The sequence below is a fragment of the Marmota flaviventris genome, chromosome X, assembly GCF_047511675.1.
Source record: "Marmota flaviventris isolate mMarFla1 chromosome X, mMarFla1.hap1, whole genome shotgun sequence".
Classification (NCBI taxonomy): Eukaryota; Metazoa; Chordata; class Mammalia; order Rodentia; family Sciuridae; genus Marmota; species Marmota flaviventris.
In genome coordinates this window covers 12,702,013-12,839,689 of record NC_092518.1, presented here as the reverse complement: position 1 = coordinate 12,839,689, position 137,677 = coordinate 12,702,013, and the positions used below count along the sequence as shown (strand labels likewise).

The window sequence follows — 137,677 nt, the reverse complement described above, 5'->3', positions numbered from 1 at the left end:
GCCTGTTACCCTGAGTGACATGTCTGAAATCTTTTTGACTTGACCATAAGAATTGGAGTTTGAAGGGGAAGTCTTTGTGCTGCCTCAGTTTCCCAAAAGGCTTCAGCCCTGTCACACCATGAGCAAAGTAGCTAGCTTTCCTCTACTGGGCCCTTCTCTCATGATGTGCTGCCTTATGTTGGGCCCAGAGCAACAGAACTCTGAAACCATGAGTCCCCTCGCCCCCACATTTTCCCTCCTCTAACTTGTTCTTGTTGGGTATTTTGTTGCACAGATGAAAAACTAACTAAAATAATCATATTAAAAGTTACATTTTTGTCAGGCATGATGGTGTACACCTGTAGTCCCAGTGACTTGGGAGTCTGAGGCAGGAGGATCACAAGTTCAAGGCCAGCCTCAGCAACTCAGTGAGGCCCTAAGCAACTTAGCAAGGCCTTGTTTCAAAATGAAAACATATGTAGCTCAGTTGTAAAGTGCCCCTGAGTCAATCCTCAGTAACAACAACAAAAAAGTTATAATTGACAACTATCTACAAAATAGTTGACATTGTTAAATTTTAAAATATTTCAAATGACATATAGAAAAGTAAAGGCACCAATATAACAGACAACTATGCTACCAATTCTCAGATTTAAGAGATGCTCATCTCTAACCAAATTTGCCTCAGAAATTTTAAAAACAAAAATAAAAACACCAGGGCTGGTGTTGTACTCAGTGGTAGAGCACTTGCCTAGCATATGTGAGGCACTGGGTTCTATTCTCAGTACCACATAAAAATAAATAAATAAATTAAATAAAGGTATTGTGTCCGTCTATAACTAAAAAAAATTATTTTTTTTAAATTAAAAAATAGGGCTGGGGATGTGGCTCAAGCAGTAGCGCGCTCGCCTGGCATGCATGCGGCCCGGGTTCGATCCTCAGCACCACATACAAACAAAGATGTTGTGTCCGCTGAAAAAAAAAAAAACTAAAAAATTAATAAATAAATAAATATTTTTTTAAAAATTTAAAAATAAAAACATCATAAAGAATAATTAAAGCCCATCTCCTTGCCCCTGCCCGTGTTTATATTTACTCCACCCCTTTTCTCCAGAGGCCCTAGCCCACCTTGGAAGGCTGACCTCTAAAGACTGCAACCTCCAGGTTCCTTTGCCCTTTGCCCCAGATGGGTTCTGACCTTGGGTGGTCCAGTAGAAAACTCAGGGGAGATGAGAGAGTCCTGCTCTGCCCTGCTCCTGCCAGCAGTAGGATTGAAAGACCCTAGCCCAGTAACCCCGAGGCTTAGTTACAGAATAACCAGGGCATGTCACAAACCTGCGCAGGCACCAGAAGTGTTTTTGAAATCAGTTAAGTGTAACCGATTAAAAGGGAAAAACAGGATGGTTGGGAAAGAGCAGAAAAATAGATTCCAGGGCATGCCTGACTAAACAGGGGCTAATAAGCAGGAATAGAAAAATCAGAGTGCTCATATGTAACTGTCATATGGTGTAATTCCAGGAACATAAAATGAAAAATAACTTTACCCTTTAGGTAACCTGTATGTTGGGTTCAAAATAACCAATAAGAAACCTGTTGCTTACCGCGCGCGCGAAACCTGCCCCTTGACCCTATAAAAAACCTGTACCCCAAAGCCCGGGGTGTGCCAGTTCACCAAAGCTCCGGCTGAGGTTTCGCTGGGCACCCACAGGCGTCTGTGTCTGAATAAACCTCTTGCGTTTGCAGCCAGTGCCTCGTGCGTCTTTCTTGGACAGGGAATCGGTGGGTCTTTCAGGATTATAGGATAAAATACAGGATAATAGCTAGATTCAATTTCAGATCCACACCAAATAATTTTTTTAGCATAAGTTTATTCTAAATACTGCATGGGGGCGCTGGCATGTGGCTCGGTGGTAGAAGGCTTTCCTGGCACAAGTGAGGCACTGGGTTCGATCCTCAGCATCACATAAAATATAAACAAATAAAACAAAGATATTATATCCATCTACAACTGAAAAAAATAAAAATAAAAATATCTCATGAGACATATTTAGAATAAAAATTCATTCATCACTTATCTGAAAAATAAATTGAACTGAATGTCTTGCTTTTTAAAAAAAATAAATTTTGAGTGGGCTGGGGTTGTGGCTCAGCAGTAGAGTGCTCGCCTAGCGCATGCAAGGCCCTGGATTCGATCCTCAGCACCACATAAAAATAAATAAATAAAATAAAGATTTTTTAAAATAAATAAATAAATTTTTGTAGTTGTGGATGGACAGAATGCCTTTATTTTATTTGTTTCATTTTTATTTGGTGCTAAGGATTGAACCCAATGCCTCACACATACCAAGCAAGTGCTCTGCCACTGAGCTACTGCCCCAGCCCTGTTGCTTTTCTGTTTTGTATTTTTTTGTGAAACCTGGGGAGATACCTAGAAAAGGAATTTCTGCATGGGTATCCTTCTTCTCAAAATAATGTCTCTAACATGGTTTGGGTTCTGAAATTTTTATATGATGGTTTGTTTCATGTTCTTAAGATGCCCCTCAATTTAGTTTTCACTCTATCTGTGACTGTATTGGTTTTTTTCTTTTTGGGGCGTGGGGTACTGGCTATTGAACTCAGGGGCACTTGGCCACTCAGTCACATCCCCAGCCCTATTTTGTATTTTATTTGTAGACAGGGTCTCATTGAGTTACTTAGCACCTTGCAGTTGCTGAGGCTGGCTTTGAACTCCCATCCTCCAGTCTCAGGCTCTCCAGCAGCTCTATTGGGTCTTTAACAGGGCTTGACAGTGGGTGAGGTTCACCTTGTGAATATAGCCCTCAGTTGCTCTGAGGCTTATTTTTAACAGGGACCTGTTTTTCTTTTCCTCTTCTCACTCTCCCCCTCCCTGACCTGGGGGTGGGAAACAAGATCTGTGCTCCACAGGAAAAAGATGTCTGCCAGAGGATCTAGGAAGTGATTATCTCCCAAGTTAATAAGTGAATCCTAACACAGGATCTGGGCCCTGGGACCCTCTGTCAGGGCACACCTGGAATGTAGCCTTTGACTAGCTTCTTTAAAAGTCCTCTATTTTCTCCGATGGGCAGAATCACAGCCTCAGGGGTAGAAGTCCTCTATGTTTCTCCTTTGCTAGCAAAGCAATTAAACTTTTTCCTTTTTTTTTTTTTCTTTTCAAAAAGATGTCCTTATTACTAAATTGGCATGAATTAGCATTGGGGACAAGGACTGAACTTTCAGTTACAAAACTGGTGACCCAGATGGGACCCGAATGCAGTCCCCTCTCCAGCTTTCTTGGGCAGGCAACTGAACTTCCATGCTGAGAATGTAAGTCAATTTTTTTTTTTAAGAGAGAGAGAGAATTTTTTAACATTTATTTTTTAGTTTTTGGGGGACACAACATCTTTATTTCACTTTTATGTGGTGCTGAGGATCGAACCCAGCACCCCGCGCATGCCAGGCTTGAGCCACATTCCCAGCCCTAAGTCAAACTGTTTTTGAAAGCCGACTGCTGGAAAGTATGGAGACAGGTGAGTGTGCCTCAGGTGGAACCAGAGGGGCTATCCCTGTGAATAAAGGAGGGAATGAAGGACTCCCAGCAGCTGCCAAAGCCCCTTTTGTTTTGCCTTCTTTCCCTGAACTATATGGATTGCTCCATCTTGGTCTACTTTGAGAAAAAAGAAACTGAATGCAGTAAAGTCAAGACATCTTGGCCATTCGGTGAGATCCCCCTGGGTGCATACCAAGACCTTTGATTCTACACAACTGCTTCCCCTTCATGGGGACGTCTGTAGCGCTGCTGGTATAGGAATCATGGTTAAGTTGGAGTTGGGAACTTGGGGAGATTTTCCCCCTATCTGGTTTGTGTGTTTTAAAAGTTCTTGTCTGTTGGCCATGGTTTGGGGATTGTCTCTATTTGTTTTTTTCTTTGTATCTGTTTCTGGCCCTTTAAGACATGGGCAATACTCTGTTGATCCTATAGATTGTTTCTTGGAAGAGATCTTGGCTAAATGGGTTACCTATAGATGTAAACCTGTTTGAGAAAAAGATGTTTTATTGTAACAATCTGGTCTTTGGATGGTTTTCTGAATTATTTGGGAGTTCGTCTGTCAGAGGTAAAATAAATGAAAGATTACAGGCATTTACAGGCGTGCATGCAAATGCAAAAAGCTGCGGCCTCTAATGTGTGAGTATAGTAGGACACTGCCGCAGTCTGGCTGGGCACAAAATAACCAAGCCACCAGGAGGCACTTGTAGGTTCAAACAGGAACTCCTTTATTGCCGGAACTCCACCAGCACTCCACGTGCACTCCCCGGGAACTCTCTCACCCTCCACCGGGCTCCATGCAAACTCAATGGGAACCCCGCAAGAACTCTATGGGAACTCAAGTAGCAGGCGCCCAAGGCAGCAGGAGCCGCCCTGTTGCCGGTCAGCAGGGTCCATACACAACTCAATACACAGCCTATTTAATTATCATCATCTTAATGGCTCGCTGACGTCATCTCTCAACCACTCCTTCTGGCAAAATGCCATGCGCCATCCCGACTTGGCTGTGGCTCTCAACAGGACACCAAAGGAGGATTAAAAAAAAAAAAAAAAATTTTTTTTCCCTTTCAACCCAGTGCTGACAGTCCAGCTGCAGATCATCTTGCTGTGAGTCAGGGACACCAGTCCTGGTGATACTGCTGGTTACCTTGAATGCCGAATTATACCACCAGAGAAGCACAGGAGGCGAGTGTAGAGTGGAAATTAAAAGGCTTTATTAAAGGATAGCAAAGGGGCTGGGGATGTGGCTCAAGCGGTAGCACGCTCGCCTGGCATGCATGCAGCCCGGTTCGATCCTCAGCACCACATGCAAACAAAGATGTTGTGTCTGCCGAGAACTGAAAAATAAATATTAAAAAATTCTCTCTCTCTCTCTCTTCCACAGGAGGCCTACACGCCGCTGCTCTGCTGCCGCCGTGTCTCTAGTGATTCCTGAAAAGTTCCAGCACATTTTGCGAGTACTCAACACAAACATCGATGGGCGGCGGAAAATAGTCTTTGCCATCACTGCCATTAAGGGTGTGGGGCGAAGGTATGCTCATGTGGTGTCGAGGAAAGCAGACATTGACCTCACCAAGAGGGCTGGAGAACTCACTGAAGATGAGGTTGAACGTGTGATCACCATTATGCAGAATCCACGACAGTACAAGATCCCAGACTGGTTCTTGAACACACAGAAGGATGTAAAGGATGGAAAATACAGCCAGGTTCTGGCCAATGGTCTAGACAATAAACTCCGGGAGGACCTAGAGCGACTGAAGAAGATTAGGGCCCATAGGGGACTGCGCCACTTCTGGGGCCTTTGTGTCTGAGGCCAGCACACTAAGACCACTGGGCCCCGCAGCCGCACCGTGGGTGTATCTAAGAAGAAATGAGTCTGTAGGCCTTTTCTGTTAATAAATAGTTTATATACCAAAAAAAAAAAAAAAAAAAAAAAAAATCTCTCTCTCTCTTCCTCTCTCTTTAAAAAAAAATAAATAAAAGATAGCAGAGAAGATTCCCCCCCCCCCTCCCGCGCAAGGGATCGGGATCGGGATCCGGGATCCGGGATCCGTGGGAGGGGAGGTCTTATCCTTTTTATATCTAAGGTCTTCCTTTGTCTTCCTACATTCCTGTCCTTTATCTTGCTTATTTCCCTCTACCCTGCATGTGATGGGGGCAGGATGCAAGAGGGAAGGACAAAAGGTGGAAAATAGGGGGGCTGATGGAGGAGGGGGAGTGATCCCATTTACCTAGCTACATTACCTACCTATCTTTAAATCTGGCTTCACTGGGATAAAAGAAAACAAAAAATCCTAGGAAGCCTGCCTGGTCTGTAGAGAAATGGGCAAAGAGGACCTGGCCTCTGCCCTGCTTTCCAGCCACTCTTTGCCCATGGGAATAAAATTGGAGTTTGAGAACAGGGCTCAGTTCACCACTTCTGGAGACAAATGAAATCTATGTGGGCCATAGACCTCACTGATTTTCTTTCTGGGTTCTTGTCTCATGGGTTCAAAGAATGAAATCCATGGATGGTGTCAGAGGACAAAAATAAAAGAAGTAAAGTCAGTTTTGATTGAGAGGAAAAAAGATGGAAATCCCTGTGATGTGAGAAACTGGATGGAAATTTTTTCCACTTAAGTATATTAGTCTAGGGATTTAAGGCTTCTGGATAAAGGCATTGATCAGAGTCCATGCTGAACAGACATTAAAAGCATTGGGGCTAATGGGGGCGGGGTGGAAGATGGAAGCTGCCAGTTACAAGGTACAGGGCTTGTGTATGGTTCCAGTACCATTAAATTATAACCTGGGGACAAAATAGTCTCCCATTTTTAAGATCTGACAGGATGCCCTATTTGGCTAGTGGACCCTTCTGGGTGCAGCCCTGCTTGTTGCCCACAGAGCTAAAATACAAGGACCTCCCTGAGTCTCCATGAATGCAAGTGCCTGAGTCTTGGTCCTGGTGATTTCTGCAGAGAGAGGTTCTTAACAATCTCTGTATGGTCAAGGTGGCCTTCACTGGACAGAGTGCCCTAGATACATAGGTATATAAAGAGAGAGTCTCTGAGTACAATTAATTGACAGTGGGGACCTCACTTAAAGTTAATGGCATTAACTTTCCCACACTCCTGTCCTTGGTTTCTCATTATCTTGCAGTGACAGAATGCAGGTAGGAAGGCCCAAAAAGTGGGAGATAGGTGGGCTGCAGGAGTAATCTGGGCAGAAAAGGCCTGGGGCGGCTTTTTTTTTTAATATTATTTTTTAGATGTAGTTGGACACAACACCTTTATTTCACTTGTTTATTTTTGTATATGGTGCTGAGGATTGAACCCAGGGTCTCACAGGAGCGCTCTACTGCTGAGCCACAACCCCAGCCCCCTGGGGCGGCTTTTGATTAGCACTTCCCTGTTTGTTGGGAGCTGTTTCATTAACAGTTCCTTAGGATGGGTTCCGGGCCTTCAGGACATTAACATTTCAATTTCCCCAAGTGCTGCTGTGCTTTCCTGGACTCCATTCTCTACTAATGGCCTCCATTTTCTTTATTTTACTCGATATTAGACCCGATTTACCTAACTACACTAACTACCTATCTTTAAATCTGGCTTCAATTTGACCCATCCAGGCACATGAGGCTTATTACACATCCTTAAGAGTGATCTCTGAGGAATCTCAGCTGACTTGGTAGATAGGAACAAGGTCAGTTTTGATCACCTTGATCTTAAACACTTGGCAAGAGAGTACAACCAAAACACTGTCCTACATGGAAATTTAAAAGAAAAAAACAATGTTTTTTAAATGTAACTTAAGATGTATACTTGTGTTAACCCCACCAAGAGTAAGTAAAGCTGGAGGCTGTAAAGGAAGGGTTCTTGTGGGAGTACCTAATATTTAACTATCTCAAAGGTGCAAAGGTCTACAGCTTGTCCTGTGTTTCAGAGACTGGCTGAAAGACTAATTGCTTTTGTATTAATTGTTTACAAAAAAGTAATGCTTTGCTGTCTTGTTTATAGCATTGTTCTAGTGTAACAGTGGTCACTTCAGCTTTTGAATATAGTTCTGAGGCTTACTTTTAAAAGGGACCTGTTTTTCTTTTCCTCTTCTCACTCTCCCCCTCCCTAACCTGGGGGTGGGAAACAAGATTACCTTGAGTTATCTGTGCTCCACAGGAAGGAGATGTCTGCCAGAGGATCTAGGAAGTGATTATCTCCCAAGTTAACAAGTGAATCCTAACACAGGATCCGGGCCCTGGGACCCCCTGTCAGGGCACACCTGGAAAGTAGCTTTTGACTAGCTTCTTTAAAAGTCCTCTATTTTCCCTGATGGGCAGAATCACAGTCTCAGGGACAGGAATCCCCCGTTTCTCCTTTGCTAGGAAAGCAATAAAACTTCTTTTTTCATTTTTTTTCAAAACGTGTTCTCATTATTAAATTGGCATGAATTGGCATTGGGGACAAGCACCGAGCTTTTGGTTACAGAATGACTATGTAGAAACTAGGGCTCTTTGGGGCTGTGAGCAAGACCAGCCTCTGAGGCATGGTCACAGAGATATCTGGCTGAGGTATATGCTCCTGTCTCAAGCTCAGCACATCTGGACTCAGCCTCCTCTTCATCCTAACACTGATAGAGCCTCTGAATTGGCAGTGGAAGTTTGTCTTTGGACCCAGGTCCCTGCCCTTCTAGAATCTCCCCCCCTTGGAACCCAGTGCCCAGAGACCTGAGCTCCCTGGCAAGTCTTGCCTGCCTGGGGAATTTTCTTTGCTGTCAAGGTATTACAAAGCAAGGTGACGAATTAATACCCATAAAAGCATTAATGGTGGTAAAATGAGTTGCTCCCAGGAGCATTTGTATTTTAAACAGGAATCCAAGGGGCTGGATTTTAGGAGAATATATTAGGGGGTGTTTCTGGTACTTAACACATGTAAATGCAATTTCTTCCTCTCCTTCCAAAGAAAAGGCTTTGTCTTCATTTTCACTATTTTGTTCACAAGCTTACATTATTTTTCCTCATCCAGAAGAATTCATTGGAGATGAAGATTTTAAGTAGGTTGGGATGAAGCAGATTGCTGTGTTCCCTCACATCTGTTTCCCTGGTTTTCCTCCAAGCTGTGTGAAACCTTGCAGAGTTGTTTTTAGTTGTCCCACAGTGCCATCTGTTGGCTGAATGTAGCAGGCACCCACAAGCTATTTTACTGTGTATTTTACAAGAGCAGCTTTTTTTTTTCTTAAAGGGAACAAGACCATTTATTGCCTTAGTTAGGTTAAGTCTAATCAGGTTAAGTTAGGCTTGCTTTGCTTCGCTTTATAACACGGAATAACTCTTCTGGTTCTATAAAACTCACTTTTCAAAAGCTTTAGGTTAGCTAAGAAGGTATTGCCTGGGGAATAGATTGTGTCTTAGATCTGGGTCTGAGATTCTGCACTATTAGAAATACCGAGGTATTCATAAGAAATTGAACATGCACCTTATGTGGGTTGGCAAGGCAAACTTCTGCTGAAGGGCATGCTACCAAACCTGGCTAAAAAGCACACTTTGGCGAGCAGTTCTCCTGCTTTTATTCCTTTCTAGTTAGTCCACAGTGCCATCTAGTGTCTGAAAAGAGCAGGCACCCAAAAGTGACTACCAGGCATATAGTCTTTTGTAAGCCATTCCTTCTTTTAAAGGGAACAAAGGTCAATTTGGGGGTTTTGTTTTATAATACTAATTAACTTATGAGATTCTATATAACTAAAGCTTTTTAAAAGCTGAAAATTTTTTTAGGAGAATCAAAATGATTTTTAAATTTCTTCGACCACTTGAACAATCTAGAAGTTTTTATTATTTATTTATTTTGTACTGGAGATTGAACTCAGGGGCATTTTACCACTGTGCTACATCCCCAGTTTCTTTTATTTTGAGACAGGGTCTTGCTAAGTTGCTGAGGCTGGCCTCAAACTTGCAATTATCCTGCCTCAGACTCCCAAGTCGCTGGGGTTACAGGTGTACAGTTTTGACTTCTATTATGTCTTCACTTCATGGTATTAAAGTATGTTTTCATTCAGTTAGGATTTTACTCCATCAACGTTTTTGGAGTGTTTATTGGGGGCAAAATTTTGTTCTTGGAATTTGCAGGGAAATGCTTCCCAGGAGTAAGGCTAGAGTATTACAAGATCCAGGTGAGGTATGAGGGAGTTCAGAAGTGCTTCTTTGTGCCATATGTGAAAAGAAACCAGATGGGGGCATCTCCCTCCCACCTGGGTCCACAAAGCAATCAGTTTTCTGGACAATTTTTCCTTTTTTTTTTTTTTTTTTGCCTGAGGGGGAGGTACTGGGGATTGAACTCAGGGGCACTTGACCACTCAGACACATCCCCAGCCCTATCCCCAGCCCTATTTTGTATTTTATTTAGAGAGTTGCTTAGTGCCTCACTTTTGCTGAGGCTGGCTTTGAACACGTGATCCTCCTGCCTCAGGCTCCTGAGCCTCTGGGATTATAGGCATGTGCCACCATGCCCGGCTTCTGGGTAATATTTCAATGTCACATCCAGCACCTGGACACTTGGACACCTGGCCATGGCAGGGCTAACAATCAGGCAGCCCCTCACCAGAACCAGTTGTGACTTTGAGCTGGGTTTTGCAAGTTTGCAAAGACTGACTGTTTTCTGCATAAGCATTGAAAGCACTTCTCAAAAGCAGTCTTGTATTTGTGCCCATGGTCACAGAGCACAAATTCAGTACTGCTTTTGCCCCAAAGTCCTAGAATTGACAATGAAATAATTTTCTCACTTAAAAACAATAAAAAAACTTCTCCTTTATCCATAGAGCTTATACTGAGTACTAAGGGACCTAGGCTGTGAGATAAATTGGTATAACAAATTCTCTTCTGGGGATTACTCCTCACAGTGTGAAAGCCCTGTCACCGTAGAGTTTGAGTCTCTGTTTCTGTAGGATGAGTTCATTCTTAGGAAACTCAAGCCCTTTGTGAGTGTAGACGCTTATAATGCAAGAGTCAGAAACCTAGGTCAACTGGCTTAAGAAAAGGAAGAGGAGGAAGAGAAAGAGAAAAGAAAAAAAAGGCAATACACTGCCTTGTGTTACTGAGGAATCCAGGGTTGAACTTCAGGTAGGCAAAGATCTAGGGACCCCAAAATCTCAGGACTTTATTTCCAACTCTTAGCTCCTTTCTCTGTTTGGTCTCATTCTCTCTCAGCTTATAAGGGTTTCCTCCATGTGATGGGACTATGATCACTGAAACCTTCAGGCTTATAGAATCATGGCTTGAGATCCAAGGAAAATAAGAGTGGTTCTCACTACCAATATTCACAAATATGATTCTCAGAGATGTACTCTCCCCGGCCTTGCTTGAGTTCATATGCCTATCCCTTGAACAAATCAGGGGTCAAGGGGATGGGGTAGCAGAGCCAAGTGCTATTGTCACTTGCCTTCAAGATAAGTACCAAGACTTAGACATTTGTGTAACATCCTTCCAGATTGTATTAGGCTGGTTTGTGTGACCAACAAAATAAGGCATAAGTGATGATGTACGATTTCTAACACTAGGTCATAAAAGGCACTGCCAATTGCTCTTGGTCTTTCTCTTGGATCACTTCTGGTGGGGGAAGCCAAATGCCATGTCCTAAGGAGAGATCCGCCTGGTAACAAATTTGTTAACAGATTTCTGAATGAGCCTGGTAGCAGATCCTCCAGCCCTAATCAAGCCTTCATCTGATTGCAGTCCTAGCAGACATCTGAACTGTCACCTCATAAGACACCCTGAGTCACAACCACCCAGCTAATCCACTTCCAAATTCTTGATATTTAGAAATTGGATGTTTGCTGTCACAAGCCACTGAATTTCAAGCTAATTTGTGATGAATTGATAACAGTGCATGTGTCAACCTTTAAGCTCAGGGAAACCAGGTGATACAATTGGATGTCCCAGTAGAACCAGAACCAAAATGAATGAGATGGGACCAGTGGCAGTTTCCCAAAGGGAAGTTGGAGTGTTAATACAGGAAAAATGCAGATCTTGTGTACCCTTGAAAGGATGCTAGACAGTCCAAAATAACAGCTGCCTAATGCCATCCTTTACAGAAAGTAGAAGTTTCACCAACTGCCAGTCCTTCAAACTTGCCCAGGTGGGCCTGAAGTTCAGTGATAGACTGGGCCTTGGGGTCCACTTACTACTACTACCACTACTAATAGAAGATTAATTATAAAATGTATTAAGTTATCCCAAGTCCTAATTTTCTGTTATCAAGGGACTGGGGTTTGGGGCTAGCTGTGTGACCATTGGATATGCTACCTCTTTAAGACTCAGTTTCTTCATCTGTAAAATGGAGTAACAGTTGTATCTACCTCTTGGGTGACAGATTTAAATGTAGAGTAGAGCCTACCAGAACCTCCCACTTGATGAATCCCATTTAACTGTTGACTCTTAGATCATGTATATTTGTATTAGGCTAAATAATGCCCTCCAAAAATGTCAGTTTCAACCTCTGGGACTTGGGAATGCAACCTTATATGGCAAAGACTTTGCAGATGTGATTAAATTAAGGAACCTGAGATGAGAAGATTATGATGGATTATCTGGATTCATCCTAAATGCAATCACAAGGGTTCTTGTGATTTAAGAGGGAGGCAGAAGATTATGCCCACACAGAGGAGGAAAAGGCACTGTGGCCACAGAGACAGAGATTGGAGTAATGTTGCCACAAGCTCAGGAATTTCAACAGCCACCAAAAGCTGGAAAAGGACAGGAATAGATGCTCCCATAGGGCCTCCAGATGGAGGAAGCTTGATCTCAGCCCAGTGAACTGATTTAAAACTTCTGCCTGTAGGCCGATAAAGAGAATAATTTTCTATTTTAAGCCAACAAATTTGTAGTAGTTACAGTATTTTTAGAAAGCCACTTGCATTTGTCCAGTCTATGATACAAAATATGAAAGATGTAGAAATAGGGATGATTTAGAAATTAGAGCTCTTCAATGTTCTTGATTTTTCCTACCAAATATATAGAAAATCCTACATTATAGAAATGCAGATATTCATTTTTACATTGCAAGCTAGAAAGATAAGAGAACTTGTTAGAAACTTTATCTGAAGGTTCTAAAGAGGGACAAAGGGACATTAAAAAAATTTTTTAAGTGGTATGCATGCTTCCTTACTACCAATGACATAAACTTCCATGGCACCTCCTCTCCTGAAATTCCAACAACTTTAAATTGTATTGACACTTATTTTGAATCTGTTTTTTGACAGCCCTCTTTAGAAAGCTTCTTTACCAACTCATTGTTATTACCTTCAAATTTTGTTGCTAGTAAAATTTCTCAATGGAGCAAATATTCATCTAAGCTATCTATTTTTTCCATATTTTTATTGGTACATAATTGTACATAATGGTGGGATTTGTTACATATTCGCACATGCACACAATATAACAATACAGTTGGCCAATATCATTCCCCAGTATTCCTCATTTCCCTCCTGTCCTAAGCCAACTATTTTAAAATCCCATTTGTAGCCTTCTATTTCAGAAATGTAATTAAAATCAACTACAGCAGCTTGAATTCTCTCTGGATATAATCTCTGTAGGCCAATGGCTTTTGTGGATTCCATTTAAGTTTTATATTAATTACAAGTTCCATAAGTATAACTTCTACTTTGAGGTCCTTCGCCTACCCTCCATGCCTTGATATTCAAAGATGGTCCTAACAGTGATTGCTCTGCATGTTGATTGTGCTTATGTTTTTCTGAGTACTATCAGGCAGCACCTTTGTGTAGAAAATTAGAATTTATGTGATAAAATTCATCTTGTCTGGAAGACTCTTCCCAGCAAATGTTATTTCCACTGATGGAATGTGCAGCTCACCAGGCCACCCTATTCAGGTGTTGTGGTTTAGATATAAGGTATCTCCTAAAACTCATGTGTAAGACATTGCAAGAAGGTTTAGAGTTGAAATGATTGGGTTACAAGAGCTTTAACCTAATCAGTGCGTTAATCCCCTTATATGGATTGACTGGGTGGTTGGGTAACTGTAGGCAGGTGGAGAGTGGCTGGAGGAGGTGGGTCACTAGGGTGTGACTTAAGGGTTTATATTCGCCCTGGTTAGTGGAGCTCTCCCTGCTTCCTGGTACCATGTCCTGGGTTTTCCTCCTCTACACCCTTCTTCCATGGTGTGCTGCCTCACTTCTAGACCAGAACAATGGAGTTGGCCATCTATGGACTGAGACCTCTGAAATCCTAAGCACCAAATAAAATTTTCCTCCTCTAAAATTGTTGTAAGATCTTCTGGTCACAGCAGTGAAAAGGCTGACTAAAATACCAGGTGCCAGGGTAAAGTCTGTTGGAAGTGCAGGCACAGTTGCCTGCCTTGGTTTTGAACAGACAATAGCCCAGATGGTACACCTGCAAAGATAGCAGCTCCTGCTCCTCATTGAGATCTAATTGTTGTGTTTGGATACCAAAAATGGAAGCAGATTCTACCTTTCCTATTATGGCTTCTCATTAATGACATAATGATGGAGCGAATGTCAAAACTTCTAGAGCTTAAAAATCTGATTTCACAGTAATTGAGCTCCTTTAAAATTGTCAGGACCATGTGACGCAATGAAAAGGAGGTGGATGCAAGAGTACAAGCCTGGCAGAAGCTGCACCAGACAAATGAGAAAGACAGCTATATACCCAATACACAGAGACCACATATGGTAGGTGGATAGGCCAATGTCGGCATGTGTTCAAGAGATTGGAATGTGAGATCTTTTTAAGTATCAAATTATGATTTTCAGTGTTTGAAGTTATTGGGTCTTGTCGCCCTTATCTGATGGATGCTGAAGCTTTAGCATGATTTTTAATCTGTGGCTGAATGCATATCAGGCCAAATGCTATTTTCTTCCATGGCTGTCTTGCTTTTTGGTTTGTGTTCAGTTTGTTCTAAATTGGAAATAAAATTATATTTAAAGATAACTGTTCAAGGTCAGGGTTGGTGGATAGTAGGGGAAGGAGAAGTCCTTGAAGCCAAACAGATTCTTCCACCATGCCACACTGCTTGCCCTAGAAGTGAGACATAGATTCATCGTATAACTCATTACTCAATAGAAAACTCAAGGCAACACAAGGAGGCAGGTTGTTAGTTAAAATGATCTAATAATATTTTCTCCAATGATCACTGTAGTAATCACCATATCTAATAATTACAATTAACTTCATTAATGACTATACCAGTAACACTGACTTTGTGTTTGAGCTGAAGTGTATCTCTGCATTCTCTATAATCAAAAGGTCTGTTAAACTAATGAATAGTGCAAACAAGATTATTGAGTGGAGGCTTTTTTCAATCCCTTTAGAGGCAACTATTTACATATCATGTGTAAACACTTGATATGATAAATATAAGTACTCAGTATGCTGATGGCAAAAATTTTTATCTGTTTGCTAAAATTGATTATCAGCCTAATTACAGATGCTATTTATTCTTACAAGCATGAAAACTTCACTTTAGATCAAAATATTCCTGCTTTTCTATAAACCAAATATGCTATTATTACCTCAATGTAGGTAATAATACATGGGCTATTTCTAGAGTAATACAAGTCTATCCTAACCATCTCATTTTGTGAATGAATAAACTCTGGCTCAAAAGCTTAAGTGAGCTGGGCATGATGGTGCACACCTGTATTCCTAGCTATTCTGGAGGCTGAAGTAGGAGGATCACAAGTGCAAAGCCAGTGAAGGCAATTTAGCAAGACCCTGTCTGAAAATAAAATTTAGAAAATTTCGAAATGCACAGCACTCATGTGTTCATTCCCTGATAACACACACACACACACACACACACACACACACACACAAGCTTCAATGATGGAACACACATTATATGAAAATTGAGTTATTGTCATAGACTTGGACAGTTCATGAGTACAAAGAAGATTCAAAGTCATTGGCACTTTCCTGCTGTTGCTGCTCTTGTACATTATTTCTACCATCTATTCCAACAACACAAGTTTGAGTGGGGTAAATTGGCACTTGGTATGCATTTCAACCTCCTTCTCATGGCTATGCCATATCAGGAGTTAGAGAACTAAAAACTACATTCCCTATCATCCTCTGTGATTATAGAGGTTCTGCCACTTGAACTGTGGGGGTAAAGTGGTAGTCATCTTCCTTGTTGCTGGCAAGCACCATCTTGGAGACATGGGATTTTTATGCATTTGAGATCTGAGGTCCAATTAGCTTCATGGATGTCAAGAGATTGTTGTGCTAATGAAAACTAGATTTTAGTTGTTTATCCAATCATTAACAATAGCAATCTCCTGCTCTTCATTTTCTCCTTCATGACACTATACTATCTGGCTTTTTAGGCAAAGATGGTCTCTAGCAATCTTTCTACTGCTTTCAGCTATTCCAGGCTGCTCTAGGATAGCTGGAGGACTTAGAGCTCCATGCCTATCTCAACCCCCTACCCCCATACTCCCAGTGAATGAAAGCTGGTGAGGATCCTTGGGAGATTTAGTTGCAAAAAAAAAAAGTCATTTCAAGAGAGAAAACAATCTTCTCCATAATACAAAATTGTATAGAGAGCACAGGAAAAAATTATACTATTCCTTGAAAACTATTGTACTTGATCTGGTAAGAAAAGGGACACAATTGTTTTTAGCATCAAGATAGTGGTGTTTTAGAAAGATAAATCTAGCAAAAATTAGAGAAGAAGTTGGAACCAGGTAAGCCATCTAGGAGGATATTTTGATAGAGCAGTCATTCATTTATTTATTTGACAAATATTATCAAGTTGTTATGACCCCCAGACATTGCACCAGATGCTGAGAATACAACCAAAGCAAGATAGTCCCTACCTGAGAAAAGCTTATAGTAATTAAGTGAGAAATGACACTCCAGTGTAGTAAATGCTAAATAGAGTGAAAAGACAACTAGAGAGGCAACACAGAAGTTCACAATTGAAGGATGAGTCTTCCCTGCACAGGGAAGAGAACATTCAAAGACTCAAAGATGAGAGATTGAACTTCTTTCTGTTTCTCAAAGTAGTTCAATTATGTCTAGACCCTCTGAGGTGGAGGGCAGGGAAGAGGAGACAAAATGGGGAGAGGTGAGATTGGACAGAAAGAAGCCTTGAAGGGCTTGTCTCAGGAGCAATAGGAAGGCACTTAAGCAGAACAGCGACATGATTTCATTTGCATTGTGGAAGATCCTCCTGCCTGCCATATGGAAAATGGATCGGAGAGGAGGGCCTTCAAGACATTCCTTTGTACCTTTCTTCTAAATAATAACTTTTTCAAATTGAGTAAGTGGAAATGTGGGCTGGATACACCTCTCCACATTGAAGTGGCCTAACCACTAGGTACCTATTCATAGATACTACCACACTCTCAATGACAACTGCTGCAACGAATGGCTTAGGGTCATAGAGAATATAATTAATTCCTATAGGGAAGTCTTAGAAAATCAAATCCATTATGCGATGCCAAAAGTCTACCTCATTTCTTCAATTGAAATCTTAATTTCTAAAAGGCAGGGATTGTGGCTTGAGATGATGTTGAAAAGGAAGGAAGAGGGCTGGGGATGTGGCTCAAGCGGTAGCGCGCTCGCCTGGCATGCGGGCGGCCCAGGTTCGATCCTCAGCACCACGTACAAAGAAAGATGTTGTGTCTGCCGATAATTAAAAAATAAACATTAAAATTCTCTCTTTAAAAAAAAAAAAGGAAGGAAGAAGCCAGCTCACAGAGGTCACTCTAAGAACTTTTTTCCTTATCGGAAGAACAATGGGAAGCCATGGAAGGATACTGGGCAAGGAATGCATTTTTCATATTTAAAAGACTCTATTTTTTAAAGGGCCTCACAAGGCTAATCACATGTTCTACCTCTGATCTCTATCCCTAGCCCCTAAAACTTTAAAAAAAATTTGCAAAATATTCAAAAGTGTAGATAACAAGTGTAACAAACCATGGTATACATATTATTCTAATTAACAGCTATTAATATTTAGCACATTTCATTATTGCTTTTATCTTCTTCTCCTTTTTAAACTGAAATAAAATATTTAAAAGTAAATAGACCTTATAACATTCAACCTATAAAACCTTCAGTGCATCTATTTAACAAATAAGAATGATTTCTCACATAACAACATGATTAGCACATCTGATAAAATTGACAATAATTCCTTAACATCAGTGTGTTAACTTGGCATCGCTGTCATCAAAATACCTGATAATAACAATTTAGAGGAGGGAAAATTTATTTTGGGCTCATGGTTTCAGAGATCCAGTCTATGGTCAGCAGTCTTCAAGGCAGAAGCATCATGGTGGAAGGAAGTGGAGGAAAGCCTCTCAGCTCATAGCAACTGGGAAACAGGGACAAGATACAATCCAAGGGCATACCCCCAGTAACCTACTTCCTCCAGCTACACTTCACCTGCCTACGATTACCACCCATTAGCCCATCAAATGCACTGATGAGGTTACAGTTCTCAAAATGTAATAATTTCACCTCTGAATATTACTGTATTGCCTAACACATGAGCTTTTGGGGTGAGAGTAAAGGTCCAAACCATAACAATCATCTGATACCCAGGCCATATTCAAATTCTCAAAGAGTCTCAAAAATGCCTTAAAAAATTGGTTTGGGGCTGGGGCTGTAGCTCAGTGGTATAGCACCTGCCTCGGACATGTAAGGCACTGGGTTCGACCCTCAGCACCACATAAAAATAAATAAATAAAGATAAAATAAAAACTTAAAAATAATTGGTTTATTTGAGTCAGGAGTCTAAACAAGTTCTACACATCTAAATCTCTTTTGCTTTGCTAAGGTCGTCCCTCCTTTTTGTTTTATGCCATTGACTTGTGGAAGAAACCAGGCTCTGGAAGTGGGCATAACCCGTTGGGAACTGGACAACCCACCTTCAACCTTTTTTGGTGAAGAACATTCTATGGAAGGTCTTTGATGTTTCCCCAATATAAATAAAGTAGGCATGGTCTCTATTTTGCCTTTTAGTCTAGAAGATCTATCCATCTGATCAGCTTGAATGAACCTGCCCCTGCTTTTTGTAATTATTTTCTGTGCCCTATGGCTTTTTTTTTAAATATTATTTTTTAGTTGTAGATGTACACAATACCTTTATTTTATTCATTTATTTTATGTGGTGCTGAGGATTAAACCCAGGGCCTCGTACGTGCTAGGTGAGCGCTCTACCACTGAGCCACAAACCCAGCCCTCCTGTGGTTATTTTCATCGTTCTTTTATTTCTCAGATAATCCATTCCACCCATGGGAACCCCATTTCCACCGCCCTTGAGAGACATGGGCAGGAGTTCAGTGTGGACAAGTACAAGAGATAAAAACTATGGAAAGGGGGCTGGGATTGTGGCTTGCGGTAGAGTGCTCACCTAGCATGCGTGAGGCACTGGGTTCAATCCTCAGCACCACATAAATGTAAAATAAAGACATTGTGTCCACCTAAAACTGAAAAAATAAATATAAAAAAAAATCTATGGAAGGACCCAGTTATAGAGAGTGTCCATACTTGTGAGTTTCACCTTTAGGAGCTTGACCATATTCTCATAGTAAATATCCAAGAAAAATCTTCTCACACTTCTAGGGAGAGGAGGTAAAAGGGAAACATTTTGAAATGTGTTAGAGCATTCAATTCTTCCTAACAAAATTTGCTCTCAGAAGAAACTATTTTACCAAAGCCTAACCTACTGTTTTGTTTTGTTTTGGTATTAGACATTGAACCCAGGGTTCAATGTAGCTCTACTACTGAACTACATTCCCAGTGCTTTTATTTTTTTATTTTGAGACAGGGTCTTGCTAAGCTGCCCAGGCTGGCTTTTAACTTGTGATCCTCCTGCCCCAGCCTCTTAAGTAGCTGGAATTACAGGCATGTGCCACTGAACCTGTCACTATTGGGGTTTTGGGAAAGGGAAATACTCAACTCCAGGCCACTCTAGCTGGAGAAAACTAGAAAAAGATGGAAACTTCCTCAACTTGATAAAGATAATATACAAAAGTAAATTGTTTTCCTATTTGTCATCAGTGAATAAGTGGAATTTGAAATTATAAATGCAATATTAATATTAGCATCTCAAGAAAGGAAATACTTAGGTATAAATCTAACAAAATATAATGAAAACTATAAAACTCTGATAATTATTTTAGAAAAAGTAGATAAATGGAAAGATGTTCCACATGCATAGATAAGACTCCATATTATCAAGATGTCAATTCTTCCCAACTTTATCTATAGACTTAACACAATCCAAATCAAAATCCCAGAATGTTATTTTATGGACATTGATTCTGAAGTTTATATGTAGAGGCAAAAGACCCATGTTATGTTTAGATATGAGGTGTTCCTCTAAAGGCTCATGTGTTAATGCAGGAATGTTCAGAGGTGAAATGATTAGATAATGACCGTTGCAACCTCATTGGTGGATTAATATACTTGATGGGTTAACAATTTGACTGGATTAACTGGGTGGTAACTGTAAGCAGGTAGAGTGTCTCTGGAGGAAATAGGTCACTGGGGGCATGCTTTGGGGATTATATTTTGTCTCTGGCTGCTGCTGCTGCTGCTATTGCTGCTACTGCTGCTCCTCCTCCTCCTTGTCCCCCTCCCTCTTTCCTTCCTGTCTGTATGAGCTGAGCAGCTTTCCTCCACCATGCCCTTCTACCATGCCTCATCTCAGGCTCGGAAATAGACCCACATGATATAATCAACTTATTTGATGAAGAAGAAATATAACGGAGCAAAGATAGTTATTTAAAATGGTGCTGAGGGCTGGGGATGTGGCTCAAGTGGTAGCGCGCTCGCCTGGCATGCGTGCGGCCCGGGTTCGATCCTCAGCACCACATACAAACAAAGATGTTGTGTCCGCCAAAAACTAAAAAATAAATATTAAAAAATTCTCTCTCTTTAAAATAAAATAAAATAAAATGGTGCTGAAACAAGTGGACATCCATATTGTATGTGTGTTTGTATATATACCTACATATACACACATATATAATCTAGATGGAAACCTTACACCTTTCACAAAAATAATTTAAAGTGGATCATAGACCTAAATAAAAATGCAAACTTATAAATTCTCTAGAATATAATATAAAATATAGATGACCTTGGGTATAGCAATGACTTTTGGAAACAATACCAAATGCATGATCTATGAAAGAAATAATTAATAAGATGGACTTAATTAAAGACTTATGCTCTGCAAAAGACAATGTTAAGGACTGGGATTGTGGTTCAGTGGTAAAGCCACTTGCCTGGAATGTGTGAGGCCCTGGGTTCAATCCTCAGCACCACATATAAATATACAAACAAACAAATAAATAAAATGAAAAGATCCACTGATAACTAAAAAAAATTAAAAAAATGTCAAGAGAATAAGAACACAAGCCACAAGGGGAAAATATTTGCAAAATATATATATGATAAAGTACTGTTATCCTAAATACACCAAGAATTCTTAAAATTCAACAATAAGAAAGTGACAATCCAAATAAAAAATGGAGAGAAATTCTGAATGGATTCTTTACTAAATAATATATACAGATTGCAAATGAGCACACGAAAAGATGCTCACTCACCATTATATCGTTAGAGATTTGCAAATTAAAACAACAATGAGATACTACTGCACATCAATAAGGGTGGTCCAAATTCAAAAACTAACAATGCCAAATGCTGGTGAGGATGTAGAGCAATAGAAACTTTCATTCATTGATGGTGGTAATGCAAAATGGTAGAGCCACTTCGGACGGTGGCTTGTCAATTTCTTACAAAATTAAAATTTCTCTTTCCATACAATCCAACAATCACCCTCCTTGGTATTTACCCAAGTGAATTGAAAACATAATAGCTGGGCACAGTGGTGCATGCCTATAGTCCCAGCAGCTCATGAGGCTAAGGCAGGAGGATTGTGAGTTCAAATGAGCACTCTACCGCTGAGCTACAACCGCAGCTCTCAGTAATAATTTTAATTGCCCAAACTGGAAGCAACCAAGGTGCCCTTCAGTAGGTGAGTGCATAAATAAACTATATTACATCCTGAAAAAGGTATAAACTAATAAACTTTCTTTTTTTTTTTCAGGTACCAGGGATTGAACTCAGGGGTACTCTAGCACTGAGCCTCATCTCCAGCCCTATTTTGTATTTTATTTAGAGACAGAGTCTCACCGAGTTGCTTAGTGCCTCGCTGTTGCTGAGGCTGTCTTTGAACTTGCTATCCTCCTGTCTCAACCTCCTGAGCTGCTAGGATTACAGGCATGTGCCACTGTGCTGGCTCAAAACTAACAAACTTTCTAAAGAAAATTGATATGGTTCAGTGATAGTAAGCAATGTCAACAGCATTAATGTTTGCATGCCAGGAGGGCACATTGGCATGAAGTGGGAATAGTATCAAAGGAAAGGTTGGTTAGGGTGTCACGGCACCAAAGTGACTGCAGGAAATCTTAAGACATAGCACTAAATATCATTGACTTACTGAGTTACTCCCTTTCAGAACTTTTAGTTCCTCATTAATTCAAGGAACAAGTATCAGCGGTGCTAACCCCTCTGCCACTTTAGCAGCTCTCTAACACTAATCTACCTTTTTATTAATACCTTTATTTGTTCATTTATTTTTATGTGGTGCTGAGGATCAAACTCATGCTTCACATGTGTGAGGCAAGTGCTTTACCATTGAGCTACAATCCCAGATCCACTCATCTACCTTTTAATAAAGAGAAAGCATATTTCAGGTCTAAACTCTTACAGATAAGCTTCTGTATTTGAAATTTTTATAGTATTTGTTTTTATGGCTGCCTTTTAACAATATACTGCTTTTCCAATTAATGATAAACAGATTTCAAAGCACATGTACATAAAAATGTGAACACATATGAAGAAGAATATTAAGTAAATCATTGCACAGCCTGTCATTAGTTGAGTTCTTGGTTAAGTAGCTTAAACTTTCTTTTTCTTTTTTTTTTGTGGTGCTGGGGATTGAACCTAGGGCCTTGTGCATGTGAGGCAGGCACTCTACCAACTGAGCTATATCCCTAGCAAGTTGCTTAAATTTTCTATGTTCCACTTTCTTATTTATAATATGGGGTAATATTGTGCTTATTTCATAGGGCTTTAAGATAATTAATCAAATTATGTATGTAAACTGAAAAAACAAAACAGAAAACAAACCTCTCCTGATTTACTGTAACCTATAGGATAAATTCAAATTCAGTATTTCTGACATTGGAAAGCCCTTCACAATTCAGCCCCATTTAATACTTCAGGTTCATTTTCTGCCATTTCCTCTATGCTCAATACTCCACCTCTGATGAACTTTTCACTGTTCTCCAACTGTTCCAAGTATTCTCCTTAGTTGGGTTAATGATTAAGTCTGTCTAGAAAGTCCTAGTTGACCCAAATACAAATGATGTGCCAGTTTTTTTCTGTTCTATACGACATCACATTTCCCAGGTTTCTTGAAAGAACAGAAAAATTGCTTTGTCTAGTACTGGGCCAAACACCCACACATCCTCCCATACAATCAATGTCTTCTGCCTCTACCACTATTGATCTTGGTCAATTTCAAATATTTCCACAATAATCAAGGTAAAATATTAAGGAGAAAACTGTCTTGAATTATATTTTATAAGTTTTGCATTATGATCTGAATTTTGTGAAAAGGGTATGAATGTTAAAAAAAAACAACAGAAAAAAATCTATTAAAATGTTAAGTATCCCCAAGTGGTAAATTATAGAGAATATTTCTTTTATGTGTTTTCCAATGTTTACTTTTTAAAATTATGAAGTATAACATCATACAAAAATGTACATCAGACATTTGAAAGGGAAAATCCCCCAATCTGGTGTAACTGTCACCCATGTCAATAGAATAGAATGTTACAGAAGTTCCCCACATATAACCTCCTTGCTCATGACCCTCAATCTTCTCCCCAGAGGCACTTTCTAACTTGTGATAATCAAGCCCTTGCTTTTCATGTTTTTTTTTTAATATTTATTTTTTAGTTTTAGGTGGACACAATATCTTTATTTTATATTTATGTGGTGGTGAGGACCCAACCCAGTGCCTCATTCATGCTAGGCGAACACTATACCACTGAGCTATAACCCTGGCTCTTGTTTTTGTTTTCTCCCTAGGTATGTGCTACAGCTTGCAAAAGTATCCCCAACAGGTCTCTGTGTTAAAGGATTTGTCCCCAGGGTGGTGCTATTGGGAAGTGGTGAAACCTTTCAGCACCTAGTGAAGGTGCTTAGGCCACTGGGGCATGCCCTGGAAGGGGATTTTGGCATCCTGTTCTTTTCCTCATTCTCTTTGCTTTCTGGCTCCCATCATGATGTACTGCCTTGCCAGGGTCCTAAAGCAATGATCATGGACAGCAATCCCCAGAACCGTGAGCTAAAATTAAGTTTTGCTCTTTGTAAGTTAATTACCTCATGTATTTTGTCATAGTATCCTGAATTTGAGTATTATAGAAAGGAATATTCATATTATATGGGTTCTCTCTTCCATTTTGCTGAACATCATGTTTTTGAGTTTTCATCCATATCTCGGTGTATAGCTTTGGGGAAACGCTCTGGACAGGAGCTATGTACACACCTTTGAAGTCTTGAATAAAGAGGTACTGAACTGGTATTGCACCCATTGCAATGTGGGTGTCACCTGATAGGGTTGGATTACACCCACTTTTTTTTGTAACCCTACCCCTTACCTCATTTGAATGACTTCTGAATAAAACCCGGGTTCAAGGCCTGCCTTGCCCCCCTAGTGTGAGCTGTGGCTGAGGAGCGGTCACTGAACCCAAAAAGGTACTTTCTGTGTCTGTGTCTTTATTTAGTCCTGCAAAATTCACTTGGAGTGATTCACTTAGTACCCACATGTAGCTATGTATTTTTGTTGTTATATTAATTCCATTGATGGAATATGCCACAATATATTTGCACTTTATAGTAGCTGAACTTAGAATTTTCAGTTTAGTGCTATTATAAACTATGCTGCTCTGAACATTCTTAAAAACTTATCTTGAGTATACCATGTGTACACAAATTTTTCAAGGATAAATACATAGGATAGAATAGCTAGGCCATAGGCTAGGTTTATCTTCAATTTTATTACAAAATATGTAACTGGTTTTCACAGTGGTCATACTAATTTATACTCCTACCAGAGGTGTATCAGAGTTTCTGTGCTCCAAATTAATATCAAAACCTGCTATTGTCAGTCTTTTTTTAACACCTTTTAATTGATGTTTAATTATCCTTCTTATTTTGGAGGGGGGTACTGTGGATGAAACTCTGGGGCACTCAACTACTGAGCCATATCACCAGCCCTATTTTGTATTTTATTTAGAGACAGGGTCTCACTGAGTTGCTTAGCACCTCACTTTTGCTAAGGCTGGCTTTGAACTCATGATCCTCTTGTCTCAGCCTCCCCAGCTCGTGGGATTACAGCCGTGTGCTACCTACTGCCCCCAGCTAATTATCATTCTTTTAAAAAACTGCAAATTAGGGGCTGGGGATGTGGCATGGGTGTGGCCCGGGTTCCATCCTCAGCACAACATACAAACAAAGATGTTGTGCCTGCCGAAAACTAAAATGTAAATAAAATATTAAAAAAAAAGATTACAGATCAGGACTGAGAATATAGCTTAGTCAGTAGAGTGCTTATTAAAAAAAACCCTGCAAATTAGAGGCTGGGGTTGTGGCTCAGTGCTAGAGTGCTTGCTTAGCATGCATGAGGCAGTGGGTTCAATCACCAGCACCACATAAAAAAATTAAATAAACAAAATAAAGGTATTGTGTCCATCTAAAAATATTTTTTAAAAACCCTGCAAATTAAACTTTTTTTGCCAATATGGTGGGTTTGTAGTAGTACCACACTGTGGTTTTAGTTTACATTCTCTTGCTTGCTAATGAGGTTAATCACTAATATATTTAAAAATACGGCTGGGTGCAGTGGCACATGCCTGTAATCCCAGTGGCTTGGGAGGTGGAGGCAGGAGGATCCAGATTTCAAAGCCAGCCTCAGCAAAAGTGAGGTGGTAAGCAACTCAGTGAGACCCTGACCCTAAATAAAATACAAAATAGGACTGGGTATGTGGCTCAGTGGTCAAGTGCTCTCCAGTTCAATCCCCAGTACCATTAAAAAAAAAATCATTAAAATTTAAGTAAGTATGCCATTTACAAGAGCAAAAAAAAAAAAAAAAGTCATACCTTATCCCTTTCCCTGAAAGTGCTTAGATCTTAGAACACTTATTGTTCTGATGTAGATGTAGGTTTGCCCCGTGAAGTTCTGACTTATGCCTATTGTCCCTGTGGAACTACTAATGTCTCCTATTTTTACTCTCAAAACTGTCTTGAACTATCTATAAAATAATATGATCATCTTACTTATGTGTTATCACTTTGAATATTTTTATTCTTTCTCTGTGTCTCTCTCGTAATATCTAACAGTTGTAGACTGAATGTGTATCCCCAAAATTCATATATTGAATCCCTAATCCCTAATAAGATAGTATTAAGAGATGGGGTGTTTGAGAGGTAATTAGGTTTAGATGAGCTCATGAGGGTGGTACCCCATCATGGGAGTAGTACCCTTATAAGAAGAGGAAGAGACACCATAGCTTACCTTCTATACCATGTGAGAGAAAATGTGGCCACCTACAAGGCCCTCACTAGAACCCAAATATGCTAGTACCCTGATCTTGGATTTCTAGTCACCAGAACTGTGAGAAATATATTTTGGTAGTATAAGCATGTATGTATATACACACACACACACATATATATTTCCTCCCCAAAATATTATTATATTGCATCATATTCATTTAGATTGACCTAACTACTTATTGTTTCATTAGTCTTCAATCCTTGTATCTCTGGCCTTCAAAGTGGGATCATCTGTCATCTATTTGAGGAACTTTAGTATGTACTTCAGTGCAAGTCTTCAAGGGACACATCCTGTCAGTTTTCTTTATGTTCAATCTTAAAGAATATTTTCTTTTTTATTTTTTGGCTACACATAGACACAATATCTGTATTTATTTTCATATGATGCTGAGGATCGAACCCAGTGCCTCACATGTGCAAGGCAAGCGCTCTACCACTGAACCACAACCCCAGCCACTTAAAGAATATTTTCAATGGGTATAGAAATTATGTAGTTTGATAACACATTGAAAATATCTGGTTTTCAGGATTTTTGCTTGATTTCTTTTATTGACAAGTCATCTGTCAATCTAACTATTACTCATTTGAAAATGATCTTTTTTTCTTTGACTACTCTTCAGTATTTGGATTTCTGGAGTTTTTCTATGATGTCATTGGTTTGAGTTTCTTTCTTTCTTTCTTTCTTTTTAAAGAGAGAGAGAGAGAGAGAATTTTTTTTTAATATTTATTTTTTAGTTTTCAGCAGACACAACATCTTTGTTTGTATGTGGTGCTGAGGATCGAACCTGGGCCGCACGCATGCCAGGCGAGCGCGCTACCACTTGAGCCACATCCCCAGCCCTGAATTTCTTCTTATTTAGTCTATTTAGGATTTAGTGAGCTTCTAAAATCTGGGTTTTGTGTGTGTGTGTGTTATCTTCTTGTATCCTTTACTTTTTCAAACTTTCTGCCATATTTTATACTTTTTTTGTCTCTTTGTGTTAAATCTGGATAAATTCTTCTGATGTTCTAGCCCAAAGGTCAGCATTTTTTTTCCTGTAAAGGGTCAAATGACAAAAATTTTAGGTTTTATAAGTCATACAGTGTCACAACTTCTCAACTCTGCCATTTTAGTGTAAAAGCAGTCATAGACTTTAAGTAAATGAATGAGGTGGCTGTGTTCTGATCAAACTTGATTCATAAAAACAGGTAAGGGGTCATGTTTTATCTTCAGGCTTCAGTTTTCCAACCCCTGTTCTAATTAATAGAACTTTCTTTAAATATATGCAATCAATGTCTAATCTGAGCTTTCCATTTCAGTTATTATATTTTCCATTTCTTGAACTCTTTGGATCTTTTCATATTAGATATATCTTTTTGTATAGTTTACTTTCTTAGAGATAATTTAAAATTTATTTCTTTTTTATTTTTTAGTTGTTGATAGACCTTTATTTTACTTATTTATATGTAGTGCTGAGAATTGAACCCACTGCCTCATACATACTAAGCAGGCGCTCTTCCACTATGCTACAACCCCAAACCCCTATTTGTTGTTTCTTTAAAGAAAGTAAAAACAGTTTTTTGTTTGTTTATAATATGTAACAGATAATCAGACGAGATACATGGTATTGATTTCTGCAGCTTCTTGTTCATAGTACTTTGATTAATTCTGTTCTTTAAGCTTTGGTAGGTACTCTTGAACATTGTTTGTGTGGGAGGGTTTCCCTGATAGCCTGAGATGAAGGCAATTTTGTCCAGTGAGGATTTGCTTTTATTTTGCCAGGGACTTAAGTGTACTAGAAGTCTAGTACATGGTGGAAATTATATTCATGGCTTGGAAGTTTTTTAGAATTTGGCCTGTGACACCCCCCCCCCCCCAAACTACCATGGGTAAACCTGTGGATTAAAATTTAACAAGTTTCCTACTCTTTTATTTTCCCATTCTCTCCCATTCAAGGCAAGCATTGCTGCAAACTCCTGGAGACAGAAGCAGTGGCAGATTTACTTCTAATTCATTCTCATCCCACTTTGATGTGTTTATCTGGTATTAGACTCTATATTTTTACCACTCAGTTTAGTGGTTTACAAAATGTTTTTAAGATAAAAGGAACAATAGCAACAACAAAACACTCTGCTTTCTTTTCTTTTCTTCCTTCTTGATTTCTTTTATATTTTCACCTGATTCTCACAATCTTGGTTTTTTTTTCTTTTCTTTTCTTTTTTTTTTTTTGTGTGTGTGTTGTTGGGGATTGAACCCAGGGCCTTGTGCATGTGAAGCAAGCACTCTATCAACTAAGCTATATCCCCAGCCCTGATTCCTATAACTTTATCAGGTTTTTGATGTTTTTATGAGGTCTTTAAAAAGCAATATTTCATATAGTATTTGTAGCTGTTTTTTTTTTTTTTGGTGTGTGTGTGTGGTACTGGGCATTGAACTCAGGGACACTTTACTACTGAGGTATATTCCTGGTTCTTTTTATTTTGAAATAGGGTCTCCTAAATTGCCTAGGCTGGTCTGGAACTTACAGGCATGTGCCACCAAGACAAGCTGTAGTTATTTTCACGAGGACAATTTTTCTAAGTACTATGGCCTGCCACACCAGAAACTAGAAGTTCCCTTTTCTTTATTTTCCCAGGAAGCTAAAATTTATCTTCTAAATTTAGAAACATTATTTTAGAAAAGTTTTTAAACAGGACATAAGTACCATGAAGAAATCTCAAGTGCACAGTTTGATTTCTACCTATGTCTACACCTGTGCAGTCACTGTGCACATCAAGAGATGGGCCATTTCTAGCAACCTCAGAAGGCCCTCTCAAGCCTTATCAATATCCCATCCTCCAAGGATAACTACTATTCTGGTGAACTATTAAGAACTATTAAGTTTTCCCTCGGAGGGAAAAATTTTAAAACCCCGAATCTCTTAAGGATCTCCAGTTCTTAGATTTTGATGGGTGGCCAAAGCCTCTTACTTACAATTCCAAGGTTGTCCTATTTTTCTGGCTTCCCTTTCTCTAAGTTTATATGACTACCAGTGTCCTGGCTATTAATTTCTTGATGCTTGGCCCCAAACTCACCCTTCTTTATCCTACTTCATAATACTGGAGAAGAGCTCTGCCAATCATTTTCAACTTCGCCAGTTAGCTTTGTATTAAATCAATAGGCGGTGCTGTGAAACATTTACTTCCGGTTGGCTTATTTCCTTTTCCTGTGCCTCGGGATTGGCTTGGCTTCGTGTGCTGTGGGAGAGCAGACCGCGCGAGGCCCAGTTCGAAGCTGGTGGCTTTCTGTTCAAATAGGGTGGATCACACAGTTCTTCACAGCCGCTTGCAGTGTTTTTTCTCCTCGCCATGGCGGTAAGTGGGAATTTCCTGAAGTTGTTTCCCTTTTTCCTCTGGAGTCTAATCAGTGGTGGTGGGATGGGGAGTTTGTGCCGTCGGGCTTCTAGAAGTTTCTAGCACGTTCGTGTTCGCTTTCCTTTCTTCCCTGGAAATGGTGTCAGCTTTCCGCAGTAGCTATTAGTTACACCTTTGAGTTTGCTATTAGTTATTTACCCTTTGGTTCCCGGTGGTGGGGGCCATAGCGGCGGGCTTCTAGAAGTTTCTAGCACGTTGTACGCTTTCCCCTCAGCCCTGGAAATGGCAGCTGCTTTACGCAGTAGCTATTTATTACGTCTTTGAATTTTCTAACTATTAGTTATCCACCCTTTGGTTCGGTGGCGGGCTTCTAAAAGTTTCTAGTACCTTCTTGTTAGCTTTCCCCTCAGCCCTGGAAATGGTGTCAGCTTTCCGCAGTAGCTATTAGTTACACCTTTGAGTTTGCTATTAGTTATTTACCCTTTGGTTCCCGGTGGTGGGGGCCATAGCGGCGGGCTTCTAGAAGTTTCTAGCACGTTGTACGCTTTCCCCTCAGCCCTGGAAATGGCAGCTGCTTTACGCAGTAGCTATTTATTACGTCTTTGAATTTTCTAACTATTAGTTATCCACCCTTTGGTTCGGTGGCGGGCTTCTAAAAGTTTCTAGTACCTTCTTGTTAGCTTTCCCCTCAGCCCTGGAAATGGTGTCAGCTTTCCGCAGTAGCTATTAGTTACACCTTTGAGTTTGCTATTAGTTATTTACCCTTTGGTTCCCGGTGGTGGGGGCCATAGCGGCGGGCTTCTAGAAGTTTCTAGCACGTTGTACGCTTTCCCCTCAGCCCTGGAAATGGCAGCTGCTTTACGCAGTAGCTATTTATTACGTCTTTGAATTTTCTAACTATTAGTTATCCACCCTTTGGTTCGGTGGCGGGCTTCTAAAAGTTTCTAGTACCTTCTTGTTAGCTTTCCCCTCGGCCCTGGAAATGGTGTCAGCTTTCCGCAGTAGCTATTAGTTACACCTTTGAGTTTGCTATTAGTTATTTACCCTTTGGTTCCCGGTGGTGGGGGCCATAGCGGCGGGCTTCTAGAAGTTTCTAGCACGTTGTACGCTTTCCCCTCAGCCCTGGAAATGGCAGCTGCTTTACGCAGTAGCTATTTATTACGTCTTTGAATTTTCTAACTATTAGTTATCCACCCTTTGGTTCGGTGGCGGGCTTCTAAAAGTTTCTAGTACCTTCTTGTTAGCTTTCCCCTCGGCCCTGGAAATGGTGGCTGCTTTCCACAGTAGCTATTTGTTACCCCGAGTTTGCTAACTAGTATTACCCCCGCCCTTTGCCTAAAGAATGGTTCTTTTTAAATTAAAAATAAAAATTTAGGGGCTGGGGCTGTGGCTCAGAGGTAGCTCACTTGCCTGGCATGTGTGAGGCACTGGGTTCGATTCTCAGCACCACGTATAAATAAATAAAGGTCTATCAACTAAAAAAAAATTTTTTTAATTAATTTTGGTACTGGGAGGTGGGCATCGGAATCTGGGTTCAGTCAGGAAACAGGAATCAAACACCAAAGATGTGAATAGTAAAACCTGAATAACTTTTCCTATTCAAATCAGGAAACAAGAATTATACCAAAAATGTGAAAAAGGTTAGACCAAATGTGAGGAATTGTTTTGACGCTGGGGAAAACCAATATGGTGCCTGGCTGTTATCCCCGCAACTCAACACTTGGGAGGCTGAGGCAAGAGGATAGCAAGTTTGAGACTAGCCCCACCTACTTTATGAAATGCTGTTTCAAAATAAAAAAAAATAAAATAAAAAGGGCTGGGGTGTAGCTCAACTCCTGGGTTCAATCCCCGCTACCACCATCCCCCCCCCAAATTATTTTTTTTCATTCCTATTTCTTGCCTGGACCTTGATTTCAATTTTCACTTCCCTCTACCTTTTTCTATATCTCATATTTATAAGTCAGTCTGTCTTTTCTTTCTTTCTCTCTCCCTCCGTCCATCCTTGTTGGCTTATTTCCTTTCTTCCCTCCCTATTTTTCTTTCTTTTTTTCCTGTTGGCTTATTTCCTTCCCTTTTCTTTTCCCTCCCCCCTCCCCCCCTATATTTTTGTTTCTTATTCTCTTTTCTACTATTGGCTTATTTCCTTCTTTCCTTCCTCCCTCTCTGTTGATTTTTCCTGCTGGCTTATTTCCTTCCTTTCTTTCTCTCTTTCTGTGGGCATCTATCCTTCCTTTCCTCTCCCCCTCTCTCTTTCCTTCCTTTTAAAATGATTATTTCTCTGTTCTTTTCTATTGGCTTATTCCCTCCCTTCCTTTTATTTTTTCCACCCTCTCTCCCTCTCCTTTATTCTTGGGTCTCTTACTGTTGGCTTATTTCCTTCCTGTCTTTCTCTCTTCCTGTTGGCTTATATCCTGTCTTCCCTCTCCCTCTTTCCTTTCCTTCCTTTTTTAACGATTATTTTTCTTTCTCTTCTTTCCTATTAGCTTATTTTCTTCCTTCCCTTCTTTTCTTTTCCCATCCTCTCTTTCTGTCTCCTTGATTTGTTTTTTCCTTTATTCTTCGTTTCCTTATTGTTGCCTTATTTCCTTCCTTCCTTCCTTCTGTCCATCAAAAAAACTTTCTTTCCTTCTTTCCTTTTGAATTATTATTCTTTCTTTTTCTGTCTCTCTATTCCCTTCCTGTCTGTGATTTTCCTGCCTTCTCTTTTTTCTCCCTTCCTTCTTCTCTAGCATATGCAAGTATAGACTACCCCTCCCTTTCTCTATGTCCTTCATTTATAAATCTTGCTCAAAACCATTTGTTTCTTTTTCTTTCTGTCGTTTTGTTTTTCTTTCATGTGTCATTTTTGTCTTCCCTTTTCTCTCTCTTCCTTTTGGCTTATTTTTCTTTCCCTTTCTTTCCTGATGCTGTATTTCCTTCCTTTCTTTTCTCTCTCTTCCTTTACTTCTCTTCTTTTTTCCCTCCCTCCCTTTCTAACTTTTGTAGCATGCCCAAAGCTCTGGGTTTAATCCCTGTACTTAAATTCAATCCCCAGTACCAAAAAAAAAAAAAAAAAGACGGGGAAAAAAATTCTTGCATTCCATTTTCTGATTGAACCCTGATTCTGATTTTCACTTCCCTCTTCTTGTCTCTATAGTCTTTATTTATAAATTCCCTCAAAGCTTGCTCTTTTTTATTTCTTTCTCTTTCTCTTTCTCCTTTCTTTCTTGAAGGCTTCTTCCTTTCTTTTTTGCTGTTGACTTATTTCCTTCTTTCCTTTTGAATTATTCTTTTTCTCTCTTTATTCCCTTCCTGTCTATGACTTTCCTTCCTTCTCTTTTTTCCCCCTTTCTTCTTCTGTAGCATATGCAAGGCCCTAGATTCAATTGTCAGTGCCTGAGTTCAATCCACAGCACCACAGGGGGAAAAATTCATTCATTTCTGTTTCTTGACTGGATCCTTTTTCATTATAATATTCATTTCTACCTCTCTTTCTCTGCATAGTTCATTTTAAAATCTCCTCCAAAGCCTTTTTTCCTGTCTTCTGTCATTGTCTTCCTTCCTTCCTTCTGTCCTTCTGTCCTTCCTTCCTTCCTTCCTATTGGCTCATTTCTTTCCTTTTTTCATTTTTCTAAGTCTTTGTCTTTTTCTCTCCTGTTGGCTTCTTTCCTTCTTTACTTCCTTCCCTATCTTCCTTCCTTCCAGCCTTTCTTCTCCAGCATGCACAAGGGCCCTGGTTTCAAACCCAAGCACCTGAATCCAATCCAGTTTTCCCCCAGCATGTACAGGGCGGGTAAAATGGATTCATCTATTTCTGTTTCCTGACGGAAACCTGATTCTGATTTTGAATTCCTCCTCTCTTTCTCTATATCCCACGTTTATAAATCTGCCCCAGATCCCTTCCTTTCTTACTTTCTGGTTTCTGTCATTCATTTTTTTGATTTTCTCTCTCTTTATTTTCTGTCATTTTATAACTTTCTCTTCCTTTTTCTTTTTCTTTCCTGTTGGCTTATTTCCTTCCTTCATTTCTTTTTCTTTTTCTTCCTCCCTTATTCTTTTTTTCCTCTTGGCTAGTTTTCTACCTACCTACCTACTTTTCCTTTCTTTTCTGCCTACTTTCTTTATTTCCTTCTCTAGCATGCACACAGCCCTGGGTTCAATCCCAAACCTGAGTCCAGTCCACGTACCACACACAATAAAGATTCTTTCATTTCTGTTTTCCTGACTGTACCCTGTGTTTTGACTTCCCCTACATTTTTTTATATCCTACATTCATAAGTCTCCCTCAAATCCATTTTTTAATCTCTTTCTTTCTGTCCTGTCATTTTTTCTCTTTTTCTTTCTTTCTCTGTCAATTTTTTGTTTTTCTCTTCTTTGTGTTGGCTTATTTCCTTCATTCCCTTCTTTCTTTCCTTTCCGTTTTTCTTTCTCTCTCTTGATTTTTTAAAATCTGGTTGTTTTATTTTTTTCTTTGCTTCCTTTTTGCCTGCCCTCCCTCCCTCCCTCCCTCCCTCCCTTCCTTCCTTCCTTCCTTCTTGTTGGTTTCCTTCTTTCTATTTTTCCTTGCCTACCTTTCTTTCTTTCTCTTCTCCAGGCCCTGGGTTCAATTCCTAGCACTACACACAATAAAATCTTTCATTCCTCTTTCCTGACTGAACTTTAAATCTAATTTTTATTTCCCCTTCCCTTTCTCTGTATTTATTAATCTCCCCCAAAGATCCATCCATCCATCCTTCCTTCCTTCTTGGCATGCATAAGGCCCTAAATCATTCATTGCTATTTCCTAACTGCATGCTGATTGTGATTTTCACTCTCCCCCTTTCTCTATATCCTGCATTTATAAATTTTCTCCAAAGCTATATTTCTCTCTTTCATTCTTTCTTTCTCTTTTCTCCTCTTGGTTTATTTCCTTCCTTTTTTCCCTCCTTCCTATTTTTCCTTTTGACTTATTTTCTTCCCCTTTTTTCTTTTCCCTTCCTACCTTTCTTTATTTTATCCTTTCTTTCCTTACTTTTGGTTTATTTTTTCCTTCCTTCTCCTTTCCTGTTGGTTGGTTTCCTTCCTTGCCTGCCTGCCTTCCTTCCTTAGCATGTGCAATACCCTGGTTTCCAACATCTCTCTCTCTCTCTCTCTCTCTCTCACTCACTCACACACACACACACACACACACACACACAATTCTTTGTTTCTGTTTCCTGATTGCCCCTTGATGTGACTTTTTTCACTTCTTCCTCCCTTTCTCTATATTCTGCATTTATAAATCCTCCCCCAAAGCCCTCCGTTTCTGTCTTTATTTCTCTCTTCCTCTTTCTTATTTCCTTTCTTCCCTCTCCCTTTGTTTTGGTCCATTTTTTTTCTTTGTCTTTATTACTTTCTTCTGTTGGTTTATATACTAATATTTTGTCTTCCCTCCCCCTCCTTTCCTTCCTATTTCTGCCCCTCCCTTCTCTCTCACCTTTGTTCTTTTCTTACTATTGTCTTTTTTTTTTTTTTTCTTCTGTTTGCTTGTTTGTTTTTGTTACCAGGGATTGAACTCAGGGGCACTTGACCACTGAGCCACATTCCCAGCCCTATTTTGTATTTTATTTAGAGACAGGGTCTCACTGAGTTGCTAAGCACCTCGCCTCGCTGAGGCTTGCTTTGAACTGAGGTGATCCTCCTGCCTCAGCCTCCCAAGCTGCTGGATTACAGGCCCCGCTACTATTGGCTTCTTTCTTTCCTTTCTTTCTTGTTCTGTCATTCTTTACGGTTGGCTTATTTACTTCCTTTTTTTCTGCCTTTATTCTTTGTCTTTTTTTTATCCCTAGCTTTCTATTTGTTTTTCTTTGCTGTTGGCTAATTTCCTTCCTATCTTTTCCCCTATTTTCTTCTCTAGTATGTGCAGTGGCCTTCGGTTCAATCCCCAGCTACACACACACAAAACTAGTTCATTCCTGTTTCCTGGTTGCACCCTGATAGTGATTTTTCACTACTTCTTCTTTCTCCATATCCTGCATTTATAAATCTCCCCCAAATCCTTTCCTTCCTTCATTTGTTAATTTCTTTCTTTCTGGTTTTTGTCTTCTGTTTTTCTCTCTCTCTTTCTTTCTTTTTTTTTGTCATTGTGTCTTGTGTCTTTCTTTCTTTCTTGTGGACTTATTTCCTTTCTTCCTTTTCAGACTTTTTTGCCCCCGCCCTTCTGTCCTTTTGGCTGGCTTACTTGCTTCCTTCTTTCTTCCTTCTTTTCATTGCTCTCTGCCTGCCTTTCTTTTTTTCATTCTCCAGCATGCAAAGGCCCTCAGTTCAGTCCCCAAAACCTGAGTTCAGTCCCAAGTACCACAAACACACAGAAAAGATTCCTTCATTCCTGTTTTGTGACTGCATCCTGTATCTGATTTTGACTTCCCTTGCCTTTTTTAATATCTTATATTTATAAATCTCCCCCAGATCCATTTTAATTATTTTCCTGTCATTTTTTTCCCTGGCTGGCTGTCTTTTTTTCTTTTTCTCACCTTATTTTCTTCCTTCACTTCTTTCTTTCTTGTTGTCTTTTCTTTTCTATTTTTTCTTTCTTTTGATTTTTTCTATCCTGTTAGCTTATTTTCTTCCTTCCTTTTCTCCTGCCTGCTTTTCCTTCCTTTCTGTTAGTTTCCTTCCCTCCATTCTTGCCTGCCTGCCTGTCTTCCTTTTTTTTGTTTCCTTTGTCTTCTCCAGCATGCATAAGGCCCTGGGTTCAACCCAGCACCACACAAATTCTTTTTAGTCCTCTTTCTAGACTGGACCCTAAATCCAATTTTCACTTCCCCCTCCCTTTCTTTATATCTTTTTTCTTTTTTTTTTAAATATTTATTTTTCAGCTTTGGGCGGACACAATATCTTTGTTTGTATGTGGTGCTGAGGATCGAACCCGGGCCGCACGCATGCCAGGCGAGCGCGCTACCGCTTGAGCCACATCCCCAGCCCCTTTATATCTTGCCTTTATAAATTTCTCACAAATTCATTTGTCTTTTTGTACCAGGGATTGAACTTGGGGTCACTCAACTACTGAGTCACATCCCCAGCCCTATTTTGTATTTCATTTAAAGACAAGGTCTCACTGAGTTGCTTAGCACCTCACTTTTGCTGAAGCTAGCTTTGAACTTTTGATCCTCCTGCCTTAGCCTCCTGAGCTGCTGGGATTACAGGCGTGGGCCCGCCCGTCTGTCTTTATGTCATTCTGTTTCGTCTTTTTTTTTCTTATTTTTCTTTTCTTTCCTGGTGGCTTATTTCCTTCCTTGCTTTGTCTTTCTCTTTCATTCTTCCTTTCCTGTTGGCTTATTTCTTTTATTCTTTCTTTCCTTCCTTCTTTCATCACTAGCATGCATAAGACCCTGGATTCAATCCCTGGCATGTTAGTTGAATCCCAGCACCCCCACCCACAGTTCATTTATAGATATTTCCTGAATGGAACCTGATTCTGGTTTTTACTTCTCCCTCACTTTCCTCTGTAGCCTTCATTTAGAAATCTCTCTCAAAGCCCTTCCTTTCTTCCTTCTTTTGTCTTTGTTTTTGTCATTCTTTCCTCCTTTTCTTTTTTCTTTTTGTTTCCTGTTGGCTTGTTTCCTCCCTCCCTTCCTTTCTTTTCTTTTGGCATATTTCCTTCTTTCTTCCCTCCTTCCCTCTTCCCTTTCTCCTTCCTCATTTTCTTTCTTTTTCAGTCTTTCCCTCTGTCCCTTTCTTTTTCTTTCTTTCCTGTTTACTTGTTCCCCCCCCCTTTCCCCTCTTTTCCACCATGCACAAGGCCCTGTGTTCAGTCCCGAGCACTGCCCCCCATCCATTCATTTCTGTTTCTAAACTGGACCCTGATTCTGATTTTTACTTCCTCTTCCCTTTCTCTGTATCCTGCCTTTATCTCCCCAACGCCAGTTGGCCTGCCTGCCTACTCTCCTTCCCTTCCTTGTCTCCTTTTCTTTCTTTCCTATTGGCCTATTTTCTTCTTTTCTTTTCCCTTTCCCCTCCTTCCCTAGCATGCACAAGTCCCTGGGTTCAATCTCTAGCATATGAGTTCAGTCTCCAGCAAAACACACACACACACACACACACACACACACCCCACACACAAATTTGTTCATTCCTATTTCCTGACTAAACCCTGATTCCAGTTTTCATGTCCTTCTCCCTTTTTTCTGTATTTTTTATTTATAAATCTTCCCAAAGCCTGCCCACCCACCATTCCTTCCTTCCTTCCTTCTTTATCTGTCATTCTTTTCTTCCTTTTTGTCTTCATTCATTCTTTTTTGGCTTTTTCCTTCCTTCCTTTCTGTGTTTCCTTTTGGTTTATTTCTTTTCCTTCCCTCCCTTCTTTTTCTCTTTCTTTCCAGTTGACTTATTTCCTTCCTTCTTTCTTTTTCTTTATGGTCTTTTTTTCCTTTGGCCGCCTTTCTTTCTCCTCCTTCCTTTCTTTCTTTCCTGTTGGCTTCCTTCTTTACTCTTCTTTTCTCCCTCTCCCTCTTTCCTTTCTTTTTTCTTCTTTCCTTCTCTTCCTTCCAGTTGACTTATTGTCTTCCTTTCCTTTTCTATCCTTTAACCTTCTGCCCTTCCCACCCTCCCTCCCTCCTCTTCTCTTTCTGTTTTCTTTTCTATTGGCTTCTTTCCTTCATACCACACCTTCCTTTCTCACTCCCTTCCTCCTTTCTTTCATTTTCCTTTCTTCTCCAGCATGCACAAGGTTCTAAGTTCAGTTCCCAGCAAATACAAACACACACACACATACACACACACACACACACACACACTTCATTTGTTTCTGTTTCCAGACTAGACCCAGATTATGATTTTGACTTATTCCTCCCTTTCTCTGTATCCTGCATTTATAAATCTGCCATGAAGCTCCTCCCTTGCTTTCTTTCTCTTTTTGTATTTCACTCGCTTCCTATTTTCTTACCTGTTCTGTTTTTTCTTCCTTTCTTGTTGGTTTATTTTCTTTCTTTCTCTTCCCCTCCCCTCCCCTCTCTTCACTCTTCCTCTTCCTCCTCTCTCCTCTTCTTTTCCCACTCCTTCTCTTTCTCTTCTCCTTCCTCTCTCTCCCTCCTTCCCTCCCCCACTTCCCCTCCCACAGCATGCACAATACCCTGAGTTCATTCTCTAGCAGATTAGTTGAATTCCCATCCCCTTCACGAACAAATTAATTCATTCCTATTTCCTGACTGGACCCTGATTTCAGTTTTTGCTTCCCTCCTCTCTTCTGTCTATGCTTCATTTATAAATCTCCTTCAAACCTCTTCCTTCCTTTCTCATTCTTTCCTGACGGCTTCTTTCCTTCCTTTTGGTCTTTCTCTTTCCTTTTAGCTTATTTCTTTTCTTCCCTTCTTCCTTCCTTATTCAATCTATCCTTCCTTCTTTTCTTTTTTTAAATATTTTTTAATTGTAATTGGACACAATGCCTTTTTTAAAAAAATATTTATTTTTTTTAGGTGTAGATGGACACAACATAATGCCTTTTATTTTTATGTGATGCTGAGGATCAAACCCGGGTCCCGCCTGCGCTAGGCAAGCGCTCTACCATTGAGCCACAACCCCAGACCTCCTTCATTTCTTTTCCTGTTTTTTTTCCTGATGGCTTCTTTCCTTCCTTTCTCTTCCAGTTTCTCCCACTTTCCCTCCTTTTTTATTCCTTTCTCCTCTCTTCTCCATCATACACATGGCCCTGAGTTCAATCCCCAGCACACACACACACTCACACAGAATTTGTTCATTTCTGCTTCCTGAAAGAACCTTGATTTTTGACTCTACCTCCCTTTAACTGTATCCTGGATTTATAAATTTCCCCCCAAAGCCAGCCTACCTTCTCTCCCTTCCTTTTTTTTTTTTGTCTTCCATTTTCTTTCTTTCTTATTGGCGTATTTTCTTCCTTTCCTTGCTTCTGTCTCTGTCTTTTTCCTAACATGCACAAAGTTGGGTTCAGTCCTGAACACATTGGTTGAATCCACAGAACACTGTGCATATAAATTCATTCATTCCTATTTCCTGACTCAACCCTGATTCTAGTTTTCCCTTCTCTCTCCCTTTCCTCTATATCTTTCATTCATAAATCCCCTTCATGGTCTGGGGTTATAGCTCTGTGATAGAGCTCTTGCCTTGCACATGTGAGGCGCTGGGTTTGACTTCCTCCTTTCTTTTCTTTTTCCTTCATTTATAAATCTCCCACAAAGTCAGCCTGCCTGCCCACCCTTCCCTTCCTTCCTTTTTTCCTCTTTATGTTTCTTTCCCTTCTTTTTTCTTTCTTTCCTCAGCACCGAATAAAAATAAATAATAAAGATATTGTGTCCATCTACAACTAAAAAAAAATTAAAAATAAATTTAAAAAATCCCTTCAAAGCCCACCCTTCCTTCCATTCTGCCTCTTTTTTAAAAAAAAATATTTTTCAGTTGTAGATGAACATAATACCTTTATTTTATTTATTTATATGCAGTACTGAAGATTGAACCCAGTGCCTCACACGTGCTAGGTAAGCACTCTACCACTGAGCCACAACCCCAGCCTTGCCTTTCTTCTCTTTTTAAAAAATTAATTAATTAATTAATTTGTTCTAATTTGTTATACATGATAGCAGAATGTATTTCGATTCATAGTACACAAATGGAGCACAAATTTTCATTTCTCTGGTTATACACCCTTTCTGTCATTCTTTTCTCCCTTCCTTTCTTGTTAGCTTATTTCTTTCCTTCCCCATTCTTCCCTCCCACATTCCTTCTTTACTTACCTTTTCTTTATCTCATTGACTTCTTTCATTCCTTCCTTCTTTCCTCTCCCTCCCTCCCTTTCATTCTTTCTCTTCTCCTTTCTAGTGTGCACCCCCCCCTTTCATTTTGGTTTCCAAACTGGACCCTGATTCTGATTTTGACTTCCTTCTTTTTTTCCCCTTCATTTGATTCTGATTTTGACTTCCTCCTTTCTTTTCTTTTTTCTTCATTTATAAGTCTCCCACAAAGTCAGCGTGCTTCCCTACCCTTTCCTTCCTTCGTTTTTTCTGTGTTTCTTTTCCTTTTTTTCTTTCCTTTTGGTTTATTTTCTTCCTTTCTTTTATTTTCTCTCCCTGTTCCTTCCCTCCCTCTTCTTTCTTTCTCATTTCCTACCTTGCAGAAGTCCTTGGGTTCAGTTATTTTCTTCCTTTCTCCTCTGCTGTCTCTCCCTCCTTCCTCCTCCCCCCTCCCTCCCCTCCCCTTTCTTTCCTAGTATACACAAGGCCCTGGGTTCAACCTCCCAACACATGAGTTCAGTCTCCAGCACCACACACAAAGAAATCCATTTGTTCCTGTTTCCTGACAGGACCCTCATTCCCATTGTCTTCCCACTCCCTTTCTCTGTATCCTTTATTTATAAATCTTTCCAAATCCCTTTCTTCCTTCCTTCTTTGCTTTCTTTTTTGGGATTGAATTCAGGGGCACTGGACCACTGAGTCACATCCTCAGCCCTATTTTGTATTTTATTTATTTAGAGATAGGGTCTCATTGAGTTGCTTAGGACTTGCTTTTGTGTGTGTGTGTGTGTGTGGGGGGGGTTTGCTGGGAATTGAACCCAGGGCCTTGTTCATGCAAGGCAAGCACTGTACCAACTGAGCTATAACCCCAGCCCCTGCACCTTGCTTTTGCTGAGGCTGGTTTTGAACTCAGGATCCTCCTGTCTCAGCCTCCTGAGCCACTGGTATTATAGGCATGTGCCACCCACTGTGCCCAGGTCACCTTTCTTCTTTTTGTTGGTCTTCCTTTCTTTTCTGTTCCTTTATTTACTATTTTCTTTATCTTTGTATTTCCTGTTGGTTATTTTTCCTTTCTTCCATCCATCCATTCCTTTCCTCTTTCAACACGCACAAGCCCTTGAGTTCAGTCACCATTACCCCCACCACACAAATTCATTCCTGTTTGCAGACTGCACCCTGATTCTGATTTTGGCATCCCCCTTCCTCTATATGTTGGATTTATAAATCTCCCCTAAAAGCCTTCCTTCTCCCTTTCTCTCTTTCCCCTTCTTATTTTATTTCTTGTTGATTTCTTTTCTTTCTTTTTTTTTTTATTTCCCTTTGCCTTTCCCTGACTCCCTCTCTTTCCTAGTGTGCACAAGACCCTGGGTTCAATCTCTGACATGTGAGTTCAGTCCCCAGCACCACACACACAATTTTTCTTCATTCCTGCTTCCTGACTAGACCCTTGATTCTGATTTTGACTTCCCCTCCCTTTATCTATATCCATCATTTATTAATCTCCCTCAAATTGCCTTTTCTTTTCTTTCCTTTTCTTTCTATTGTTCTTAGTTTCTCTTCCTTTTTGTCTTTTTTCCCCTGTGCACTTATTTCCTTTATTCCTTTCTTCCTTTTCCCACCTCCATGCACAAGGCCTTGGTTTCAATCCCCAACACCTGAGATTAATCCCTCATAAAATGCGCACGCGCGCACACACACACACTTCCTTCATTCCTGTTTCCAAACTGGACCTCTATTCCGATTTTGACACCCCCCTTCTTTGTAAACTTGGATTTATAAATTTCCCCCAAACCAACCTGCCTGCCCACCCTCCCTCCCTTTGTTTTTTCTTTCTCTTTTTGTCTTTCCTTTCTTTTTGGCTTATTTTCTTTCCTTTCTTCTCTCCTGCCCCCCCCCCCCAACATGCACAAGACCCTGGGTTCAATCCCTAGCATATTATTTGTATCCCTAGCACCACACATCTCTCTCTCCCCCTACCCCCCCCCCCCCCACACACACACAAATCCATTTCCTCCTGTTTGCTCTTTGGAACCTGATTCCAGGTTTCATTTCCTCCTTTCTCACCTCTGTATCTTTAACTTATAAATATTCCCCCAAAGGAGCTCTCCTGCCCATCTGTCTGTCCTTCCTTTGTCCTTCTTTTTGTTTTTCTGTGATTCTTTTATTCCCTTCTGTCTTTCTGTTGGCTTATTTCCTTCCCTCCTTCCTGTCTTTTCTACTGGCTTATTTGCTTCCTTCCTCCCTTGCTCCCTCCTTTTTCCTCACTCTCTTTTTCCTCTGTTCTCCAGCATGTCCAAGTTTAGTCTCCAGCAATCGCCCCACAAATTTGCTCATTGTTGTTTACTGACAAGACCCTCATTCTGATTTTGAATCCCCCCTCCCTTTCTCTATATACTTCATCTGTAAATCTCCCCCAATCCCTTTCTTCCTTTGTTTTTCTTTTAGACGTTCGCCTTGCTTTTCCTTTTGTCTTTTTCTTTCTTTCTTGTTCGTTTATTTCCTTCCTTCTTTTCTTTGTCCAAAATGCACAAGCCATTGACCTCAATCCCCACCAACACCCCACCACACACACAAATTCATTCATTCCTGTTTCCAGACTGCACCCTTATTCTGATTTTCGCTCCCTCTCCCTTTCTCTGTATTCTAGATTTATAAATCTTCCCAAAGGTAACCCATCCTCCCTCCCTCCCTGTCTTCATTTCTTTCTTTTTTTTTTTAAAGAGAGAGAGAATTTTTAAAAAATATTTATTTTTTTTTAGATTTCGGCAGACACAACATCTTTGTTTGTATTTGGTGCTGAGGATCGAACCCCGGCCGCACGCATGCCAGGCGAGCGCACTACCGCTTGAGCCACATCCCCAGCCCCCTGTCTTCATTTCTTTCATTCTTTTTTTGTCTCCTTCCTGTCTTTCTCTACAGTTCCTCTGTTTGTCTGTTTCCTTTGCTTCTTTCTTCTTGGCTTATTTCTTCCCTTTTCTTTCATATCCCCCCCCCCCACTTTTTCTAGCACACACAAGACCCTGTGTTCAGTCCCTAGCTCATTGTTGAATCTCCAGCAAAATGCCTCTGACCCTCAAATTCCTTCATTTCTATTTCCTGACTGGACTTAGATTACAGTTTTTATTTTCCCCTTCCTGATATACCATTCATTTATAAATCTCCATACCCACCCTTCCTTCCTTTCTTTGTCATTCTTTCTTCTCTTCCTTTCTTTCTCTTTCCTGTTGGCTTGTTTCCTTCCTTTTCTCTTCCCTTTCCTCCCATCCCCCCTCCCTCCTCCTTCCTTCCTTTCTTTCTCCCATCTTCTCCAGCATGCAAAAGGCCCTGAGTTCAATCCCTAGCAACACACACTGGACCCCAATTCTGATTTTGACTTCCTCTTCCCTTTCTATGTTCCTGCACTTAAGAATTTTCCCACACTTGCCTACCTGTCTTTCCTTCTTTCTCTTTCTCTTTCCCCTCCTTTTTTCTTTGTTTCCTGTGTAATTTTCTTTTCTTTTCACCCCTCCCCCCGGTTTGTTTCCTAGCATGTACAATACCCTGGGTTTAATCAACAGCACCTGAATTCAATGTCCAGCACCACCAAAGACAGAGCAACACAAAACACAAATGTTCCCTCCTGTTTTCTCTCTGGACTCTGATTAGATTTCACTTCTCCTTCCTTTTCTTTGTATCCTTCATTTACAAATGTCTCCCAAAGGCCTTCTTTCCTTTGTTTGGTGTCTTTTTGTCTGTAATTCTTTCTTTTCTTCATTTCTGTCTTTCTTTCTCTTTATTTCCTATTGGCTTATTTCCTTCCTTCTTCCCCTTTCTTTCTCCTCCTTTCTCCAGCATGCACAAGGCTCTGAGTTCAATACCCAGTAGCGCGCACACACACAGACTTCATACATTCCTGTTTCTAGATTGGACCCTGATTCTGATTCGACTTCCCCTTCCCTTTCTCCTGGTTCTATAAATCTTCCCCCAAAGCCAGCCCTCCTGCCCCTCCTCTCTTTCTCTATATTTCTCTTTTCCTTTTTTCCCTGTTGCCTTACTTCCTTTTCTTTTTCCTCCCTCTTTCCCTTTTTTTTAAAAAACAGATACAACATTTTTTTTATGCCTTAACTTTATTCATTTTTATGGGGTGCTGAGGATCAAACCCAGTGCCTTGCACATGCTAGGCAAGTAGTCTAACACTGTGCCACAACTCAGCCCTCTTTTTCATTTTGTCTGCTTGCTTTCTTAGCATTCACAAGGCTCTGTTTTCAATCCCTAGCACCTGAGTTCAATCCCAGACACCACCCCCCCAAAATTAAATAAATAAAAATTTGTTCATTCCTTTTCCTGATGGGACCTTGATTCCAATTTTGAGTTTCCTCCCTTTTTCTCTATATACACCATTTATAAATCTCCCTTGAATTTCTTTCCCCTTCCTTTCTTCCTTTCTCTGTTTTGTTCTTTTTCTTTTTTCTCTCTTTCCCATTCACTTTCCTTCATTTCTTTCTTTCTCCTTGTGTTCGTATGTTTTTGTTTCTTCTCTAGCATGCTTGAGGCCCTGGGTTCAATCCCTAGCACACACCTCTCCCCACCTCCCTCAAACAAATTCACTTATTCCTGTTTCCAAATTGGACTCTGATTCAGGTTTTTTACTTCTCCTTCCCTTTCTCTGCATCCTGGTTTAAAAAATCTCCCCCAAAGCTAGCCCACCTACCCACCCTCCCTCTCTTTATTTCTCTCTTTGGCTTTCTCATTCTCCCTGTCTTTATGGTTCTGTTCCTTTTTTTCCTTCCTTCTTTTCTTTCTTGTTGGCTTATTTCCTTCCATTCCTTTCCTTTCTCTCTTTTTCTCCTAGCATGCATGAGGCTCTGGGTTCAATCTGCAGCTTTTTAGTTGAATCCTCAGCACCACACACACCCACATCGACCCTCACAAATTCATTTATCCCTATTTCCTGACTGAAGTCTGTACAGTTTTCATGTCCTCCTCCCTTTCCTCTATATCCTTCATGTATATAAATCTCTCCCAAAGTTCTGCCTGCCTTCCTTCGTTAATCTTTTTGTCTTTTTCTGTCATTCTTTCTGTTTGGCTTATTTCCTTCTTTCCTCCCTTCCTCATTTCCCTTCCCTTCCCTCTTCCTTTCTTTCTTTTTCTTTCTCACACTCTCCTCTCCCTCTTTCTTTCCTTCATCCCTTCCTTCTATCTCCCTCCTCCTTCCCTTCCTCTATATCCCTCTCTCTCCTTTCTTTATCCTCTGTTCTCTAGCACACACAAGGCCCTGAGTTCAGCTCCACACTCACATGAAAATATTCTTTAATTTGTGTTTCAAGGTTGGACCCTGCTCCAATTTTTACTTCCTCCTCCCTTTCTCTGTATCCTGCATTTATAAATCTCCCCCAGGCTGTTCACCAGTCCACCCTTTCTTTTTCTTTTGCCTTTCTCTTTCTTTTTCTGTTCCCTTCCTCCTTTCCTTTCTTTCCTTCTGATTGAACTCAGGGGCACTCAACCACTGAGCCACATCCCCAGCCCTGTTTTGTATTTTATTTAGAGACAGGGTCTCACTGAGTTGCTTAGTGCCTCACTTTTGCTGAGGCTGGCTTTGAATTTTCAATCCTCCTGCCTTAGCCTCCAGAGCCCCTGGGATTACAGGCCCCCTGGAATTACCCTGCTCCCCCTTTCTTTCTTTCCTAAAGAGATAAGGCTCTGGGTTCAATCTCCAGCAAAACACAAACACACACACAATCATTCTTTCCTGTTTCCTGACAGGACCCTCATTCTGATTTTGGCTTCCCCCTCCCTTTCTCTATATCCTGTATTTATAAATCTCCCCAAATCACCATCTTCCTTCCTTTCTCCTGTCTTCTTCTTCCTTTATTTCCTATTCTTTTATTTGTTTCCTCTCTTTCTTTTTCTTCCCTGTCTTTATTTTTTCCCTTCCTTCTTCCCTTCCCTTTCCCTCATCTTCCCCCTCTCTCCCTCACTTTCTTTCTTCTCTTTTCTGTTGGTCCTATCCATCCATTCCTTCCTTTCATATTCAGCATGTCCAAGCCCTTCAGTTCAGTCCCCAGAACACACACACACACACACACACACACACACACACACACAAATTCATTCATTCCTTTTTCTAGATAGCACTCTTAATTCTGATTTTGGCTCTCCCTTTCTTTTTCTGTATCCTGGATTTATAAATCTCCCCCCAAATCAGCCCACCTGCCCGTCTTTGGTTTCTTTCTTTTTCTGTTTCTTTCCCTTTTTTCTTTCCTGTTGGCTTATTTCCTTCTTTTTGTTTCTTTTCCCTACCTCCATCCTTTTCTTTCTTTCCCTCTTTCTCTCTTTCTTAGCATTCACAAGGCACTGTTTTCTACCCCCAGCACCTGAATTCAATCATACACACACACACACACACACACTCACACACACACATACACACACACACAAAACAGAGAAAGGGGGGAGGGAGAGAAAAAGAAAAATTCATTTATTCCTATCCTAATTCCAACTTTGACTTCTCCCTTCCCTTTATCTCTATCCATCAAATTTTCTATTCCTTCATTTCTTTCTGTCTTTTTTAAATTCTTTTTTCATTCCTGTCATCTTTATTTCCTTCCTTTTTTTTCTGTATGTCTTTTTGCCTGCCTTCCTTCCTTCCTTTACTTTGGCTTATTTCTTTCCTCCTTCCTTCCTTTCTTACTTTCCATTCCTTCCCTCCCTTCATTTCTTTTTTCTTTCTTCCCCAGTATGAAGGAGACCCTGTGTTCACTCCCAAGTATCCGAATTTAATCCCCGGTAACACGCACACACAAATATTCATCCATGCGTATTCCCAGACTAGACCCTGATTCCAATTTCATTCCCTCTTCCCTTTCTGTAATTCTAGATTTATAAATCTCCCCCAAAGCCAGCGTGCCTGCCCTCCCTCCCTTTCTTTCTACCTTTCTTTTTGTCGCTTTCTTCCTGTTTTTCATTTTTTTCTTTCTTGTTGACTTATTTCCTTCCTTTCCTTTATATTTTCTCTCTCTCTCTCTTTTCCTAGCATGCACACCTAGCACGTTAGTTGAATCCTAGCAGCAGCAACACACACACACAACAATCCATTCATTTCTGTTTCCTGACTCGACCTTGATTCCAGTTTTTACTTCCCCCTCCCTTTCCTTTATATCCTTTATTTATAAATCTCCCTCAAAGCCCACCCTTCTTTCCCTTCTGCCTTTCTTTTTCTTTCTGTCATTCTTTTCTTCCTGTCTTTCTCTGTATATCCTGTGGCATATTTCCTTCCTTCCTTTCGTTTTGGCTCATTTTTTCCTTCCTTCCTTCCCTTCCTCCCTTCCCTACCTTTCTCTTTTCCTCCCTCCCTCTTTCCTTTTCTTTTCCTCTTTCTTTGTTCTTATTTCCTTCCTTCCTCCTTTCCCTCCTTCCCTTTTTTTCTCCCTCCCTCCTTCCCTCCCGCATGTACAAGGCCCTGGGTTCAGTGCCCAGCAAAACACACAGACACATTTTCAGACTGAACCCTAATTTTTATTTCCTCCTCCCTTTCTCTGGAGCCTACATTAATAAATTTTCACCAATCTAGCCCACTGGCCTGCCCTTCCTTCCTTTCCCTTTCTTTTTTTCTTTCCTATTGTTTTTTTCTTTCTTTTTTTTCCCAAATAGTTTTAGTTGTAGATGGACACAATACCTTTATTTTGTAGGTTTTTATTTGGTGCTAGGGATTGAACCTAGTGCCTCATGCATGCTAGCAAGTGCTCTACCACTGAGCTACAACTCAAGCCCCTGTTGCTTTATTTTCTTCCTTTCTTTTCCCTCTTCCTCCCACCTTCCTTCTGTTTCTTTCTTTATTAGCAAGCACAATGGCCTGAGTTTCAGTCCCCAGCACATGAGTTCAGTCTCCAGCACACCAAACACAAAAATTTGTTCCGTCCTGTTTTCCTGCCTGGACTCTGATTCCAGTTCTCACTACCCCCTTTTTTCCCTCTATATCCTTTAATATAAATCTCCACGAAAGCCCACCCACATGCCCTTCCATTCCAGTCTTTCTTTTTTTTCTCTTGTTGGCTTATTTCCTTCCTTTTTGACTTTCTTTCCTTTTTGCTTGTTACCTTCCTTTCTTCCTTTCTCTTCCCTCTTTCCCTCCTCCTCCCCTCTCTCTTTCTCACCTCTTTTTTCCAGTATGTGCAAGGCCCTGAGTTCAATCCCAATTACCTTCCCAACACAAAATTCATGCATCGCTGTTTCCAAACTGGATCCTGATTTTGATTTTGATTTCCCCCCTCCTTTCTCTGTATCCTGGATTTATGAATCTCCCCCAAAGGCAGCTTACCTTCCCCTCCTCTTTTTCTCTTCATGTATTACTCTTTTTGCCCCTTTCTTTTCTGTTGGGTTATTTCCTTCATTTTTCTTTCCCTCTCTTCTTCCATTTTTCCTTCCTTTCTTCCTTCCTTCCTTAGCATGCCACAAGACCCTGTTTTCAATCTCAAACACCTGAATTCAATCCCAAGCACTACTATAAAAAGGAAGAAAAAAATTCATTCATATTTGTTTCTTTTTTAAAAATTTTTTTTCTAGTCGTAGATGGACATGATGTCTTTGTTTTTATTTATTTATTTTTGTGTGGTCCTGAGGATCGAACCCAGGGCCTCTTGTGTACGAGGCAAGCGAGCCACCACTGAGCTACAACCCCAGCCCTCATTCCTATTTCTTGACTGGATCTTGATTTCTCTATCTAAAATCACTTCTAAACTTCTTCTTCCTTTCTTTGTTATTCTTTCTATTCCTTTTATTTTTCTTTCCTGTTCACTTATTTTCTCCCTTCCTTTCTCTTTCTGCATGCTGTCTTTGTTTCTTTCCTGTGGCTTGTTTCCTCTTTCCTTCATTCTTTCCTTCTCTTTCCCTTCCTTTCTTCTCCAGCGTACACAGGCCCTGGGTTCAATTCCCAGTACCAGGTTAACCCCCAAGAATGTGCATATCCACGTATGTGTGTACACACACATTCATTCTTTCCTGCTTCCACACTGGACCCTGATTCAGATTTTGACTTTTCCCTCCTTTACTCTGTATCCTGAATTTATAATATAAATCTTTCCTAAAGCCAGCCCACCTACCTGCCTGCCCACCCACCCTTTTTTTTTCTTTGTGTCTTTCTCTTTCTCCCTGTCTTTCCTTTATTTTCTTCTTTCTTGCTTGCTTTGCTTATTTCCTTTCCTCTCTGTGTTTTTCCTAGCGTGCACAAGACCCTGGGTTCAGTCCCTAGCACATTAGTTGGATCCCCAGCAAAACACACATGCATGCACGTGTGCACAAAAAGACTCATTCATTTATTCCTATTTCCCAACTGGACCCCAATTCTCAGGCACTTTCCCTGAAGAGTCTACAACAAGGCCCTGGAATCTGAGTGATTAATGTGTATGCTAGGTGATTCTTATGATCAAGCTGGCCTTGGAAACACCCATATAGACCAATGCTTCTCAAACTTTAATATTCACTCTAATAAACTGGGAATTTTGTTGAAATGAAAATTTAATTCAGTAGGTTGATGTGGGCCCTGATACTATGACTTTCTAATAACAAGCTCCCAGATGATGCCAAAGCTGCTGGTCTACTTTTTAAGTTTCAGGGATATAAAACAATTCTGTCTAGTAGAGCTTTCTTTGCGATAGAAATGTTTTGCACTGTCTAACATTGTAGCCTCTAGTCAGATGTAGCTGTACAGCACTTGAAATGTGGCTTGTATGACTGAGAGACTGAATTTTTAATGTTATTTCATTTCAATTAATTAAATTTTTTTTGTGTGGTGCTGGGATGGAACCCAGGGCCTCACACATGCTAGGTAAACACTTTACTACTGAGCTAACCCTCAGCCCCAGTCAATTTAAATTTATTTTCAAATGGCCACATGTGGCTAGCGGCTACCATATTGAGAACATACTTCAGGATAATCTGATGAAAGTAAGTACTATAGAATCATTTAAGGTTGGTAAATTATGCTGATTTCTCAAATCCTTGATTTAGAAATTAGGATTCTCATCTAGTAAAGATAATGGATGTGCGATATTCCTGCAAGCCTCAATAGAGTTATGTAGTCTTTATAGTATGCTTTCTAAGAAATTTTTATTTATCTCAACTTCTTCGATTTGTTTTCTAAAGTTTATTTCTCACATGCAAGGTTTTCTAAAGTCACTAATATTTAGGAAAGGGAAATAATTCATTTATTAAAATATTTGTTGAAAAAATTTACCCTAAAATAATCCTGAATGTCTAATTCAGAAAACAGAACATATTTAGGACACTTGGCAACTGTTTAAAGAATTTAAAGTACTTAAGGCTGTTCACACCAAAATATTTGCATTCATTTCCTTAGATTACCAAAAAGCGGGCCCAAATAGATATTACTTGTGGGCCTTAGATTACCAGAAAGCACTGCCAAAACATTTCATGAAACTTTAGTGCCTGCCTGTTATTTGTGGAAACTGTGCTAGCAAATGGGTAGATGACAAGGACCTGATTGTTCATAACACTAAATCTTTAGTGTGTTGTGCTTTGGAAGTTTGCAAACTTAGGAGATATATATATATATATATATATATATATATATATATATATATATATATTTATATTTATATTCCCCCCCCTTTCTTTTTTTTATTTTTTTAATTTTTTTATTGGTTGTTCAAAACATTACAAAGCTCTTGACATATCATATTTCATACATTAGATTCAAGTTGGTTATGAACTCCCAATTTTACCCCAAATACAGATTGTAGAATCACATCGGTTACACATCCACATTTTTACATAATGCCCTATTAGTAACTGTTGTATTCTGCTACCTTTCCTATCCTCTACTATCCCCCCTCCCCTCCCCTCCCATCTTCTCTCTCTACCGCATCTACTGTAATTCATTTCTCTCCTTGTTTATTTTCCCATTCCCCTCACAACCTCATATATGTAATTTTGTATAACAATGAGGGTCTCCCTCCATTACCATGCAATTTCCCTTTTCTCTCCCTTTCCCTCCCTCCTCATGTCTCTGTTTAGTGTTAATCTTTTCTTCCTGCTCTTCCTCCCTGCTCTGTTCTTAGTTGCTCTCATTATATCAAAGAAGACATTTGGTATTTGTTTTTTAGGGATTGGCTAGCTTCACTAAGCATAATCTGCTCTAGTGCCATCCATTTCCCTGCAAATTCCATGATTTTGTCATTTTTTAGTGCTGCGTAATACTCCATGGTGTATAAATGCCACATTTTTTTTTATCCATTCATCTATTGAAGGGCATTTGGGTTGGTTCCACAGTCTAGCAATTGTGAATTGTGCTGCTATGAACATCGATGTGGCAGTATCCCTGTAGTACGCTCTTTTAAGTTCTTCAGGGAATAGTCCGAGAAGGGCAATAGCTGGGTCAAATGGTGGTTCCATTCCCAGCTTTCCCAGGAATCTCCATACTGCTTTCCAAATTGGCTGCACCAGTTTGCAGTCCCACCAGCAATGTACAAGAGTACCCTTTTCCCCACATCCTCACCAGCACTTGTTGTTGTTTGACTTCATAATGGCTGCCAATCTTACTGGAGTGAGATGGTATCTTAGGGTGGTTTTGATTTGCATTTCTCTGACTGCTAGAGATGGTGAGCATTTTTTCATGTACTTGTTGATTGATTGTATGTCCTCCTCTGAGAAGTGTCTGTTCAGGTCCTTGGCCCATTTGTTGATTGGGTTATTTGTTATCTTATTGTCTAATTTTTTGAGTTCTTTGTATACTCTGGATATTAGGGGTCTATCTGAAGTGTGACGAGTAAAGATTTGTTCCCAGGATGTAGGCTCCCTATTTACCTCTCTTATTGTTTCTTTTGCTGAGAAAAAACTTTTTAGTTTGAGTAAGTCCCATTTGTTGATTCTAGTTATTAACTTTTGTGCTATGGGTGTCCTATTGAGGAATTTGGAGCCCGACCCCACCGTATGTAGATCGTAGCCAGCTTTTTCTTCTATCAGACACTGTGTCTCTGATTTGATATCAAGCTCCTTGATCCATTTTGAGTTAACTTTTGTGCATGGTGAGAGAAAGGGATTCAGTTTCATTTTGTTGCATATGGATTTCCAGTTTTCCCAACACCATTTGTTGAAGATGCAATCCTTCCTCCATTGCATGCTTTTAGCTCCTTTATCAAATATAAGATAGTTGTAGCTTTGTGGATTAGTCTCTGTGTCCTCTATTCTGTACCATTGGTCTACCCGCCTGTTTTGGTACCAGTACCATGCTGTTTTTGTTACTATTGCTCTGTAGTATAGTTTGAAGTCTGGTATCGCTATACCGCCTGATTCACACTTCCTGCTTAGCATTGTTTTTGCTATTCTGGGTCTTTTATTTTTCCATATGGATTTCATGATTGCTTTCTCTATTTCTACAAGAAATGCCGTTGGGATTTTGATTGGCATTGCATTAAACCTATAGAGAACTTTTGGTAATATCGCCATTTTGATGATGTTAGTTCTGCCTATCTATGAACAGGGTATATTTTTCCATCTTCTAAGATCTTCTTCTACTTCTCTTTTTAGGGTTCTGTAGTTTTCATTGTATAAATCTTTCACCTCTTTTGTTAGGTTGATTCCCAAGTATTTTATTTTTTTTGAGGATATTGTGAATGGAGTGTTTTTCCTCATTTCCGTTTCAGAAGTTTTGTCGCTGATATACAGGAATGCCTTTGATTTATGCGTGTTGATTTTATATCCTGCCACTTTGCTGAATTCATTTATTAGTTCTAGTAGTTTTTTTGTAGACCCTTTTGGGTCTTCTAGGTATAGAATCATGTCTTCTGCAAATAGTGATAATTTAAGTTCTTCTTTTCCTATTTTTATGCCTTTAATTTCTTTCGTCTGTCTAATTGCTCTGGCCAGTGTTTCGAGAACTATATTGAATAGAAGTGGTGATAGAGGGCATCCCTGTCTTGTTCCAGATTTTAGAGGGAATGCCTTCAGTTTTTCTCCATTCAGAATGATGCTAGCCTGAGGCTTAGCATAGATAGCTTTTACAGTGTCGAGGTAAGTTCCTGTTATCCCTAGTTTTTCTAATGTTTTGAACATAAAGGGATGCTGTACTTTGTCGAATACTTTTTCTGCGTCTATCGAGATGATCATATGGTTCTTACCTTTAAGTCTATTGATGTGGTGAATAACATTTATTGATTTCCGTATATTGAACCAGCCTTGCATCCCAGGGATGAATCCTACTTGATCATGGTGCACAATTTTTTTGATGTGCCTTTGTATCCGATTCGCCAGAATTTTATTGAGGATTTTTGCATCTAGGTTCATCAGAGATATTGGTCTGTAGTTTTCTTTCTTTGAGGTGTCTTTGTCTGGTTTCGGAATCAGGGTGATGTTGGCCTCATAGAATGAATTTGGCAGAGCTCCCTCTTTTTCTATTTCTTGAAATAACTTGAAAAGTATTGGTATTAATTCTTCTTTAAAGGTTTTGTAAAACTCCACTGTATACCCATCCGGTCCTGGGCTTTTCTTGGTTGGTAGTCTTTTGATTGCTTCTTCTATTTCATCCATTGATATTGGTCTGTTTAAGTTGTGAGTATCCTCCTGACTCAGTCTGGGCAAATCATATGACTTAAGAAATTTATCGATGTCTTCACTATCTTCTATTTTATTGGAATATAGGTTTTCAAAATAATTTCTAATTGTCTTCTGTATTTCTGTAGCATCTGTTGTGATATTGCCTTTTTCATCCCGTATGTTAGTAATTTGAGTTCTCTCTCTTCTTCTCTTCATTAGCATGGCTAAGGGTCTGTCGATCTTATTTATTTTTTCGAAGAACCAACTTTTAGTTTTGTTAATTTTTTCAATAGTTTCTTTTGTTTCAATTTCGTTGATTTCTGCTCTGATTTTAATTATTTCTTGCCTTCTGCTACATTTGCTGTTGTTTTGCTCTTCCTTTTCTAGGGCTTTGAGATGAAGTGTGAGCTCATTTATTTGTTGGTTTTTCCTTTTTTTGAGGAATGACCTCCAGGCGATGAATTTCCCTCTTAAAACTGTTTTCATTGTGTCCCATAGATTCCGATATGTTGTGTCTGTATTTTCATTTATCTCTAAGAATTTTTTGATTTCCTCCTTTATGTCTTCTGTAACCTATTGATCATTCAGTAACATATTGTTCATTTTCCATGTGATGTAGGATTTTTCCTTCCTTCTTTTATCATTGATTTCCAGTGTCATTCCATTATGATCAGATAAAATGCATGGTATTATCTCCACCCCTTTATATTTACTGAGGGTTGCCCTATGGCATAATATATGGTCTATTTTTGAGAAGGATCCATGTGCTGCTGAGAAAAAAGTATAACCACTTGATGATGGTTGATATATTCTATATATGTCAGTTAAGTCTAGGTTATTGATTGTGATATTGAGTTCTATAGTTTCTTCATTCAACTTTTGTTTGGAGGATCTGTCCAATGGTGAGAGAGGTGTGTTGAAGTCACCCATAATTATTGTGTTGTGGTCTGTTTGATTCTTGAACTTGAGGAGAATTTGTTTTATGAACGTCGCAGCACCATTATTTGGTGCATGAATATTGATAATTGTTATTTCTTGTTAGTGAATGGTTCCCCTTAACAGTATATAATGTCCTTCCTATCCCTTTTGATTAACTTAGTCTTGAAGTCGATTTTATTCGATATGAGGATGGCCACCCCTGCTTGCTTACGAGGACCGTGTGCGTGGTATATTTTTTCCCAACCTTTCACCTTCAGCCTGTGTATGTCTTTTCAATTCAGACGTGTCTTCTGGAGGCAGCATATTGTTGGATTTGTTTTTTTAATCCATGTTACCAGCCTATGTGGCTTTATTGGAGAGTTTAAGCCATTAACGTTTTGAGTTACTATTGATATATGGTTTGTACTTCCAGCCATGTTTGATTATTTATCTTCTTCTTTTTTTTTAAATTTAGTTTGTTTCTCCATGATTATCTTTCCCCCCGCCCTCTGTCTTTACAGAGGCACTTCCCACTGATGGTTTTGGTTATTGTTTTTCATTTCTTCCTCGTGTAGTGTTTTGCTCAAGATGCTTTGCAATGCTGGTTTTCTGGCTGCAAATTCTTTTAGCTTTTGTTTATCATGAAAGATTTTTATTTCGTTGTCGTACCTGAAGCTTAATTTTGCTGGATACAGAATTCTTTTTTGGCATCCATTGTCTTTCAGTATTTGAAATATGTTGTTCCAGGATCTTCTCGCTTTCAGCGTCTGTGATGAAAAATCTGTTGTTAACCTTATTGGTTTACCCCTGAATGTAATATGCCTCCTTTCTCTTGTAGCTTTTAATATTTTCTCTTTGTTCTGTATATTGGATATCTTCATAACAATGTGTCTTGGCATTGGTCTACTGTGATTTTGTGTGCTCGGTGTCCTGTATGCATCTACAATTTGTATATCCATTTCCTTTTTTATTTCTGGAAAGTTTTCTGTAATTATTTCATTCAGCAGGTTACTCATTCCCTTGGTTTGAATCTCTGTACCTTCCTCTATCCCGATGACTCGTAAGTTTGGTTTTTTTATGTTATCCCATATCTCTTGGATGTTTTTCTCGTGATTTTTTTACCAGCCTTTCTGAGTTGGCTAGACTCTTTTCAAGATGATATATTTTGTCTTCATTATCTGATGTTCTGGCTCCACTCTGTTAATGATACTCTCAATTGAGTTTTTAATTTGGTTTATCGTTTCCTTCATTTCTGGAATTATTGTTTGATTTTTTTAATAATCTCTATCTCATGATAAAGATGCTTAACTTCTTCTTTTATCTGTTTATGTAATTCATTTTCAATGTGTTCTTTCACTGTTTGGATTTGCTGTCTCGTATCCTCTTTAAGGTTCCATTCCATCTGTCTAAGGTATTCCTTGAGTTCTTTATATGACCATTTTTCTGATAACTCTAGGTCCTCCTGAATATTGAGGCTGTCCTTCATTGTTTGTACTCCTTTTCTTCCTTGCTTTTTTATGCTGCTCATGTTACTTCTTGTTCTGTTTGACTTCTGAGTTACTGTTTACTCTTATAAATTTTTTTGATGTTTGGGAGGAAAGATATTAGAAGGGAAGGGAAGAAGTCACTATAGAGAATGAGAGTAGGCAGGTAGAATTCAAGGAAGGGGGAATAAGAAAATTTAAAAGACAAAAGAAAAAAAATAGAAAATAAAGAAAGAAAAAAATTTTTTTTAAAAAAATAATAATGATAATAAAACAATTAAAATTAAAATTAAAAAAAATAATAAAAAAAATTAAAAACATTAAAAAAAGTTAAAGAACAACAACAAAAAAATGAAAATCAAAGAAAAAGAAAAAAAATAATAATAAATGCAATTATAGAGTTCGATTAACTTCTCTTCCAGTAGCTGGAGCTGTGCCCACTGGGCCAAGCTTCTCCTCTCGATAGGTGGGAACCAATCACTGTGCAGCAGCTCTTCCTCCCAGACTTGGCGGGTCTCCAATCCTGAGTGCCTAGGGCCTTCTCTCGTGTTTCCTCAAGCCAGGCCCCGCTCACCTGTGACGCTCACCACAATACTGGCTACACGCCAGGTTTGCTGCTCCTGGGAGCCCTGTTTTCATGAACGCCTGGGCACACTCTCCCTGTTTGCCTCCCTCAGACCCTAAGTTTGTAGAGCTTGGGGCTGAGAACCCCCAGCGAATTTGCTTGCCCTCCGGTAGCCACGCCCCCGGTAGCTGGTGCAAGAGACCTCAGTTGTCAGCACTGGTGGGAGCGGTAGCCGGGAGTTCCGCGCCGGGAGTCCCGCGCCACTCCTGATTCCCTCTGTCTGGCTATCATGCTCACGGGAGAGCTGGGAGGGGCCCTTAAGGTTTCCCCGCTCTGTGGAGAGAGATGGCTAGGGGATTACACACCTGTTGCGCTGGTTTCAATGAAGTTATCTCCTCTGCCCGTGACGTCAGTTCTCTGCCATGGTGGTATCCCATGCAAATGGTGACCGTTCGTTCCCTTTGCCAGGTGACCAATGCAACGGGTGGGTCCTGACTGTCTCTCTCAAGCCCCGTTTCAATCCTGTGGCCACTGCCTATGCAGGCTCGGTTTGCTTTTACCTCTGTAAGTTCAGAAGGGCTGACCAGTTATTTCAGCGGGATCGTTAGTGCTGAGTCACGAGAAGCAGGCGAACCGGAGCTTGAATGCAGCCGATCTGGGCTCGGTGTGTGTGTTCTGAGGGGCCCAGACTGTTTGCCCCAGATCCACGTCAGCTCAGCATTGCCTAGTGATCCTGAGCAAACAGCATTTAGACCCCCCCCCCCTTTCTTAGCTGATGCTATTTAACAAAAAATTGTTTCACACTTGGGTTTAGACAGAGAATCCCACAAAGCCAAAGATTTCCATCTTTTCTTGAGCACGTGGGTTGATAGTCCCCACCACTGGAAGGAGAAGAATTGTTGAGACCACTGGAGATTAGGAAGACAATTTGCTGGGACTGTGTGAAGGAGAGTTTGTTAGAAATTTCCCAAAACCAGGATCTAAACAACTTTTTTGAGAAAAGAAAGGAAATTAGTCTCTGTGAGTTTCATGTTAGCTTGTCTGATTTCACTGTGTATTAAGTATACAGGATTTTGCATGAAGGACTATTTTATTCATTTACATAAACATGTAGAGAGTCCATTTGCTCTACAAGTAATACCTATTTGTGTCTATAGGCAATGTGTTAACTTTATTGATAACCTTTACATTAAAATTGCTTGGTTGGGGATATTACTCAGTGGTAAAGTGCTTGCCTAGAATGTGTGAGGCCCTTGGTTAGATAGCCAGAAAGGAGGGGAATTTTTTTGTTTGTCTGCAGACTTATGCACCTAGCACAAGAGCTGGCATATGATAAAGTCAGTAAATACGTCATGCCTGAATGAGGAATGAATATACATTGTGTGTCATGTACAGACATTACAATGCTGGATGCTGACTTTAGCTAGATGGTCTGGAACAATCCTGAGAGGGTCTTAGGTCTGTTTGGGTTCTTTTCTATTCAGTTTAGAGTCCAGTGCACTTGGAATCAATCAGAACAGAAAGGAGCAGAGCCTACTTTAACCCAGGTCCCCGATTCCTCATGCTTTATCTAGTTCTTTCATGAGATACCTTAGGTGTTCACAAACCATGTGGGTTGAAGCTGGGAGCGGTGACACACACCTGTAATCCCAGACACTTGGGAGGCTGAGGCAGAAGGATTTTAAGACCAGCCTCAGCAATTTAGTAGAGACCTTCTCTCAAGACCAAAAAAAAAAAAAAAAAAAAAAGAAATGCTGGGGATATAGTTCAGTGGTAAAGCCCCTTGGGTTCAATCTCCAGAACTCTACCTCCTACCCCCCCAAAAAAACAAAAAACACCAGGGACATTGGAAATAGAGGTAATGCTATAAAACATACCAAACTTTTAAATTTTGGCTATGTCTTCTGAATTCAAGCCTCAAAATGCTGAAGTATCCAAAACATTGCCTTTTTTTCTTTCTCTCCCTTCCTCATCAAATCAGTGTTGCTGTGTTCTCCATTTTAAAAAAGTAATTTCTAAATCTTAATGAGGGATTTTTTTGGGGAATGATAAAGCATTCTTAACTTTCCCTGTCATTTCAAAGATTTATTTAAAATATTTAAAAATGGTAATCCTTTGGCTTTGAATTTCTGTAATGTGTGTTTATTACTAAGGGTGGTGTTAATTCCATATTTATACCTTTTCAGTTCCTCACTTAAAATATGTTTGTTCTTCTAACTGCCTTTTTTGAGAATTATCTTAATTTATTTTGGAGATTTTTCTTACTTTATTTTGCCTAAATCTTTTAAGTTATTCTCAGGCTTAAATGACACTGTTTGCCACCCCTTGACAAATAGCCATACTTCTCAAACTTTAGCCTGTATCAGAATTCCCTGGAGGACTTGTTAAAGAACATATTCTTGACCCCACTTCAAGGTTTCTGATTCAGTGAGTTTGGGGAAAGATCCAAGAATTTGCATTTCTGTGCAAATAGCCAACAGATGCCGCAGTCTGGCTGGGCACAAATAACCGAGCCGCCACAAAGCCTTGTAGGTTCAAACAGCAACTCTTTATTCCCAAACTCTCACCGGCACTCTACACACACTTCCCAGGAACACACTCCCTCCACTGGGCTCTGTGCACCAATTCTCCCGAGAACTCAACTGGAACTCCAAAGTAGCGGGCGCCCAAGGCAGCAGGATCCGCCCTAATCCCAGCAGGATCCGCCCTAATCCCAGAGCCGGTCACCTTTCAACCATTCCCTCTAGCAAAATGCCAGGCGTCATTCCTACTAAACTCTGGCTCTCAACATCTCCCCCCCCCTTCTGTTTAATTAAACAACAAGCATGTGGCTTAGGGACTGTGCCTGTCTTAGGTTGTCCAATACTACATATGGTCCTTACCCGTCATTGGATGAGCTGACCTCAAGGTGTCAGCCTCCTGTCTTAGGTTGGTACCATTGTAATTGGATCTTACCCGTCATTGGCTACCGGTCCAGCATACAGCCATACTTGTGGATAGGCCTTTGCACCAGTGGGTGGGTGAGGTTCTTTGCCTCACCTCTGTTGGCCCCCAAATTTGGCCTTGGTGCCAGTGGGGGGGTGAGGTTCTTTGCCTCACCTCTGTTGGCCCCCAAATTTTAGACCATCACAAGCAGAAAGTGAGGAGGATGCAAAATGCCACAGCACCAAGCCAAATGATGGCTCTTTTTGGAAACATTGTACCACCGCTGACACCATCAGCAAAGATGCCCCAGCAATACCACAATTCACTGCACCAACAGATAGTTTACAATGCATGCAAGTGATACGTAGTCCAGGCAAGTTCTGCAAGCAGTTCAAAGTAGAGGAATCCATTAATATGTCCATTTCCTCCCAAAGTAAATCGACTTCTTGATTGAGCATCACTTGTTGAGTTATTATTCATTGATGCATCAGTTTATACAGTTTACTGTGATAGCTATCGAAGAAGCTATAGCTTAGTTTTATCTTTGTCTTCACCGGCACTGGGATGAAGATAGGAATTCTGGCAATGATGGCTAAAAAAAATTATGTAACATTCCAGCAGGCACTAAGAAAACAATTTTCTGAACAAATTACATTATCCTGAACAGAATTATTAAATATAATGAAAAGGAAAGGTGAAAGTAAACAAACAGATCTGTTAACCACCTTTAAAAACAATCCTCAACAGCTGTTTACCTAATTTAAATTAAACCATTTAAAACACGTGAATTAAAAAAAAATATTCGGATCCATTTTTTATGAGCACTCTTCATATATATATATGGACATACGCACATACAAACATACAACACAAAACAGAAGTGTGCACACACAACATACAACACATAAGACAATAGTAAAGGCCTTGTAGCTTTACACAGGTGAAATCTCCATTGCAATGTTTAAAAACTCCACAGTCAAAAAATAGAACTGATCAGAAAAACATTAATCTAGGTCTGTATGAGCTCAAAAATAAAATAAAACTTCATGATGTGGGAAAAGGCAATAATAAAATAGATATTGAAAAAAAGCATCCTGGTTACCACCTAGGTTTGACTCTTCTTTTGATATTCCATCTTTCTTCCTGTAACTTGCATAATGGGTCTGAAGGTATTCCCACAAGCAAGCCCCAAGGTTTCTTACATTTGAAATAGGCCTTAATGGTGTTCATTATTCATTAGCCTCCAGGTGTGGGAGAATCACTGTCCCAGATGTAATAATAGCCAAACTGGAGTTCTGAATATCAGCTGTTATGGATTTCAGCCAAATCATCTTCTTTTTGGTCTGTAGAAATCGCTTTTAGTTAATCTCTCTGGAATCCAAATCGGCTGCTGTTCTCCCTGTGGAAACACACAAACAGACCCATTGACTCCAGACAATCACTGGGTCAGGACCTTTCCATTGTCCTGTTAGAATATCTTTCCAAAGTACCTTGGGCTTATGTACATTTTTTGGATACATGCCTTTCCGCAGCACTAAGCCCTGATGAATCCAAATTTAAAAAGTTTAGAGTAAAAAGGGTTATTTTAAGTTTATCTTTGGGGGATATATACCCCTTTCCAATTCCCTCTTTTTGCTTTAATAAGTACATTTTAATAGTTTGATGAGCTCTTTCAACTATGTTTTGTCCCTGTGGATTGTATGGGATTCCTGTTAAGTAAAACATTAACTGATTTTTCTTCAGGGGTGATGTTCCAAAATATCCTATATGCATCCTTTGGAAATTTAAAGATCCTTTTAAATTTAAGTCTTCCAAAAGCATTATTTTGCCTTAGTTTTTAGAATTACTTTAGTCCTTTTAATTTTTTGATGTGGTTTTAAACCAATTTCCTTCTAGTTTAACGTTTTCTAAATTGGCTCTTGTCTATAAATTTTAACACCCTCATCTGAGACTTCTAATTTCTGCACCACCAGAAATTAAATTGATAGGCTTTTTGAAAAAATTACTAATAATCTCCTTGTTTTTTTATTTTATCCAATATTTGACTTTAAACTTTTTGTCTTTTCCCTTTTTCTATCTTGAATGTATCTAATAGTTGTCTTAGCTTTTTGTATTTTTTATCTGAGTTATGCCACAAAGCCGTGTAGGTTCAAACAGCAACTCTTTATTCCCGAACTCTCACCGGCACTCTACACACACTTCCAGGGAACACACTCCCTCCACCGGGCTCGCGTGCCAATTCTCCCGGAACCCCACGAGAACTCAACCGGAATTCCAAAGTATCAGGCGCCCCTGCCTAGGCAGCAGGATCCGCCCTAATCCTGGAGCTGCCCTAATCCGGGAGCAGGGTCACCTTTCAACCATTCCCTCTAGCAAAATGCCAGGCTCATTCCGACTAAACTGTGGCTCTCAACAAACAGATATATGTAAAAATGTTCAACATCTTTAACAATTAGGGAAATACAAATAAAAACTACACTGAGATTTCATCTCAGTTTAGTTAGAATGGCAATTATTAACAATGTAATAATAGCCAGCAGGTGGCACATGCCTGTAATCCCGATGATTCAGGAGGCTGAAACAGGATGATCACAAGCTTGAATCTAAACATTGGCATTTTAGCAAGACCCCTGTCTCAAAATAAATAAGAAAAAGCACTGGGGATGTAGCCTTTTTCATCCCGTATGCTAGTAATTTGAGTTCTCTCTCTTCTTCTCTTCGTTAGCATGGCTACGGGTCTGTCGATTTTATTTATTTTTTCAAAGAACCAACTTTTAGTTTTGTCAATTTTTTCAATTGTTTCTTTTGTTTCGATTTCATTAATTTCAGCTCTGATTTTCATTATTTCTTGCCTTCTACTTCTTTTGCTGTTGTTTTGCTCTTCTTTTTCTAGGATTTTGAGATGAGGTATGAGATCATTTATTTGTTGGTTTTTTTCTTTTTTTAAGGAATGAACTCCAAGCAATGAATTTTCCTCTTAGAACTGCTTTCAATGTGTCCCATAGATTCCAATATGTTGTGTCTGTGTTTTCATTTATCTCTAAGAATTTTTTAATTTCCTCCTTGATGTCTTCTGTAACCCATTGATCATTCAGTAACCTATTGTTCATTCTCCAAGTGATGCATGATTTTTCCTTCCTTCTTTTATCGTTGATTTTCAGTTTCATTCCATTATGATCAGATAAGATGCATGGTATTATCTCTACTCCTTTATATTGTCTAAGAGTTGCCCTGTGACATAATATATGATCTATTTTTGAGAAGGATCCATGTGCTGCTGAGAAAAAAGTGTAACTGCTTGATGTTGGGTGGTATATTCTACATATGTCAATTAAGTCTAGGTTATTAATTGTGTTATTGAGTTCTATAGTTTCCTTATTCAACTTTTGTTTGGAAGATCTGTCCAGTGGCGAGAGAGGTGTGTTGAAGTCTCCCATGATTATTGTATGGTGGTCTATTAGACTCTTGAACTTGAGAAGAGTTTGTTTGATGAACATAGCTGCACCATTGTTTGGGGCATATATATTTCCAGGGAAGTTACTATTTTGAAGTTAGGAATATGGGTTTATCACAACCAACAATAATGCTAAAACCAATTTATCTTATATGTGCTCTTGGTTTAATGAGAGGGGAAAGGGCAATTTGTTAGAAACAAGAATCTGAAGGTGTTTATAAACTTGATTACTATTTTAATTAATTTACTAGTTTAGTACCTACTCTGGCTCAGTGGTAGAGCGCTCGCCTAGCACATATAAGGCGCTGGGTTCGATCCTCAGCACCACATAAAAATAAATAAATAAAATAAAGATATTGTGTCCAACTACAACTAAAAAATGGGGTGAGCCCTAATATCCAGAGTATACAAAGAACTCAAAAAATTAGACAGTAAGATAACAAATAACCCAATCAACAAATGGGCCAAGGACCTGAACAGACACTTCTCAGAGGAGGACATACAATCAATCAACAAGTACATGAAAAAATGCTCACCATCTCTAGCAGTCAGAGAAATGCAAATCAAAACCACCCTAAGATACCATCTCACTCCAGTAAGATTGGCAGCCATTATGAAGTCAAACAGCAACAAGTGCTGGCGAGGATGTGGGGAAAAGGGTACACTTGTACATTGCTGGTGGGACTGCAAATTGGTGCAGCCAATTTGGAAAGCAGTATGGAGATTTCTTGGAAAGCTGGGAATGGAGCCACCATTTGACCCAGCTATTCCCCTTCTCGGTGTATTCCCTAAAGACCTAAAAAGAGCATGCTACAGGGACACTGCTACATCGATGTTCATAGCAGCACAATTCACAATAGCAAGACTGTGGAACCAACCTAGGTGCCCTTCAATAGACGAATGGATTAAAAAAATGTGGCATTTATACACAATGGAGTATTACTCTGCATTAAAAAATGACAAAATCATAGAATTTGCAGGGAAATGGATGGCATTAGAACAGATTATGCTAAGTGAAGCTAGCCAATCCCTAAAAAACAAATGCCAAATGTCTTCTTTGATATAAGGAGAGTAACTATGAACAGAGTAGGGACGAAGAGCATGAGAAGAAGATTAACATTAAACAGGGATGAGAGGTGGGAGGGAAAGGGAGAGAGAAGGGAAATTGCATGGAAATGGAAGGAGACCCTCAGGGTTATACAAAATTACATACAAGAGGAAGTGAGGGGAAAGGGAAAAATAATACAAGGGGGAGAAATGAATGACAGTAGAGGGGGTAGAGAGAGAAGAAGGGAGGGGAGGGGAGGGGAGGGGGGATAGTAGAGGATAGGAAAGGCAGCAGAATACAACAGACACTAGTATGGCAACATGTAAATCAATGGATGTGTAACTGATATGATTCTGCAATCTGTATACGGGGTAAAAATGGGAGTTCATAACCCACTTGAATCAAAGTGTGAAATATGATATATCAAGAACTATGTAATGTTTTGAACAACCAACAATAAAAAATTAAAAAAAAAAGAAAGGGGAGAAATTAAAAAAATAAAAATAATTTGCATTTTTGATAAGATAATGAGGAAGATACTGCAAAATAAACTTGGAGAACTGCTGACCCTAAGAGACTAAGGCATTGAACATTAATATCTGCTGATATCATGAAATGAAAGACAAATCAAGCATTATGTGCTTCCTAATGGAAGAATATATTACCTATCACCCAGGAAGCTTTCTTGCTAAAGCCACCCCGCTCCCCCCCAAAATCCCCTGCTTTAATCCCTTGCTAAAATGCCAATGTTTAGATTCAAGCTTGTGATCATCCTGTTTCAGCCTCCTGAATCATTGGGATTTTTATCAGCACACGAACCACCAATTTTTAGGAAATATAAATAGGGCATACATTAAATCAGGGGATACAATTTGTAAACTCTAGAACATGGGAAATTAGGATTCTTCAAATAATGAATTAATAGAAAAAAGAAATGGGGAAGGAACTTACAGATTAAAAGACATTTCAAAATCATATCAATCAATTGCAATGTGTGGGCTTTATTTTTTATAGCTGTAAAAATGTGTATTTTATGGGACAATTCACATTTGAATAGTGAATGGATATTTTGATATGAAAAAATTAATTTTTCCAGATGTGGTGGTGCATATCTTTAATCCCAGGTGCCCAGGAAGCTGAGGAGGATTTAAAGTTTGATGGTAGCCATTTATTTATTTATTTATTTATATTTATTATTTATTTATTTGTGGTACTGGGGATTGAACCCAGGGCCTCATGCACACTAGGCACACACTCTCTCATTGAGCTGCATCCCCTGCATTTGGTTGTATCCAATGTAACCACAAGGTCTTCATGAAGGAAAGGAGGGTTGGAGAGTCATCTTGAGGAGGAGATGTGATGATAGAAGTAGAGGTCAGAAAGAAAGAACTTTGAGGATGCTATATTTCTGGCTTTTGAAGGTGGATGATGATGAAGCCACAAGCCAAAAAATGCAGGTGGTGTCTAGAAGTTGGAAAAAATAAGGAAGCAGATTCTCCATAGTTTCCAAAAGCAATGCTGCCCTGCCGAGCCATGCTGGACTTCTGACCTCCAGAACAGTTTTAAGCCACTAAGTTTGTGGTAATTTGTTATAATAGCAATACAAAGCTGGGATAGTCAGTTTTTTGTGAATGTGACAGATTACCTAAAATAAACAGTAAAAGGAGGAAAGGTTTGTTTTGATTCAAGATGGCTTGGCCCCATCACTTTGGGCTGGTGGTCGCACAGTACATTGTCGAGGGAGCATATGGAAGAGGAGTTATATTTATCTCATGGCATCAGGGAAGCTGGGGGGCAGGGGAGAGGGTCTCGGTTCATCTGTTGTTCTCCAAGGCTGTTGCTGGAGGACTGACAGCCTCTTGTTCCATATCAGGCTGCTCTTGTAAAGATCATAATTCCATTAAGAGAGGTGAGCAGAACTCTTGGAGATGTAACAGCAGCTATGAAGTTGTGCAATCTATGACAATTTCTGCAACTTTTCTACTGTACAACCTTTAATTACTCCCCATTGACATAGAATAAAGTTTTGACACCTTAGCGTGGCACTCAGATTTATTTTGATTGACCCCTTTGTGTTTTGGTTGGCCCAGTGAACCTTTCCTAATAAGACAAGGACCCTGCAATTACTTTTCATTATTTTGTGTTCTGTTCTCTATGAGTTTGGCAAATTCATTATTCTTCACCTCTCAGCTCAAAAGTCTCCTCTTTTACCCTCCTAAGAAATAGGCACATGGGAACTAATAATTGTTATCAACTTGATAGGACCTAGGTGCTTTTCATAGACTATCTTCTTTTATATTCACTCTTAAGACACTCTCTCCAAATTAATTTTTATCTACTCATAACTCAGGGTATTATAGTGACTTTTCAGCATGTGATAGGTTGGGAAACCCTTAAATGCTATAGACAGTTCCCATGGTCTGTAAGTTCTCAAAAACCTTACAGAGATATTTGAGGCCTCCATCCCCATAGTTGGTTGGGGCTTCAATAATGAAGGAAGAACCAGCAAGAACAGTAGGTACAGTTGTATGTGATTTTGAAGAGAATTTATCTGGATTAGGTAGGTTTAAAGGAACCACATAGGATGCCCAGGGCCTAGTAAGAACTGTAAGCTCTCAGCTGTACCTTGCGTCACCTTTCCAAAGACTCAGCGAGGACCAAAGCTGTGAAAGAGGATCCCCTGCCAGAAGCTGTCATTGTAGAGCCACTGCCACTGTCAGAGCTGAGGTCCTAGAAGGAAGGGGATGAGGTTTGGATCAAATGGAGAATAACCAGAACAGAAAGTGTAAAATCAGAATTAATAAATGTTTTAATTGTCCATAGGACTAGTTGTCAGGTGGTCAGTTGCAGTTCCATCATATGGTTATACAACATCATATGGTTGCATCTAAAACCATTTGGTGAGATGATGAAGAGTGAGATAAGAGATCCTGTTCTTTTGAAGATCTTCAAACATCTGTCATGTCTGTCTGCTTTCTGGATGTTAGCTCTTGGAGTATTCAAATTGTCTTTTTCATCTTGGTATTCCCAATTTTGAGCAGAGCAAGCACATAATGTTTGAATGAGGATTGAGTGAGAGAAATGATGGTGTAGTGTAGTGTTCATTGAGGTTTTGCCAGTTTTCCTAGCCTATAAAATATTTGACTTGGCCAAAGTCAACTTAGATGTCAGGCATTTTATTGGCTTTCTGATCAATCTGAATAATATTTTCTCATCAGTGATATAAGTGTAGCAGATTTCATTTTTCCCCTTTTAAAAATGAAAAATAAAACAAAACAAAAACCCTGAGGCATGGAAAGATTGTAAAGAAATATAGTTAGTTAATGATGAACTTGGGATTTCAGATGGTTTCCATTGCAGTTGTGTCTTTTATGTTAATCCATGGCCTTCCTGGTAGGCTAGCTTCTCTGGTTTCCTATCACAGACTTCACCCCATGATATTTTTCCAGGGAAGTTACTATTTTGAAGTTAGGAATATGGGTTTATCACAACCAACAATAATGCTAAAACCAATTTATCTTATATGTGCTCTTGGTTTAATGAGAGGGGAAAGGGCAATTTGTTAGAAACAAGAATCTGAAGGTGTTTATAAACTTGATTACTATTTTAATTAATTTACTAGTTTAGTACCTACTCTGGATTTTTTCACTTAGGTGACAACACAATTGCTGCTTACTAGTTTATACCTTGGATCTCTATAGTCTCTGCCAGGCTTAGTTAGGCTCCTGTGTTTTAGGGAGAAAGAAGATCATGAGGTGGGAGAACTAGAGGGAGCCTTAACTAATCATCCTGTAACGTTTAAGTTTTTTTTTTTTTTTTTTAAATATTTTTTAGATACTGATGGACCTTTATTTTCTTCATTTATTTAAATGTGGTGCTGAGAGTCAAACCCAGTGCCTCACACATGCTAGGCAAGTGCTCTACCACTTAGCCACAAACAACCCCAGCCCTTGTGATGTTATATGTATGCAGATAATATTGTTTCAGTATAAAAATGTATATTGATAAAAATCTAGATTAAACTTGCTTATCTGGGAAAGATGATCTTTTCATTCTGTTTGACTAGTATTAAACTCTATAGAAAGGAAATGCATTTTCGAGATACAAGAAGATTTTTGCACTGGACTTGGACTGGATAGGGCTATGTATCCTCTTTAAGGTTGTCATAGGTCTTGTGCTGAGTCAAGAGCAAATTGACAGGAGCAGATAGTCTTGCATGGAAAATAAATCATGAACACCTGGATTTTATTAGCCTTAGTTCTTACTCTTTCAGTCCCAAGAGTGTCCTTATTTTCATTTTCAAGGCAAAATTAATTGAACATCATAATGGAAGATATTCATCCAGTCTCTCATTTAAGAGTATTTATCAAATTTATACTACGAGCAGAACACTTCCATATAATGTAAAATAAATAGTGATGTTCTGACCTGTGTTAACTTTATCAAGAAGTAGTCTCAAATTTTATTGGCAAAAGAGGAAAAACAGGATGTGTAAGGAAATAATTATTGAAAGTTTATGTGCATATACATAGTGTATAAGAAAAGCATATGATTGATGACAAGGATGGAAGGGGTAGTTCGGAAAGTTTGAATATATGTTCAGAAGCTAACTACCACTTATTTGCTGTGTGAGGAATAATCATTTTCCTCATCTGTAAAGTGGAAGAAGAGTAGCATCATAGAAAAGTTGTTAAAAAATACTGAGAATATTGGCGATTTTTATCTAAAGAGAGTAGCATGATTTTCAGCACATAGAAAGCAGGAGCTCAATAAATGGTAGCTATTGTTATCAATAATTCATTTATTATGAGTTTAATAAGAGTCACACTTATATAAATCCTTTGAGCATAGCCATTGAAGATGTTGTCATATAGATAATGCTTAAGGGCTTCAATAATTTTCTGTTAATAGACAAATATAGAAAGTAGTGAGGCATCAGTGAGACAGGCAATTTAGCAGTCAGTAGTATTCCTACAATTTAATAAAATCTATTTATATAAAAGAGGTATACATGATAAGTCAAATCTTTCACATATAGAATGAAGAGATGAATTTCAATTGTTTCCATTATATCAGGATTAGAACAGTAGCCACTAATTAAGAATTCAAGTCCCTCCCAGTTACTAAGGGTTTGCTTTCTGGCTTTAAAAAACATTTTTGAACTTTCCTCTTAGACCATTTAAACATTCTCTTCTATATGTTATACAATTGATATGACCAAATCTGTCTCTAATATTTGCATCTCATTGACCTAGTCATTCTATTTTCACCTTAAAGTTTACTTCAGTTTGACACTGTTTTTCATTTTTAAAGGATTCAAGATCAGAGAAATTTGATTTTGTTCTATTCAGCACTGTTTAGATACATTAGAAACCACTTTAATTTGGCTTTTGTTTAATGCTGCAAAAGTTGTGGATGAAAATAATTTTATTTTGCATTGTAGAAAATGGATATATTCTTCGGGTCTTTTTAGGGGGTTCAGTTTTGGTTTTAGTTTCTGGTTTCAGAATTATGATTTTAAAATCACATCATGCTCTATACATTAAGGTGATTACGGATGCAAAACCTACACCCAGCTTTAGAAAGAGTTGTAAAGAGGGAAAGCCTGCCAATAGTTTACTTTTGGCTAATATAGCACATTGTATTATTTTTTAAAACAGAAATTTGAAATCTGCTTATATACAAACCCACGAGGGATGGACATTTTTCTCAGAAATTTCTGTTTGCTGGATTTTGTGCTGTTCTTTCCTCCTCTCTGTATTGGTACGATCCCCACCTGCACAATGGGTTCGGCCCAGGGCGAGGGAGATCGGCAGAGGGGACCCTAAAATGCACTCTCGGGTACGCTTCTGAGCACCTTCAAGTTGGTGAGCAAATGACTTCCTCCTCTGAGTAATTTAGTATCCGTTAGCTCAAGCCTGGGTTGAAAGCAACAACTATTCCAGAAAGTAGAGCTGGGAGGGGATTGCGTGGCAAAAACCTATGGGAGGGGGGGAGCTGTTTCTGGGAGTATTGCAACCCGCGAAGGAGTGGCTTTGCTCAAGCTGCTGTAACAAGCGACTTTTTCTCCGCTGCTCGAACTTGTTTGAGTTTCTAAGGAAGCGCCTGTTTTTTGGGTCGGTGGCCAGGGTAGGTGGTGAGTGGGAGTTGAAGGGGAGCGAGTTCTCGGGTTGGAACTTGACGCAGACCCGGGGGGGCCTTGAGTGCATTCGCTGTGACTGATATTTTTTGGTGGGGGAAGATAAGGGAAATCTGCCAAAGGCTTTCCTGGGCTCTCAGTGCCTCACTGACGGCCACTGCCCGTACTCGCGCTCGTGCGGGCTGACTGCTCGAGCCCCTGGCACGCGGCAGCGGTCGTAGGGCGTGCTCGCGGCAACCGCAGGGCACGCGGGCCGGTCGCGGGGCGGGGGCGGGGCGGCGGTGGCGGTTGCGGGGCATGCGCGGCTCCGCGCGCGGCTTCTCAAAAATGGCGGCGGCGGTGTGAAGACCGGTGCCGGCTCGCGGGAGTAGTGTGACAGAATTTCGTTGCTGTCGAGGATGAGACCCGAGGTGCGTGGTGACTCTGGGCTCCGTGAGGAGCGGAGAAAGAGAGTTGTGGCGTCCGGACCCTGACCGTTGTCCCTGAGGCGGGAGGGGGGAGCCTTAGGCAGCGCGTCCCGCGCGAGGAACGCCCCCTCTACGCCCCTCCGGCGTCCCGCCTCAGCTGGGCCCCGCACCCCAGTCGCCCACCCCTGGTGGCCTCCTCCCCGAGGCCAGGGCTACTCTGATCCTCTCCGCGCGCTTCGCGAACCTCCCTGAGCAGCGCTCGCGCCGCCCCTCACACTTTCCCGGAGCCCCTTTGCTGGCGGCGGGCCCTTATTGCCTCTGGCGTTCCGGCAGCGGACGGCGGTCCCTCAGACGCCCCCCTCGTCGACAGCACTCTTAGCTGCTACCTCCTCGGGGTAGGTGGGGCCGGGCTGGGGTCTGGGGACTCTGCGGATAGTTGGCGGAGCTCAGGGGCCAGGATGAGTTCGCGAGGTCTAGGTTCAGACGCGCCTTCCGGGACTTGTGAGGTAACTTTTGGATTTTGTGAGGGAACGTCAGCCCGGAAGGATGCGCCTGTGGTGGGGAGCGGGCGCTGGTCCCGGTGCCAGGTGCGCGCCGCGGGGCTTCCAGCGGGGACTGGGTGCACCAATCGTTCGCCTTCGAGGTGAAGCGGGACAGCATGGCGGGCGGGAGGGCGAGGGGGCTCCGAGCTTCTCTAGGGACCGCAAGGCGGCAGCGCTCACGGCTTGAGTCCGGGGACCACTGCTGTTGCCTTTTAAAAACAGCCCTGAAATGGTTCCTTATATTTCTTGCTTCTTTTTCACCCGGGTAGTGCTTGTGAATGGGAAGAGGCGGAAGGAGATCCAGGGGTATAGGGAAATTTGGTTGGTTTTATGCCGTGAGCCACAGACAGCTTCACCTTCTGAACCCTCTTGGCCTCCTCCCAGGCGTCCGGGCAGCTCTGTACTTCCTTCAAAGGCTGAACCATATTCGTCTCCTCCTCATATTTGGGTAGCTCGGATATTAGCTTACAGGTTCCTATTTAAGAATATTGATTTTTTAAAAGATAAAACATTACAATTTGAAATTTGCCTATGTTTTGAAAAATTAGAAGTCGAGCCCGTAGGCTTGCCTATAGGGTGACTTTAGAACACTTAGGGAGTGAATAGATCAGTTAGTAGAGGGAAACTGAGGCCGGGAAAATGTTTTGCTTATGATCAAATGATTTTCAGAATTATTGGAGATGCTTTTTTTCCTCTCCCAATTTCAGATGCTGCTGCATTTTAATGTCTTCAGAGCTATTCATATTTCTGTTTTGAGGAAAGAGTATTTTAAGATGTACATCTGTGGAGTACAACTTCCTATGTTGAGCAGTTGTATTATAACAGTTCATACATGCATATTTCTTTTCAATAACTGCTTGGGAAGGTTTTTCAGTAATGACAAATTTTCCTTCCTTACCATTTTTTTGCCTGAATTATTAAATAACGTCTTTCCAATGGTGAATGTTCTTTCAGGTTGTGATTTTGTATTTTAATGGGAGGAGTGTGAAAATAAGCTTTTGGAAGTGAGTCCAATTGGGATTTTGAGAAAAGAGTGAGTTTATGAGCGCTCACCTGCTGTCTTGTATTTGTTCTGCTATAACTTTAAATAGTCTGAACTTAAAAAAGACTTAAATACAGCTTAAAAATAGCTTTGAAGTGTTTGAATGTGTTTCATATATATATTGTGCACTTTCCCTCTTAACTCCAGAGAACCCGATTTATTTTGAAATTGATAGTTTGGGAGAAAAGATTAATGTAACTGGTACTGCATTGTGTGAGAGGATGCTTTAAAATGGATGATGTCATAAATGTACAAAGTACATTGGAATGGATCTTAAAGATATGGTATCAGTATTTCTCATGAGGCAGTTGGTCAGTCCTTTCGATTTATGGTTCAGTCAGTGCATCTTTATTAAGCACCTGTGCTGCCCTTAGTATGAAGTTTAGTTCAAGGAACATTTATTCAGAGCCTACTGCTTTGTGTGCCAGTTTCTGGTGTTTAAGGCTTCCCACCAGTAGTTTATTCTTGAATATTTCAAGGTTATAACTAAGAAAATCACTATGAATGTAGAACAACTATTCCTTTTATTTAAAGGGCAAGCTCAGAGAGTCAGTATTTTTGTCATAATTTTCTAAACAAAGTTCTGTGAGTTACTTCTGACTTACATGATCATAACTTTGTGCCTTTTCTATTATGATTATATAAAACTATACATTTTATGACAGGTTATTTTCTGGATCAGACTAATAACATTGCTTAGGTTTGTGGGAAAAATGAGTTGCTGGTATAAATTGAAATCAATACATGGGTTGGAGATGGGGTATTTTGTAATGTTAAGCAACTACACTTTTATGTCCAAGTAGTTTAGGCTATAACTAGATTTTTTTAACTTACTGATATTTATTTATTAAAAAAATTTTTGAAGTTCTAGGTGGACAGCATGCCTTTATTTTATTTGCTTATTTGTATGTAGTACAAAGGATCGAACTCAGTGCCTCACGTGCTAGGCGAGTGCTCTGCCACTTAGTTACAGCCCCAGCCCTTTAATTTACTGATATTTTAAGTACTTTTCTTCTTTGAAAATATTTCATAAATCTGAGTTCAAAAATAACAAGGGCTATGATGGTCAGCTATAAGCCAGATGTGACTCTCATTTTCTTTTGGGTTTGTTCCTTTTTAGCTGCTTGCCTGTTCCTCCCAGATGCTTCCTATAGCCCCTCTTCCTGCTCTGTTCTCTTTGCTGTTGGTGTCTGTTTCCGAATCAGCAAAATGGTCAGGGTAATCCTGTGTTCTCACTGAGAAATAATTGACAATGGTAAAGTGCCTTGAAAAGGCTGAGTAAATACCAAGTCTTTTGAATGAAAATGAGAAAAATCCAAATTTCAGTTTTAGCTTGAGCTCTTGAAGGGTGGGAGAGGAAAATTTCACTTGATATTTTATTGCCTCTCTCTTTGAACTAATATTGATTTGTAACTTTAGTAACTGGAACACTGGTGATGGGTGCAAGGGATCCTCTGTTATTGAGTTATTGGTCACCTCCAGCCCTTTTTTGCCAGGTTCCCTGCCTGCCCTCCTCCTCCTGTTTATACTAGCTTTTGTTCTCATTCCACTTGTACATGGAGTTTCAAGCTCATTTTCTCTATTAGCTCCTCACTTGGAAACTGCACTGTCTCCTCCTAGTTATATTACTGGTTTTGTGGATATACAAGAACAAAGTAAGCTCTGCAAGCTATCAGAGTTAAGAGTTGTGAGCTCTAAGTTGTATGGAGACTGATCTGACATTGACAGGAGATATTTTGTGGTTTGGAGTGAGCTACAGCTCACTAAGAATTTCAGAACCATTTTATTGATGTCTGAGAATTAGTATATAATAGCTTAGAATTTGTTGATTGGTTGCAGAAACTGAAAACCTGGAAATGTTGAAAATGGCCGATGTTGGTGATTTTGAAAAGTTTCCCTTCCCTGCTTGGAATCTTAATATTCATGATCTTTTTATCTTGGGAAAAGGAGATGAAAGAAAGCATTTCCATTTATCTTAGATAAAAATAGAATAATTAATTTATACCATGATATAAATACTTGCAAAATTTAGTGTTAAGTGTTTTCCAGACTCTAACTTGAGTTTTGGTTACTCTAAGAATAGAAATGCCTTTACTTCAGTAGCATCTCTTTTATAAAAAGGATAGCAGAGGTGGTAGTTCCTAAAATGGGGAAAACTAGAGAAAATTTTAGAAACTGTGTAAGATTTGGAATGAGCATATGCTCTTTGACTTTCATGAGTAAGACATTTTTAGTTTTATTTTACTTTTATGTTGTCTAGCATCTTGTAAACCTTGGTAACCATAGAAATAATAATAGTGGTAGTTTTTATGCTGCAATTAAACATGTCCCTAAACCTTTCTTTTACTTTCATTTTTTGGGCATGTAATGGAAAGATTTTAAATAAGAAGTGGGGATAATCTTAATGTGAAAAGTGAAAGTTTTTTTGTTCCCATAATAGTTTATATGAGGGTGTTTTTAAAGAGTTAAATAGAATATAAGCTCATTGAATCTTTATGTGTAAAGAGCTGGGAAACATTTGAAGATGGCGTTTGACTACTTACTACTCATGACTTGTGTTTATGGCCATGGTTCTGCCCCTTCCTAGGTTTATAGGAGCAAACTGTTCTAAGAGCGGAAATAGAGTACCCACCTTTTGTGGTAACATGTCATTGTAAACTTGAGAAGGGACATATATATTTTTACAATTCTAGAGCATTCCTTGAGGATATTTTCTTTTCTCCGGGAAAAGTTGGTGAGGCTCACTTTGTTTCTTTAGAATATACATTTGATTTTTTTCAACTTCTTATGTCAAAAAAATTCTCAAAAAGATGTCATTCCAGTGCAGAATTCCAAATAAACAGCTCTGTTTGTTATGTACTTATTGCCTTGACATAGTTATTTAAGCATGTGTATTGGCATAATCCTTGCTTTTTGTTAATATTTGGTCGTTTTTCCTATCTTCCATCAGTTTTAGCTGATTTTGATTTCTTGGGCTGGGGTTGAGCGCTTCTCCCTCAGTGGGAGAGCGCTTGCCTCACACATGTGAAGCACTGGGTTAGATCCTCAGGACCACATAAAAATAAATAAAATAAAGGCATAAAAAAGATTTTGATTTCTTAAATTAAAACTGAATCAAATATATTTCTTCAGTTCTCTGTATTCAGTGCCTCCGAATACAGTTGGAAATAGGTGCCCTTTGCTTTTGTTCTTTGCTGTTTTTTCTCTGAAAAATTTTGAAAAGCATTATTATTAAAAAGTATTTCAATACACATTAAATTTGTATGAAAAGTAATCAGGTTTAATTAGTTTTAAACTAACTTCGTAGAGTTTGATAATTGTTCAAACGAAAGTATCTTTGATACTGAGATAGCATCATTATTCACATCATTATTCACAGATAGTAATCAGTAATGATAAATGCATTCATATATTGCTTGGTTTTTAGATTAATTTAGAAACTCTAATTTGGGATTTTTTTTCCTGGTGAGATTTTGAGAAGTTATTCAAATATTTAAATGAGTAATTTGCTGACACCTGCCACATGTTTGAAGTATTGTCAGGGATGTTTAGTTTTCTGGTCACTTTAGATTGTGGTTTATTGCATGCTTTTCCGCAGTCTGTTGTCTAGTGGGGATTGTTGTTGTCATCATTTCCATTATTTCTTCTAGGACTGGTGTTAGAAACCATAAATCTAGACTGTGGTGATAATAGGAACAGGCTGTAACCTGATCCAGTTCTTTTGTCAAAATGTCCCACCATGAGCTGCCTGCAGTAAATTGACATGCCCTGCCATTAACTCCAGTCCTCCACAGATGTCTGTGGGCAGCAGGTCTTTGGGCAATTAGCCTGTGGCTGTTCTTTAAAACCTGAGGAATTTACAACTATAAACAGGGATTTTGGCAACCCTTGATTTGTCCTTCATTTCTCTTATTTTCTGACATAACATACTTCCTAACCACATATATAGCTCCCACATAAATCATTTTAGAATTTCAAGTGATTAATTATTGTAACCTGTAGTTTATAATTTTTTAAATAACTTAAAAATTCTTGAAAATAGTTGTCTTCTTAGATTTGTTTTGACACATAAAAACATTAGTTTCTAATTCATTGGGGGCAGATTTTACTAAAACATAATTAAAATTACTCTTGTAGAAACCATAATTTCCCCCAGAAGTTTTGATTTGATAAATCCTTACAAACAAAGAATGTTCTTTCCTAATATTGATTACTCCCAATTAAGAGATAGATTTTTTTTTTTAGAGAGAGAGAGAGAGAATTTTTTTAAAAATATTTATTCTTTAGTTTTGGGCGGACACAACATCTTTATTTGTATGTGGTGCTGAGGATTGAACCCAGAGCCATGCGCATGCCAGGTGAGCGCACTACTGCTTGAGCCACATCCCCAGCCCCAATAGAATTTGTTTTTTAAATGAAGTTGCAACATTGTTTAGTTTCTCCCTGATTACTTTTACAGATATGTCATAAAATGGAACATACAATTATTTTTTGACTTATGTGAATTTAGATAATTGTGCCATCTTAAAATGATGATGTCCAAGTCAAGTTCACCATATAGAATGGATATGTGTGTGTGTATTTATACACACTTTTTTTTAAGCAGAAGAAGAGGAGCTTGTTTTGCATAGCAAAAGAGTTTGATTTCTTAAATATGTGGTATTTGAGGTGGTTATGAAGCATTTGGACTATTGATCAGTTGGCTAGACAGGAAATTTTGGAGAGAGGTTGATGTAGGGGACATCATAGGTGTGTTGTGTTGTGTCAGCCACACAATAGAATCATGAGGAAGACTAAGTGACTAGAGAAGACCAATGACTAGGATGGAAGGAGATAGTAGATACAAAAGGATAACAGAGGTAGGACAACCAGGGAGTTACACATACTTTGAGGCCCGGAGAAGAGAACTGTCTGGAATGGGGAGTGGCCTTTCACAAAGGGCTCCTGAAGTGTCAAGGAGAGTGAGAACTGAAGCACTGAAATGAGGTTTGATGTCTTGAAGGTAATTAGGGTCTTGGAAAGCAATTGAAGGACACTAGGGAAGGTAGAGGCCAGATTGCAGAAAGGGGGAGGTATTCTAGTAACTCTTCATTCCATATTATGGGTGTTAGTACTGATATTTATTACTGTAACTTTGGTCATCAGGAAAAGGTTAGTCAGTTTGGTAAAAACTGCTGTATTGCCAGCATTTAATGCATTTCCCACTTAGGACTGAGTGACTGACTCACAGACCGACCAACCGATCTATCTATCTATTTATTTATTTTGTGGTGCTAGGCAAGCACTCTACTTCCCCAGCTCTCAATTCAGGATTTTTTTTTGACTTGTGATGGGTTTATCAGAATGCAATTCAGTTGTAAATCAAGGAGCATCTGTATGTAATATAATTGAGAATCTTTTCTATACTAATACAAATTCAGATATTGTCTCCATTTAAGGTTGAATGCTTTTACAAGCACTTTACTTTTATTTTGTATTTATTTTTTTGGTACTGGGGATTGAACACAGGGGCACTTGACCACTCAGCTACATCCCCAGCCCCATTTTGCATTTATTTAGAGACAGGGTCTCACTAAGTTGCTTAGCATCTTTCTTTTTGCTGAGGCTGGATTTGAACTCCCAATCCTCCTGCCTCAGCCTCCCAAGCCACTGGGATTACAGCCGGGCACCACCACACCTGGCACTTTACCTTTTGTAAAAGGTGGAATTGAATAGCTCAAAATGGGAAGTTCAGTGAACAAGTCTAATATTGAATGCTTAAATTTGGACATTATTCTCTCCTTTTGGAATTTGGGAAATATGGAAGTAAACCTCGTTGTTGTTCTAGGCACAAATTTTATTTTTTTTCAGCTTTACTGATTCTTATGCTCTCTCAAGTTGAAAATTTATATCCATTTTATAACATTGGATCAATGGCCTAATGTTGAAAAGAGCCCTGGGAGATTTCTGTCAGACTTGCTTATTAGTTCCTGTCCTTGTCAAAATGTTTGTTCTTATTAACTCTTCAGATAGAAATCTCTAATTAGAGAATTAGAGACTCAAGATGTAGTCTGCCTTCTCTCAAAAAACAAAACCAAGAACTGGAAGGGGAAAAAGGAGAAAAGAAAAGGAAAGGGGAAAACTCATGAACAGAAAAATAATTGAAAGGCCCCCAAATCTTAGAATTATAGACCTATTAATTTGCTAAATAGTTTTTTCTTTTTAAATTCTTATTAGTTATTGATGGACCTTTATTCATTTATTTATTAATATGTGGTGTTGAGAATCAAACTCAGTGCCTCACACATGCTACGTAAGCATGCTACCACTGTAAAACAGGTTGTAACAATTCTCTCCAGAATCAGGTAAGAGCAATGGTAGTTTTAGGCTTAATAATTATGCTGTTAGTCACTGTTTACATTGTTTAATCTTATTGAGAAAATGGTTTAAAACAAGTACCATTTATTGATTTATCATGTCAATTTTATAATAATATAGTTTGCAAACCAAGTAGTTATATTTATTTATATTTATATTTAAATATGTTTTTTAATTCAATGGAGTTGTTCCTAATAAGCATTTAGTGAAGCACTACTCATCATGCTGGCAAAAACAAACAAAGCTTTAAATTTTTTTCCACACTAAAATTTTCTCTTCTGTGTAATATGGAGAACTACTTTGGATCTCTTTTGTAGTGCCAAAGAAATTCAATTCAAAGCATATCAAGAGCAAAGATAAGGTTTTTTTTTGTTTGTTTTTTTTCGGTAATTTGCCTTGTAGACTAGCAGTGTGTGTGGAAGTGAGGTATATCTTTAGAATGTCAGGTTCCTATTTTTTTGCAGAAAGAGTTATGCTGTCTGCCTATCTGGTATAGATATTCTTAACTCCAGTGTGTATTTATTTGAGGCACTCTGAGGATTCATCTGTGGGTTAGTTGATGCTATTCAGGTTTTACCAATAGACTATGGTCATCTTATTCTGTCACCTCTACCCTTTTTAAATTTTTTAAAAAAATTTTTTTAGTTGTAGATGGACACAGTACCTTTATTTATTTTTATGTGGTGATGAGGATCGAACCCAATGCTTCACACGCGCAAGGTGCATGCTCTACCACTGAGCTACAACCCCAGCCCCTCTACCCTTTTATTGTGACTGAATGACATGGTAAGAGAAACAGTAGAACATTTTTAGGGGAGGGGGGGTTGCTGGGGATTGAACACAGGGCCTTGTTGTACATGCAAGGCAAGTACTCTACCAACTGAGCTATATTCCCAGCCCTCATTTTTATTTCCTTCTCAAATTATAGATAAAGATAGTTTCTGGGGGTTGGGGTTGTGGCTCAGAGGTAGAGTGCTTGCCTTATACACATGAGGGTACTGGGTTCAGTCCTCAGCACCAATAAAGGTATTGTGTCCATCTATAACTGAAAATATTTAAAAACAAAAAAATGATAGTTTCTGTTTAGTCACTATTTCTTTTTGTGGAGGGGGCGGGTACTGAGGATTGAGCTCAGGGGCACTTAACCACTGAACCACAACCCCAGCCCTATTTTGTATTTCAATTAAAGACAGGGTCTCACTGAGTACTGAGTTGCTTAGCGCCTTGCGTTGCTGAGTCTGGCTTTGAACTTGTGATCCTCCTGCCTAAGCCTCCTGAGCCACTGGGATTACAGGCATGCGCCAGTAGCACCTACTCACTTTTTTTTTTTTTAAATATCAGGATCTTTACAGATTCCTCCTAGTATTCATTCTTAGGAAAATGTTTGCCTTTCCTGTTGAATTTGTATGTACCTTTATCTTGTAGGAAGATTAATATAACCCAAGTTTTTCTTTTCATTTTTACTATTAGGAAGTCCAGAGAGAAATCATTCAGTTTGAGTAATAAAATTTTCCAACTAACTAGTATATTTTTATCTTTTTTAATTTAAGAAGCTCTATCCTAAGTGTATTTTTTATATTGGAACTGCTACAGTAAAGTATAAGACATGAAAACAGTAAAGTATAAGACATGAAAAATATATAGAAGGGGCGGGGGCTGTAGCTTTGCACACGTGAGGCAGTGGGTTCAATCCTCAGCAACACATGAAAATAAATTAACAAACAAAGATTGTGTTCACCTACAACTACAAAAATATATAGAAAATGGTGAAAAGTTTTGGTGATCAGCATTATCAAAAAGTAATATTTGAGGGGCTGGGGTTGTGGCTCAGCAGTATAGTGCTTGCCTTGCACGTATGAGGTACTGGGTTCAATCCTCAGCACCACATAAAAATAAATAAAGTTAAAAAAGTAATATTTGATTAAATAATTACCCCCAAATCCTAGTAAATTTTACGCACTTCGGTCTTTTAGATTGCAAAATAAGCAATAACTTGTCCTGCTTTGTATCAAACTTGAGAATAGTGGAATTTTTCCTTGAGGCATGGATTTTTAGGCAGCATTTATTTATTCATTGTTCAGTTTTTATTTTAGCTAAAAATGTTGGCCTTATGAATTTATAATGGACAATTTCATTTGGAAAGCACATTTAAAAAGGGTTCAAATATATTTTGTATATGGGCTTGCATATGTGGTTTTTAAAAATTGGAAGGATATACAACACGTGGTTAACGATAGGTATTATTTGATAATGGGGTTATAGGTGACTTTTCTTTTTTTTACTTATATGTATTCTGATTTGGAGGGGCGGAGTGTGGATGATGGTGAATGTATAAAAAAGAAAAATCCATTTTTTAGGGATTCACAAGGCTATTTTGGTTCACTAAGGGTCAAAAACTATTTTCAGTGCTCTCCTATCTTAAAGGAAGTAATATATTCATGAATAATTATCTCAAAGTTATCCAGCCCAAGGTAATGTTAAGTTTCTTTTGGTTTTAATTAGAATATATAACTTTTGTGATAATGCTATTAGTAGATGACAGCTGCTTTCTTTGGTAGGATAAGGAACAGCTTTAATTTACACATGGAAAATCAAGAAGCAGGAGGATCACAAGTTCTGGGCTAGCCTCAGCAATTTGAGACCCTGTCTCAAAATAAAGAGGACTGGGGATGCACCTGAGTGGTAGAGTGCTCCTGGATTTGATCCTCAGTACCCCGCCCCCCCCCCCAAAAAAAAAAAAAAAAGATTTATTCTCTGATGTTAGTACTAATGCTATGTCAATACCCAAATTCTTTATTTTTCCCATGTGTAAATTAAGGCTAACAGTATCTACATATATTTCACAGTGTAGTCATGAAAATAAAATGAGATATAATAGTGTAGGTAGCATACTCTTAATATTTGGTATACGGTAGGTGTAGACTTATAAGAAATTGCCAAACAGTTTTTGCTTAAATAATCTTTTACTTATATAATACTATACAGATTTATGTATTCATTTGCAACAAGTGTTTAGTCACTTTTTATTTACTGTCAGTGATCATTTGACTACTTTTTAAGTACAGGCATTGTGCTAGCTGTGGGAAAACAACAAGGAAGAATAGTGTATGGACTGTATTCTCTATCACTTTATAATGTAGGAGGAGAGGTGGTCAGGTAAGTCTTGTATCATACAAGACTTGCTTTGATTGGTACCTGTTAACAGCAGTGTGGAAACAGCCTGAAAATCCTGCAGGGGAGCTCTCAGAAGCCATGAGGCCTTGCCTTGTTTCTTATGGGCATAAACCCTTAATACGTGAAATTTATATCTGCATGTCTATTATGTCTATTAATAAAGTCACTTATACATATGAGATTGAAAAAGATTATTTTGTTGAATTGGTTTAAATGGTTTAGCTCTTGTAGTATGAAAGCTCAGTAGAGAAACCATTTGTATATTTGAAGCTTTCTTTGAAATAGAATCTTTCTCCATTCTCTCATTAGGGATTTATTTTCCCCTCCAAGACTTGGTCCTTTTTTAATAAAAAGGAAGATATAATATTTTACTGTACATACAGTTTTATTTGTATAGTGCATGACAGTTTGAATAGTTACCTTGAGTGAGAAGTTACACCTTTGCGTATGCCAAATATAAAACTTGGAAATAGGGGCTGGGGATGTGGCTCAAGCGGTAGCACGCTTGCCTGGCATGCGTGGGGCACTGGGTTCGATCCTCAACACCACATAAAAATAAAATAAAGATATTGTGCCACCTAAAACTAAAAAATAAATATTTAGGGCTGGGATATAGCTCAGTGGCAAAGCGTCTGCCTTGCAATCGCAAAGCCCTGGGTTTGACCCCCAGTTCCCAAAAAGACACACAAAAAAAAGAACCCCACCTAAAAAATAAATACTAAAAAAAAAATTGGAAATAGGAATCATGGGGGAGAGTTAGGAGAGAAAACAAATCTCTAATAAAATGTATAGATTTCAAATGTTAGAAAAGAAATGTTTTATTAAAGTTTGATGAATATTATAGAATATTCACTTGCGTTCACTTTGAATCTACCTTGGGATCAGGATTGTTCAGGGTGCTAATGGAGTGTGTGTGTGTGTGTGTGTGTGTGTGTATGTATATGTATATATAGGGGAATATATATATTCATGATCATATTCTCTTTTTTTAACTTAAAAAAATTTTTTGTAGTTGTAGATGCCTTTATTTTATTCTTTTTTTTTTTTTTATGTGGTGCTGAGGATCGAACCCAGTGCCTCACTCATGCTAGGCAAGTGCTCTACCTCTGGAGCCACGGCCCCAGCCCCCCCCCCCCCCCCCCCCCGGCCCATATTCTCTTAAAGGGAATAATTTCATTTAACATTTAATGATCAGTGTAATAAAACATGGAAGCTAAATAGACTTGAGTGAAGAATGATAAAGGCTGTCTATAGTGAAACAAAGTGTATTTAGGTATATTTAGGACAAATGATTTTGATTTTATCTTTACCTTAAAAGAATCCTTAGGCTATATTGTACTGGACATGGGCTCACTTTTTGTGGTGCCTTCAAATAACTCACTGCATTTTAACATTGAAATTATCATCTTTAAGGAACTAAAGATTCTCTCTTTTGAGAATTCTTGTATTTTCCTGGTCAATTGTTCTATCTACCTCTCCACAAAGCACCACTTTTACCTCTCTTTTAATGCCTGTATTTTGTTTTGTTTAATAACTGCTTGCTGATATTTTTGCCGTAGATTTTTCACTTTTATGGCAGATTGTGTATCTTCTATCCACATAGCACCAAACACATCAAAAAAATTCTTTAAATACTTGTTCTTTATATAACTGGATCACACCTGGAAACAGATGCTGGTAATGGAGAAAGGAACATGAAAGGCTTCAAGAAGGAGATTTTATTTATGTTAGACCTTAAAGTAGTATTTCAAGAAGCAGAAGAGGAAAGAGTATACCACATAGCTAGAACCATATGATAAGTTATTGAAACAGAGGTGTTTGGATTTTTTGTTTGTTTGTTTTGTTTTGTTTTTGGTACCAGGGATTGGACTCAGTTGCACTCAACCCTTGAGCCACATCCCCAGCCTTATTTTGTATTTTATTTAGAGACAGGGTATCACTGAGTTGCTTAGTGCCTCATTTTTGCTGAGACTGGCTTTGAACTTGTGATCCTCCTGCTTCAGCCTCCCAAGCAGTAGGATTACAGGCATGCACCACTGCGCCTGTCTTAAAACTAGTTTTTTTTTTTTTTTTTTTTTTTTTGTTACTACAGAGGATAGTGGTAGGTGTTAGATGGCAGGTGCTTTGAAATTGTAGAGGGCCTTAAATATGTTCCACAAAAGTTTTTTTTTTTTTTTTTTTTTTTTTTTTTTGCTCAGTTACATAGCCAGTGTGGAAGCAGAAGGAAGAAAACAGCCCAGACTATATCTGCTATTATGTATCAAGTAGGTTATGATAGAGAAAGACATTGATGACAAGACAAGCTAGGTAGGTATGGTACCAAACTAAGTAGAAGTTCATGAAGACATGAAACCCCTGTGTGGCAGGAGATAGGGAAATGAAGTATGTTGGCCAGTGACGAATGTGGGATTGAAAAAGGAAAAAAAACATCTGAGACTGTAGGCCAAGTACCTGGAAAAGTAGTTGTTAGTAAGAGAAAGATGTCAGAAGAAGTGAGTTTTAGGGATGTGAGGCTTGAGTGTAGTCTCTTGAATCAGCTATAGTTTGTACACATAATCATATTCTTATTACAGTCACACAGAGTTATGGAGGGTAGGTATAATTTATCACATTAGGTTTTTCTATGTACATAACATCTTTTTATAGTATTTATACTGTATTTTCTTCATATGCCTATTTCTGACTAGGTTAGCTCTCGAAGTGGAAGGACAGTCTAATATTTACCTTTGAGGACTTGACTTTTGGAGTTAAAAGTTTAACCAACACAGTCATGATTCTTCTACCTCTTGGCAACATAGTATGATAGAAGTGGGCTTTTGGGATAGGCTTCAGTTTGAATACCAACTTTGTTAACTTACTGTTTTACTCATGTAATATTTAAGTTGATATAATTCACACACTATAAAATTCACCTTTTTTTACAATTCAGTTTTTTTTGCGTATTCACAAGTTTGCACAGCTATCACTACTATCTAATGTTAGAACATTTCAACACCCCAAAAAGGAAATGCTATACCCCTACTCATGTCCATTAGCAATCACTCCTCAATCCCTCTTCCCCCAGCCAACTATTGATCTTCTAATCTGATCATTTTTATTCAAGGGGAAGAGATAGAAATAATGATTCTATCACTGATTTCTAACTACTACCCTTCAGCACTGTATTACACTAAAAGGAGACATTAATTGTGGTTTTTTTTTCCCCCTTGTAGGAGAGAACACCAGGAAGTCATACAATGGGACAAACAGCAAATGAAGGTAGACTTTACTTATATAAAGATGATGTTTTTAGTTACTTGTGTGGTATACTGAACTTTTGGAATAAAGCCTTTTAATCAATAAATATTAAGTGCTTAGAAGTGGAATTTTAGAACTGAATAACTATTAGAGGCAATCATGTCTTATCCTAGTTTTGTAAATGAGAAAGCTGAAACTAAGGGAGGTTAAGTGAACAAGTTATACAATATTTTGTGATAAATCCAAGATTAGAATCCAGATCTTGTAACTCTAGTATAAGTGATTAAAAATCACTTCATTCCATTTTGTCTGCTTAATGTTCGGTATATATGCCACACTCATTTGCACTTCGCTTTGTGTTGTGTTTCCCTTTCCATTATATATTTTCCACATATTTGCCTTGCTAAATCTTGTTCCTCCTTCAAGTCTTGTATCTTTCGTGACTTTTTCTCTGGCTAAATGAACGCTGTCCTTTAAATTTTGTTAAGTATATTAGTTTAGGGTAGTGTCTATAACTAGATTGAATTTCTCTAGAGCAGGAGTCATGTCTGTACATTTTCTCAGAAAATCTTACTGTGGAACTTTTAAGTAAATACAAGCATGTACTTTTAAAAAAATCAAATAATTTTAAACAGAAAGCAGCCCATATAACCCTTTTTAAGTACTCACATAATTAAAAGAGTTCCCCATTTATAACCAATAAGTAGATCTTTTACTTTGAAAGTTATCATTCTTAGGTCCTTCTTTAAGAAGCCACATCAATGTTTATAACAGCTCAATTCACAGTAGCCAAGCTATGGAACCACCCTACATGCCCTTCAATAGATGAATGGATAAAGAAAATGTGGTATATATACAATTGAATAGTACTCAGCCATAAAGAAGAATGAAATTATGCCATTTGTTGGTAAATGGATGGAAATGTAGACTATCATGCTAAGTGAAAAAAACCAATCCCAGGAAAAGGCTGAATGTTCTCTCTGATATGTGGATGCTAACCAATATCAAGGCAGGGTGGGGGGGAAGTATAAAAGTTCATTGGATTAGATAAAGGGGAATGAAGGGAAAGGAGGTGGGATGGGAATAGGAAAGACAGTAGAATAAGTTGGACATAACTTTCCTATACTTATATATGAATACACAACCAGTGTAACTCTACATCATGTACAAGAATGGGATCCTAATTGGAATGGGTTGCACTCCATGTCAAAACACACCCTACTGTCATGTATATCTAGAAACAACAAATAAAAATATAAGGAGGAATGGGATTGTGGCTCAGCGGTAGAATGCTCGCCTTGCACATGCGAGACCCTGGGTTCGATCCTCAGCACCACATAAAAAAAGTGAAATAAAGGTATTGCGTCCAACTACAACTAAAAAAATAAATAAATATTAAAAAAATATATAAGGAAAAGTGAATGAAGAAGGAAAAATAGTTGAGCAGTTATAGAGAAAGGGAGGATAGGGAATATAGAGGAGGAATGGAGGGACAAAGCCTAAAGAAAATGATGCCAGCATCTACCATGGTAAGATAGGAGAAATTAGCCAGGTGAGGAAGAAGAGGTAGCTTGTTCCAGGCAGAGGTCATCTTTAATCTACTGAAGCAAAGATGTGGTTGGGCTAAGCGACTGGCCAGGAGATGGCAGCAGAGATCAGGCTGACCCAGAGCACAAGAGGCTCTCTGCACAGGGTGAGCCCTTGCCACCAGCATCCCAGGTGACCCTGTTATCCACATCCTGATTTATCATTTTTCCTAGATCTTTTTTGGTTAGCAAAATATTGTTATGGGATAGGTTTAATTTGCATATTTGATATTTTTAAATTTTTGATAGGTAAAAATTGCATGTATTTATGGTGTAGAATATGATGTTTTGAGATATAGTATATAACTTGTTCAGTGACTATAAAAAGATAATTAACATGCATTAGCTCTCGTTTTTCATTAGGGGTAAGAATACTTAAAATCTATTTTCTTGGCAAGTTTCAGGTGTTTAAAATGTTGTCATTAATCACTATAACCATGATGTACAATAGATCTCATGAACTTATTCCTCCTGTGCAATGTAAATTTTGTGTCCTTTGACAAACATCTCCCCAAGCCCAGCCTCTTAGAACCATCATTTTGCTCTCTGCTTCTCTAAATTCAACATTTTAGATTCCACATATAAGTGAGATCATGTTGTATTTGTTTTGTGCCTGGCTTATTTTACTTAATATAATACCCTCAGATTTATCCATGTTGTCACAAATGACAGAATTTCCCTTTCTGAGACTGAACAGCATTCCATTGTGAGTATGTATCCCATTTCCTTTATCCGTTTACCTGCTGGTGGACACACAGGTTGATTCAATGTGTTAACTATTATAAGAAATGCTGCAATGAATGAGGGAGTACAGATGTCTTTGACATGCTGATTTCATATCCTTTGAATATATACACAGTTGTGTTTGGGAATATCTCAATTTATGAAGGAAAAAAAAACCCTGCTTGTTAAGTTTTTATTTTTAATTGACTAAATATATTCCATACTGAATTGAAATAAAATTGAAAGGCTTTTTAAAAAGAAGTTTATTACTTACTTGACAAAGCATCAATAAGGCCAAAACAGCAATTGTTAAAAATATATAAAGTATGTTTAAATTGATGAATTCATAATGATACAAAACTAAAAAATTCACAAGTAAAACCTATTGGGGGCTGGGGTTGTGGTTCCGCAGTAGAACACTCGCCTAGCATGTGTGAGGCCCTGGGTTCGATTCTCAGCACCATATAAAAACAAATGAAATGAAGGTATCTGTTGGTCATCCATGGAGATTGCTAGAGATCCAATTTATCATTTTGAAAACTCAAGAATAAAGAAAAAAATAATATGTTAATTGTGTCTTCCCTTTGTGATCTGTACCTCAGTGTAACTGAGTGGTTGAAGAGAGGAAGTTTCTCTCTACAGAAGTTTTCTGGATATGCTGGGCTCAGTGACACATGACTATAATCCCAGTAATTTGGGAGACAGGCAGGAGGATCACAAGTTCAAGGCTAGTTTCAGCAGCTTAGGGAGATCCTGTCTCAAAAAATAAAAGGGCTGGGGATATAGCTCAGTGGTAAAGCATCCTTGGGTTCAGTCCCTATTACCACACACAAAAACATGTTTTCTGGATAATCAAGAATGAATGCTAGAATTAGAATCCCTCCATTTTGTAGCCACTAATAAACTAATGTCTAGGAATACCCATCCATGGCTGTTTACTAGGACCAGAAGAACACAATACTAGGGGAAAGGAGTGAGCAAAATTCTAATTAGAAAACTCTAAAGGACTAGCTAGTTTATTGCCATCAAGAACAGTAAAAACATTACAAGGGAAAGGTAAAAAAGAGGAGGAGAAGGAGCCTACAGATCAAAAGGATATAGGGAGATATCAACCATTGCTATATGGGAACATTGAGTGATTCCAACATACATACACTTATAATAATTGAAGCAGTTGGAGAAATACGAACACCTACTGGTTATTTGATGATAGAAGGCATTTTAACTAATATTTAAGGTATAATGGCAGTATTATGCTTCAGTTTTTTTAAGTCCTTTCAGAGATACTTTAATATCTGTGGATGAAATGATGTATCTTAGATTTGGTGAGGTCTCAAGGATCCAGGGCTATTTGAGACCTTTAGCTTAAGACAGAGGAAAAACTGCCTAGTTCATCAAATTACCTTGCATTCTAGATTCCCTGTGATATTTTGAATACTCAGAAGCATACACTTTATTTCTAGGACTTGTAACTTTGATTTGGAAAGGTTTTTTTTTTTTTTTGCAATTTTATTTTTGTGGTTCAGGGAATTGAACCCAGGGCCTAATGTATTAGGATATATTAGTTTATACATTATAAGGATCAGCTCGTTTTGGTTTATAACATTCATAACAAATGTTTGCTTATTCTGCATGCCAGTTCCTGTTTTAGTGAACAAGATAGGCAAAATAAATCCCTTATGGCGCTTTCATTTGAGTAGAGTGAGACATACAGTAAACAAAATGAAGTGAGCAAATTATAAAGTGAATAGTAAGAACTATGTAGAAGATGAGGGTATTAGTCATAAAAGTTAAAACTTACTATTAGAAAATAGTAAGACCTATGCAGAAGATGAGGAAGTTATAAAAAATACAACTTACTATTAAGAATAACTTCATGGGCTGGGGTTGTGGCTCAGTGGTAGAGCCCTCGCCTAGCATGCACGAGGCACTGGGTTTGATCCGCAGCACCACATAAATGTAAAATAAAGATATTGTTTCAACGTAAAACTATGTGGTTTTTTTGGTATTGCTGACTATTTTCTCTTTTTTGTTAGATTCAATGGAAGTCAAGAAGGAGAGTCAAGAGAAAACTCCTCACTCAAGCACATCATCTGTGCAAAATGGTAGGTTTTAAAGTAGTTTAATACAACATGGTTTTGTTTCTTACTTAGTATTAAAATAAACTCTTATTGCTTTTGGTACAATATGTACAATAAACTTGTAAATATAAAAGCTAAGCAATAGAAAAGGTCAAAGCTTATATTTTATTCTGAAATTTTTACTTTGGTTTTACTTAGAGATAAAATTTATCCTTTGATAAGTCTAACTAGTCAGGCAACATACATTGTTTCAAGCCAGCTAAGTACACTGTTTTTTGATCTTCTCTGGAATTATGATATGTTATTAATGGGGAGGGGTAGACATTAAGAGTTTGTAGAAAATGTAGATCATTAAAATAATCTGTATACCTGACTACACTAATGATTAGCTAACTGCTTTGCTCTACTAACATTTTCTTGGCACTTTGGATCTAATAGTCCTTTGAGAAACTACTCTGGTTCTCAGAATTTTTTCTTTCCATGAAACATTATAAGAGCAAAATTCTGTTGGACCACATACTTACACACCTTCAGCTCCCCATGAAGAACAAAGTGCCTTCCCATTCATGGGATGAAATGGTATAAACATATTTCTTGAATAAATTCATATCTGAAGTAGATGAATAAACTTTGTATTACTCTACAAAAATTCCTTTGTTTCTAATGACATTTTTTAAATCACTGTGCTTTACTTCTCAATACATTGAAAGGACCTGGGTTGTATCAGAGCCATTATTATTAGGAAATTGTCTTGTTTTTTATTTCCATGCTGCTAATCAAATGTAGATCAGGATGTTTGAATCTGCTCTTTAGGAAGTATTTGTTTTTAAAGAGTTTTCTAACTAAAAAACAGATGGTTCTGAAAACTACTATGCATACCATATGTATATATATATATATGTATGTATATGTATATTCATTCATCCCTGTTTTGCACATGTGTTTTCTCCAGATGATTTTCAGTGGGACAAATATTTGAAAGAGACTGGATCTTTAAGTGCTCCTGCAGAATGCTTCAGACAGGTATGCCAAAATTTTGTAGATGTTTTTTATATTAATGTAAACCAGGCACAGGCCTGTAATCCCAGCACCTTGGGAGGCTGAGTCAGAAGGATCACAAGTTCAAAGCCAGCCTCAGCAACAGCGATGTGCTTAGCAACTCAGTGAGACCCTCTCTAATTAAAATACAAAGTAGGGCTGGGGGTGTGGCTCAGATGTTGAGTGCCTCTGAGTTCAATCCCCCCAAAAATAAAAATAATTTATTCTTATGTCAGGTATACTAAGCCCTTATATGATTGCCCATCTGGAGGGAAAGATAAACTTGTAAATAAATAATTATGAGAAGTGTGATACCTTTATACCGGGAAGGATAATAGAAGACATTCTATTTGAGATTGTTGGGAAGAGGGGGAGGCAGAGGCAAGGCACCTGGGTGTGAAAGAATCTGAATATTGAGGGATAGCCTGGGGTAGCTTGAAGCACAAAGAGGATGGAAGTGATAGTGTGGAAATGAGGTTAAAGGTGTGGGAACATTTAAACTGTGCTGAGCAGCTGGACTTTATCATAGGCAATGATGATCTGCTAGTAGGTTTTTTCTAAGAGGAACAGCCTAATTGCATTCTTACTTCAGAAAGCCCCTCAAGGTGAATTTTAGAGGTTCTATTTAGGTATGTGGGCAAATGAGTAAGACTAGCAATGGGTAATGTTTTTATACTGCATGTCAAACCAAGGAGAGAGTTTGGAGAAAATTTTTTTCTTGACCCTGATAGGTTTGACCTCAGTTACTGTCTGCTATGACTCGTACTTAAAATGTTTCCCAGGTATTCTGGTAACATAACTGTTTTTCTTAAAGTTGATGCATTTTTGACAAATTTTTATCTAATTATAGTCTAAGATTCCACCAGCAAATGACTTCAAAGTTGGTATGAAATTGGAAGCTCGTGACCCTCGCAATGTTACTTCAGTATGTATTGCTACAGTTATTGGAATTACTGGGGCCAGATTACGTTTACGACTGGATGGCAGTGACAACAGAAATGATTTTTGGAGACTTGTCGATTCCCGGGACATACAGCCTGTTGGGACATGTGAAAAAGAAGGAGACTTACTTCAGCCTCCACTGGGTAAGAATAAACCATTTAAAAAAAATAACATATTCTTACTAGTGTGATATTTAGTGGAAATAATTTTAAGTGACCTTTAAAAAATCTCTCTGGCACGCTCACAAGTCAGGTGGTTACTGTGTAGAATGTATGATGAGAGAGAAACTCCATGCCATATGTTGTGCAGTTTGACTTGAGTACTCCTGGCATATGTTTGCCAAAGAGTCCCATTTCAGGACAGTGCTCATGCTAAATCTTCAAACTTGAAATGCTAAGTGCAGCTTTAGATTACACATTCAGATCAAGAACCCCATCTGAGGAAGAAGTTTGTAGCATTTGGTACGAGTTATAGCCTTCTCAATTTTGATCATTGAGCCATTCAGCATTTTTGATATGAAATGAACAATAGGTGAACTCCAGGTCCAAACATGAGAATTTCATTATACCTACAGTGGGAAGAAATCAGAGTGAGAGAAATAGGAGTCAGTAACTTTGAGAGCGAGCTCCAAATCCTAACCACTAGTTCACTAGGGGACTTACATTTAGGTCTTTACAAAGGAGGAGAGGATGGAACTTTAAGTAAAGGGATTAAGATATCAAATATATAACACTCAATTTTGGCTAAGCCTTTGAAAGATAAAAAGATAGTGACTCTTACTTAGGGCAAAAATTTTTAAATTTAAGCACACCATGATACTATGTGGAAAATAAATGATTTAGTTTGATTATTCTACATTCTGAGTGATTGGTAGTTATTGGTTTTTATTTTTATTTTTTTGCAATACAGGAAATTGAACCCAAGGGCAGTGTACCACTGGAGTATATCCCCAGTTCTTTTATTTATTTATTTATTCATTTTTTTTAAATTTTGAGAGGGTTTCATTAAGTTCCCAAGCCTAAGTTTCCAAGGCTATCCTTGAACTTGTGATCCTCCTGCTTCACCTTCCCAAGTTTCTGGATTTATAGGCATGCACCAATGTGCCCAATAGTGGTTACTCTTTTAGCAGTATATTTTCATAATGCCTTATTGTAATTGTTAATATAACTAATATGATTTAGGCTTCCAGGTATTGTTCAGTGGTTGAATCTGTGCTTAGCATGTACAAAGTTCTTGGTTCAATCCCTAGCACCCTGCCCCTTCCCACCAAAAAATTGGTTTAAGATTTATACTTATTGAGCTGGGGTTGTGGCTCACTGGTAGAGCATTTGCCTAGCATGTGTGAGGCACTGGGTTCGATTCTCAGCACCGCATATAAATAAATAAATGAATAAAATAAAGGTCCATCAACATCTAAAAAATTTAAAAATATATATTTTTTTATGTTTGGGTGGTGCTGGGAATCAAACCCAGGGCCTCAGACTTACTAAGCAAACACTTTCCTTCTGAACTATATCCTCAGCACTAAAATATTTAAAAAAACTAGTCAGAGATATGTTATAAGATGATTTAGGGTATATGTGGGTTTTTTTTTCTTTTCCTTTTTTTAAAAAAAAATTTTTTAGTGGTAGATGGACACAATATCTTTATTTTTATTTATTTATTTCTACATGGTGCTGAGGATTGAGCCCAGGGCTTCATGCGTGCAAGTCAAGCACTTTACCACTGAGCCACAACCCCAGCCCATTTTTTGCCTTTTCTTCATATCACATTTTTTGGGTACTAGGGATCAAACTCAGGGACACTCTACCACTGAGCCACGACCCCCAGCCCTATTTTGTATTTTATTTAGAGACAGGGTCTCACTGAGTTACTTAGTGCCTGACTTTTCCTGAGACTGGCTTTGAACTCTAGATCCTCCTGCCTCAGCCTCTGAAGCTGCTGGGATTACAGGCGTGTGCCACCATGCCCAGCTATTTTTGCATTTTATTTAAAGAAAATAAAGATATTACAATGGTCAGCATTTCAAATGCATAACCAGATTTATGGTCATTCTCTTTTTTCAAATTACTTATCATATTTTTTTTTAAATACAAACAATACTTATAGATTACTATCTATTTTGGCAGTGTATATAGAAATTCACAATTTGTGTCAGTTTGGTCTATATGCACTTTTGAATAGTTTAATTTTCATTTTAATATAACAACTTATTTAGTTTTCCTTTTTGAATTTTTGTTTACTTAAAGCTTTTTAAAATTCTTAGTTATAGATGGAACACAGTGCCTTTATTTATTTTTAAAAAACATTTATTTTTTTAGTTCTGTTGGACACAATATCTTTAGTTTATTTTTATGTGGTGCTGAGGATCAAACCCAGCATCTCACGCATGCTAGGTGAGCACTCTACCACTGAGCCACCACCCCAGACCTTATTTATTTATTTTTATGTGGCACTGAGGATCAAACCCAGTGCCTCACACATGCTAGGCAAGCATGCTACCAATGAGCCACAACCCCAGACTTTGTTTATTTAAATCTTTTTTTTTTTTAATTTATTTTTTTATTGGTTGTTCAAAACATTATAAAGCTATTGACATATCATATTTCATACAATAGATTCAAGTTGGTTATGAACTCCCAATTTTACCCCAAATACAGATTGCAGAATCACATCGGTTACACATCCACATTTTCACATAATGCCCTATTAGTAACTGTTGTATTCTGCTACCTTTCCTATCCTCTACTATCCCCCCTCCCTCCCCTCCCATCTTCTCTCACTACCCCATCCACTGTAATTCATTTCTCTCCTTGTTTATTTTCCCATTCCCCTTACAACCTCTTATATGTAATTTTGTATAACAATGAGGGTCTCCCTCCATTACCATGCAATTTCCCTTTCTCTCCCTTTCCATCCCACCTCATGTATCTGTTTAATGTTAATCTTTTCTTCCTGCTCTTCCTCCCTGCTCTGTTCTTAGTTGCTCTCATTATATCAAAGAAGACATTTGGTATTTGTTTTTTAGGGATTGGCTAGCTTCACTAAGCATAATCTGCTCTAGTGCCATCCATTTCCCTGCAAATTCTATGATTTTGTCATTTTTTAGTGCTGCGTAATACTCCATGGTGTATAAATGCCACATTTTTTTTTATCCATTCATCTATTGAAGGGCATCTGGGTTGGTTCCACAGTCTAGCAATTGTGAATTGTGCTGCTATGAACATCGATGTAGCAGTATCCCTGTAGTACGCTCTTTTAAGGTCTTCAGGGAATAGTCCAAGAAGGGCAATAGCTGGGTCAAATGGTGGTTCCATTCCCAGCTTTCCCAGGAATCTCCATACTGCTTTCCAGATTGGCCGCACCAGTTTGCAGTCCCACCAGCAATGTTCAAGAGTACCCTTTTCCCCACATCCTCTCCAGCACTTGTTGTTGTTTGACTTCATAATGGCTGCCAATCTTACTGGAGTGAGATGGTATCTTAGGGTGGTTTTGATTTGCATTTCTCTGACTGCTAGAGATGGTGAGCATTTTTTCATGTTCTTGTTGATTGATGTTTATTTAAATCTTAAAGGTTATTATTAAGATTTTTTTCCTTTTGACATACAAACCAAAGTGTACAAATTCTAAGTATACAACTTATAACAAACATACCTGTATAACTACCACTCATATCAGGAAATAGAAAACCCTAGAAGCCCACTTCTGCTGATTCCCCAAGTTATAAGCTACCCCTTCCCAAGTATAACTAGCATCCAGACTTCCTAATATTATAGATTAGTCTTATCTATTTTAAAACTTTTTATATGTGCTTTAATCTGTTTTTGTTTTGGGGTGGGTTTTTTTTGTGTATTTTTTTTTTTTTTTTTTTTAGTTTGTGTATGACTTTAGATGATTTAAAACTTTAGGAGAATCTTGGTGCATGATAAGATGAGATAAAAGTTAAGCAGAAGGACCAGAGAATGATGGTTATGGAATATTCTTCTGAGAATGCTATTTATTAGATATCAGTAATGTTGATTTATTATAAGAGTAAGTAACAAATCAAGTACATACACTCATTTTTTCCTAATGGCAGTTGTTTTCCTTAGTTGGAGGGTTTTTGTACAGGATTATTAGAAGATGGCTTTTTCTACCTTAACTTTCTTGCATGTAATAATGGATGCATCCATTATTAGTGATTCATATGCCTGTCTATCTTAATGCATTTATCCATCAAGGATGCGTGCTAACTTCTTTCCAGTTCTGGTATGGGCATAGGCAGGTGTTGTATGAAACAGATTGTCCTGAGAAAATGGTAAAATTAGCACCCCCTCTTGTCTTCCTGCTGCCTGTGCCAGATGTTGAGATCTCTAGCAAAGACAACTGTCAAGTCTATTTTGATAGCTTCTGATACGAATTCTAAGATCATGTTTAGATTGCTGAAGCAAGAGCAGTCTTTTTTCTTAACATTTTATGAAAAATTTCAAGTATACATAAAAGAAGAATTTTACAGTGAACACCCCCATACCCACTACTTAGATTCTACCATTATCATTTTATCATACTTGCTTTATTACTTATCTATCCATTTTCTGTCCTTTTGTTAGTTCATCAATCCCTCTTATTTTTTAATACAATTCAGCATAAGTTATTGATATTAGTATACTTCTCTTAGATGCTTAAATTAACTAGAATTAGCATTGGGTTTTTTGTATATTAAATCTATATACAATGAAATGTACTGCTGTATATGTACATTTGCTGAGTTCAACAGAAAACTGTCTTTCTGAAAAGAAGAAACCAGGGACTTTGAGGGAAAAAGGCGGGTAAAAGTCTTTTGAAATCTTGTGCTTGTGTTGTTATTGGTAAAATGGAACTTCTTCCAGTCTCTGTCTTGGATCCCCAACATATATACATGTTCATTGGTAAACCATAGCCAGTAGCTTCTCTAAAATAGAGTTTTGCTGCATGTGGTGGTACACACCTGTAATCAAAAGCTGGGGACTTAGCTCAGTTGTAAAAGCACTCCTGCGTTCATCCCCAGTACCAACAAGAAAAAGTTGCTAACCCCACTGTAGCATTGTTGCCAGACAGTACAGTGGGGATAGTAACAATGAGAGGAGGGTGCATCTGCTCCTCTTGCCTGTATCCTATGTCCTTAGATAAGAAGGTCATTCTCTGGAAAAGAATGATGAGTGAAACATGTTTTTTTTTTTTAAATACTAACTTGCTATAGTATCACAGGGGGACTTTTTTCATGATTTCTCATTTTTAAAATAGGCTACCAGATGAATGCATCATCATGGCCGATGTTCCTTTTGCGAACACTGACAGGATCTGAAATGGCACCTGCAACTTTCTTTAAGCAGGTAAGTGTCATAAAAAACTTCCAACAACTTATATTTTTATTGTGTTAATGGGAATGCTTAATGCTTTGTCTTCTCTGATATGAAAAAGCAAAAATACTTTTTAAATTACTGGATTGGCAATTAAAGTTGTTTTCTGGCCCAAGAAGGAAGGGGGCCACAGAGAAGATGTATCTTTTCAGGCAGGCCCACAGTGACACTCCTCTTCCAGCCACACCCCACCTTTCTACTGTTAACACCCAGTCATTCTGAAACTAGGATGGACTGATTAGGTTACTTCTCTCAAAGTCCTATCATTTTATCTCCAAACAATATTGCATTAACATGAAAGCTTTTGGTGGACACCTCATATGCAACCCAAAATACCTACCCGTATGATACTCGTATGCTAGTAAAGAGAGACGGTCAATAAACACAACGTAAAAAGCAAAACATGGACACATGTAAGAAATGATATGTGCTATGCAAAAAGAGGGGAGGGGAGAGAGTGTGTATGAAGGGATACAGAGAGCCATATGGGGGAAGGGGTTTTGTACAATTTTAAGTAAAGAATTAGGGCAAGTTTCAAATGAAAAGTGATATGTGAACAGAAACCTGAAGGATCTGATTGTTAACCAAGCAAATATCTACAGAAGAAGTGCTCAAGCAGAGAGAATACCCATGGTTAAGACCGTAATGCAGGTGCTGTCTGAAAAGTTTGAGGAATATCAAGGAAGCAAGTGTAGCATAGTTTCAGATCTGTGAGAATGCATTTCTTCCCATATTAATTGATAAATATAGAGCTTACTTTTTGTGTGCTAAGTATTATAAGAGAATATACTTGAGCAAATGGTTTTTAATACATCTTAACAATGAAAACTTAAAAAAAAATGTTTTGGTAGGAACCACCAAAGCCACCCATAAATAATTTTAAAGTGGGGATGAAACTGGAAGCTATTGACAGAAAAAACCCATACTTGATCTGTCCTGCAACCATTGGAAATGTTAGAGGAGACGAAGTTCATATCACGTTTGATGGATGGAGTGGAGCATTTGATTATTGGTGCAAGTATGATTGTCGAGATATTTTTCCAGTTGGGTGGTGCTGCCTAACAGGAGATGTATTGCAACCACCAGGAAATAGTGGTAAGCTAATACATAACTACATATTCATTTATTAATTCATTCATTTTTATTGAAGTTAGTTCTAACTGCTTTTGTGGCATTGTGGTTAGCATTGGTGATATTAGGACTTCGTGTCTAACTAGAGTGGCAGCCAGAACAGCAGTATCACTGTTCAAGCAAGAGAACTAGAAGTCAAGAAAGGCTATGATTAGAATTCTTGAGGGCTGCCCCAACATCATAGTCTTAGTTCCAGTGCACACTGGAGAATATGGGCAAGCTAAAAATTTCATTTGGACCACTGAAGCCTTGTTGCTATAAGCATTGGTCAAGGGTGGGGGGTGGTTCAACTACTTTTATAATAGCTATTCAATTAAAAATTATACACTAGAACTGGGAATATAGCTCTGTGGTAGAATGTGTTAAGCATGCACAAGGCCCTGGGTTTGATTCCTAGTGCCCTAAGGAATCTTTTTACATGGTATATTCCATTGTTCATATTTCAAAGGCAATTTTTCTAAAAGTTGGGCATAACAGCTATTTAAAACACATTTTGAATGGTTTTGATTCTGTTTTTCAAGTTAAATTGATACTTCGATAGTTTTAAGTAAAATCTACACATAAGTGAAAATTTATAACTCTTTAGAAGTTGTTATAGATTTCTATGTTATTTTAGTTATGGTACTATTTATTGGTGTAACGCTAAATTGAATAAGTTGAATACTGTGACCATCTAGATATTTTCTTTCAGAGAAAAGTCCTCAAAATATTGAAGCTTCTTGTTGACTCTTCAAGGGCCTTTAGACATGCCTAAATTGGTCTTCTGTGATGGAATAACTGCTGAGATTTAAGTGAGATCTAAGCATAGAACTTAAACACTGGCCTAAGTTTAATATGAAGCTATTAGTGGAATTAAATGTGAATATAATTAAAATGTACCCCACTAAATGTATTTATACCAGAAAAAAGCTAGATGTAGAAATGAATAGGAAAAATGTGTAGAGGAGAGTGGTGACTATTCTTGTAACTGCTAGTAAGACTTTCTGTAATTTGAGTCACATGTTATTATACTACAATACTGCATGCCTTGATGTTCTTTTTTATTAGGTACCTCTTTTATCATTTCCTTGCTTCCATATTTCTAGAAAGTAGATACTAGTGGTTGAATTTGTAAAATCTAGTACAATACAGATCCGTGTTCATATGCTGCAAAGATAACTAAGGCCTAGTGTATCCCCTCAAGAAGTTTACCTTATAGTGGAAGAGAGATGAATCTCAGGAGGGACTGGTGTGTAAAAAATAATATAGAATTAGCAATTCAAGAATAGAGAATGTGTGCTAGGTGTGAAGGGGACCCAAAGACTTCTAATCTGTGCTAGAGGAAAAGGTGGTTGTATAAAGGAATGCTTCACAAAAGGACACATGACGTGAGAAGGAATTTGCTAGGCCAAATGTAAATAGAAGTAGGGTGGACCCGTTACAGTGTGTAAAATTTGTTTATCCTAAAAACTGAGGAGTTTAGTTTGTGACAAGGTGAATTTGGAATGTGTGATTGAGAATGCTATTGTCCTCCAGTACTTTTTTCCCCTTAGTAATACAGTTTGGTTGACTAATGTAATGACTACTTTTGCAGTCAAACCTACAAGTATGATTTTTGCTAAGTACAGATAGTGTGTCCTACTTTCAGGAATTAAAGAATATGGTTTTGGCTAGATCATGAGGTGGGGACCATGTCCTAGGCACTATAAAATAGAAAATGGGAAGTCCCTGAGGACTTCATGCAGCAGAACTTTCGTATTAGTCTATAATGCTCTTCTCTGGACTGTTAATGGAGAGGAATAAACTGTTACGTTATGTAAACCACTATTCTTTTAGCTTTTTCTCTTACTGTGAGCTGAACTTGATTCAGGGTAAAATTTTGACATCCAGATGCACATGTCCATTGGATAGCTGCACATGCAGATATGGTGCCTTAAAAAAAGATCCTGATTAATTAAAAACAGGATTGAGAGTCATCATGTGCACTCAAACAAATACTGTTTGTGCCAGACAGGAGTACAGGTGTGTGGGGGAGGGTGCAGTTTACATGTTTTGTTGATAAGAGCAAATGGTGGAAGTTTTGAGTCTGGTTTTAATTATACATGTTTAACCAGGTGGAAATGGAAGAGAATCGATACAGAATCTTGGGTGTCAACATTTAAGACAGTAATTCTCAAGGGTGGGGTAGGGGAAGGGAGAGGGGGGAAAAAAGACAGTAATTCTCACTCTTGAATCACTTGGAGTCGTTTGTTGAAAGACATTACCCTGGAACTCAATTCCAGGGGTTCTGAGTCAGTAGGCTTAGAAATCTAGGACACCGAGAAAAAATGTACGTAAATGTAGGATAATTACTAGATGGTTCTCCTAACAATAGGAGAGGAAATATTTTAACGAGAAAACATTCAACGAGCAAGAAAATAGTCATTGATGAACTTAGTACATGTGATTAGTGGACTTCTTCATAAAGAGTCAGATTTAGAGTCAGGATTGAATAGGAAATGGAAAATATGTGGCTTCTCAGTACATTGTGAGATCTGTCTTTTCTATTCTTACCCTACTGAACATTTTCCCACTTTAAGTAAAATTTGAAAAATCTTATGTTGCTTTGTCTCTTTACCCTCTGCTGTGTGTAATGCTTTCAGTATTTCCTCTACATTCATTGAAAACCACATTAGATAGTGTTATAATTTTGCTTTCATCATCAAACATAATTTAGAAAACATGAGAAGGAAAGTTTATTGTATTTGCCCATATTTTTGCCCTTTCAATTGTTATTTCTTCTTGTTTTTCAAGATTGCTCCTTTCATTATTTTCTTCTTGCTTAGAGAGGGTTTTTTTGGCCATTCTTTTAGGAATGAGGATGACAAATTCTCTTGGTTTTTCTGAGAATGTCTTTATTTTGTCCTCATTCTTGAAGAATATTTGTTAGACATAGAATTCTAGACTGATAGTTTTTCCAGCACTTTTCACGTGCTGGAAACATATCTTCTTTATGGCTTCCAAGGTTTCAGATGAGAAATTTGTAATTATTCAATTTGTTTTCCCATATAGGTTCTATTATGGGTACTGAGCCACAACCCCAGCCCATCCGGTGGCTTTTTAAATTTTTTTGTAAATTTTTTCCTTTTAGATTTACACAACAAATATATTTTGACATATTATACCTACATGGAGTATAACTTATATTAATTAGGATCCCTTTGCAGTTACACACATGATGTGGCATTTCATTGGTTGTATATTCATAAAGGTACATAGGAAAGTTAAGTCACATTCTTTCTGCAGTCTTTCCTATTCCTATCCCCCCTCCCTTTTCTTCATTCCCTTTGTATAATCTAATGAACTTATATCCTGCTCCCACTTATTGTGTGTCAGCATCCACATATCAGAGAGAACATCTGAGATTGGCTTATTTCACTTAGTCTCCAGTTCCATCCATTTTCCGGCAAATGTCATAATATCATTCTTCTTTATGGCTGAGAAATATGCCATTGTGTATATATACCATATTTTCTTTATCCATTCATCTGTTGAAGGTTAGTTCCATAGCCTATCTATTGTGAATTGAGCTGCTTTAAACATTGATGTGACTGTGTCACTATAGTATGCTGATTTTAAATTCTTTGAGTATAAAACAAGAGTGGGATAACTGGGTCAAATGGTGTTCCATTCCAAGTTTTCTGAGGAATTTCCATACTGCTTTGTCGCGACCCCTTGCCCGCAAGGAAGACGCAACACCCAGGAATCTTCTCTCAGCAGTTTATTCAGGTCTCTTGATATTTCTTATTCTTTCTTCTTCTCTCTTTCCCGGATGCCCTCCCAGCCTTAATAAAGCATCCCAAGCCCCAATGCAAAGCTGCCGCGTGGAGCTTTCTCACAGGGTGGTGAAAAATCATGTGCCAACTCTCTCAGATAAGGAGTTGTTTGTCACATACCGCAGCGGAGCCAGCGCCATCTCGTAATGGCGACCATAGTCTGCAGAAACGGCAGAAGCGGCTCACCACACTGCTTTCCATAGTGGTTGCTCTGTGCCTTTTTTTTTTTTTTTAAATAGTGTTGGGGATTGAACTTGGCCTTGTTGATGTGAGAGCTGTACAACCCTAACCTTCTTGTGGCCTTTTTATTTTTATTTTTTTTAAATAAGAATGTATTTGTGTATCATATTTGTGCTTTGAAAGTTTTAGCTTGAAAGGGATTTCTGAATACACTGATTTGTTTTGTTGAGACAGGTGTCCTTATGTTATCAGCTCAAGTGATCTTCCTGCCTCAGCCTCCACTATAGTGCCACCATACCCAGTTTTAAACATATTTTGCACTTAATATTATTTTCACCTTAAGATTGGGTTTATCAGGATGTAACCCCATCCTAAGTTGAGGTGCTTCTGTTTCCCCATGTAAAATATGTTCCTACAAATGCATTCCATCATACGACTTAACAAAATCTCTGTTTTGTTAGGTATTTAGAATATATCCATATGTATGTTACTAAACTAGATGATATGATAATTACTTCTATGCATATGTATTTGCATATCTCTCTTTTTTCCATTCATTAATTTTGCTGGGGTAAGGGATTTAAAAAAAATATTTTGTTTTAGTTATACATGGACACAAGGTCCTTTTATGTGGTGGTGAGGATTGAACCCAGTGCTTCACATGTGCAAGTGCTCTGCCACTGAGCCACAACCCCAGCCCTAGGGGTATGTTTTTAAAGCTGACAAATGGTTTTTCAGAAAGGTATACCCACTTTTCTCCACCCTCAGACTAAGTGAAAGTAGTTTTTTCATACTCTGGCCAACCTCAGAAATTATCTTTATTGTTTTTGTTATTTTAAGTTTTTCATTTCATAGGTTACTAGTAGCAGTGAATTTTCTTTTTACATGTATTTTAACCATTAATATTTCCTTACAATTTGCCTGTTGATAACCTTTTTTCATTTTTCCTCTTAGAGTATTCCTTTTCTTATCAATTTGATGGCTTTATTTATTGTATATATCAACCTTTGTCATAAATATAAAACTTCTTAGTCATTTGCTTTATAGTGTTATTAATAATGTCTTTTTTAACTTACAGAGCTATTTATTGACTTGACTAGTAAATAATTAAAGGGACTTAATTCCAGTAGGCACTCATAGGAGTAAATTAATTTAATTTCATAAATTAAAAGCATCTATTTTGTTTCTTTTGAATATTTCCTTTTTTAAAAGTTTTTTAAAAATTTTTTTTAGTTGTAGATGGACACAATACCTATTATTTTGTTTGTTTGTTTTATTTGTTTATTTTTATGTGGTGCTGGGGATTGAACAAACCCAGTGCTCATGCATGCTAGGCAGGCTCTCTACCACTGAGTCACAACCCCAGCCCCTTGAATATTTCTTATATTCATTGGAAATGTTTTTCAACCTTTAAATAATTGCTTTTCCATAATTTTTAAGGGTGTGGCACAAAACTTTTTCAAATAATCAATGATGAAAATGGTTCAGTTGCATGTTTTCTTAAATATAGTAAGGCAGCCATAAGTGCTACTTGATTTGATGTTACATTAAAAAGGATTTAAACTTTACTGATTTTTTTCTTTTAATAAAATTTAATTTACTTTAAGTCTTCTAATTTTATATATATATGTATATATATATATATATATATATATATATATATATATATATTAAATAGATGGACACAATACCTTTATTTTATTTAGTTAGTTTTATGTGGTGCTGGGGATTGATCCCAGGGCCTCACTCATGCTAAGCAAGTGCTTTTCCACTGAGCCACAATCCCAGCCCTCCTTTTTTTGTTGTTGTTACTAGGGATTGAACCCAGAAGCCCTTTACCACTTTACCACTGAGCTGCATTCCCGGACCTTTATATTTTATTTTTCAGTTTGAGACAGGGTCTTGTTAAGTTGCTGAGGCTGGCCTTGAACTTTACAGTCTTACCTCAGTCTCCAAAATAGCTCGAATTATAGATGTGTACCACCCTGCCCCCCATTGAATCCAGGCCTCATGCATGCTAGGCAAGTGCTCTACCACTAAGCTACATGTCCAGATGTAAATTTTTTCTTCAACTATGTAAAAACTTTTTATTATCACAAATAGTGAATTGTTGTACTTATCATTTGTAGAAAAAATGCACTGGAAAAATATACTTGGATAGAAAATTCAACAAGTGGTATACCTTTTTTTCCTGGTTTATTTAGGATTTCCTCTCTTGGCTCTCAGTATGACCTTACAAACTTTCAAAGCCCATAGCTTCTGGTTAATGCTATCATGGCTCCTCAGGTTTGCTCAGCTGACCTATACAGGGTGTCTGAGACAGTGGAAAGAAACGTGTGTGCTAATGTGGCTTTGGCAACTTGGAGAAGGAGGCTGATATATATATACAAAAGGAGGCTATATATATATATACAAAACAAGACCCATTGCAGATTTTCTAATTGGACATTTGCTCTTGCTGTTTTTAACTTGTTCTTCCACCCTCTGTGTCTTTTTTTTTTTTTTAACCTTAGTTCACTCTAAGTAATGATAGATATTTAGAAATAGCTTGTAAGGTAATGTTTTATATTTTTCTCATATTGCCCTTCTCATGTGTCTTGCATATAGTAACAGAAATTTATAGCCAGTCCTTCTAAATATTTAATCCATGAAGAGGCAAGACAGGGTGATTTCAGCAATTTGCAATCAGAACTAGAACTACCCTTGTTTTGAAAGCTATATAAAGAGTTCACATTTTTTTTTCTTTTTCCTAAAAAAATTAACCAGAGATTATTATTTTTTTGGAGAAAATTAACCAGATATTATTATTCTATTTCCATATTTATTTATGAACATAATAAATGTAGATTGCTAGTCTTTTTAAAAATTTGGGAGCAGATTATTTTTCAAAAATTATTCCTAGTTAATTTTTCTCAGATTATGAGAAAAAATAATTTGTTACATTGTAAACTGTTTTATTTTCCTTTAATGGTGCTTAAATACTTTATTGAAAACTACATTCAAACTTTAAGTTTGAATTTACATAATCTCTAAATATTATTTTAAGTTTGGCTTCAGATTTATATATTGTAAACTAACAATCCATATTGGTGTAAAGTGTCACCTTGTAGCCCAGTTCTTTAAGCAATTGTGATTTTTATAGACTGGGAAGGAGAGCAGGCAGCAAACTTCCAGATGCTTTGAGTATAAAGTTGCAGGTTCCCAAGAGTATAGAGGAATTCCTCTGGTCCAAGGAACTGTGGAGGAGGGGAAAATCTAGAATCAGGAAGATGTAGCCAAACATTGCTGCCCAGTAACACCGTAGGCATTCAGGTGACTATCTAACTCTTTTCTTGATAAATATCCTTCAGTTTACTGGGTCCCCTACCCCCCTGTCTCTCATGGTGTTAGCTTTAATTTAGAAATGAAATTCAGTGGTAACATGACTTTCTGATAAAGAATATTTTACAGACCTGGCAAATTAGATTTTCTTTATTGCTAATTCAGACATAAATTTTATGAACAGAAACCTTTCTTCTTAAACATAATGAATTATCTTGGTACTGTTAACTGCTTCTTTGAGTGCTGGTTTATGTTTGCATGTGGTTTAGTTTTTTTTTTAATAATTAAAATTTTAAGGAGGGGCTAAGATTATAGCTCAGTGGTAAAGCGCTTGTCTAGTATGTGTGAGGCACTGGGTTTGATACTTGGCACCACATAAAAATTAATTAATTATTAAGGTTTATCCACAACTAAAGATATATTTAAAAATTTTAAGAAATAGGTTTAAAATCTGAACTTTCAATCTTTTAAAAAATGTTACTGTTGGGTTGAGGTTGTGGCTCAAAGGTAGAGTGCTCGCCTGGCATGCATGAGGCACTGGGTTCGATCCTCAGCACCACATAAAAAAATAAAGGTATTGTGTCCATTTCCAACTAAGAAATAAAAATTTAAGAAAAAAATGTTACTGTTCATTTTATATAGTAGTCTTATTTGAAAAAATTCTTGCAATAAACATTTTCCTTCTAAAAAGTTTCAAAATTTGTCTTTTGGGAAGCACATACAGAATCACTTTTCATTTTGTGTTGTACTGGGGCAGAAGTGGAAGAGGTACATATAACCAAAGCTGTAAAAAGTTTAAAGTGTTTCAGTCTCACTTGAAGGCTTCTAAGTAAATGCTCAAATATTCATTTAGATTTTTGCTCTTAATGTAGTTTATAATAAAATATGAATATTCTTAGTAAATTCAGTACACTTGTTTAGTATAAATGAAATGGTTAGAAATGCTATCAACCCAAATGTTTCATGCAAAAGCCATGAAATTTAAAACAGCAGATATTTTCTTTTTCATATGAACAGCTTGGAGCAAATGTTTTGCTTGTGCAAATGAGATGGCTATTATGATGCAAAGAGGTACCTTGAAAAAAACAAATGTCCTTTTTCTATCTTAAGTATTCCAGTTCAGTGCTGCAATAATTGCAAACAGAGCCTGGAGATTTTTCTTTCTTGGTTTTGCTCTATAGTATATTTTAACAAGTTCTCTTGAGACTATTAAAATGTCTTGGTTTTTAGGACATGTAGTCCAGCGGGAATAACTTTGTCTGTAGACGCAATGGGTTGGCAGTTAGATTTTGCTTGTCTTCTCACTTCTTTCCAGATTCTCTGACCCAGGGTAACCTTTGATCCTTCTCTGAAGGCAGGAGTGAAGGAAGTTTGAGCAGGTGACTGATGATCACTGTCTAGAGCTCACAGACAATATTCGAATTACTTTAGCAGTCCCCTTAGTCTCCTCCTCTCACTCCTCCCCCCTTAAACCAACAAATGCAAATAGCTTCATCCCCATTTGCTAGAAATTCAGGCTTGCTCAGGCAACATGGGCTTTGTTGTTGACTGGCTTTCTCCAGAAATGCAGTTTTATTCCTGGTAAGGAGCAAGGCTATCATCTGGAACCTAAATCACCTTAATGGTAAATACAGCAACAACTTGTATCTCTGGGATATTTATAAAGGTAGGAATTACCACAAAAGTTTCTTTATATTGTAGTTGAAGTGTAGTTAAAGAAATTCATTGTCTGCTTTGTGTTAGCTTTTGTATACTAAATATCCCAGTAATTTGCTATCTCAGATAATTCTCTATTTTGTTCTAAATATTACTTGTTAAAATTGTTGGTATTTTATTTGAATAGTCACTTTTAAAAAAATTTGTTTTATGTTATTAGGGAAAAGTCAGTTTTTGGTTATTTGTACCATAAAGATGTTTTTCTTACTTTTTTTTTTTAAAGGACGAATCTATTGTAAGTCATTTGATCGTTTAAACCATCAGTTTGTAATGAGATTGTTCTCAAAAATTTTTTTCTAATAGTTTTTAGGAATACGAAAAGTAAATGTTTTTTTTTTTTTCTCACTGGCATTAGATGAGACTTATTAAATGTATTTTTATGATATAGAATGTGTATATTATTTTACTAATATAGCAGTACATTTAATGTGTTTTGTAGTGGTGACTGCTATGCCTTTTAGTACTATCATCATGAAAGTCATTCTATAGAAATCATTCAGAAAGAAAAAAGATAACTGTGGTTTTAAAAAATAAAGTGGCTTTTAAAAGCTGATATATTGTTAGATGAATTATGGATTGACCTAAAACAACTGGAATTGTTTTAGGTCAATTGTGAACTTTGTTCTGAAAATATTGAAGGTTATAGAGATTGTAATTTTGAATAATATCATGCATATGAGAGTAACAATTGTGAAATAAATAGTCTTAAGGGGGAAACATCCTCCTGACCAGGAGGCTGAGGGGAATAGTTTACAGAGCTTCTATGGTCAGCAGGTAGAAAACAAATGTTTTTAAAACAAGATTCTTAAACCCTTCTAAATTCTAATTGTTATTTCTAGTCTTGCATTTTATGAAGTCCTTTTTAGGCTGAATATGTATGAGAGATAATTATAAAACCAGGTAGGAAAACCATTTAAATTTTACTAAACTTAGATTTTCTTATTTTAATTTATTGTGTATGCCAAGAAAAAAGGGCATTGTATGCAGTAACCTAAATTTTAGCTAGACTTTTGTATTTTTTTATTAGGGAGCTAATTTTGTACTTTTCCATTGTATTTGGAAAATTTTCCCCAATAACATGTTTTTTCAAGTTTTCAGTAACTTTAAGAAAAAATATTCTGTGCATTTTAAGGTATTTTTTAGAAAAGATATATGAAGTCTTTCTTCTTCCTTCTTAAGTCTGTTTCTTAGATACCGAAGCCCAGTTTTGAAACACGGGAATGAATAAAGCTATAGATCCTTTAAATATATTTGGTTTTGGTTTAGTTGTCCAGCCATAATTTTTAAAGCTGCTGGAAAAGACCTAACAGCACTTCCCAAATGTGAATGCTCTGTCACACTTCCCCAAAGCAAGCTATTTCAAACGAAATCTTCATTTTTCTGAAAGAATCATTTCTTTTTGTGTAGGAGTTAACCTTTTGTTATGTATTTAAGGCATTTTAAAAACTGTAAAACTGATTCTTGTTGAGAGAGAAATCTACATGGGTCATCAAGAAGGCTAAGGAGTTAAAATAATGGAGAAACTAAGGCAGCAGGACTGGTCTTGTTTATGGTTTTGTACTCTGATGGTATATTTCGTAGATGAATGGGAAACTGATAAGCCTTCAGATCAGAATTGGGAAATTGGTGCAAGGTCCAGCAAGGGTTAAAATATAAAAAGACAGGTCCAGTTTTCACCATCATCACTACCACCACCACCACCCTCAAAAGAAAAACAAAAATAAAACTGGTACAGTTGCCTCTAAAACTTGGAGACCTTGTTTTCCTTCCTTTGTAAGTTATTTTTCCTGAGGCAATCAGTTTGTAAAAAAAAAATAAAATAAACCTTTGAAAATGAGAGGGATGGAAGACTAAAGGGGCTTTTATGCTTATTTTGGGCATAGTAGGAAAGTGGGAGATTCTTTAAGTGATAATATATAAAGAAGAGTGGTAAGTAGAGACCTTGGGGAGGCAGGATTGACATGGGGCATGAAGGGCGGGGCATTGTCTGACAAGGACAGAAGATACCCTGCGGATACCCTGCTCCTATGAATGTAGGTAGACACCAGGTGTTTCTGACAGTCTATTTGGACAATAGGAATGCGCCTCCCCATCCCTATTATGTTCTGCTGAGTTAACTTCTCTGAATGATTTCTGCCTTTGGTACTTAAGATGATCTACTCTTTAGTTCATTATTATGTTTGTTTTTTTGTGAGAGGATTCTAATGGTCACTGCTGGCATGCAAGTGAACCCATTTGAGTATTTCTTTAGTTATACATGACAGTAGAGTCGATTTTGATAAAATTTATGCATGCATGGAATTACCTTACTCTGATTAGGGACCCAGTCTTGCAAATACACATGATGGTGGGGTTAACTGTAGTGTATTCATATATGTACATAGGAAGGTTATGTCAGATTCTTTCTACTGTCTTACCTATTCCTGTTGCCTCCCTTCCCTTCATTCCCCTTTGTCTAATCCAATGAACTTTTATTCCCGCCCCCTCCCTTGTTGTGGTTTAGCTTCCACATATCAAAGGAAATATTTGTCCTTTGGTATTTTGTGATTGGCTTATTTTACTTAGCATGATAGTCTCCAGATCCATCCATTTACTGGCAAAGGTCATAGTTATTCTTCTTTATGGCGAACATTCCATTGTGTATATATAACAAAATTTCTTTATGCATTCACCTGTTGATGGGCATCTAGGTTAGCTCCATAGCTTAGTTCTTATGAATTTTTGCTGCTATAAATATTAGTGTGGCTGCATCACTGTAGTATACGAATTTTAAGTCCTTTGGGTATAAACCAGTGAGTGAGATAACTGGGTCAAATGGTGGTTCTATTCCATGTTTTCTGATGAATCTCCATACTGCTTTCCATATGGTTGTACCAATTTGCAGTCCCATCAGCAATGTATGACTGACTGTACCCTTTTCTCCATATCCTCACCAACATTTATTGTTACTTGTATTCTTGATAATTGCCATTCTGGTTGGAGTGAGTTGAAATCTCAGTGTAGTTTTAATTTGCATTTCTTTTAATTGCTAGAGATGTTTAACATTTTTTTTCATGTATTTGTTGACAGTTCATATTTCTTCTTTTGAGAAGTGTATTTAGTTCCTTTGCCCATTTATAGATTGGGTTATTATTTTTTGGGGGGTGTTTTTTGAGTTCTTTATATATCCTGGAGATTGATGATTTATCTGAGGTACAGGTGGCAGACATTTTCCCCCATTCTGTAGAGGGTCTCCATGCTCCTGATTGTTTCCTTTGCTATAAAGAAGCGTTTTAGTTTGATACCATCCCATTTATTGATTTTTTAATTTTACTTCTTGCACTTTAGGAATCTTGTTAAGGAAGTTGTTTCCTAAGCCTCCATGTTGGAGTGTTGGGCCTACGTTTCCTTCTAGTAGGTGCTGGGTTTCTGGCCTAATACCTAGGTCTTTGATCCACTTTGAGTTGAATTTTCTGCAGAGTGAGAGATAGCAGTTAAATTTCATTCTACTACATATGGATTCCCAGTTTTCCCAACTTTTGTTGAAGAGGCAATCTTTTCTCCAATGCATATTTTTGAAGCCTTTGTCTAGTATGAGTTAACTGTATTTATGTGGGTTTGTCTCTGTGTCTTCTATTCCGTTGGTCTTCTGCATGGATATTTCGAATGTTACTTTTAGTGGATTGATGGCCAGACATACTTAAGTATACTCAAGATTAGTTCCAGGACTTACCAGGGATACCAAAATCCAACCCTTATATAAATTGGGGTTATATTTGCATATAATCTATATATAAAATCCTACGTATTTAAAATTATCTATAGATTGCTTATACTAAATACAATGTAAATATGATATAAATAGTTGAGGGAATAATGACAAGATAAAAGTCTGTACATATACAGTACAGGTGCAGTTTTTTCCCCCAAGTAATTTCAATCCATGGTTAGTCAAATCCACAGATTTAAAATGCATAATGGGCATCCAGTAAGGTGGGAATTTACATGCTGGACATAATCAAAGATCAGAGGCGAAACAGGAAGGGATACTAGAGGTGGTGGTGAAGGTGGACACTTGGGTGCAGGTCAAAGAAGGTGTAAAGCAAAGTCACAATAATGCTAATGGATTGGGTGAAAATGAAGGGAGCTTGTGGCTAGATGTCATAATGAGAACATCATGGCCAGTTGGTTTAAAGCAAAAGGACAATAAGGAAGTTTGAAGTAGAGAAAAGGGGACATGGTTGTTCTGGAGAATTCCAGAAATTTTCAAGTGTAACTCTTTCAGGAAGTAGCTGAAATCTTAAATGATAAGGTCAGGACTGATGAAGAATCAGTAATATGATGGGGAAAATCCTGAAGATGATGATAAGGAAATTGTGTAAGAAGAAATAATATGTTAGGTTACTAGAATTTTTTAAAGAGTTAGAAATGTAGAGTGTAAAGTAGATGATGAGTGTAGGGAGAAGCTGATATATTATGTAAACTATTTATAAATGAGAGGTAAAGTGATGGTAGCAGTTAACTGGCCTTGTGTTTGCCCTGACAGACAAGAATAGACTGTCTCTTCTTCTTCGTTTGGTAAGAGGTAGAAAGAAGGTTAATAAAAAGACTATAGAAAAGATGAGATATTCTCTATCATAGGTCAGGTTTATATAGACAGTCTTTGAATATGAGAAGAGTAAAGCAGTAGATTGTTTCGGGTTGTAAAATGCAGCCCTCAAAAGTAGTTGATTTGTGTGCAGTTGTATAAATATTTCACTTCCTCTATTTTTTCCTGAATTTTTATTTGGCACTAGTACTTTTTACTGTATAAAGTTCATTTTTTTTGCAATAATGAAATTATTAATGGATAAATACTAAAAAAAACCTCTTTATTTAACTGTGAACATACACAAAAGTAACTTGGCACGTAATCTCTATTCAAAATATTAAAATTTTCTGGGTTAAGCTACCTGGTAACTAGTAGCTACGGATCACATGTGTATGATAGTGGCCTTTCCGTGACAACATTAATGTGAAGTCTGTATTGTACATGAAACTTTGTTATTTGGCATACAAAGAGGAACATAATGTATTCTGGCCTTAAATATATAATTTTTATTTTTCAATTATACCTCACTAAAGCTGAAAAAAAAACCAAGAACAAAGGAGTCACCAAGCCTCTGAAAGATGAAGAAAAAGCCCTAGGTAGTTGCTTTGTTATGTTTTTCTATATTAATGTGCAAGATAATTCTGATACATGGCATAATTGGGTAGTGTTTTCTGAAGGAAAAACTTTTTATGCTAAGGAAAAATATGGAAAGTAGCTAAAAGGTAAATTGCTAGAATTTTCTTTCACTGTATTACTTGCTATGCTTATAAAGGCCTCTTTATTTTGCCTGAAGTATTAAGACTATTTCCTGATACATGAAATCTTAAAGTACCTAAAACTTCCTTTTAAATAATTTTCAATAAATAACCTTTGGGAAGAATTATAAAGATAAACTTCTGTTGAATCATAAGAAGATAATGCCTTAATTATGTCATTTACTTTAATTTTTTTTTTGTTGCTGTGTTTTTCTCAGTTCCTATTGCAAAGAACATAGGAAAAACACAGTCTTCTTCTTCCAAAGCGGCCCAGCAGTCAATGCAGCCTCCACAGAAAACTGCTATAGTACAACCAACGCAGCAGGTCAAGAAATCAGGTCGAACTAAATCACCTGGACATACTTCAGTCTCCAAGAAGGGCAGTTCTCTTAAAAATCCCACACCAAAGAAAAAAGGCTCAGGAAAAAAGGTTAGTTGTATCTCCTGCTAATTTGTATTATAGGTCTCTGTAGTACCTTTTTATTTATAATACACAGTTTGGGAACTTACTAAGAATATGATGAAGCTCCTGAGCAATAAACCGAGGCTACATAAGGCTCTTTAAGGCCTTACATAGCTATTGAGAAATTGGTCTTTCTTATCTTGGGTAAATTTGAAACTTTTTATAATATTTTACTAATCAAATCATTTTGCAAGTAACTGCATGGGTATATTTATGTTTGGGCCAATTAATTAAAACGTAGTATACATTAAAATTAATATGAAGTGCATTTTACTGTAGATAAATTCAACCTCAGTAAACTGGTAGGAAGAAAGGGGATGTTTCAGGGTGATAAATTTAGTAATACTGGAGTTAAGTTCTACCTGATTACCCCAAAGAAAACATCTCTAAAACCTGAAAATAATAGAAAAAAGCAACTATGTAAAGACACTGGAGAGTTAATAGAAGCCTATACATTCTGATGGCAGGGGGCGCACTAACGTAGGAGGAGGACTGTTATACAAAATGAGTTTCTTTCTTCTTTTTTTTTTTTTAGTTTATAGGCTTGATTTAGGTGCACTTTGTACTTTGTGTAACATGTTAGGCAGCGCTGATGGTAGAAAATCCAGTTTATTTGGCCTGGGGAGACCAGAAGACAAAAGCTAGGAAAACTGGTTGCCAAAGAGCATGGACGGATATTGGAATGGAACAAGCTCAAGAGCAGATCCTTAAACTTTACCAGCATCTCTGACAAACCCCTGTTCCAAGCATGTGTGGGTCATACAGAGGCCACCTTAGCTAAAGCAAAAAATTTGCACTGAGGCTAGAGTTAGGCGCAAGACCAGAGTTTAAAATTCAATTCCAACAAAGATAATTACCAGCTAAAGCAAAAAAAAATTAAAAATAAAAATAATAATAATAATAATAACACTCGTCAGAAAAGAATAAAATCCAGAATCTGCACAAATTAACATTCATAGTGTCTGGTATACAATCCAAAATTAACCAGATTCAAAGACATACTATAGTGAAAACATTCGCAAGAGAAAAGAAAATCAACTGAGACAGACATCAGTATGACCCAAATGTTGGAACTTGGAAACAAGAATTTAAAATTGGGACTAAGGGGCTAGTTGGTGGCACATGCCTATAATCCCAACAGCTCAAGAGGCTGAGGCAGAAGGAGTGCAGGTTTTAAGCCAGTTTCAGCAATGTAGCAGGCTGTAAGCAACCTACTGAGACCTGTCTCAAAATAAAAAAAAAGGGATGGGGATGTTGCTTAGTGGTTAAGCACCCTTGTATTCAATCCTTGGTACTAAAAATAAAACTGGGACCAAGGGGAGGGAATGAGGTGTGTGTGGGGTGTCTGTTCATCAGCTTTTCATTACTGTAACCAAAATACCTGACAAGAAAAACTTAGAGGAGGAAAATTTTATTTGGGGCTCATGGTTCTCTCCAAGGTTAACTAACTCCATTGCTCTGGGCCCAAGATGATGGTAAAAGGGCATGGCAGAGGAAAGCTCCTCAGCTCATGACAGCCAAGAAACAGAACAAATGAGTGAGGAGCCAGGGACAAAATATTATTCCTGAGGGGCATGTCCCAAGTGACCTACTTCCTTCATCCATGTCCCATCTGCCTAGTCACCACCCAGTAATCCATTTAAATTATTAATTCTTCAAAGAGATTATTAATGTGCTGGTGAGATTATTGGTGTCGGAATCTAATGATTTTAACTGAATGTTACTGCATTGCCTAACTTGAGCTTTTGGGGCGGATATCTCTTGTCTAAATTTTAACAAGAGGTACTAGGGAATTAAATTGGCCAAACTGTTATGTGCTTTTGCAAATAATAGTGAATTTCACTATTATTCATAATCATAATGCACCAATAAAATCTTTCAAATACTTTAAAAATGGCAGTTTTAAAGCTGTCCTTGATAGATTTTAACATACATACTCTCTCTCTCTCTCTCACACACACACACACACACAATTGCAGTGATTGAAAACATAGGCCACCTCCGCAGAGAAACGGAAAGAACATAAAGGAGCCAAATGAAAGTTTCAGGATCTGAAAATTCAATATCTAAAGTAAAAAGTTCAGAGACAGAAGTAACTAGAATTTATTAGATGTGACAGAAGAAAGAGTAAATGAACTGAAGAATAGAATAGAAATTATTTAATATGAAGAACTGAAACAAAATTTAAAAGATTGAGAAAGAAAACGGAGCCCTGGGGACCTTTTAGGTAACGTCAAAGGTGTAGCCCATATATAGTTGGAGCTCCAGGATGGGGAGGGAGACAGACAGACTGACTGCCCGGAGGAGAAAAAATATTGAAAAAAATCTCAAAATTTCACAGAAATATACAGCCATAAAAATCTCAACCAAGAATAAACAATAAAAATGAAGTCTACACCAAAGCATATAATAACTGTTGAAACCCACAGAGAGCAAGTCTTTTTTGTGTATGTGGTGTTGGGAATCAAACCTCGGGCCTTACACTTGCTAGACAAGTGCTATGCCACTGAGCTTTGTCTCCAACTCCAAATAACAAATTGTAAAGGCAGCAATGAAAAAAAACATGCAAAGAAACAAAAATTTGAACATCTGGCATTCTTCATCAAACACCATGGAAGCCCAGAAATTCTCTGTCAGAAATACTCTTCAAGGATGAAGGTAAACTTTGAATATACACAATTTTTATTTGTCAGTAAAGCAAAAGAGTCTTATAGTTGTACAGTTTTCTTTATATAATTCATACACATTTAGTTTATTCATGTCTATTTCTGCATATTTTTATGATTTTTGTTGCTATTGTGAAAAATATTTTTCTCATTATACTTTCCTATGAAACAAAGGCTATAAAAATATTGGTTTTAAAAAAGGATGAAGACTGGGTGCACGCCTATAATCCCAGTGGCTTAAGAGGCTGATGAGAAGGATACGGAGTTCAAAGCCAGCCTCAGTAAAAGTTTAGGCACTAAGCAACTCAGTGAGACCCTGTCTCTAAATAAAATACAAAAAAACAGGGCTGGGGATGTGGCTCTGTGGGCTACTGCCCCTGAATTCAATCCCTGGTACCCATCCTCATCCTCCCACCCGCCCCCTCCCCCCCCAAAAAAAGGATGAAGGGGCTGGGGTTGGGGTTGTTGCTCATTATAGAATACTTCCCTGGTACGTGTGAGGCACTAAGTTCAATCCTCAGCACCACATATGTCTATCTGTAACCAAACATTTTTTTTTTTTTTTTAAAAGCACGAAGGGATTGGGTTATGGTTCAGTGGTGGAGCACTTGCCTAGCACTTGTGAGGCATTAGGTGGTCCTCATCACCATATAAAATTAAATAAATGAATGGTATCATGTCCATGTACAACTAAAAAAATATTAAAAAAGATGAAGGTGAACTAAAGACATTTTCAGACAAAAGAATACTAAGAAAATTCATCACTGGCAAAGTAGCAGTATTAGAAATGCTAAAAGGAAGTTCAGCAGGCTGAAGGAAAATGAGACCAGATAGAAAACCCAGATCCTTAAAAAGGAATGAGTAGCTTTGAAAATGGTAATCTCTGGGTGAATGTGAATATTATTTTTTGTTTTTTACCCCTTCCTAATTTCTTTATAATTATATAATTATGACAATAATTATAGTCCTTTTCTGTTTATATCAAGCATAGGTATATACTACATAAAATAATTGTGATATAAACCCCTGAGGTGAGAGATATAGACAAAGTGGAATTCTGAGCAGTCACATAATCCCACAAAAGACAGGAAAGGAAGAACAAAAGGACAAGTCAAAGGAGACAAGTAGAAAACAAATAATAAAATAGTAGACCCAGACCGAAATGTAATAATAATTTTATTAAATTTGAACATCTGTAATTAAGAGATTTTCAAAATGGGTTATTTATTTTGCTGTACTAGTTGTTGAATCCAGGACCTTGCACATCCTAGGCAAGCGTTCTACCACTGAGCTGCATCTTTATTGCTTTATTTTAATGTTTATTTTTGAGATAGGGTCTCACTAAAGGTTACCCAGTCCAGCTTTGAACTTGCGATGTGCCTGCCTCAGCCCCCCAAGTAGCTGGAATTACAGACTTGTACAACCATGTCCAGCCTCAAGATGGATGTTTCTGGAAGACTCAAATATATCCTGTGTAGAGATGAACTCTAAATATAAATAAAAGCTCTATTGAGGCTGAGTATTTCAGCAGCATTCCTTAGACATTTTGGCATTTTTGTTTTGTTTCAACTAATATTTGTTGTATGGAACAAAATGGCAGTATCATCTTTATGTTAAGGTGTTTATATTGATATTTGTATTTTTATTTGAAAATCAAAGTTTATAAAATAAAAATCAAAAGTCACTAAAACTAAATATTATGTTCTCCATTATTACCTTTTCTAGGCACACAAATCCCTTTTCTGATATCAGAGAATAGTGTTTGAAAGTAGTTCCTAGAACCCTGGAAGTTGATGTAAAAGAAACAGAATACTAATCATGTTTAATAGTGCTCAGGAAACTGATTACTATATGCAATAGGCATAATTTTGTATGGACTTAAGCAAACCATTTGTAATTTTGTCAAAATTATTGACATATAAAGTATGGAGAAATGTAGACTAGACACAATGGGGGTAAGCAACTGCTTTCTAAGGTTTTGTGCCTTGCTGAAGACTTTTCCTATGGGAAAGATATTTTAATCAGCCTTTTCGCTACTGTGACTAAAAGACCAGAACAATTGTAGAGGTGGAAAAGTTATTTGGGGGCTCATGGTTTTTGAGGTCTCAATCTATAGATGGCTGGTTACATTCCTTGAGGCTCATAGCAGAAGAGTGTGGCAGAAGGAAGCAGCTCACTCACGTGATGATCAGGAAGCAGAGAGACTTCACTTGCCAGATTCAAAATATATACCCCCAAAGCCATGCATACCCTGGATGCCCACCTATCCAGCCACACCCTACCCATGTTCAATTACACTCAGTTAATCCCCACCAGGAGATTAATTCACTGATTGGGTAAAGGATTGGTAAATAACCCAATCATTTCTCTGAACCTTCTTTGCATTGTCTCACACATGAGCTTTTGGGGCACACCTCACAATCAAACCATAACAAAAGAGATTTAGAGACTTTTCTTTCAGAGTATTAAAAAACTTGTCTTACAGGGCACCTTAAAAAATAAACAGGTTTTACAGAGTGAACTAATTTGACTAAGGTATGTTAAGTTGGAGCAGAGGGTAGGGTGGAGAATCCTAGCCTCTTGTTCTCTTTGCCCCGACCTGGACAGCTTGTGGGTCTCTGGGGAACTTAGTTTTAGAAAGCACTGCAGTTCATGATACACAGAAGGGTATCCAATCTTGAGGACTTCTGATAACTGATAATTTTGTGAGCCTATAGTTTTCTTTCTGTTATCTAGTAATTTGTAAAAGAATAATTTATATTTTGTATATATATTTTTTAATACAGGAGAAATGTATTCCTGTGTTGTGTTCAACATCTTCAGCTTCTCTAAGTTCTCTGTCCAGAAACCGTGGTAGTTCATATGATACGGATGCCATTCCTGGGACATCTAAAATAGTGATGTCTACAGGTAAATTAAAATTTTTAAATGAGTTATAAAATTACCTTTTATTCTGTATTATTTCCAATGTCTTTGAAGTCCTGGAAATAAGAAGAAGACTGTTCACATGTATGGAAATTGTGCTATATACATTAATGGGTTAAAAATAATCTACTTCTTGGGCTGGGGTTGTAGCTCATTGGTAGAGTGCTTGCCTAACGTGAGACACTGGGTTCGATCCTCAATACCACACAAAAATAAAATAAAGGTATTGTGTCCATCTACAACTAAAAATATATATATAAAAAATCTACTTCCTGATTTAGGAGGACAATAGGTTTTTTTTTTTTTTTTAATATTTTTTAGTTGTAGGGGCTGGGATTGTGGCTCAGTGGTAGAATGCTTGCCTCGAATGTGTGAGGCACTGGGTTCGATCCTTAGCACCACATAAGAATAAATAAATAAATAATAAAGGTATTATGTCCATCTACAATTTAAAAATATTTTTAAAAAATATTCCTTATGTGGTGCTGAGGAACGAACCCAGTGCCTCACTCGTGTTAGGCGAGTGCTCTACCACTGAACCACAATCTCAGCCCCAGGACAATAGTTTTTTTTTTTTTTTTTTAAATATTTATTCTTAAGTTTAGATGGACACAGTATCCTTATTTTACATTTATGTGGTGCTAAGGCTCGAACCCAGTGCCTCATGCATGCTAGGTGAGCGCTCTACCACTGAGCTACATCCCCAGCCCCAGGACAATAGTTTTGATAATGAGCTACCATCATGTTTTTACAGAATATGTTGACTCATTTTTTATTCTCATAAAAATTATTGAAACTTGAAATTTGTATGATTATAGATAGATTACTTATATATCCTGTTTTTATTATACTAAGGAAAGTTTATTTTAAATTATTTTTCAGCCAACCTTGTCTCATATAAAGGAATGTTTTGTTTTTTTAATTAACAAAATAAATTTCTCTTTGTCATTAGAACTTATTGTGACATATTCCTTACATTATTTATTTATTTATTATTATACATATTCCTTACATTACTTCAGAAAATACAATTGAAGTGCAATGTTGATAATTTAAAATAAATTCGGTCTGAAAGGGATGTGTTCAAAATAATCAGTTTTGTAAAGAAATTCTTAAATTTTATGTGAAATTACAATAGAAAAATATCTTTTTGTGGTGCTGGGGACTGAACTCAGGGCCTTATGCATGCTAGACAAGCACTCTACCAACTGAGCTATAACCCTAGCCCTCGCCTTTTTTTTTTTTAAACACCAGGGATTGAAATCAAGTTCACTCCACCACTGAGCCACATCCCCAGCCCTGTTTTGTATTTTATTTCGAGTCAGGGTCTCACTGAGTTGCATAGCACCTCGCTATTGCTGAGGTTGGCTTTGAACTCACGATCCTTCTGCCTCAGCCTCCCAAGCTCTGGGATTACAGGCGTGTGCCACCATGCCCAGCCAATAGAAAAATATTATCTTTGTACCATTTTATATAATATAGGAATGTATGAAGAATTGTTTTTGGATGCTCCTAACATTTTTATTAATTTGGGCAAACTTCTAAATTGAGTAAATATTCTGATTATTTTTTTATATGTTTAATGCCTACACACATATATTTATTTATGTATTTTACTAGAAAAGATCATTGATATTAACTCTATTTAAGTTCTCTTTGAAGTGACTCATGGGATATAGTAATTATGTACTGTTTTTACAAAGTTCTTTTTAATAATCAGTCTCATTGTTTTATCTGTATACACATTTCCCCTCAAGTCTGTGTCTATATAAACAAACATGGAAACTGTGGTCCACACCTGGATCCGAAGAGAATCCAGCAGCTACCTGACCACTTTGGCCCAGGCCCTGTAAATGTGGTGCTCCGTCGGACTGTGCAGGCCTGTGTGGATTGTGCCTTTCAGTCTAAGACTGTTTTTGGATATCTTAAGCCAGATAATCGTGGAGGAGAAGTGATAACTGGTATACTAATTTAATTCTTTATTTACAGTTTCTTTTCCAAATTTAATTTTGTTTAGAGACTAGGATTTTGTAACAGACTATTTATAATATTTATATTCTATTATACTATGTAATTATTACACTGATATAATGGAATATGTGTAATGATTATATATTTATAGACTTCTTACTGTGGTTTGGAAAGTTTACTTTCAAAATACAAACAATGTCACAGTGATACTTGGTAAAAGATAAGATTTTTCCTTTTATATGTCTGTGTTGATAAGTTCCCTACAAACCGAGTGTCTTGATTGATGACAGTATCTTAGTTGTAATTTGTATGGAAAACAGTTTGATCTGTCATAAAGAAGCTTTAAACAAAAATATGACTCAAGAACTCATGAAGAGAAAAGATACAGCTTGTGGTTTCCATGATTGTTTGATCAGATACCACAACAGATAGCATGGAATGTTTGGAATAGAAGGAAGTGTTGTTGTAGATCAAAATATTTGTTTTTATTTACTTTATGAATATTTTAAAATAAGATTTTTTTTTACTAATGCAGGCTGTTGTGTTTGAGAGAAACTTTCATAACTTATAATTATTCCTTTATGAATTGATAAAACTTTCGAATTAATAGTATATTTCCTAAGTTGATAGGAAATGACTGACATCTTTTTTCCCCCTCTAATAAATAGCCTCTTTTGATGGGGAAACTCATTCCATTCAGCTTCCTCCTGTGAATAGTGCATCATTTGCTCTTCGCTTTCTTGAGACTTTCTGCCACAGCCTGCAGTGTGATAACCTTTTGAGCAGCCAGCCTTTCAGCTCCTATAAAAGGAATATTCATAGCCCTACAGAGCTTGATAAAGATAAATCAGGTGAGAGAAAATAATGTAAATTTTTATACTAGTATTTTATATGGTATGCTTAACTTAAGCAAGTGTGTAATTCAGTTTTTTTTGTCTCCTCAAACATTTTAGTCAAAAACAAGCTAATTGGAAATGTATAATATATAGTTATTTTTGTTCATTAAATGTGAGAAAGTAATTCCTTTTGATGTGAACTTAAGAATCAGAGTCAATGGGTTTTAATGTTTAGCTTCTTTGGTTACACATTTTCTATTAGATTGAAGTTATTGACTTTAATCCTAAGAAACTATAGAACCAACCTAGGTGCCTTTCAACAGATGAATGAATAAAGAAAATGTGGTATATATACACAATGAAATATTATTCATCCATAAAGAAGAATGACTTTATGACTTTTGCTGTTATATGGATGACTCTGGAGACTATCATGCTAAGGGAAATAAGCCAATCCCAAACAACCAAAGGTTGAATGTTCTTTCTAACATATGGGTGCTAGCACACAACAAGGGGAGTGGAGAGAAAGAATAGATATTCAGTGGAGTAGATAAAGGGGAATAAAAGGAAGGGAGTGGGGATAGGAATAAGAAAGAGTGGGATGAATCTGATATAACTTTCCTATGTACATACATGAATATACCACTGTGAATCTCCACATATGTACATCCATAAGACTAGAATCCTAATTAGAATAAGATATATTCCATGTTTGTATAAATAGGTCAAAATTGACTCTGCTGTCATGTTTAACTAAAATGAACAAATAAAAGGATTTTTTTTAAAAAAAAGAATGATCTTGGTCTGGGGATGTGGCTCAAGCGGTAGCGTGCTCACGTGGCATGTGCAGGGCTCTGGGTTCAATCCTCAGCACCACATAAAAATAAAAAATAAAGTTGTTGTGTCCACCGAAAACTAAAAAATAAATACTAAAAAAATTCTCTCTCAAAAAAAAAAAAAAAAAAAGAACGATCTGCTTGAATTTAACATTTGAGCCTGGGCTGCCTCTCTCTCTTCCATAAGAATCACAAACTGATTCCTGAATAAGAACATGGCTGTAAAGTAGTCCTTTAGTCTCAGAGGCAGGTTTTCTGTTTCTGATCCCTAAAGTAATTAAGCTCTTCTGGGCTGGGGTGGTAGCACAGTGGTAGAGTGCTTACCTAGCATGTGTGAGACACTGGGTTTGATCCTTAGCACCACATTAAAAATAAATAAATAAATAAAAATAAAAGGCCCATAAACAACTAAAAAAAAAGAGAGAGAGAAAAAGCCCTTCTGAGCCTTTTGGCAACTGTTCTTTGTTCTTTTTCATCGGACTCATGAAAGCCAACCATGCTCTGCTGATTTGAGAAGGATTTTATGTATGTCTTCTAAGAGCAGCTGAAGTTCTCAAGTATTGAAGCTACAAGGTTTTCCAACCAGGTGCTGGAAATTCGGGGAATATAGAGTACCATACCAGGGATTTAAATTTGCATTCCATTTGTGTGTGAAGCTTGGGTGCTGTCTTAAGTTACTCTTCTATTTTTGGTCCTACTGGTTATTCACACTTTGTTCATAAACCTTGTCTTCTTCTACTTCAGTGAAGTCTGTCATATCTGTTCCTTGCTTTCCATTTATTTGTCTCTATCCTCCTTCAGAACCCTGTTAAACCCCTTCTGCATTATTAAAGCAGTATCCTAATGGAAGTCCTATTTCCAGTTTCTTGCCACTTATGTAACTGCCCAATGAATTCCTTGAAACAAATATATGATACTGCAAAGTCCTAGCAGAAGTACACCTAGTGAAATGGAAATTGGAAAAGGCACAAGTATTGGAATTTGGCAGAACTAGATTCCATTACTTACACTATAATGTATGTCCTGAAAGGGCATACAATTTGACAGGCCTAAATTTTAATCTTAAATTGTGCTGTTAATTAGCCATGTGCTCATGGACAAAGTATGTATGGAGCCTCTATTTTCTAAGCCTCTATTTCCCTGTCTGCAAAGTGGATACCTCTTAAGTTGTGAGAGAAAGGATATGTGAACTCTTAGCCTGTGTTATATGACATGGGGATAGGAACAATAAAATGTAGCTGCCAAGAAGAAGAATGAAGGTTCATGATCTCATGTGATCTCATCCTTTCTTCTTCCAAGGAGTTAAGAGAACTGGAAAGATGGCCAGAAAGGGAATGATTACCTGATAGGTTTTCTGATTCGAAGAGTAATTTGGGACAGAAAAAAACCTTGAGTTAGAGGAGTTGTGAGTACCATTTTCTTGGGGCTGGGGCTGTAGCTCAGTGGCAGAGTGCTTATCTAGCACGTGTGAGGAAATGGGTCGGATCCTTAACATCACATAAAAATCAACAAATAAAATAAAGGCATACTATTCATCTACAATTACCAAAAAAAAATGAGTACTATTTCATGATTTTTTTTTACACAGAGCGTTAAAAACAATGGCAATGATTTACACACTGAAAGATTTTTGAAAATTCTTTGATAGATTGTAAATAGAGTATGTTTTTTTCTTTTAAAATTAAGCACAGAATGTTTGAATTTCAGATTACTCAGATAACTGGGATAAGCTGGAAATGGTGATGCATGTCTGTAATCCCAGCAACTCGGAAAACCGAGGCAGGAGGATTACAAATTCATGGCCAGCCTCAGCAATTTAGTGTGAAGCTCTAAGGACTTACTAAGACCCTGTCTCAAAATAACACACAGAAAAGTTGGAGATGTGGCTCAGTGGTTAAGCAACCCTGAGTTCAATCCCTGGGACAATTAGATTACTATTTGACAGAATACACTAAGTAATCATAAATAATACTGTTTTGTTTTATATAATTTTTTCTTAGATGGACACAATACTTTCATTGATTTATTTTTATGTGGTGCTGAGGATCAAACCCAGTGCCTCACAAGTGCGAGGCAAGTGCTCTACCACTGAGCTATAATCCCAGACCAAATAATACTATTTTTAATTATTTAATCTCAATTTCCTTTCACAGAAAGCTTGATTCAGCTATTTGAAAAAGAACTTGAACAACACCTTTGTTAGTTTTTCTAATTAGCTTGCAATTAAAGAAGTTGAATACATTATATTGTAAATTTGATTTGTTTTTTTCCTAAGATTTCATGTATAATATTCCATTTATCTTACATTTAGGTGACTCAAAAATATTTTGGAAGGAAATACTCTTCTTAGGAGATATTATTTTGACAAGTCCCGTGTTTGCATATTTTAGTAAAGTCATTTTAAAGACATTTTACTATGAAATGTCTGGAGAAAAATTACAGATGGAGGAAGGGGCTGGGGCTCAGTGGTAGCACTTGCCTGGCATGTGTGAGGCACTGGGTTCAATTCTCAGTACCATATATAAATAAATAAAATGAAGGTCTATCAACAACTAAAAACTATATTCAAAAAAAATTACAGATGAAATATAGCTTAATGTTCACAAAGTGAAGAATACATTGATAAAGGACCCTCTCGGTTCAATTCCTAGTACCAAAAAAAAAAAAAAAGTGGGGGGTGGGGATTGCTTACTTGATACTTGTACTAATTATGTCTATTCGTATTTCCTCTTTTTTTCTTGAGTCAGGTTTGGTAGTTTCTGTTTTTTGAAATTTGTCCATATCACCTACATCATCTTATTTGTTGGCATACAGTTGTTCATGGTATTTCCTTATGTATATTTTTATTTCCGTAAAGTTTATAATGATGTCTTCACTTTCATTTCTGATTTTTATAATTTTGAGTCTTCAGTTTTAATCTGTTCGTCAGTATAGCTAAAACCTTGTCAGTCTTGATCTTTTTCAAAAAATCAACTTTTGATTTCATTGATTATTTTTTCACTCTTTCTCTGCTCTTTATTAATCTTCCCTTTTCTGCTTTAATTTAGTTTGCTCTTGATTTCTAGTTTTTTAAGGTGAAAGGCTTAGATTAAGACTTGAGCTCTTTCATCTGTTGTAATATGGTTATTTATAAATTTCCCTCTTAGCACAAATTTAGCTATATTCTATCAATTTTGATGTTGTTTTTGTTTTCATTTATCTTTAAAGTATTTTTCTAATTTTATTTTTGATTAATTTTTTGACTTAATTGCTTACTTAGAAATATTTGTTTAATTTCTACATATTTGTAAGTTTTCCACATTTCTTTTTATTACTGATTTCAGTTGTTTCCATTGTGGTTAGAGAATATACTTTGTATAATTTCAGTATTTATAAATTTGTTAGGACTTGTTTTATGGCCCAGCATATGTATTCCCTGTCATGCTTTAAAATGTTCCAGGTACACTTTAGAAGACTGTGTATTCTGCTCTATTTGGTTAGTAGTAGTTTTTGGGTTTTTTTGAGTATCAGGTCTAATTGGTTTATACTCCTTGGTCTTCATATCCTAGGACTCTCAATTGCTCCCCTCTGGGTAATGGAAGGAGGTAAAAGGAGGGGTGAATTGAATTATCCTCAGTACACAAGATCCAGACCAGAATTGGGCCAGTTTAGCATAGTTGGCCCTTGTACATACCCAGTGTAGTCTACCTGGGACTTGCCATTTGATTTCTATGGCAGCATTGTCCCAGGCCTGTTTGAGGTTAGAGAAATTTGACATTGGGGGTGAGGATTCCGTTCTGTGATTTGAGGATCCCCACCACTGGTTTTTCTGGGTAGTTACATTATAGAATTTTTGACCCAGACATGTTCCAACTGAGATGTTAAACTGTTTTCTCTTTCAGGCAAGATGATATTTTCCAATAATTGAGATTTTGGAACCAAACACCAGTATTTGAATGGGGAGACATTGTTCCATTATAGGGCTCATGGGGGTCTGATTCTTTAGCCTCCCCTGACCATTGACAGCCCCCCCCCCCAATGCCAATATTAGTTCCTCCACACACATAGCAAGAAGAGACATTCAGACATTGAATTATAGTCTCTGCCAAGGTTAGGAATAGGTTTCTGGTTGTGGTGGAGATACGAGGTGGGCTTTTTTCCTAATTTCTCATAAAAGAAATGAGGACTGGAGTTATGGCTCACCGGTAGAGCACTTGTCTAGCATGTGTGAGGCACTGGGTTTGATTCTCAGCACTGCATATGAATAAATAAAGGTCCACTGACAACTAAAAAGTTTTGTTTTGTTTTTTTTAAGGAGGTAAAAGACTTCTAATAGAAAATTTTTCAACCCACTGCCAGATGGGTGGAGCAGCCTCTGTTAATCCTATGGTGAAAATTAAGGCTAAGACTGTGATAACAGAGAGGGGTAAGGGGTAACAATGCAAAAGCATTATGGTGAAAGGACTAATAGTCTATTTATCCTGGCAGGTGGTCGATTCCTCAAGCTTCTGCCGTGAGTGGGTTGTTGTCCTCAAGAGTCTCTTGGGGTGCAGTTTGCTTGTTTCAGATGGTCAACTTGCACTTGCATGGTACAGCTGGATCGGGAATGCACTCCTAATCACGAGAAGTTGGTTTCAATCAGCTTTGAATCCAGGGGACCACCTCAGCCACCTTCACTGAAGTAGGGGTGGATAAAATGACAGTGAACTGACCCCTCCAAAGAGACTTTAGGGGTTGGATGTTCCATTCTTTACCCAAACAGCATCTCCTGGTTTAAAGGGATGGGCATCAGTGGTCAGGCTCACTAGTAGCTATTCACTAATCCGTGGGGTCGAGCCAAGAGCCTGTACCTACTGTCTCAGAGTAATGTTGCCCAATTTCTTTAGAACTCCTCATATACCCTTTATAATGGGAGGAGGGCATCCATAAAAAATCTCATAAGGGGAGAACCCTCTCTTTCTAGTAGAGCTGTACCTAATTCTTAAAGCAGTTGGCAACACCTGGTCCCAGTGCAGGTGGGACTCTTAACACAGTTTTCTTAGTTGTAACTTTATAGAGTTTGGTTCATTAACTACACCTTCCTGGAGCTCTGGGAACAATATGCAGTATGTAACTTCCAGGTGATCTTCAACCCTTTGCCACCACTTGCACCCAACTCAGCATGAATGCCAGCCCATTATCCTATTCCAAGGTGAATAGGATTCCAAATCAGGGAATGATTTCCTTTAGGAGAAATCAGGCTACTTCATATGCTTTCTCTCTGCAAGTCAGGAAGGCCTCTCTACCCATCCTAAGAAGGTACACATGAAGACCAGTAAATGTTTATAGCCCTAGATATTTGAGGAACTCAATGAAGTCCAACTATATTTTTAAATGGAGCCCCTTCAACACTTTGTACTCCAGGGAAGGCTGTGGGTCTCTGACATGGGTTATTCCAGGCACATTTTTCATATTGTTAACATACTGCTGGAGACATACTAGAGAGCCAGGGAATATAGAAATGTGGGCTCAGACTCGCCTTGAGAGCTGTCTGTCACTGTTTTACAAAGGCTGGGGCCAGGGCCTCAGGAGTTGCTATTGAGCCATCTTCAAATCTCTACCATCAGCCCAGGAATTTACTTTAATTTTCAGTTTTAAACCAGGTGTTCTCAGGTTGTCAGTAATTGGGGTCCCGTTCTGCCAGTGGACTAGGGAATAGGGTGGCAGTCAGGGCTGTTGGTTGTTGCCTCCTCAGAGGCCACAAACTTTGCCTCTTAATCTGCTTATGATTTCAGCAGGGGTGTGAGCATCCTCTGGCGTGTTTCCAGCTGCAGTAGGTGCAGGTAGTGCAAGCAGCAGTGGGGAATACAGGGATTCCTAAGGTGGGGGGATCTCCTCTGGCTCCCCAGGTAGAATGGGCTTCTCAAGGTTTCAGTTGGCATTTTAAAAGGGAGCTGTTACCTGGGCCATCATAATTTTACAGTTGTCTTCCAGTCAAGCCTTTAGCCATCATGGCCAAGAGAGGACCATGCCTTGCCAGCAATCAATGTAAAGAAACTGGTCAGGGTGCCCAGGGTCCCCTACAAGAACTCTGAACACCTTGCTAACCAGCTCTTTATCTGGGGACCCCCTTGGCATGCCAGCCTACTCTGGAAGAGGGCCAATCTATTTCACAGAAGGTCCGGAGTTTTCTGGGAGTCAGCTCTAAAATCTTCAGAATATCCCTTTTTGAAATTTTTTATCATACACTCAAGAGGAGTAAGTTTATGTTGTTCGCCACTCATTTATTCCCCCTAACAGATGACAATCAAACGCATGAGGAGTGGGGAAAAGGAAAAGAGTGAGCAATTGTTTAAACCATCTCCGGCCAGTCCCCTTGCAGAGAGAGGTTTCAGGTGCCTCTTAACATTGGCAGGTTCCTATAAATCCCTGACCTGACCCAGGCTCATAGACCTTGTGAAGAGCCTGACACTTCCATGAGCTGTGTGAGGATTACCATGGACCTGTGCATTAGGACTCTGTACCCACTCCAGGTTTAGCCTACTTCATGTCTCCAACCTGCTGCCTGGTTGTGGTTTTGTCTCACACAATACACTACTAGGGCAACTCTTGGAGTTGATCAGTCTCCCCTTTGCCACTTAGGGCAGGTCTAGCTCTTGAATCCAGGTTTCTATCTGTCTGGTGGAGCTCCCTGAGCTGGTTCCTACAGAGTTCCCTTGTGCTCCCAGGGTCCTTGCACCTGCATGCAGGAAGGGTTAGTCCCTTATTCATCAGTTGGTCTGCTAGCGCCAGGTGAGGTCACATTCCTCAGTGTCTGGGGGCCTGTACCCTAGTGACAAAGGAGGTATGATCACCACCTTCAAATCCCAGACACTAGAACCCAAGAAATATAGGATGTGCTCACAGAGAGACAGACTACAGGGGCATCCAACAAGAAGCAGTGTTTGTTTTGTGCCAGCACAGACTGGGTTGGATCCGCATCCAAAGGCCTGGTTATATATAGGCGCCCTCTCCCCCCTTTACCCCCACCCCCACATTACATATTAGCCACTTTGCCTAACTTATATGGATATTCTATATAAAATCATAAGAAAGTTATGACAGAGCTACTACCCAGGCGCACAGGGGTCCTGCAGGTTTGCGCAGGCGCCAAGTGTCAGTGGTTTAGCACATGCGCCCTCAGTGTGCCGTGTTGCCTTTCCTTTGGTAAACATGCGTACATGGTTACTGAAGGCATCACGTTGTCCAAAGGGTCATGCATGTGTGTGTAGATACCAGGCCATGTTGTTTACAGTTGTGCATGCACGTGCACAGATAGTGAGTGGGTCTTCATGGCTGTACCTGTTGGGAGAGGTCTCCTTCCACACCTTCTCCAGTGATTGTTAGACTGCTGGTTTTCATACCTATTGTAGTTGTGAAGTTGTTGGTTTACAAGACCATTGTGGAAAGTGAGGTAATTGGGATCATATTAGGGCAAATTAAAATGCCGTAGAATTTGGGTGTTTCATTTCCAGAGGTTTTAAAAGTTAATTTGGCTAGGTTTTATTAATTTTGATATTAAAAACTCCATTCTTACCCCAGTGCTGATTTGGTAGGAGAACACAGTTTTGAGAAAAAGTGAAAATAAGGTTTATTGCTTTGTTAGCAAAGGGGAAGTATAGGGGACTCCTGTCCCAGAGGCTATGGTTCTGCCCATAAGGGAGAACAGAGGGCTTTTAAAGCAGCTCTTCAAAGGCTGCATTCCAGGTGTGCCCTGAGGGGTAGAGATGGTTCACTAGTTAGTTAAACTGGGATGTTTTCAGTGTTTTTGTTAAGGAATGGATTTTTGAAGGTTTTTCATGAGTCATCCTGAAAGTGCCTCCTTATGATGACTTTGAAAATAAATTTATCTTTTTCTTAGTTATCCCTGTAGGAACACTTTCTTACTTTAGCTTACTATAATATCTAGAAGCAGAAGGGTCAATTTTATGTTTGTTTCAGCTCCAGATAGTAGACAATACACAATCTTCATATACTTTTCACAATGAAAGCATTAGTATATTATAAATTAAAAAATAGACTTTTTAGAACTTTGCTAAGATTTAGAGATAAGCAAATATCTATAGAAAAATACGTTAGTACTAGAATTTTCTCTATCATTAATAGGGGAAAATTATTTTTTCCTTAGAATTTAATTATTATTAATTTTATTCATTTATTTTATTTTATTTTATTTTTTTGCAGTGGTCGGGATGGAACCCAAGGCTTCATGTATGCTAGGCAAGTGCTCTCCCACTGAGCTATATCCCCAGTCCTCTTTTCTTAGAATTTAAATATTTAAATTAATTGATAGATTCTATAGTATTTGTTGTGCAATATAATATATTTTGTCTGTTGGTTTTATGGTCCATGATTAAAAATAAAACTCAAGTATTAAAGAGCTCTCCTGGACTGGTTGATAATCAGTCAGAAACTGGATTGCTAAAGGTTGTTCATCATACGATTTTGAGAGACATGCCTAGACCCTAGTCAGAATTTTTAATCCAGTGAAGTTTGACTTTCATACTTCCTCAAGGCAGCCTTTTTTCCCTTTTGAGTTCTATTATCAGACTTTAGATTTCTATTATACCTTATTGGTCCTTTTAGTTTGAGGTTAAACCAGGTTATTGGTTGGATATCCTAATCCAAAACTCTATAAAGTGCTCTAAAGTCCAGAACTTTTTTGAGTGTCACCTTGGTGCTTGAAGTTTCAGATTACAGAGTGTTTTGCATTTCAGATTTTCAGATAAGTGATGCTTAACCAGTAAAGTGTATGCAAATATTCCAAAATACGAAAAACTCCGAAATCTGAAACATTTCTGTTCCCAAGCATTTCACATAAGAGATAAACTTAACCTATAACGTGTCTTTATTTTCAGAATCATGCTTGAAAGAGTGGTCCGTTAGGTACAAGTGCATTTGGTTGAATAATAAGCATTAACATTGTTATAAGAGAAGCCCAAGTCAGGATTGGTCTACAAAATAATGCCTCTGTTGTACCATATCTTTTCTTTAATTTATCTTAACCCTTAACTATTCTTGCACATAGGAGCAATTTTTCAAGGTCTTTACGTACGTTATAATGAGTTGCCTCACTGTCTTCTGAAATATTTATAGAGAGCTGATGACCCCAGAATAAATGAAGTTTAGACATTCCTGGAAGTACTCTTGAATATTATTCTAGTGCAAATGTTTAATAGGAAAAAGTAAGCACATGTTATTCTTGAACATTCAAATAATTGACATTGTTGATGAAGTTATAGTATGCAAATGATCTAGAAACATATTTCATGCTGATGATATGAAAATAATTGAGTACTGTAATTAGTTATAACACTTCTTTTTATAAAATAGAAACAGTGAAAGAGGAAATAACAGGAAAGAAAAGCATCAAACGATCTCCTCAGCAACCTGTACCTTGTAGTGTTCCTGTCTCTCCTAAGCTGCTCAAAACAAAGATGCATGCCTCTAAAGGTAAATAGCAGTGATACACCCCAGGATCTAGAAGAAAATTCCTCTGTTACCACTTATGTATGTTTTGGTGTAATGGTGTTGGGGGTAGGGAGTATATTTGCCCAAGTAAGTTTGGCAATAAGGATATTACTTTGGCAGCTTCAGCACTGTATTTCCTTCAGAAATCCTGCACAGCTGTTACTTCTCACTAGATTAAGAAAAAAATTTGTAACAGCCTTTTCCATTCAATTTTATGTTGCTAAAATATTTTTAGAAAGATTTATAGAAAAACTTAGTACCTTTCTCCAGTGAAAATTTTCACTGCTCAAGAAGTAAGCAGATTTTGGAAACCAACTGTTATATATTATATTATAACGAAATAGTTGTGAAGAACTACATTCCTAAGAACAGATGATTTTGTCAGGAGTGCACAGCTTTAGTGGCAAGACTGGAAAGAGACACTAAATTTCCCTGAGAAATATAGGTGACCTCACAGAACCAATTTGGTTTTGAGGACAGTGTCCATTATTATAAATGATGAGGAGGGAAGTCATGGCCATGTACTTTGTGTCAGGAGTTTGTGGTTCAGTATAACATGAATTAAGTGAACTGTTGTTGGAGATGAAGATATTTTTGACCCTTTAATAGTATCTGAGCTGTACGAAGGTTATCTAAAGATAATCTCCTTTGTCTTTTTCTTTGTAGAAGAATTACTATCTCCTGAGGGAGAGGGCATGCCCAAAGAGGAAAATCTCCCTGGAGATTCTTTGAATCCTGCCTGTAGAAATCTTATGCAAACTTCATTCTACAAGGATTTTCCTCAGAATGTACCAGGCACCTCAAGTTCGACACTAGTTGGGACCAAATCATCTCCCAAGAGCAGTTACTCTGAAGATAAATTCCAAATGCAGAAGAAGAGTGAAGGTATATTTAAAAAACAGTGATTTTCAGCCCGTGTGTTTATCTTTTCCCTTGAGGATTCCATACACAACAGTATCCCCTGAGAGTGTTTCGTACTGGGGAAATGCTAAAATCGGGGAGGCCAGTTCTCTCCTTTATGTCACTGTAAGGGCCAAATCATTATAGTTGCTCTAATCCTCATGGATTCGAACACAGCATTGTCTCTAGGGATCTGGATCACCAACCATGTCTCTGATAGAAACTTCTCAGATTAGTGGTTTTGTGGAGCAATTGTAATTTGTCATTTCCCTGGGTACAATCTGGACTCATGACTCTGAGGCCTAGAAGGATACATTTCCTCTCCTTTCTGATCTATTGTTCTCCCTCTTGAGACCCTTCCTGGTCCCACCCTGTGTGCAACTCATGCGTCGAGGTTCTAGCATCCTATTGCCACAGCCATACAATTTCTCCATTCTCCACATCCATCCTCTTTTATTCCCTCATCACGACAATGCTACGTATATAAATAGGGCAGCATCTTGTTCCCATTTGCGAAGAGTCAAAATAGCTTTCCATGTGCAAAGATGGCTGCTGCACCATACTTCTTTAAGAGTTAAGAGTGCAGGAGAGTGAGGGTGGGAATAAGAGTTCTGTCCTTTTTCCTCCAGATGGGCATTTAGGCCAGGTTAAGTGAACAAAGTGGGAACCAAGTAAACCCCTTGTCTTTTATCATGGATGTTATCTGTGGGCAACTGCATTTCACACATACTGTTACATATTTAATGTTGTCATTTCCATCCCCCACTTTCTGTGGAGATTGTCTCTTAGAGTGACATTGTTTTCAGAGTCTAAAGATAGATGTTTACTCCCTAAGGGGTAATATACCCTGAAATTTTAAGTGTTTTCACAAAGTATGAACTTTGGAAGACTGGCTTCAGTAAAAGGCTCTAAAAGCTTACTTATAATGTTGACTATCTCACTTCCAAATGTTTGTCTAATACTACTTGGCCAAAGTAGAGAAGTTTAGCTTCTGGTCTTCCTAGCAGTAAAAAGGCTAGTTGTAATAATATTACTTATTAATAATTTACTTAATAGTAATAAAATCATAATCTTCATCACTATGTGACACTACATTCCACGAAAGTAATATTTTCTGTAGCTTTATACATTATATCACTTAAAGAATTCTGTGAGATGTAGGTGCTGGTAAAATTTTTCAAATGAAAAATCTCAGGAGTCCTTTGAGTAAGGTCCCTTAGCTAGAAAGTGGCTGGGGCAGTCCTTAAACCCAGACACTTTGGTTCCAGGGCCATACTCAACTACTGCACTGCCTGTGTTTCTAGAGAACAAGAAAGCATTTTACTTTGAAACTGTCTAGAGGTGTCACTACCATTATTTTCTTTAGGCTACTCCAGCTGTTAATTAAAGCTGAGTTCACGAACCCTGATTGCCAGTAATGCTCATTATAATCTCCTGTCCTACCTTGCCCATCATTTGAATGAAAAAAATAATTGATCTTTATTATATGAAAGAAATCTAGTAACAATGTTGGGGAAATTAATTCACATTTATTGTATTTATTTTAGAAATATTGATACCCCAGTGTATATTAGGTGGAACCATTTGGGAGAAAAGCATGACTGGACTTAGATTTTTCACATAATTAGTTTCATATAATTATTTGAATAGCAGTAATGTAATGTTTGTAACCTTCTCTGATTGTTTTGAAGACATGGTCCCAATTAAATTACTTTTACATAATAGTTTTAAAATAGAAGAGTTTACAGTTGTTTTATTTTTTAATATAAAATTATTTTTATACCAGGAAATGTATCTTTACATATAGTTTATCTGTAGTAATCTGTAAAACTACTTGCATGTTATTTAATATATAAGAATACCGGATTCTAATGATAGAAACCAGAAACCCCACAAAAAGTTAATTTAGAGGTTAATTAGCCTTGCCAGTGATTTTTCTTTTTAGGTTATATAATGTGTCATTATTGAGTTAAAGATGATAGATGGCTTTTCTGTCCAAATCGTCAGAATGCCTTAGGTAGGACATAGTCTGTACCATCATCATTTTTACCTGGATTGATAAAGCCCAGCAAAATTTCTTTTCTCTGACAAGTAGTGAGGAGATATATTTTAGTATAGAGATTATTTCACGTTGAAGTTGGAATGTTGGATAGAAAAGTAATAAAATTCAGAGCTACACACACAAAAAAAGAACCATTATGATCTTCTGTTTTTCTTTACTTTTTCATTGGGTAAATATTCAAAATGCTCCTAACTTGTTCATAGCCCAGATGATAGGAAAGAAAGGACATGCCTTTGGCTAATTCACACAAAAAGATCAAATTTGTGTTGACTGTTCTTCAGTTATCATCATCACCCATTGTCTTTAAGGAGTCTATTGCGTTACTTAAGTGAATGAATACTTGTTAGGATGAAAGAAATGTCAATACAATTTAGTTAACAGCACAGCTAAAGTATGTTGAGATATGAGTACCTAAATTGTTCCATGTCTCAGTTATTGCTTTATTAAGCATCTAAACCTCCAATCAAATTATCTATTGGAGGAATTAAATAAAATGTTAAAAAGTTCTGACTTAGGTTAGCAGATCATAGTCCTATTTTCTTAAATTCAGATTCACATTTAAGTCACAAGAGATACTAATCTAAAAAGTTAAGGTGATGAAAAAAGTAGTCATACTGAATATGTAGGAGAGATTTGATAAAAGAACTAATTTGGTTCTCCAAGATAATGGGGTTGTTGAAACACTGATTAAAGTGAATAAGTTTAAACAATTATAAACTTGTAAATTTGGGGAGTTTCCATTGTATTTAGCTAGTAAAATAAAACAAATTTAGATTAAAAAGAGAGATTGAGAAAAATTCATTGAAATAGTGTAATGGATTAGGTTAGATTAATCTAATGTAATCCAAGTAATAGATCTTTTGCTGCATGGCCAAAGAGGCCTTGGATTGTTTGGTCTGTTTAATTGATTTTTGAAGCTTTAAGGGAGCTTCTGAAGCTGCTATCGTTTGGGGGAGGTCAGATGGGATGCTCTTATGCAGCTGTTTTGATCATCTTTAATGTAGGCTTTTACTAGATTTTACAGTTGGAGTCTTGCGTCCTTGCTTGGGTACGTAAGTGAAGGTTCCAGGAATGAGACCATTACTCCCTACCTAACATCTCTTCTTTCAGTATAATGATCAGGTCAAGTATGATTTGTTTTTTTTCCCCCCATTGAAGCTCCAAGTTATATAGCTGTACCTGACCCCAGTGTCCTGAATCAAGGCTTCTCTAAGGACCCTTCAACCTGGTCTGTGGATGAAGTGATACAGTTTATGAAACATACAGATCCTCAGATATCAGGCCCCCTCGCCGACCTCTTCAGGCAACATGTAATGTATCTTTTGATCCGGTTTTCCTGCTGCCATTATGACTGACCTCTGTGCAGGCCTTTCAGTTGGATACTGAGTTGTGTGGATGGTGGGGGAACCCTATCAACTGATTTTTCCATTTAAGAGAAAAGTTATTTTGCCCAACATTAGATCCTTAAATGGTAGGTTAATTGTCTTTCTTTAAATGGGTATCCAAGTGCCTAATATTCTAAACAGCCTCACATTCTCAAGAGGATGATTCCGCATTGCCACTTTCAGGTGGACCGCCCTTTTTGTAAAGACATATACAAGGATCCTCCCCACCCCCTGCTCAGCCCTAGGACCATGAGTAGGAGGGGGCGACTACAATCTGTAACAGGGTGGCCTTCTTACTATGATACCCAATAAATCCAGCAACTATATAAGATTAAATATGCCTTTATTTTAAACAGGATCTCATGACTACCAAATAATATACTTCCATAGCATAAATTGGTTAATTAAGGTAATAAAGAATTTTAGGAGGATGCCTTGTGACTATTAAGTAATATTTTTATAGTTTTTTCTTCCAAATAAAATTAGTACTCTAATAATCTGGTATAGTCTTTTTAATATTATAAGAAAATTGGTAATTAGTTTGGGCATCTAACTTAACTTTAGACAACTAAGTGGTTAGCATTCGACCTAAAGATAATAATGTATGGCACATTTACAGTTTGCATTGATGTTGACATAGTCCTAGCTCTTCTTAGAAAGTTAATGACTGTCTGAAATTACCATTTATAATTTTTGACCCTTTGTCATACTCGTATTTTACTCAGCACAGTATTTAAAATCAGATGATGTTTAGGACACTAACCAAAGATACTAGGGTAAATTTCTTTTTTCTTAAAATTTGAAGTAAATTTACAAATCATCAAATAACGTTTCACTGTACAAATTCTATTTTTAATAGTTTTCAGGAAATGCATATTCAGAGAATACATATCTGGAACGTACAGCTGCTCTCTGTTTTACATGTATAAATAACGACAAAATATGAAAAAATTAATTTTATCATTTTTTTCTCTCTATAGGAAATTGATGGGAAGGCTCTGCTGCTACTGAAGAGTGATGTGATGATGAAGTATATGGGGCTGAAGCTGGGACCAGCATTAAAGCTATGTTACTACATTGAAAAACTTAAAGAAGGAAAATATGATTGAAAAAAATGTGTATTGACAAAATTTCTCAGGTGTACTGATAACATTTTAATTTTAAAAGTATTCTTTGAGCAGTTTTGTTTTGTAGAAATTTCTTCAAAATGTTCTTTCAGAATTACATTAACAGTCCAGTCTATTTTAAAAACCATTTAACATGAGAGCATTAACATACCCAAATTGGCAGCTCATTCTTTGTATTTTTATTACTTTCTTTGTGTAGTTTACAAATATACTCCATTCAGTAAACAGAGAAAAACCTTTGATTTTGTTTAATCTTTATATGTAGAACCAAAACAGCTAAATCCCAAAGGGGAAAATGTCATAGATTAAATCCATAAGAATTTTTTCTCAGAAGAGATGTACCTGTAGCTGTCATATCTTCCTCAATATTTTGGTCTGATTCTGCAGTGTTCTGTTCATGTTTTATCAGTTTCTAGAAAGGGAATAGCCATATAAATTATTTTCCTTTCTGTTATTAGCTCTCTCAGTGTGGTACTTCTTCATATTTAAAGATTAAAAAAAGCTTATAAGCTTCATAAAGTGTTCTTATCAGTTTTTGATAATAACAATAGGATAGATAGAATGATCATTTTGTGCAGATGTTTATACTACAAGTGTGGTTTAAATGGAGTCAGATTAAATTTCTTTCAATAAATACCTGTTATTTTAAAACTTTATATATTTTTGCTAAGCTTGGACATTAAGTACTCATTCATTTCTCACATCTCTTTATCAAAATACCTGTGTCCAAATGTTAAAAGATATATATTTTATTGTATGTGTTTATTCCTCGTGGATACTTTACCATATTTATATACTATTGTATACCT

At 37.9% G+C, this 137,677-nt stretch overlaps 2 protein-coding genes across 2 annotated transcripts; both read left to right on the top strand.

Annotated features, from left to right (window-relative positions):
• Positions 1 to 4,331: 4,331 nt before the first annotated feature.
• Positions 4,332 to 5,349, top strand: LOC114086000 (small ribosomal subunit protein uS13-like). Its single transcript, XM_071606674.1, has 2 exons — positions 4,332 to 4,405; positions 4,908 to 5,349. Exons 1-2 carry the CDS (start codon positions 4,332 to 4,334, stop codon positions 5,332 to 5,334), a joined length of 501 nt encoding a protein of 166 aa, XP_071462775.1. The 3' UTR covers positions 5,335 to 5,349.
• Positions 5,350 to 70,596: 65,247 nt separating this feature from the next.
• Scml2 (Scm polycomb group protein like 2) lies at positions 70,597 to 136,850 on the top strand. Its single transcript, XM_027927446.2, has 15 exons — positions 70,597 to 70,665; positions 84,990 to 85,035; positions 89,360 to 89,428; positions 90,357 to 90,427; positions 91,293 to 91,527; positions 96,647 to 96,735; positions 97,614 to 97,857; positions 112,448 to 112,659; positions 118,145 to 118,268; positions 120,041 to 120,244; positions 120,923 to 121,105; positions 131,263 to 131,376; positions 132,061 to 132,279; positions 135,515 to 135,666; positions 136,722 to 136,850. The coding sequence occupies exons 1-15, from the start codon at positions 70,654 to 70,656 to the stop codon at positions 136,848 to 136,850; spliced, it is 2,103 nt and encodes a 700-aa protein (XP_027783247.2). The 5' UTR covers positions 70,597 to 70,653.
• Positions 136,851 to 137,677: the final 827 nt, after the last annotated feature.

Excerpts from the sequence above, each read along its gene's own strand:
- LOC114086000 (XM_071606674.1), top strand. The coding sequence starts at position 4,332 with ATGGGAACCCCGCAAGAACTCTATGGGAACTCAAGTAGCAGGCGCCCA. Across the intron at positions 4,406-4,907 it reads CAGGAGCCGCCCTGTTGCCG|GAGGCCTACACGCCGCTGCT; the intron begins GTCAGCAGGGTC and ends TCTCTTCCACAG.
- Scml2 (XM_027927446.2), top strand. Across the intron at positions 89,429-90,356 it reads CACATCATCTGTGCAAAATG|ATGATTTTCAGTGGGACAAA; the intron begins GTAGGTTTTAAA and ends TGTTTTCTCCAG. Across the intron at positions 91,528-96,646 it reads CTTACTTCAGCCTCCACTGG|GCTACCAGATGAATGCATCA; the intron begins GTAAGAATAAAC and ends TTTTTAAAATAG.